At 39.4% G+C, this 142500-nt stretch overlaps 2 long non-coding RNA genes across 2 annotated transcripts; both read left to right on the forward strand.

Annotated features, from left to right (window-relative positions):
• Positions 1 to 39579: 39579 nt before the first annotated feature.
• Gm31592 (predicted gene, 31592) lies at positions 39580 to 104331 on the forward strand. Its single transcript, NR_152729.1, has 9 exons — positions 39580 to 39753; positions 47988 to 48137; positions 59057 to 59236; positions 59543 to 59611; positions 60185 to 60296; positions 65295 to 65464; positions 66070 to 66166; positions 100524 to 100580; positions 101870 to 104331. It is a non-coding gene; the product is annotated as a predicted gene, 31592 (long non-coding RNA).
• A 30369-nt stretch (positions 104332 to 134700) lies between these two features.
• Gm31673 lies at positions 134701 to 138176 on the forward strand. The gene is made up of 3 exons (XR_380677.3): positions 134701 to 135028; positions 137244 to 137601; positions 138014 to 138176. It is a non-coding gene; the product is annotated as a predicted gene, 31673 (long non-coding RNA).
• Positions 138177 to 142500: the final 4324 nt, after the last annotated feature.

The raw sequence follows: 142500 nt of genomic DNA on the forward strand, positions 1-142500 counted from the left end.
AGAATTCTCATCCCACACCACCCTCCAGCTTGGTCTGATCATCCTGGTTTGTCTGTACCAAGAATGTCGCAGGGTCTGTCCAGCTACAATCCTTACTACTTTCTTGACTACAAGCTCCAATTGTCTATGCTGGATTCAAAATGAGGCTAATATTCTGTCTCACTGTAAAATCCCATTATCGCTGTCCCCACACCTATTGTTATAACCTGAATAAGACCTTCCTTACCATGGTTTTAAAAACATTGAATAATTTTTCTTTAACAAACCATAGCAAAAAAAAAAAAAAAGAAAATAAGGAAAAAGATCAAAGTTCTACTGTGTGCAAAAAGGTGCATAAATCTGTTGAGTAAAAAACAACACTAAAAATGTTCATTTACTGTGTGATTTTATGCATAGACATAAGCTTCAAAACAAAGCAAAATTAGACTGTGGCAATACAAATTAGAAAAGATGGATATTTAAAAAAAATTTTATTAGATATTTTCTTTATTTATATTTCAAATGCTATCCTGAAATTTCCCTATACCCTCCCCCCGCCCGCCCTGCTCTCCTACCCACCCACTCCCACTTCTTGGCCCTGGTGTTCCCCTGTACTGGGGCATATAAAGTTTGTAAGACCAAGGGGCCTCTCCTCCCAATGATGGCTGACTAGGCCATCTTCTGCTACATATGCAGCTAGAGACACGAGCTCTGGGGGTACTGGTTAGTTCATATTGTTGTTCCACCTATAGGGTTGCAGACCCCTTTGGTTCCTTGGGTACTTTCTCTAGCTCCTCCTTTGGGGGCCCTGTGTTCCATCCAATAGATGACTGTGAGCATCCACTTCTGTGTTTGCCAGGCACTGGCATAGCCTCACAAGAGACAGCTATATCAGGGTCCTTTCAGCAAAATTCTGCTGGCATATGCAGTAGTGTCTGCGTTTGGTGGCTGATTATGGGATGGATCCTCAGGTGAGGCAGTCTCTGGATGGTAGAAAAGATGGATAATTTTGAGGGGTGAAGATTGATGACGGAGATTCAAGGGGGTTCATGGTAGGATAGAAGAAGGAGAAGTGATTTCTAATGCTCTGTTCTTAGACCTAAGTCATATCAAATGGCAGTGTTTAAAATGTATCAATTAAGGTTTATATAGTTTTTTTCTTATATGTACGCTGTACAATTAAAAGTGTACTTGAGAAAGGAACCCCAAAATAAATGTGTTGTATGAATCCAATTATACTGGAAATTATCAAATACAAATAAGATAATATGAAGATCCGAGACTATTCTTTTTTTCTCTCTCAGATGTGAGATCATTTTATGAGTTTTGTTTTGTGAATTTGCATACTTCCCTTATTTCTTCTTATAATAAACTAATTTTCACCAAGAAACATTAAGATTTCAAAATGTCAACAGCGAGCTGATATTTTCCTTTGCTTATTATGCAGGCAAACTTTAAGCAGAAGCCAGAGAATTGGCACCCTCCTATCTTGATAGTAGAAGTTGCAAACCGAGATATGTAGGGTTTAAAATGTGTCCATGTTAGACTCAAGCAATTCCACCACTATGAGTTCATTCTTGGGCCATAAATGAAGGAGTGAACTCCTGTATACAAGGGTGTTAATACTAGCCTTTTTTTTTTTTTGAGGTCAAAGGAGAACAATTGGAAATATCTACTAAACAGAGTTCAATAGGTGATAATATCTTCCCACAATGAAATGTTGCATATCAGTAAAGTTCTCATTTAAACCTGCATTTATTAATATGGAATGCAAGTTTCTGTAGACTAGAATCATAGTAAAATTGTATTAAATAATTTACCACATGTATATTGAGAAAGAACGATATTTGACTGCAAATCATAAGAATACTTGGCTATTGCTTTTTCAGTCCTTATTTTTCCACTTTGTGTTATAACGCACACCTAATTTTCATAACAACAACAAAAAGACAAAGCTATTAATTTATCAATTAAGCTTGACAAAGCTTATCAAATCTTATCAATTAAGATTGACAAAGCTATTATCAATTTAAGGGAAAAAACTCTAGTGGAAGGGTATTGAAATTTAAGTGACAGAGAATGGCTACATTTTGTTTTAATATTCTTTTTTCTTTGATGCTCTCTTAGAACTTGGTGAGGAGATTTTCAGGTATATTTGTCTTGTGATTGTATTGGGAAGGGAGTATGGTGAGCTACCTTAAAACCATCCATTTCTTAGCTATTATTATTATTATTATTATTATTATTATTATTATTATTATTATTCTACCTAATACCTTAGTGTTGTAAGTCACAGCCCGGCCACTCATCAGCTATATAGCTAAGCTAACCACACAGTTTCTTTGATCTAAAGTTTCTTCAATCTAGAAAATGTAGATAATAGTGCCTTTCCTACTTTGACTTCTAAGCAGTGGAGAAAATGTAAGCTCTGTGCAATCAAGACTCGTCAGTCTCATTCACTGCTAACTCCACCTTCGCCCCTCCACCCCCAACACTTCCTGGAACAGAATAGAAGTCTGGTAGACATTCATTGATTGGGTAAATGACTGATCAAGTGCAATTGCCTTACAAACCCAGAAGTGCCAGAGGTTGAGGTCCTTGATTATATGGCCATGATTGATGCTGATTATGTTGACATAAAATGATCATTCCGGTAACATAGTACCGGTTTGGGTTATGAAATACTATATAATGTCTGATCCCAGGCATTTACCTCACTTTGTATACATTGTCACAATACTCAAAATTATAAATGACTTGAAATGCTGAGGGGAAAGAAAGCACGGGTTCTATATGATGTTTAGCAGGAAAGCTATAGTACTGTAAAGATTGTACATCAAGTTCTCTGCCTGAGTTTTCTCCTGGCTGAACAAAAGAACAACATTTTCTTTCCAAAGCAATTCACCCACAGAAAAGTAGTGTGGATGGCTATAAACTCACTTTTGTGGATGGCAGTAAGTCTTTGTGGAGTAAGACCTTAATCTTTTTTATGAAAACGTAGGACATGCTTCTAGTTGGAGTTTAGCTTCACACAGAAACTACAGAGAAGGGAAGGTATTCTACTCATCTATTCTAATTAAAATTTAAATTGAAATCTGGGTTCTAATGAAGAGAAGCTTAGTGTTGGTCCTGTGGGGACCTTTCAGAAGGTACAGGGAGAAACTCACAAAGGCGAAAAGAGATTTCACACAGACTTTTTCTTTCCCGGTATTTTATTGGAACATAACATTCGTATTTTATATAGAAGCATACCTTTCCATGATGGAAGCCAATCATTATCCTTTTGACATGGACGTTCTTAAAAATATCCTACATCCCAGTAAAGAAGAGCCTTCTGTGTCATTGTGGATATGTTGGCATTATCCCTCTGACACCATGTGTCGAGGAAGAGCAGTGACAGCTCAGCTTTCCCCGACGATGGATTCATTATTACCTATCCTGAGCCTGCAATGTAGCTCAGCTAGACAAGCTCAATGTCAAAGGTTGTGTCTGTTTGAAAAACACATCAGGTTGCTAAGGGATAATACAGGACGAATAAACTCAAAACTTTCTAGCAAAATCTTATTGGAGAACTTTAAAAATTAGCTCTCAGTGTTCACTGGTTGGACAACGTCCTTTCAGGAGCTATGTGTGTTAAACACTGTGTATGTATGCTCACCCAGAGGATGTATCTAAGGAGATGACTTACACACTGCATAGGTAAAGAAATGAAATGAATGCATCAGAAACACTCCAAAAGGATGTTGTCAAAAAGTTCATGTAGTGATCTGAATAAAAACCTCCCTCCAATTCACATGGTTGAGTAGTTGGTCCCCAGTTGGTAGAACAGTTTGGGAAGGATTAAAAGGTATGTCCTTGCTGAAGGAGGTGTGTCACTGGGGGTATGCTTTGAGGTTGTAAAGACTCAGTCATTCTGAGTCTCTCTCTCTCTCTCTCTCTCTCTCTCTCTCTCTCTCTCTCTCTCTCTCTCTCTCTCTCTCTCTGCCTTGCATTTATATCTCAGAATGTAACAATTAGTGGATGTCAGTTACTGATCCAGGGCTATGCCTGCCTTCTGACATGCTCCTCTACATGAAGATGATAGACGCTTATCTTTCTAGAACTGCAAGCCCCAATAAACACTTCCTAGTTTATTGCAATAGGGCAATTGGGCATCTTTCCCCTTCTGTGAGCATGCCTGAGCCCTGTGAGAATATCAAATGAAAGCTGTCTGTCAGGTGCTGTGCATGGTCAGTAGCATGCTAGACAGCTCATAGCAAGCCTACCCCAAACACTCTATAGTTTGCAGCTGCTCTGCTCATCATGAACTTCTGTTGGTTATTATGCAGAAGACTGGGCTAAGAGAATCCCAGCAACACTTCCAGGAGGAGCATGCTGACTAAAGACAGCAGAGGGAATAAGAAGGGCAGATCTGACACTGGCTACCAGTGGAGTCTGATTAAAATGTATCAAAATTGTAATTTTTTTCCTCTCTATTTAACCACAAGAGAGTCAGTGTTGCTTACTGGCAGCGCCATTAATGAGGGTGTCAGGTTTGTCACTTTTCATTGAACGGCAACTTTACCAAGAAACTAGTGCAATGGTCACCTCCAGCTCTTTACCATTAAATCCATCAAAGCACACTCAGACGACCAACTGCGCTGGATCTTTGAAGAAAGTCCCTGTGGCTTTGGAGCCTGCCCCATCAGAAAAACTCAGCATGTGTGGTGAAAGGACAGAAGTGCCAGCTGAGCTGAGAAATGTTTAGTTAGGGCGTTCTCTTTGAGTTACAGCCCCTCTCTAAGAAGAGCCCTCCTTAGTCAGTACTGGTAGCAATTTTTTGATGCTCATAACAGTAATATCTGTCTGTCTTCTAGCAGCTCCAGGCCAAAAAAAAAAAAAAAAAAAAAAAAAAAAAAGATGCTACCATTTCCCCCATTCCTTCCCCTATTTCTTTATTATCTCATTATCTCATTTAAGAAATAATTGCCTACTTTCATATTGTAGGTGGCTAAGAGAATAAAACAAACTTGTCCTCAAGATTAGAAACTTTAATACACTAGAAAGGCCTATGCATAAATAGCCACCATCCAGGGTAAAATGCAATCAGCACTACAAAGGAGATAAAGTAATGTGGGTTGGGTGTCCAATGAGAAGATCAGAGGAAGTCTGAGGCTGAGGTGGTTTCTGAACTAGGCTTTCAAAAATGAATGTCATTTGAATATGGATGCTTGCTGAGATGCCTGGGAATCTCTGATCTTCACATGGCTGGGAACTGGGTTTTGAGTTTGAGATCAGTCATATTCTCTCTGATATATCTTTCATGCATATTCAGTGAACCCCTCTTTTGTGGGGCCTCACTCTGTCTATTGTCTTCATAAGTGCTTGCCCTCCTCTGAAATTTCTGTTTATCCACTGACTTTACTCATTAGAATAAACACTATACAGAGGTGTAATTTTCTTCTGTAAAGTAAGGAGTGTTCTTTTGTGAATGTGTACAGCTCATATTGAGTAAAATCCTTGTTATTTGAAAGATTGTCAGATTGACATTTCCCAGGAGGCTGTGATATGAAACTGGATAAAGGACGGCTCTAGGTATAATGCCAGTAATATTTTTCTAGATATATCTGGGCAAATATTTTCATCAGCGTATAAAGATTTAGGTATCATTGAAGGCCAAAGTGATACATGGGATGTTGGTTATGATTAAAAGCCATTGCAATGAAATGCACTATGAGCCCCAAGTAAGAAATCAAGTTGGTTCATATAGTTTGACAAAAGGAGGAATTGATATATCCAGATGTTTAAAAATATAAACAAGCCATTGTCTTGCTATTTCTACCTCTTCTTTCCCTACCCCTGGCTTCTATTTTAGGTCAGAAGCCCTTTGTGTAGCTGTACCATCCTTTTCCCTCATAATGCTATCAAAATGGAGAAAATTTCCCCACTTATTGGTAAAGGTCCTGAGGGAGACTAAACCAGCTTGGGTCTTATGTCCACAGGGTTTTTGGAAAGGTGAAGCACTCTGATTCTGGGTTGTGTGTATTTCTGAACTTGAACTCTGAACTGCATTCTTATGGAGTATTGGATGCCAATCACATTCCATGAAGATGGAAGAGCTCTAAGTTATGTGAGGCTGAGTCATTGGAGACTGATAAAGAGTCCAGCTTTGACCAAAAGGAAGGCCCAGAGTTCATCACTAGCATAAAAGATGATTGTGGTCACCAGGGTAATTTTACTATATTACTATCTTGCCATGGGGTTTGAGTTAACTAACTGAAACTTAATGCTGAAAGATTACAAGGAGATTAACATTTGCTAGAGTGATAGGCAAGTGCTGGAAATAGAACTTCTGATGTAAACATTAGCTCTAGCTGAGTCAGGCTATAAAATAGCTGCACTGAGGGGATATTCTTTTTTGTAAGTTTCTGGAAACTTGCAACCTTGTAAATTTCAACCTCCTGCAAAACAAATCTTCATGTATAAATTTATGATCAAATTGAAGAAAGGCTCTGAATGATAAATGGCACACAGCTGCTGGACACATGCATTTATCTTTTCATTTCTCGATTTTTCTCATCCTGGGTGCTCTCTCTTTTGCCTAATGTCAGCACATCTGTCAGAAGAGTTGACCTTCATAATAAATGTTGGGTGTGATGGACTTGAAGAGGATCCCTGGAGAGACTTCCAATAAAAGGCCACATCAGAGTATAATCTTCTTGAAAATTAGGATAGTCTCCACGGCAAAGCATGCTTTGAAAGAAAGAGCAACGGTTTTGAGTGTCTTCCCTGGGATGATCATCCTTGCCTGTACTCTCCTATGGAAATGCAGCCTTTTCCTGAATGTGCTACTGTGTTCCAACTACCTACAAAATATCAAGACAGAAGTGTCTTAAAATGTCCATGATCTTTATACTAATAAAAGGTACAAGATCTCATAAGGGTTCTCTCTCTCTCTCTCTCTCTCTCTCTCTCTCTCTCTCTCTCTCTCTCTCTGTCTCTCTCTGTCTCTGTCTCTGTCTCTGTCTCTGTCTCTGTCTCTCTTCTGTAAATTCAAGGAGGGCAGGCATTTCTACTCCTGGTTACCCAGTTCCCAGTGTAGTATCTCAGTGAAGTAGATGCTCATGTTTTTCTTGCTAAATATCAGATTAATTCAAGGTATACTACTTGCTTACAACTCTTAGTAGATGGAGTAGATGTATATATCTACATACTCTTGTATGCAACAATTATGCTAAATATATTTTCAAATTGTATGTACTATTACTGAGTCACACAATTCTACATGGATAATGGAATGCTACAGACAAGTTAAATTATTCATTCACTACTTCAGAAAAATTAACAAATGAGCAAATAACAAAAACTGTTGTCTGGGACTATGACATAAACAATGCTTTGCCATGTATTAGAGGCATAAAAATTATTTTTCCTACATGTAGCAGTATACCTAGGGCTATAGGACCTTTAACAGTTAATCAAACTGGGAAGCACTGTAGTAACTGGCTTAGAAAGTCAGAGCAGGGTGGGGTATCAATATTCCCTGGCATGATGAAGCAGTCTGGACAGAAGAGATGGATCCTGAAGGGTCATTAGATTGAGAATCAGAAGGAAGTAGAAAAGATATTCTAATGAAGAAAGCATGTATCAGGGTGAGCAGAGGAATGGCCAAGTAATGTGAAGAATTTGTATGGGGACCCTAGGGGAGAGGGTAGGCAGTTTGAAGGAAGTTCAATTCTATAGGGATTCAAACTGAGATTTTTGAATATTAGCTATGAAGGAAAATTAAGACTCTTTTTTTTTTTTTGCTTGAAATGACATACAACATTATTTCATATAACAATGCCAGTTTTTGCCCAGCATTTGAACAAGACTAGGTGCTTCTTGTTTTATTGCCATTATAATTTGCATGTACCTTCAGTGTAGCAGGCAATGATTGTTGTACACAATTTGATTTACTATCTGTATTTCCCAATGGAATAAAAGTTCCCTGAGTGAGGAGAGATGCAATTTCATTTCACGTCTCTAGTACTCACCACACAAATGAGAATGTAGTAAATATTTATTGAATGTCATGAAATGAGAGAGTAAACAAGTGAATATAGGAGTGAATGAGTTAATCAATCACGTGAGCATTGATGGATAATGTGGTTAAGAGAGAAGAGAGATTCCATGGTCCATGTCACTAGATGAGGGCTGGTAGAACGCATGCTTAGAGCAAGTGCAGGTCCTGACACTGGACTGTTGGGAGATGGTGGTGTGCACTGTGCATTCCAATGCTGATTTCTATGTCCAGACATCTGGTTGCAGACACTGGCATGGCCAAGAATCTATGGTCTCAATATTATGCAAAAATTATTTTCCAGAACCTCTGATTAGTTAATAAAGAGCTGATTCAACCAATAACTTGGCAGAAGAGAAGGGGGGAATTGGACGTCTGACTCCAGTCAGGGGTTTTCCAAAAAGACCAGAGGAGGAAAGTGGGAGGAGGTGAGATGTGGAGAGACCATGTGGAGGGGCCAGGAGGAGTTACCATGAGGATGCACATGAAGAGAGTGAGCCTGAACGAGACTCATATTACAGGTAAAGGACCATCCACCTGGGAAGTAGCCAAACTAGCATAGTAGAATAGATGAGTATCTGTCTAACTTGCAGCTTATTAATAAACTTATTAATAAAGCTGTTGACTTCTCCTTGGGCATACCAACTTATGGTACCTGCAGTGAAGTTGCTGGAATCACTGCAGACTTTTGAAAGGTTGGAGTTTGAGAAAGTCATTCAAATCAGAGCCCACTGAGTAGAAAAAGTTTATGATAGCAATTATTTGATCCTTTATGGAAATTTTATAGCAAGTAACAAAGGAACTATCATGTAATCATTATGTTCTGAAAGAGGACATTTATAAAACCTTAATATAAAGTTAAGTAAAATACATGGAAGGTTGGATCCTAAATATCTTTCCCTCCCTGTTAGGATTCTAAGATATGTTGGCTTTGGTTTGCTTAGGTGACTCTGGAGATGTAGCTATAAGAATTAGAAACCTGTTTCAAACAGTAATGATGAGTCCTGATTCTATTATAAAATTGTTGTAGGAATAATTTAATAGCTGCTCTACATTGTCTGAAATTGCTTTATCTGTTAGGATGAGACGCCAATTTTGGAGCTATGTATATACACGAGAGAGCAGAATGCTCTATTTGTGAAATATGAAGATGAATAACATGCCACTCTCTCCACCCTTTATGGACATCAAGTTCCTTTACTTTCCAATATTGTTTTCAATTATGCACTCCACCGACACTCTTATTTTATAATTTTAAACAGCATGTTGGAAAATATACCTGAGAGTCACTTTACTACATCAGAGTCAATGGAAATAAATCTTGCCCCTTCCCACTCTAGACCACTTATCTTGCAAATCTCTATTAACTGCCCAGAGACATAATGCATATGAGAAGAGCACGTTGGTTTTATAATTTCACTCAGTTGGACCCCCACTCTGGCTCTGCCTACAACTTTCAAAAACAACAGTAGAGTGTGTGGACTGGAATCTTGCCAGATCACATCCTCTCTAGCCTTTAGTCCCAGCTTGCTTGTTGCTCCCTCTGCAGTTTCTCATTGGCCCCCAGACCGAGCAGCTCCAGGTGGGGCATCGGATTCCCACCAATGAAGCAAACAGCTGGATTCCTAAACAGCCCTTTTGGTTGGTGAGGAACTATGTAGCCACAAGTGGCTCACAAGCAAAGAATTATAGGCTCCTAGGAGCTCCACAGCCAGCCTTTGGTTTTTCAACCTCCTGCAGTGTTCGAGTCATAAAGAGAGGACTTTCCCCTATTTTCTAAATTCAAAACAACCTGCTTGGCTCCAGCTTGCCCCAGTCCTTTTGTGGGTTTCTTGTTTCCCTGCTCCTGCTGATATCCCTCTGGCTTTCCACCAAGCTTTAACCATAAGACTCCCACCAGAGTCCTTAAAGAAGAAAGCTTTCCAGCATGACCACACTGTATTAATAAATGGAACCCAACCTTTTAAAAATTACACTGTCAGAAAAGCCCATTAGGTTATAAAAGAGTTGAAGTAAACATTAGATTTTAATATCTACTGCTGCTTAGATTTTTTTCTGAACGGGAAAGTCCCCAGCGAGCACTTAAAACTTCATTACTCCACTGAAAGGTTGTGAAAGGCTATTTAAGGGTTTTCAATTTTGTTGAAGTCTAGAGGTTATTACAGCTGGAAAGACTACAGCTCCTCGCATTACAAGGAATGAAAGGAGTGAGATTTATGTTCTCACCCTCCCTGCAGTTTAATCCAGGTCTATTAGATGCATTGGTAAAAATTAGGGCAGGGTGAAAACTTTTCTAGAGGTTTGATGAAAAATAGTGTTTGGGCACTGTGGAAAACATGCTGGTAAGACTCGGGTGCTATGGCTTTCCATGCTGTGGGCTGAAGTTATTTCGAGATTGGCCTCTGCTTGAAACCTCTTAAAAAGTTTGAAAACTCAAAAACTTATTGCAGAAGCCCCAATGCTGACTTTCAAGATGAGCCCTTTAATTAAAACTCATCCATACAAAGACCCTGGTATATATATTCTCTATCCATGATTTTTTAAAAAATTTGAATATTCTTTTTAAACAGAAGAAATTCGTGTCTTATTTGATTTAAAATCTGGTCAGACTTAGCATTGATATTATTTGTCCAAGAACTGTTAGATAGTTATGTACTCTGCACATTCCTCATTCTTACCTCAAAAACCCTCCCAATTTTTATCTTATACTCTGCATTGTAGATTGACTTTGATTAATATCATATACCACTGTTATCCATATGTTCCATCCATTCAAATCAGCACTTCTTTATCAATTCCATTTATTACACATCTATACATATCTATACACATCTATACATATCTATACATATCTATATCTATCTATCTATCTATCTATCTATCTATCTATCTATCTACCTACCTACCTACCTATCTATCTACCTATCCATCATATCTATTTTCTCATATACATTACCAATCTATCAAAATCGTATAAAATATGCCCAGTACTATGTGTTATACTAGAAACTTGGTAGAAGATTAAGAACTTATGAATGCCTAATTTAAAATCATAGTGTAAGTTGGAGTAAAGAATATTTTTTTGGAAGGAAATCCAAGAAATAATAAACTTTTCTAGGAAAAGCCTAACCTTCTTATATACTAGAAAACTTTCTTTGAGTAGATTATTCAAGCTGGATTTCAAAGAATGTATCATGAAGAATAAGGACAAAGAGAATATAGTAAAAGAAAAATTCGGAAGACCAGGTAGGTGGCCCACAGAACTTCTCCTCTCTCTGTGTTCCCCAAGACACAATAACCTAGTCTTGTATCTTGTACTGCTGCAGAATACCAGCTACAGCCTTCTCTGACCCCTGCCAACATCTCCTGTGGATCTCACAGACCATGTCCTTCTATGGTCCATCTCCTTGCATTTTGCTTTACCCCAGACCACAACTCTAGCAGATAACCCAAGGGCAGCTTTTCCCAGGGAAACAAATAGACTGAAGATAGACCCACACTTCTACTGCTCCTGAGTTCTAAATTTATCCCTTAGTTTTATCCCCAGCAATGTATCTGGAGACCTTTTATGGTTCCCCTTTTCCTCTGACCCCATCCCCTATAGATCACAAAGACCTTCTCTTCAAAACTTCCTCCAACTCTTCCCAGTTACCCATTAAAAACATCAGGCATTCCCTGAGAACGCACAGGTGAACAGGTGAACAGGGCAGGAAAACAGGCAATGCACACACATCACATTCCAAGAATCCAGAGTGGAAACAGAAAACAAGAAACAAAACATCCATCCGTCAAAGACAAATACAGAAATCACCAAATAAACATTTATTCATCCCAAACCCAGATGGGGAGACACCAGTGTAGAAACAAACAACAACAGCCAAGGCATTATGTCTCTATCAGGACCCAGCCATCCAAGAGAGAGTGCTTGGAGAAATGATTGGAATTTTGGGAAAGAGATTTGGAGTGTGGTGTGGAAACCTAGCACAGTGAAAACCTCTTGGAATTTATCAAAGTGATCCTAATAAGGACTCCAGTAACAGAGAATACAGGGGCTCAACCAGCCATCTCTTATAGCTAAGTTCCAGTGGTCTGAGTGCAATGCATTCATTTGAGTTGTTGGCCGACAGGGTCTCATGGACATCCCCAAACAGCTCAGGTGGTTGCTAGGGCAAAAGACTGCTCTCTGCAAACTTACAGCAGGGTCCCATTTCTGAGGATAACATCCTCACACCTCAATGAACATTAGAGAAGTTGATCTACCCCTACATTCTAGTCTCTTTGGTGTTGGAAGGTACTCGCCAGGCCACTGAAAGAAAAGATGGTGTCTGTAAATATTCTAGGGCAATGGTAGCACAGGATGGGTGGGCATAGCCAACAAATGTCTGATCAGATCTAAGGCTCACTACAGGAGAAGGAACTCATACCCAGCACTACTTGGGCAGCCAAGGTCTAGAGACTAGATAGCCCAGAGATCTAGAGTAAAACCAAACACTACTGGTCTGAAAAAAAAATCAATAAAATGATTTTTGTTGATATTCTGCTATACTCATAGATGGATGCTTTTTCCAGTCATCATCAGAGACGTTACCTGTGGATGGGAACAGATGCAGAGATCCATAGCCAGACATTATGTGGAAAGAGTCCAAAATGGAGGTCTTCATTAAATTTCTCCCCTCAGAGCTCAGGGAATCACATGGAAGAGGAGGCAGAAAGAGGTAGAGGAGATTGAGGACACCAGGAAAACAAGGCCCTCTAAATCAACTAAATCATGTCTGTGTGCATATGAGCTCACAGAGACTGGAGCAGCCAGCACAGGGCCTGACCAGGTCTGTACCAGGTCCTCTGCGTAGATATTATTGCTATTAGCTTGGTATTTTTTTTGAAACTTCTGACATGAGAACCAGTAGGTCTCTGACTCTTGTGCCTGCACTTGAGGGTCCTTTCCTCCTGTTGGTTTGCCATCTCCAACTTTGATATGATCATGTTTGCTTCATCTTATTATATTTTATTTTGTCGTGTTTGGTTTTTATCTCCTAGGAACTTGTTCTTTTATAAGGAGAGAAAGAAGGAGAGTAGATCCAGAGGGGAGAGGAGTTGGGGAGGGAATGGGAGGAAGAGAGGAAGGGGAAGGGATAATCAGAATATATTGTATGAGAAGAGAACCTATTTTTAGTAAAAGAAAAAAATCCAGTATAAAACTACAGCAGTGTGTACAAGCCTAGTGTCCAGTTCGGGACTTGTTGGTTCTACAGGTTTTAGGTTGGGGTAAATGACAGGGGGTTCCTGTTGATGAGGACAAGATTTGGCTAGATTTTTTTTCATGCTTTCCTTTTCGTATGATCATGGATGTAATTATTCAAATCTAATATAAATTCAATGAATATAAGAAAAGGAGAGCACCTTAAACATCATCCCCAACACCACCAACCTGTAGGACTAAGTCTACTGTCTGAGATCTGGATGACTTTCTTTCCAGACTTTTCCTCTATGCTTTTATCGTTTTGATCTGGTAACCAAATCACAGTTACTCTTCTTTACAGTTTTAAGTTACATTATGCTATTTTATGATTATTGGTCATGGCTTTATAATCACAATTTAAATGATTATGTCACAATTTATCACGATCAATACAGCAATTACATAATTGGTGGATTTTCAATATAATAGTTTATTTATTATTTCAGGCTTTCATATATGTATAAAATGCATTTTGATCATATGAACCCTCTCAGATCTTCTATTTAAACTTGACCATAGGTCTCTCTCTCTCTCTCTCTCCTCCCTCTCTCTCTCTCTTCCTTCTCTCTTCTCCTTCTCCATTTTCTTCTTCTTTTCTTCTTTCCTCCTCCTTCTTAGTGCCTTCCATGTGCACACTGGTGTGGGGTCATCCATGGCAGTGTGAGAAGTTCTTACCACTGATCACATACCTCCTAAAGAAAACTGAGCTCCCCTCACTCAGCAACTATCAACTTCACTCTTAGTCACTTATCCTTAGCACGTTGACCAGTTTTGACTCTGCATTAACTACTGCCCACTCCAAAAATGCTTCTCTGACCAAGGTTGAAAGCAACTTAAGCCTCCATGTATAATCATATACATCTAGATGGCAGTTTAGCAACACAATCACGTAGCAAAACAAAAAATAGGAGATTACCCTAGAATTGATACCCCACTTCCCAGCCACATTTACATTATCAACCATGAATTTGATCCTGTGGTACTGGCCTCAAATCAAAAAGAAAGTGGTTGGTTAACCACATAGTAATCATGTCACTATTGTGAAAGTGGGCACATCTTGCCTGACAGGTTGGAACTGAAATGTACAGAATTCAGCCTTGGGTAAGAACATTGATGTCTTTTCTCTTCCAACAGCCTGAGTAGCATCTTCTGGCATGTGAAATCAAGCCAGTAAAATGAAATTTCCTGGTGGGTTCCAGGTTGACTTGTCTAAGTTCTACAACCAAAGTGTGTAGTGGGCTCAGTATTAGGAACTTACCATCTAGTTATGATGAAAGACCAAGTGGAACAGCAATTGCTTATATTATTTTGGAGGCCTGGGGACCTCCTTGATTAATAACTTGTGGAGAGCTATGCTATGACTAGCACTGAGATTTTTATTTAATAATCATGTCTTCTGGGAACAGTACTGTGTACCCATGGAGAATACCTTCTAGTGGGTAGGTTTTTATATTATTATGAGGATTGTGAAAATATGAATAATGCTGTGGTGACCAGTTTCTGCATGTTTTTCTAAAATAATGCATATAAAATGCTTAGAACATGCTGGCTCAAATATTACTGACATTGTCAAGTGTTGAAGGAATGAGTTAAAAAAAAAAGACCAACCTAAAGTCTCTCATATATGTTTAAAAATAGTATTACTGACTTACAACTTTTTAAAAATATGCTCAGTCCCAATTTCATTGGATCATGATCTGTAGGAAATGTTATCACAAAAGCAACTAAACATCATTAATTTGATAATAATGAAACACAGCTTGCCATCATTTCCATTTTTATTTATTTGAGCATAAAGGATGCCAAGTTTTAACTCAGCATGTACTGACATTTCTGTATTTTGCCTTCTGCATTGATGTGCTTTGCCCATAGCTTCTAAAGGATTCTGAAAACCTTACAAGAACACCTTATACAATTGGCAACAAGGACAATCATTTTTAGAGCTGCAGGACTGTGGCAGTTGTACCTATGTGCGCAAAAAAAAAAAAAAAAAAAAAAAAAAAAAAAGTCATCTGAGTAAATCATGCATTGGTCTTTGATTATTAGCTCCATACACGTACAATGGTACTCACATTTGGCTTAAAGGGATGTTGATAACCATAATAACACGATAAAAATAATAGCTGCTATTTACTGATGCCTTTTACGTACCAGTGTTATCCAGGCAGCTCTAGGATTGTTCTAATTAATCCTCTCAACACTGTAAGACAAGTATTCTAATCTCTGCACTATAGCTTGAAGTTTTGGAGTGTTAATTACTTATCATCCCTCCCTCCTAATTCTACCCGTTGGAGAATAAATGCTGTACGGCTCACCTATAATAGGATTTCCTCACAAGTTTAAGGCCACATCTGGGATTTACCATGTGATTTATTTAAGTACTTAACCCCGTGCATACAAAATATGCATATGATTAGTTGCATTCTGAATATATACATACACACATATATATATATGCACAACTGCTTTTGAAAATGTTGCTGCTATTATCGAAATAGCTTCATAAAGAGAGATGATTTAATGAGTAGACTCTTTGGAAAAAATCTCTCATAGTAATACCATTAGGCTATGTCATAGCACCTTTAGAGATGGAAGTTGCTCCAGTTTCTTTAAAAAGTTTTTCTTCATTTTTGAATAAAAGTTTTTATAGTACACTCCAAGGTGAGAAAGACTAGAAATTATGTAAATCAAGAAGCATAAAATATAAACAGAAATGGTCTGGAAATGCTGGCTTTGATTGTGGGGCACTCTCCAGCTACATCCATCTTTCTATTAAAGTGTATGTCTTAGTTATTCCTGACAGCTACAAATCAGACATATACTTAAATCTTGTCCTCATAGAGAAGGCATGAATACAAATAAGTCATAAATTTCTTTTTAATTTTTAAAAGCAAGGGTTCTATGGAAAAATACAGGCAAGGTCATAAAGAACTGGAAAGGCAGCTCCAGGGACATGGTGTGAGTGGTGTTTAAACAGCCTGGTCCATGTGAGACCAGAGGTGGAACGAAGCAGAAGAGAGTGTAGATGGCTTTGAGAAGTGAATCACCAGCATGGTAGTGATCCAGGTTCAGTGGGGAATAAAATGGGTAGGGAGGAAGAGGGTTGGTCATGAACGTTCCTGGAGATGCTAACCTTTAAAGAAAAAGACAAGGACAACGAAAAACCATGAGTTTTTTATTTTACTTTTTAACTGAGGAGTGACACAATCCTATTAACACTTAGCTATACTTGGCTACTGTAAAGTGGAAGACCAGATGGAGGAAAAAGAAGATGGAGAGAGGCCATAACAGAGATAAGAAAGTAAAGTGATAGGAAATTATCATCTAAAGACATTTGCAAAAGAGACAGTTATGTGCAGAGAAACTGAGAGGGTTAGGGTGCCATCGAAATAACTTGTAAATCAAGAAGAGGAGGTTAGGGGCAGGGCTTATCTACCCTCTTACATGCCACTAGGATCCATGAATGAGAGAAAAACACGTGATACTTGCCTTTTTGAGTTTGACTTAATTCACTTGATATGATAATCTCCAGTTTAACCCATCTCCTCACAAATGACCTAGTTGTATTCCCTTTATGGCTGAATAAAATTCCAGTGTGTGTGTGTGTGTGTGTGTGTGTGTGTGTGTGTGTGTGTGTCTGTGTGTGTCTGTGTGTGTCTGTGTGTGTCTGTGTGTGTGTACTGTATTTTCTTTATCCATCATCACCACAGACATCTAGGTTGATTCCATAGTATGTCTATTTTGAATAGCTGTGCTGTACATTACATACTGATTAAAAGAGATCACTGTGACATATTTACATGGAGTTTTCAGGATAAGTATTCAGAAATGGTATCACATGATCATGAGGTAGATCTAATTTTAGTTTGGGTGAGAGCCTTCATATTGATTTCCATAGTGGCTGGACTAATTTATATTTCACCAGAAATTTATCAAGGTGCGATACCTCCTCCCCCCCCCCCCCCGTGTCTTCGCCAGCTTTATTTATTATTTGTTATCTTAATTATTGTCATTCTTACTGGGGTGAGGTGAAATCTCAATGAGCGGTGCCTTGGACATTCTCAAAGCACACCTCTCAGTATGTGGGGGCATTTTTTAAAGAGGTGATTAGATCTGAAGCACTCTGATCTAACAAATAATAATGGCTTATGGTGAATTCTAAATTTGAAAAAATGCAGTAGGTGGGTCTGGGTCGGCAGAAGCAGGTGACTGGGTGCTTTTTCCTTCGGGCATGTCTTGTCCAGCTCTCTTCTTCTGCTCTGTTTCCTGTCCATCAGAATGAGAGCTGCTTCATCATGCCTTCCCTGTCGCACAGAGTAAAACCTCGGTAGCCATGAGCAAAATGAAACTGTTTCTGAAGGTACATGGTCACAGATCTAAGAGTTCTAGAAACACAGAACAGCAAAAGATCAAAGACCAGAAAACTAAGAATCTTTATGTAGACACACACACACACACACACACACACACACACACATCGATAAAGTTAACATCATTTGCCGGGCGTGGTGGCGCACACCTTTAATCCTAGCACTCTGGAGGCAGAGGCAGGTGGATTTCTGAGTCTGGGGCCAGCCTGGTCTACAGAGTGAGTTCCAGGACAGCCAGGGCTACACAGAGAAACCTTGTCTCAAAAAAAAAAAACCAAAAAAACAAAAACAAAAAAAACCCAAAAAAACAAAAAAAAAAAAAGAAAAAACAAACAAAACAAAAAAAAGTTAACATCATTTTATGATATTAAATAATCCTGCAATAAATTAGGTATAGAGGAAACACCTCAGAGTACTGAAAGCTATATTTGGCAAACCAACATTATCCTAAAACTGTTCTATTGAGGTTAAGAACAAGACATTGGTTCAAACTTTTACTTAACATAGCCCTAGCCTAAACAACTAGGCATAAGAACAAAACATAAAGGACATTCACATTATAAAGGGGAAAGCCAAGGCATACCTGTTTGTTGTAGCCATAACGTTTGACTACTTTATTGTGTTCGTATATCTGACACCCTTCTTCACCCTTATCCCTTCCACCTTAATTCTTCTTATCCTCCTAACACTAGTTAGGAGAGAAAGAAAGTTAGATTTTAGACTACTTCCTTCTGGTCAGGACCATTGAGTTGATCAGGGCAAGTCTAATCTAAGTTGTCAGAATATCTCCAACCAGCAACCAGCAATAGCAAAAGTAGCAAAGGAAATGACAGGAAGCAGCAGGGCCCAGCAGCAGCCAGGGGAGCAGCAATTGCTCTGGCCCTTTTGAGGGCTCTCACATTCGCCTGTCTCTGCCTCCCAAGTGCTGGGATTAACGGCGTGTGCCACCATGCCCGGCAGTCAACATATTTTTGACAAAGGAGGTAAGAGTACTTAATGAAGAAAGGACAAATTTTCAATAAATGTTGCCAAGAAAATTGGATACTCAAATGATGAAGAATAAAAATAGGCTGGCTGCCTTCTACCAGCCACAAATGTTCAGGCAAATGTCGAATCTGAAGCTATTAAAAAGCTAGAAAGAAATATGGAGGAAGTGTTTCAGGATCTTGCCTTTGGCAAATGTTTCTTTGAAAGGACTGCCCAAGTATCAAGAGAGAAATAAAACAAATAAACAATATTATATCAAGTTAAACTTCTGAACAGTAAGGAAACAGCTAACATAGGTAAGTACTACAATGAACAGAATGCGGACAGTCTAACACTATGGCTGGCAGTGAATTAACACTCAGAACTTAAAACCATCTTAAATAATTTAGAAAAAAAAAAAAAGACAAAACAGCAGCCACAGGCTCTCCCTTACAAGTCATTCAGCTTAAAAACAAAACAAAAGAAAACAAAACAAGGCTGGTGAGATGGCTCAGTGGGTAGGAGCACCAATGCTCTTCTGAAGGTCCTGAGTTCAAATCCCAGCAATCACATGGTGGCTCACAACCACCTGTAATGAGATCTGACATCCTCTTCTGGTGTCTCTGAAGACAGCTACAGTGTACTTATTTATAATAATAAATGGGCCGGAGCCAGTGGGGCCTACCAGAGCGAGCAGGGTTGACTGGAGTGAGCCGGGGTCCTAAAATTCTATTCCCAACAACCACATGAAGGCTCACACCATCTGTACAGCTACAGTATACTCATATACATAAAATAAATAAATAGATCTTAAAACAAAACAAAACGTGAGTTACATATGTCTGTTGGCATCTCTCAAAGACAGAGATGAAAATGAAGAACAGGTATTCTAACAATGCCATTCCTCGGCAAAATGTAGAGCACAGAAGAATAAGTCATCTGTGTTTACTATCAAAAAGACAAAAGGAAGATGACACTGGGAAGACAGAGAAAGGGAAACTGCTGTACAAAATGTAAATTTTTACTGACTTCTAGAAATTTGTATTGCTGTTCCAAGAGAAACTTAGAACAGACATACATTGCTACCATCTCACTGCTCAAAAGAAACAAAGACTGTACATCAGAGATGTACACATTTTTATGCTTATTGCAGCAGTATTCGCAGTAGACAGGATATGAACCAACTTAAATTCTCATCAATAGAAGAATGGATAATGACAATGGATCATATACATTCTATGAAATACTACAAATCCATGAAAGAAGAAACCTTTTCATGTGCAACAACACAGTTAAGAACCAGAGGAATGAATATTCACTGAATAAAGGATACCATACATGGAAAGGCACATACTACATAATGTTGTCTGTGGAATTTTCAAAAGCAGATGCCATCAAGGTTGAGAGTTGTTACCAGAGGCTGTGAAGGGTACAAACAATGGGAATGGGGAGGAATTGGTCAAGAGGTACAGTGGTATAGTCAGATGAGAGAGATAACTCCAGGTATTCTGTAGCCTGTTAGGTGAATGCAGTTAACAGTGGTGTGCTGTGTAACTCAAGTTAGCTAGAAGAGTAGATTTTTAAGTGGATTTACCAGAAAGATATAGTAAATTTAAAGTGATATGTTAATTACCCTAATTAGAGCCTCGCCAAATGAATAAGCAAATCAAAACATTCCACCATACATAATAAACCTGCACAGTTATCACTGCATGTCAATCAAAATGTAAAAATTTAAAGACCCAACGTAAATATTACTTCTGCTTATAACATGTTGAAAGCATCTTTCCCAAAAGTCCTTCTAGGCACCTATGGGCCTTCATTTCATTAGATTTAGAAATGTAGGAAGACTAAAGGACAGGGAGAGAGGGAGAGAGAGAGAGAGAGAGAGAGAGAGAGAGAGAGACAGAGACAGAGAGACAGAGACAGATAGAGAGAGACCAAGAGAGAGACAGAGACAGACAGAGAGAGACAGAGAGTCAGAGAGACAGAGAGACACAGACAGAGACAGAGACAGAGAGAGACAGAGAGAGAAGAGTAGAAGAGGAGAAGAGAAAAAACATCATTAGAGACACAAAGTGAATTGCTCTCATTTGCATGTTGAGTAAGCTGAAATCTGGGGGAAAAAATCTAAAATATATTTGAGTTGCTAAGAGGAGTCACAAAGGTGATAGGAGAGTCTGTGTAAGTTCCTCGGCACTGGCTGTTAGGAAAAGATACCATCACTTACAGACTTACCCACAGGGTGTCCAGTACTTAATATAATAAAAGTGTCCAAGACTTGGAGGAAGAAGAAAAGAAAATCTTAATCAAAGTCAGAAAAACATGAATAAGTGTTGATCTGTACCACACCCACAGATGTCTTCTCATACACACTTACAAATAGATATGGTCTACTGAATTAGTAAAACATTCCAAGCAGCTTCTCCAAGAAGAAAGTCTGACTTCCCTTCATGACCCAGTAGAGCTACCCATTATTTCTAGAATGCCCTTTCTATAACAAAAAGCGAAGTAACATCAAATAAGAAATGGCTTATGGGGGGGAGGCTCTTGGTTTAAGAGGTTTTGGTCCATCGTGGCTTGGCCCTGTTGCACTGTGCCTGTGAAGAGAATGAACATCACAACAGAGAGCACGAGGAGGCAAAACTGTTCTCACCTCGATTGTTGAGAAGTAGCAGAAGCTTCAATACCCTGGAATGCCATTCTGACTTCTTCCTCCCAAGCTCCAACTCCCATAGCATGTCATGCCTCCTCATGACCAAGCCATCAAAGAGTGAGCTTTTGAGGGAACACTTAAGATCCAAAGAATCACAAACCCTTACTGGTTTGAATGCTTATTAGAAAAAAAAATACTTTGCTAATATATAGGGGGAAATGTGGAAGAAAATCATCAAGTTACTCAGATAATAGAAGAATTTGTATGTCTCTATTTTTTAGAGAAAAAAGAGACAGGTCAATAGAAAAACCTTGAAAAAGATTATCATGTAAAGAAGACCTTCAAATATAACCCAAGAATTGTAGATAATACTACTTGGAGCATCCAAGCAGATCAGAACAAAGTAAAGAGATTTCAAGAGGTTGGAAAGCAAGGTCCATGATTCAAATTTGTTTTTGTGAAGTTCTATTGGAACACAGCCATTCTGTGAAGCTTTGAAACTATGCTAGAAAAGTTTAGTTTTTGTGGTGTACCTATGAGCTATAAGGCCTAAGTTATTTGCTCTGATTTCTTAGAAAAAGTATTTGCCAACTCTACATATAGTAATTCAGAACACAGTTGTACAGTTACCAATATTAGAATATTTATACTATTGGAAGATAAAAGTTTTTTTCTTAGAATCTTTATATTCCTGTTTATTGTTTTTACTTAGTAATAATTCTATTAATGTTTATCAAGTACACATACTTTATGTGCAAAGTATGTAAATAGTTCCTGCTTCTACACTGGATTAAAAAAAAATCTGCCCTCATATCACTAAAGTAGTGATCAAATGCAAGCATGCCACTTTAACATCCAGTAACTCATGCAACTGCTTTATATATTCTAAGCTCCAAATGTAATTCACACTTTTTATAAATAGCGGATCTGGGAATTGAGCCAAAGTCCCCAAGCTCAGTGCTCGGTCATTGTAGTACAGCCTCGTTTCCTGTGGTGGAATTCTTAGGGAACTTACAAACCAGAACATAAAACTGATAACAGAGGAAATCATGTTCTGTGATAAATACTACCAGTATATGGGGAAAAATCTGGAGAAACAGAGGTATAAAGACCTATCTTGAAGGACCACTCGTGAAAGGTAAGATCTGACCCGAACTGAACTGTAGCATTGTGTAGTAGGTGCCCATTGGGATGAAAATAAACGACTTTGCATGCAAAGAAATGGGACATGGAATACTACAGAAATGATGCCATAGATTACAGATGAAAGAATAACGCTTGCGGTGACCTCAGCATTAGTGTGTATGGAGGTGAAGGAAACCAAAGTAGAATTAATGGCAAGGAGCTCAAAAATAGATGTCAATCATTCTGCCACCAAATAATGGGGATGCATGGCTCACGAAGTCCTTTTTTCTTGCTACAAGAATGAGAGACATTTGACAAATGTTGACATTTCTGAGAAATTATGACTTATTGGATAGATAACAGATATTTTATTGGAGATATTTAGGTTGAGTCTGTTAAAGAATCAAATAGTCACAATAGCTTTATGCTCTATAGCATGGAGTATCTGCCATTGGGGAGATACAAGAGATTTGTTAGTAGCAAGTTAACATGAGCTGATGTGTCCAAGCAATGTGGGGACTGTGTGGAGCTGATGTGGAGACTGGGGCAGTGAGGGAGCTGCACTACAGAGCACTGGGCCTATGGCTTGCAGTCCTTTACAGATAGAAGGTGAAGAGATCCAAATGAAGACATGTAGTAGACTCTCCTTTTTGTGTTCCCGGGATTGTGGATTGGTCTGCTGGCATGGTCATGAACATCTGGGGACACACTCTAGGCCAAGGGCATGAGATCTACAGAGAACTTGTAGATCCTCTACAAGAACTTTGCTCCTCTCTCACAAAGTTAGATGGCATCTGGGTCCCTCTCACTGGTCAGTTCTTATCCATTATTTAGCTGTATAAATGAATATAAAGCCTCAGACAGATAAATACACCAATGAATGCTGGACTCATTACTGCTGACTGGAAATACAAGGCAAGAGACATTACTCTACCACACCATCCGTAAACACCATCACACCCAGAGTGAGTTCCCAGCACCAGTTCTTCCATGATGGCTAACAAGTCTCTGCACAGGGCCGAAACACAACTCTTGAGTGGGAAAAGGTACATGTCTGTCACAGGAAAGCCACCGGATGGAAGGTTGTGATCGGTGAATCCTTCATACCTTTGCTGTAGGCATGGCTTTTCCCCTGGGGTCTTTGAGATTACAAATATATGTGAGGAGAAGCATCGCCGGCTTGAATTGCTGCATAGAAAGTAACGAGTTATTAAGATTACTTGTGTCTGTCGCGTGAGAAACTAAATACTATAATCATGTTCCTAGGGGGTAGGAGAAACAAGAATAGGTACAGAAAGAAGAGAGGAGAGTGAGGTAAATAACCTGCACATGGGGAGGGAAGAGGGGGACTTTGGAAAGAAGCTGTCAGTTTATCTGGTTTTGAGTACGTCGAATGTTATTTATTAACAAAGTAAGTCATTATTTTTATTATAGTTCAGATAATCTCAGATGATAATGGTGATGATGATGATGGTGGTGGTGGTGGTGATGATAATGATGATAATTAGTATTACTCTTGCTACCACCACCACCACCACCACCACCACCACCACCACTACTATTTTGCAGCAGTTTTTCATTTAGCCTAGGTTGGTCTTTATGGAGAGCCGTGTCGTGAGCAATTGCCATTATAAGATGGCGCTGGCTTCCACTGCGCCTAACTAGTAAACAAGCCTTATGCGCAAGTGCAAGAGTGAATTCACGCCCAGTCACTGCCCATCTTGGGGTGTAGTAATGGGGTGATGGGCGAGCAACTAATCAGGTGCTGTCAGCGGGCTATATAAGCAGTGCCATTTTCTGGGTTCGGGGTCTTCCTGAGAAATAAGCAATAAAAGCTTTGCCGTAGAAGGATCCGGTTGTCCGAGTGAATTCTTGCCGGCGAGATACTACCTCAGGCGAGAGGTCTTAATCTGACCAAAGACAGTCTTGAACTCCTGACCTTCCTCCCTCTGCCTCCCAAGTCTGGGATTACAGAGATGCACTACCAGGCCTCCTTCATCTCAGATTTTAAAGGTATATTGGATTTTATGGTATCTATCTGTGATGTGAGTATTCCTGATTCCTAAAGAAAGACCACATATGTTCACCTAGAACACTTTAAGAAACATAATCTCTTGATTCCTGAAGGTAACCTATAACTGTTGAGGCTAGGACTCAAGTTTACAGTTCTTCATGTGGAACTCACATCTGAGTGGTCCCAAAGCAAATTGATCAACCTCATTTCCATCTTACATGATACATGTGGGTCATGTGTGTCTATGTTTTGGTCAAGGGCTGGCAGAATGTGAAAGGCTTACGGTGGAGGGAATATCTGTATCATCCTCAAGTGAGAGAGAGTGTTGCAAGTTTCCTTCATCTCCGTGCATTTGATTTTGTTCCACAAGTGATACAAAACTCCTTGTTTTGACAGCTCATTACAGAAATGAGCACAGCTCAGTTGCCAGCTCATAGAATCCCAATTATAAATTGTTCTTTTAATAGCACTACACTTTTGACTAGCTCAGAATGCTTTTTATCTTGTCTTCATGTATATTACTATAAAAATTAAACCAAGTAACTGGTGTTAGCATATGGATTTTCGACTATCAGAAAGATAAATGTTAAATTGCTGATCAATGTATATGTAGGATCTTCCCTGCTGTGTCATATGCAATGACCTCTTTCCAAATAGCTATACTCATAGTTTGTCTTGAGAAACCTATATAAAACAAACATTCAGGGCCTTTTCTGCCATGGCAGATGCTTGAAATGTCCTAGATTGGCTTGATCTTGCAAGTGTAGGAACTACACTCCCTACACACATGTCTTTCTTTGGAACTAAATGCCAGTCTGTCTTCAACTCTTAAAACGTTCTGACTACTAGTCTTTTCACTGGGCTTCTGTTATCTTTACATCTGTCCTTAGACATGTGACTCATTTGCTTAGGCTGTGCGGCTTCTTACACGCACACATCCACTCTGTCAACATCATAGGCTCTCTTCTCACTGACTGTCAATTTACTAAATATCCCTAACCCCTTCCTCCTTTCAATTTAATCTCATCTTCTAACTTGTCTACATGGGATCCAACCTCATATAGAAACAGGTAAGTTAAGCACTCCTGCCAGAGTTAAAAAGTAGAAAAAAATAATGAAATACTACTAACTTAGGCATCTTAGAGTTAACTCATAACTGTGTGTGCATCCAAGGAGGCCATGTGCAGCATCAGAGCTTGTGGGACAAGCAACTAAATATGCTAGGAGCTGAGATGAGTTTGCATTCCAGTCAAAAGCTAGTGCAGAAAGAGATGCCTTCTCTTCCTGTCCTTTCCATACCTTCTTACTTGAAATGGATGGGAGGGATTGCAGATGCCATATTTACTAGGGTTTGCTGGACAACAAACCATTCCAAATTTATTTGATTGATTTACCTAACTCATGATTTTATACATAAACGATTCTGGCTGGGCTTAGATGGATGAGCCTTTAGATACTGTCCATTTGACATGTGCATCTGGAGTCAGTTCCTGGGTCAATGAGAAACTGCTTGGTTTGGAGAGTGGTTAGAGGGCACAGTTGTGGTCCCCATTTCTACTCCACAAGCTCTTTCATTGCCCAAAAAGTTATCTCGATTAGGAACAATAGAAGAATATGAATAGAAGTGTCCAATTTCTCTACAAGCTCAGGCTCCAAACCTGTGAAACTTTGCCCCCAGGCCCACTGAATTAACCCAGGCAAGATGCCAGGAAGTCCACAGCCAGGAGTTGAACACTGAGTTTTGGACTCTTGCTGAAAGACATGCACAAGGAATCATGTCCATTTCTTCCATCTGTCACAAATACCAAGATGGCTATGGGACCACCTGTAACGCTTGACTTCCTGCAGCATAACTCATAAATGTCTTTATGGTTTAACTCACCAGGGGATGCTGCTTTTGTTATAGTGAAGGAGTTCTAGTAGCTCACTATCAAGCCAAGGAAGGAGCCTTTTAGAAAATAAATGATTCAAGTTAAACTCTAGCTCAGAACCCCCACGCTCTTTGAGCTACTTTCAGTACTGATCTGGTGAGCAGATGGCTCTTTTCTTCAGTCAACTTTGCAGAGAATCAGCATTTCTCAGGTCTGTGCTTGACTTCCACTTTGAACTACCTGCCTCCAAGCTCCTGTCCAGTGACTGGGACACTCCCCATCCCCAACTGTGTGTGTGCTGGTCTCATAGCAAGACTCAGAAAATGCCAGGCTGGGTCGAGTTCCTTTTTCCATTGCCTTTTCTTCCTGGGCCCTTTTCTCTCCTCCAGCATTTGCCATTCTGCCTAGTGTGCAGCTGCACACAGACTTTGCTAATTGAATACAAGGATAAAACTTTAAACAAGACACAATAAGGACTGTATCAACTAGACAGTCATTTGTCTTAACAAATATCTATTCTTAGATTTCACAGATCCCAAGGAAGAACAGAAGGGCTCCAAGTAATTTATATCTCATTATGAAGTTGTTTTAATCATGTTCCTACATTGGTGAACTTGATGTCTTAACATCTGCCTTACAGGTATGTGTTAGATACACTTTGTTCTGGACAATCAATAAAATGCCACGGGCACCTTGTCTGGGTTTTCTTGAAATGGAATTTTCTTCCCAGGGGCATGGTTTTCAAATATACCCCAAGTATTCCAGAGTCTACCAAGTGAACCAACTTTTTATCAACACTAATACTTAGCTACTATAAACCTGTTTTAATAATGCCAAGGTTGGGGCTATTATATAACCAGAGGCAGCCCTCCTGGGCCTAGGATTGTGCTGAAATTAATTACTGTGCTAGGTCCTAAGCTTATGAACCCATAGTTTTTATCTTGATATCATATTCTCACAGGAAGCATCATGAAGGACCTTGGTCACCATAATAAACCTGAACTGATATTTCCTCCTATGCTCTGCCATTCATATATTCATTCATTCATTCATTCATTCATTCATTCATTCATTCATCATGCCTGTCTGTCTGTCTGTCTATCTGTCTGTCTCTGTGTCTCTGTCTCTGCTTCTCTATCTCTGCTGTATGTCTCTGTTTCAATCTCTAACTCTCTCTCTCTCTCTCTCTCTCTCTCTCTCTCTGGAGGCATTTCAGTGTCCTTTCAGTTGTCATGATTTTGTGGTCCTCAGGCTTCACAGCTCCTAAATAATAACAAGCCTATTCAACCAGAGCTATTTCCACTGCCCAGAGAAAGCTGAAGTAAGCCAAAGGACAGGTTTTCTTTGTGCTTAACAATATGAACTAACCAGTAACTCCCAGAGCTGTGTCTCTAGTTGCATATGTAGCAGAGGATGGCCTAGTTGGCCATCAATGGGAGGAGTGGCCCTTGGTCTTGTGAAGATCATATGCACCAGTACAGGGGAATGCCAGGGCTGGGAAGTGGGAGTGGGTGGGTTGGGGAGCAGGGTGCGGGGAGGGTATAGGGGGCTTTGGGGATAGAATTTGAAATGTAAATGAAGAAAATATCTAAATTTAAAATAAGAAAGAAGTACTTAAAACAGAATGGACCACTGTAAGCAGACCTGAACCCAGAATTTGTCAGCAAAATGAACTGTTCCATAAAGAATTCACCTAAAAAGAAGAAGGAGGCCCTAGAAGGGAAGGGAGAGAAGAGAATCCGATTTGACCTCTTCATCGTGCTGCGTGAAATGCCTCCTGAAAATATAAATGAGGTTGGGTAGAAACTGCCTTCATGTCTCCCATTTTTGACTTCAGAGTCTCAGCAACATGACTACCTAAATATGAGCTGAACAAGGACAACAGGACAACAATAGACACACTAACAAGGACAGTGTGTTAGGGGAGAACCCAGGGGGCCTCAACCCTACACAGAACAAACAAAAACAACCAAATTAAAACATCACAGAGAATGAGAGAATCATCCTTCCTTAGGGATGAGCACACTTACTGGTTATCTAAATACATGTGAGGAACATCATGTAGACTGAGCAGGCTACATTTATGCATTTAGGGATACATATTAATGAAAAAAGAGGTGATGAAGTTACAAAAACTAAAGGAGAGGTGTATGTGAGGGTTTTGAGGGAAGAAAGGGAAAGGAGAAATGATGAAATTATATTAAACCTCAAAAAGTAGAAAAAAAAACCTGTCTTAATTAATGCTCTGATACAGCTGAAGCTGAGAAATAGTGGAATGGGAGCTTTCTATTCAAAGAAGACCCAGGGAGCAAGACCCACAGTGTACAGCACTATGCACTACCTAGGAAAGCAGTGTCCTGGTATCAACCTGTACTAGTATGGAAGATGCAGTTGTGTGTGTCCCTTCTTGGTGTTCACTGATGCTTGGTGGGTAGCTGAAATAGAAGAGTACAGTTATAATTGATAAACTCCTTCTGATCCCAGATCAAGAGCGAATATTTACCAGGACATCTTAGAAAGCAGAGCATCTTAGAAATTAGCATCTCAGTCTCCCCGTCTCAATCAATGCTTTTCTAATTCGAATATTCATGTGAACTGACTGCCCAAGACTCTTACTAGGATGGCCAAACTTTCAGCAGGTGTTCAAGGCACTTTAAAAAGCATCTTCATGCTGTCTGCAGTTGATAACCTGCTGACAAAGGAAAAATTAAGTTTTCTCCAGTGGAGTCTCACTGAGTATGTTAACCATTCTTCCAGCTCAGGTCTCATGGCCAGGAGTAGTTGGTCAACACAAAACAAACTCTTGAATTTTTAGAGAACTTTTGTCTCATTTTACTTTTTTGGGTATTTTTTTCCTTACTGGTCATATGCTTATATATTACTAGTTTCCAGTTTTGTGGTTTTGTGGTGGTGGTAGTGGTAGTGGTAGTGCTCTCTCTCTCTCTCTCTCTCTCTCTCTCTCTCTCTCTCTCTCTGTGTGTGTGTGTGTGTGTGTGTGTGTGTGTGTGTGTGCATTTCTTGGTTTTTATTTTTTTTAAGAGAGAGAGAAGACTTGGAGTTGAATGTATGGGGAAGATCTAGGAGGAGTTGGGGGAGGGAAAGCATAATCAGAATACATTGTATGAAAAAATGCCAATAAAAATATGCAACTTTATAGAACAACCATGAGAAATAGAATCCAAAACACTCAGTGGATGTCTAAAGCCATGAAGAAGAGAGTCTACTACATAAATATTGCATTTTGAGACATGAGAGTAAAGTTTGCATATATTTAATTTCTCTTTTTTAACTTTTTCATGATTTCACAGGTACAGACTTATTCGTGCCAGAGATTTTAGCATTTTTTTTCATATTAAGTCAAGAACCTTCACCTTTTTAATGAAAGAAAGCACCTTCTGGCTTCCTTTGCCTGTCCAAATGGGCAGCACGATGACTTTTATACTTTGGAGTCATTATTAGATAAAGTATGGGTTCCCTGAATACAAATATTGGGACACTCTAGCAATCCAATATCTCATGAATGGACAGGTAGCATATTTATCATGCCTACAATGACCCAAGGGATGGCCTGTATTTTGAGATACTGAGAATGATGCACAATTTAAAAGTGTGAAGTTGTTCCTGGCTGGCATTTCCCATCTTTGATTAGAGCTGTCTTTGGGTGCAGGAGATTGTAGCAAGTCAAACTGCAGCTAAAGGGGGGTGGGTATTATGTGCGGCCACTGCTGTGCTGTAGTCACACCGAGTCCTCTCACTGAATGTCCCCTAAGAACCCTGGGTCCTTATACCTATTTCTTCTCTTTAGCTTGCATTGGTTATGTTACTCTTTGCTCTCACTGCTAAAATCAAATTCAATCTCTACTATGTTACGAGGAAATAACTATTCTGCATATTTTATTCCTTACATTCCATCTAGAGTTCTCTTGGGGTGGTTGTTTAGTTACTCGTTTCTTCTATTACCCTTAATCCATGTTTCGGTACGGCAGACTAGCACAGTCCAGGCAGTTTATAAAGAATGGGTTCTGGAGAGTGGACTTTGGGCTGAAAGCTTTTGCCAGATGAGCATGAGGATAGGAGTTGTGGTCTTCATAATGAATAAGCCAGATGAGGTAACACCGGTCGCTAATGTCAGTGTTCCTACTACTGATGTGAGGGGCAGAAGAATCTCTGGAAGCTCCTGGCTCAGCTAGTTTGTCAGTACACAGCTGTAAACAAGAGACCTAGTCTCAAGAATATAGATGATCTTCCTTCTTGATTTTCTTGTGTTTTGCAAACTGTATCTAGAGTATTCTATGTTTCTGGGTTAATATCCACTTATCAGTGAGTGCATATCAACTGAGTTCTTTTGTGACTGGGTTACCTCACTCAGGATGATATCCTCCAGATACATCTACTTGCCTAAGAATTTCATAAATTCATTGGAAGGCCAATGCATGGATGCTTCATTCCTCTTTAGAATAGGGAACAAAATACCCATGGAAGGAGTTACAGAGACAAAGTTTGGAGCTGCGATGAAAGGATGGACCATCCAGAGACTGCTCCACCCAAGGATCCATCTGATAATCACCCACCAAACACAGACACTATTGCATATGCCGGCAAGAAATTGCTGAAAGGACCCTGATATAGCTGTCTCTTGTGAGGCTATGCCAGTGCCTGGCAAATACAGAAGTGGACGCTCACAGTCATCTATTGGATGGAACACAGGGCCCCCAATGGAAGAGCTAGAGAAAGTACCCAAGGAGCTGAAGGGGTCTATAACCTTATAAGTGGAACAACAATATGAACTAACCAGGACTCCCTCCCCCCAGAGCCGTGTCTCTAGCTACATATGTAGCAGAAGATGGCCTAGTCAGCCATCATTGGAAAGAGAGGCCCCTTGGTCTTGCAAACTTTATATGCAGGGAAACACCAGGGCCAAGAAGTGGGAGTGGGTGTGTAGGGGAGCAGGGCAGGGGGAGGGTATAGGGGACTTTCAGGATAGCATTTGAAATGTAAATGAAGAAAATATCTAATAAAAAAATGAAAAAAAAAGAATATAGATGGTCAAGATGGACACCGAAGGTATATTCTGACCTTCATGTGCAGCAAAAAGACGAGGAAGAATAAGGAGAAAAAGAAGGAGGAAGAGAAAGAGGAGGAGGAGGAAAAGGAAGAGGAAGAGGAGGAGAAGGAGACAATGATAGGATAGACAACATCAAAGAAAGAAAGAAAGAAAGAAAGAAAGAAAGAAAGAAAGAAAGAAAGAAAGAAAGAAAGAAAGAAAGAAAGAAAGAGGGAGACGGGAGGAAGAAAAAAACAATTTGGCCATTGTTTCCAATGGCTGGGGGTTCATCTCAAGTCTGAGAGAATGGTTTTTTACATGACATCATTCATGACAGATGGGCGGAGTCCGAGAGAGGACAAGAAGCAAAGAACAAGTGAAGAGCCATCATAGTTTTCATCACAAATACACTCTGGAGTTTATAGTCCCAACATGTGAGAACATGGTGCAATCATGAGGACAGAGGAGCCCTGGCCATCTGATCAGCTTCTTTGAGCCTCACCTCTCAACACCATCATACTGGGAACTGAGTTTCTAACACATAAGTTTCTTGAAAACATTTAAGTCAGAGCAACCGCCGAGGTCCTAGCCGACTCACTGCATGCTTTGTGTTCCTGAAAAGGTGGATAACGCAAATCCATCTGTGACCTACCCTGTATGAAGCAGCATCAAGTAGGAGCTCAGCGAATGTTCATTAAATCTGTAGATTGCTTCAGATTCATCTAGAAGCTTCTAAAACTGTAGTTATCTCTAATAACACGGATCTGAAACAAATGTGTAGGGAAACCCCCATAATAGGTCTAAATGACAAAAAGGGGTGCTTTTCTGGCTATGATCTCTGCCTAAGTACTCAGAGATAACTGAAAATTAAAGGCCATTGCTGCTTGTTTTGTTGAATAATACATCTGCATACCAGAAAACTGCATGTCTATTTTATTTACCAGCACAAATGCCCATTTGCTCACAGACATAGCTGTTTGCAAGCAAATTTTGTTCCCATGCAAAACAAATGTAAATTTGGCATTAAACAAGTGCCAATTATTTCCTGAATGTGGAAAGGAAAGGAAGGGCGATTTAACAGATAGAGGCTCTGGATGAGGAAGCAGAGGAGGCGGCCTAGCTCAGCTGCACAGGGCGTTTTCATCACAAGGAGTGAATGTTTAATCCGCTTAATTGGGTGGGCATTCACTGTCAGTGAGCAGAGGCCCAGTGTTCCGTGTCATTTTCTTTCCCTGGGAGATGGCTGCTGTGACCTTCGACAGTCTCTTCCACGGACTGCTGGAAAACAGGAAGCTAATTTGGGTTTGTTCTCATGTTTCTTTCATGCGGTGGAGAGAATTCGTTTGATAAGCCCTGTGTCAGTTTTTATTGTGGAGCCTGATTACTGTGATTAATTTTAATACTACTAGTTACCATTTATTAGGGGCCTCTGAGATGCCAGGCAGAAAGGCTGCTTCAGGCTTTGTGTCTCTAACTGAAGTGTTAACTCTCATGATAGCCTTGGAAGTGACAAGCTGTGGGCCTTTTGTGCAGCATGGTAGTCAGAGGAGTGGCATCAAGTCAGATATAGGCCACTGTGGCTTATACCTGCACTGGACTTCCCCAGGCCTCTGGCTTGTCACTCACCTTACATAGATACTTTCCCTTCTTTCTGTTCTACTATCTATCTATCTATCTATCTATCTATCTATCTATCTATCTATCATCTATTTATCATCTATCTATCAATCACTTGTCTGTCTATGTATGTATCATATATGTATGCATCTATTTATCTTCTATCATCTCTCTCTCTCTCTCTCTCTCTCTCTCTCTCTCTCTCTCATCTATCATCTATCTTCTCCATCCTCTGGGCACTTATATATAATACATATATGTATATACCATATATGTATTATATATGATATAATACATGCAACATACTATACATTGAATTATTTTTCTTTTTCCTTTTCTAGAAATAGATATGCATTCAATGATACATTAAGTGCTAACTTGTGCTAGATAACCCAACAGCTGTCAACAAGGAAGTTAAGTCCTGGTCTCCTCGAATTCCATGCATCACCTATCGTATACCCAGTGCCATTCTGGAATCTGAAGCAGGGAACAGAATCAGGCTTACCATCTGCACGTGGGTGTTCACGAACAACTAGAAATCTGTAATTAATCTCCATGGAAATAACAGTAGTATTCACTGAGAGTTTATTATGTGTGGGACTTTCTTAAGCTCTTTACAGATATTAACAGAACCAATTTCATTGTTTTTTTTTTTTTCCTTCAGTTTGGTAAAGGAAAGGAAAAAAAGTGAGAGAGAAGTAAATGCTTAGAGTGAATGGGAGTTTCAGTGTAAACGCAGAAAACAAGCCCCAAGTTAATGCTCTCTCAAAAATACTGTGTGTAGAAAAACCTTTCACAGACAAAGATGACCTCTGAAGATTTATATTTAGGAGCAGAGAGTTGAATATCACCAAAATGTCTAACCGCGGTGGGAGAATCCTAAGTAAATGCTAGTGTATTAAAATGTTGCGGGGTAAAACAGCCCCACCTGTAAGAGCAAAACGTTTTCCACGCTCCTTACCGTCAGCACCTATATGCATCTGGCTGTATGTTCTCAGAACAGATGTTTAGAATGTCTTTCTGCCTTTCTTCTGAAAAAAATATTTTTGGGAACTTCATGCATGAATATAATGTAATTTTTCAAAAATTGGTTTGTTTTCATTTTGTGTTATGTTTGCTTGCGTGTATGTGCACGTACCCTGTGCATGCAGTACCTATAGAAGACAGAAGAGGGCGCTGGATCCACTGGAACTGGAGTTGTTGACGTGTGAGCAACCTTGCTGGGGCTGGAAACTGAGCTGGCTCCTCTGGCACAGAAACCAGTTAACTCTGGTGGTTTGGTCAACCACTCCCCAGCTCCACTTCTGCTTTTAATTTTATTTCTTCTGTAGGCTCAACTACCTTTTTCATTCTTATTATTTCCTCGTAGAAAACACTCTCACTGATACTGTTAAACCTGAGAATCACGAAGAGAAAAGAGCAAATCCATGATTGTTCAATTAAAGCAAGCTGGGGGGGGGGGGGGAGGGGGGGAGGGGGGGGGAGACCGGGAAACCTAAGTCAGGATTTGAGAGAGCAGCAGTCGCTGGCCTCTTGACGTCCCTTTTATAGGAGAGATGAGGTGTTCACAGGGGTGAGAGAGTTGGCTGTTACTCTTTGCTTGAAGGATGAAATGAAAGGGACAGAACAACTGTAAGGATGTATACATCGTGTGGATAGGATTGCAGTTTACATCGGATCAAAAACAAACAAACAAACAAACAGGAACTTATTCTTAATTCCAAATAAGACCCTTCCTTTACAAGGATTTAACCCAGGGCAAACAGAGACTTTTTTTTTTCTTTAACTAGGATTTAACACAGGACAAACTGGGAATGTCCTCTTTTCAAACAGAAACTTTAACTTGTAAGGCTTAACATAGGACAAGTAGAAATTTATTCTCAACTGTATTAAGTGCAAATAGAACCCTGCAAGGTATATTGTTCCTGTTTTGGTCTCCCAATATATAAACTAATATACTGATGGCATATCAAACTCAGGAATCATAACGAATGGAAACATGGGAGCCAGAATAAGATGGTTCCTTTCCTCTAATTAATTACAGGTTTCCCATGACAATGAGAGGAGGGGGCGAAGCAGATATTATAGCCCACTCTCCTATTGATATTTATAGTCTTGCCAGTGGTTTCTTTGATCCGGTTTGAAGTGGATATTACCTTGTTACCCCTAGGGTAAGGTCATTCCAATCTAATCGTTTCTTCCATATGATCCCACGGACAACCGAGAAACAGCAAAACAGGGCAAAGGAGAAGGAGAAGGAAGGGATGTCCTGTTTCTGGTGGCAGCACCATAAGCTGGAACAGGGAGAGTCTTTTAATTTTATTAGGAGGGCAATGTAGTAAAATGGCCCATTTTTAATGACTTGCACAAACTTGTTTTTTTTTTCTTAAAAACAAAACAAAACAGAATAAAATTGTGCATGCATTGTAAGATACATCCAAGGCCAAACCTGTGTTTAACCTCCGACAAACACCAGCAACTTAGAATGTATCATTTGTATATCCTTTGGGTTGAGCACTTCCTAAGGCTTTCTCACCTGTGCTTTCTTTGTCTGTTCATCTAACCTTGAATTATTACTATAGGTGAATGTCCTTAAAGCTGTTTGGAAGGAAAGCAGGGCATAAATTAACTAATTAAAATATGACTTTTCTTATATCTTGTATTTCCCTTTCTTATCTTGTTATCCCAAATTTCACTCATTTTCTCTCAGGCCAGGCCTCACCTGCTCGTGTCTTGTGATTATTTTTCTCTGGACAGAAAGTAAACAATTAGGAGTTGAGGTGGATAGAACACTTCCATTCCTTGCCTAGGGCAGGCAACTTTAGTTGAATTCTGACTTGGGGAAAGAGCAGCAGCTTGAAAGAAGCAAATGCTGCCCGGGCCAGCTCAATCCCCGGGTTCTGAGAGCAAAGGCCAAATTAGCCAGAAGTTGACTAGGGGCTAAATTCATAGGTCAAGATACGAATTGTAAAATTAAGTCAGGTTGCCAGGGTAGGCAGAGTGAAGTTACATGCATCCCAAAGACAATAGTCAGAGTTAGAGGCCAAGAGGGATGCTGAGATGCTCTGGAACCAAAGCACAGCATGTGTAGACAATGGCGTTTACCATAGAAATTCCCCCCCCCCCCTTTTCCTGGGGATTTCCATAGACATCATTCCTACCCTTCTTTACCGAATGCAACTTTTCTCATTTCTTGTAACTTCCTCAGATTTCACAAGATTTTTATTTTGTCTTCTTTTGCTATGTGTTTGGGGTTTTTGGTACAAGGCTTAGTCTCATAGTCCTCATTTAGCTATTGATGGCCTTGGACCTCTTCTGCATCCACCGTACAGTACAGGGATCATAGGCCTACTCCATCACCTTTAGCTTTTCTCAGCCAGGCACCAGAGATGTAGTAGTGAGGAGAGCTTCCTGTGTATTTGATCTCTGGGCTGCAAGACTTTCAGAGACAGAAGCTGGGTTTCCTAAGAATAGATTCAGACTTCTAAAGGGGACCCGTGTTACTCTGTGTCTCCCCCGTGCCCCTGCGGATGGCACATGAAAGCATTCATCGGGAAGGAGCATGTTTCATTCCCAAACTGGCCCCAAGCAATTTCTATGAAATGGTTGTCATTTTTTCAACAAATGTGCTCAACATCCCTTGTAATGCTAATAAAATTATTATGCAGAGGAGACACTTCTCAAGTCTACTGATAATTTTCTTTTTTCTTTTAAACATCAAAAAGAACTGTATGTATGTATATATATATATAATATATATATATATATATATATATATATATATATATATATATATAATATATATATATATATATACACACACACACACACACACACACACACATATACATACCATCAACCAGACTTTCCTTAAAATGCTCATAGGTCTCTGTTTCACTCTCAGGTGGAAACACCAAGCATCTTCGTTCGTTCGTTCATTCATTCATTCATTCATTCATTTACCTAAGAGAACCATATAGTGAAAAGTGCGATTGCTGGTGATTGTATCAGTTCCTTTATAGTTTATTAACAGTTGAGAAACCATTTTGCATCAATTGCCATTCTAGATGGAAAGGATCAAAGGACCAGCCTAGAGCCTGGGAATGTGGCTCAGTGATAAGGCAGCTGCCCATTGTGAATGAAGCCCTGCATTCAACAAACCAGACACAAAGGACTTAGCTTGGCACAAAGGACCATCTCTCTAAAAAAAAAAAGGTTTCTAACATCAGAGAGGGAGTACTAAGGCACAAGTCCATTAGAGAGCTAAGGTCATTTGCCCATGTATACTGAGATAAGAGATGGAAAACACCATGCAAGGCAGTGACAGAATATCCTCAGGTTTGATGAGTGATACACATCTTAGAAGTGACTCTACTTTGCCAGGAGGAGAGTTACTGCCTGTTACTGCTTTCATATAGTAGAGAATCATCAATAGGAAAAAAAATAGCAGATAAACAGAATTATGAGTCAGGCTGGCATCTGGTGATCATTCTATTCTAGGATCACCCACCACCCCTACACAGTGTCTTCAGAGGATTATACCACTCCAAGAATCTTCTGAAAGGTGAACACAATCTAACTGCTCCTTCCTTAGGAAGATGAGCAATCTAATCCACAACGGAAAGTTCCTGAAGTTATTGTAGATTGGAGTAGATTGGAGTTTTCAGGCAGGGTACAATTCTTCATTTCTGATCGTTTACGAGGTATGTATTTTTATCTTTAAAAATAAATTCTGGAATTCTTTTCCAAATTCATTTCCTTAGCAGTTCCTAGCACTACAAAGATATTTTTAAAAGATATTTATAAAACTCAATTCAATAGACAGTTAGGAGATATGAGCAGACTCCCAAAGTAGGAAAACAGAGGTGAGTTTGGGTGTGAGAGCTCTATGCTTCTGTAATTCTCACACCGTGAAGAGGGCTGGCGCAGGGCATCCCCATGCATGACATGACTCATCTGCCATGAGTGATATTTAACAGTTTTCAGCAGAGGTACGTCTTGACACTGTGGTTCTGGGACGACTTTTCTCACCACAAGCCTTTCCAGAAGAACACGGCTGTGGGGGGGGGGGGGGGGGGGAGGGGGCGGGGACGACCTTGACTTCCTAGTAACATTCTTTTAAAAACCCACTGCAGGGTACATGTTAGGAGTGGGGTTCCTCTTCATCCATTTCTGTTATTTTTAAAGACCAGTGTTTCTTAAACTTCGACTTGATTCTTCTGGGATATTTTAAGCTTCCCACTATGTTGTTCTTCAATTTTTCCCTCTTTGAGATTGGGAGAATATTCCTTTCTGGTGGTTCTCCTAACTTTACAATATTTCTTTCTTGATCAACTGGGCCAACCGTTCCCTCTCCATGCCACTTAGTAAACTAATTCCTTGAGGTAGAAACTGCTATCGTTCTCTCTTTACACATGAAAAATGTGAGACTTGTATCACAAGGCTAGCACTTAAAATGGCATCCACTCACTGGAATTCTGTTTCTGTGTTCCGTTCCTACCCATGCTTTTGTTTCTCTAGTGAGGTTGAGTCAGGTCATAGGGAATCTTGGAGACCTTTCTAATAAAGACCACACAGCTAAAAATCCTTTCTCCTTACATAGGATTTGCAGAGTGTCAGGCACAACCCTTAAGCTTCATTTGTATTAAACTCTCTAAGGCTCCTAGGAGGTAGGTTCAGTTAAGAAAGTTAAGCAATTGGCATGTCTCTGTAGGTAGCATGAATTCCAAAACTAATTTTGAGAAAGAGAGTTAGGAGGAGTGTGACAACATTCAACTACAGTAAAAATATAAATTCCAGGGCTAGAGAAATGGCTCACCACTTAAGATGGTTTTCTGCTCTTCCAGAAATCCCAGTTTAGCTCTCCGTACACATGCTAGGCAGCTCACTTGGGCATACATACTCATGTGTACATACCAACACACAGTCACCAGCCTGCCACTATATCGCTAAGGATGGTATAGATTCAAACTGTCAAAGCCCTAATCCAATCTGTTTGTGTTAGAGTGGTTACTTAGTCATTATACTGTTGCAGTAGATTATATGGGAAGAGACAGGGATGGGAGAGAGAGTGCTACTGTGCCAGGCAAGCAAGAGCATATACACAAATTATATATATTTTCTTTCAAGAAATATGGGGATAGATGGGAGGGATTGTATGGTAAATAGAAACACATCACTAGGCTGTTAAGGATGTCATATACTCAAAAATGGCCAAAGCCCTAATTAAGGGTAGGGTTAGAAACAATATGAGGTAGGAATGAATGTAGACTTAATGCAAGTTAAGCATTGCCCAACTATCCAAATGCAGTGGGTGGTTCACTGAAGGTGGTGGGAAACATAGAGTGACTGTTTGGGAGAGTCTTTGTCTGAGAGATTCCAAAAGCAGTGTGTTTAACTGTATCTTGAAATTTGGGTATTTAGCCTCTCACTCTGGCTCTGCGCCCTGTGAGTCTTAATTAACACCATTCTCCTGGGTAAGCGGTTACCCTGCCAGGAGCTACCCTGGCCTCTGCTGCTTTCCACAGATGATGCTTGCTGCTCTGTCCCCTTTTGCCTGCAGCCCAATCTGGCCAAGGGAAGGATATTTCAGCTGTTGGCTCGGTGGCCACTCCACAATTGCTGTTCAGCGACATGGCAACACCCTTCCCCTTCTGCCAGGCACCAGCTGCTGCATGCTGGGAAAAGAGGAACTTAAAATTGTTCTTGGCTGAGTCTTTCAGCAACTTGGCAGCCCTGAACTCATGGATATTTTGATACTTACCACACCCTGCCTGTCTCACCTACACTTCCTTGACTGATACTAAGATGCTGCAACTAGTATTAGCTCTGGTAAGTATAGCTTTTTATGGTGGATTTCTTCATCTTGTTGCCTATGAGCTTCTCTTACTTGGCAGTTAACAAATTTGTATGTTATGCCCACTATAATTATTACAGAATTATGTGGGATGCTGCAGACATAAGGCTGAATGAAACATATTTTGATGTTAAGGAAATCAGGCTATTTGAGGAATAGAGGAGGGACTTGATGAATAAGGTAAGGAATGGCTTATATAGCAGTGGGACACACAATGTATGATGGGGGCAGAGGGTGGGGAGGCACCATGGATGGCAAGTAATGATTGATCCACATAGAAACTGTGCTAAGGTATTGAAGATGGGTCTTCCATGATAAGGAGACAATGTTTACATAATATCGTGGTTGCTTTGAGGGATAGGGCAAGCAGGATGAGAGGGCTTATTTTGGGCATCAGTAGACTGTGCTTTGAGTTTGGATGGAAGCAAGTAGTTCTATGTGTCTACAACACAAAGGAGAGATGCTAGCGATGGGGACAAGTTTGGGAGAATGTTGGGAGGACGCTGAAGGGTGAATGTCAATGCATCGATAAACATAACCAGATGCAACTTTGGAAGGAGAGGATTCATTTCATCTTACACTTCCACATCATACTCCTTCCTTGAGGGAAGTCAGGGCTAGAACTCAAGGCAGAAACTGAAGCAACAAGCATGGAGGGCTGCTGCTAACACGCTCTCCATGGCTGGATTAACTCACTCTCTTACACAACCCAGGACTACCACCCTAGGAGCAGCACCACCTATGGTGAGTTAAGCTTCCGATATCAATTATTAATCAGAAAGACTTCTCACGGACTTGCCTCTAGGCTGGTCTGAAGGAGGCAGTTTCCAAACTGAGGGTCTCTCTTCCCAGGTGACTCGAGCTTGTGTCAAGTTGACAAAAAAATGAAGCAGCTCAAGAAGCAAAGGCGTAAATCATCAAAATCTTCGACATCATAATTCTAGAGCTTGGGACTGATCCACAAGATGACAGAAAGGCTTTCCCAGGTTTAAATGGGGGTGGAGTGTGTTATATTGTATTCTTAGACGTTATGCCGCAGCAGTGTGAAGATTAGAAGATTAGATGCAAAGAGCCAGAGAGGGAGGAGGAAGCTCTGTTGAGGCAGGCAGGCAGGCAAAACATGTGGAGAATGCATAAAACGTACTGTAAAAGTCAAGAGGAAATTCATTCATGGGTTTTATAAAAAGGTCAACTTGATGAGATTTGATGACTAAATTGAAAGAAAGGAAGAGATGACAATGATTTCCTAGGCACAGAACTTGACCCACTCTGAAAATAAATTTTCCAAAATATACTTTATTACATTGTCACATTAGTTTCTGTCTAATTTACTGCTGTGAAGAAGCACCATGACCAAGGCAAGTCTTATAAGGACAACACATAATTGGGGCTGGCTTACAGGTTCAGAGGTTTAGTCCATTAACATCAAGGCAGGAACATGGCAGCATCCAGGCAAGCATGGTGCAGTAGGAGCTGAGAGTCCTACATCTTCATCTGAAGGCTGCTAGCAGATACTGGCTTCTTGGAAGCTACAACAAGGGTCTTAAAGCTCACACCTACAGTGACATGCTTATTTCAACAGGGCCACACCTCTAATAGTGCCACTTCCTGGTACAAGCACATTCAAACCATCACAGCTCCCAAGACACCACAATCAACTTCCCTCAAATTTCTTGTCTTTTAGTTTCTTTTGTTCTAATGTTTTCTAACAATATTAAGTAAGTCTTTAAAACCTGAAGGGTCTGTCATTGGTAAAAACCAAACATCTTGTTGGCGATGAAGGATCTATGGCTGCTGGCCATAGAACCTTTCTGTTTGACACCCCACTCAGGAATACCTTCAATGTAAAGTCTTTGAAACACTTATCTGTTCCCCGTAGAATATATCATTCTTGTTTCCTTTTTGTAGCAGAAGGAAATGGCCCCAAAAGATGGTAAATCTCCTCCACTGTAACACATCCACCAATTAACTGGATTATTGGCCAGTATCAATTTTCCCTTTATTTGGAATTTTACCTAATCTTTGGATGACATCACTGAAGCCATGGCCATCATTCTCAGCAGCCTCTGTGTGCGCTCTCTCTCTCTTTTCCATTGAGAGTTAATCCTAACTATTTTCTCATTTTGCTCACTGCCTATTAACTCAAGGATTTATTAAGTTACAGCCAAGTGCTGACACTGGTCTAGCATCTTATCTTAGGGAAGGGAGTAGAAAAAAGTAGAGAAACACAGGCTCCTTACCTGTGGAGAGAGGAAACAGAAATGAGTACCTGAACAAATCAATAATCCAGATAACTTTAGAGATAGAAATGCTATAGAGGAAACAAACAGTATGAGTGTAATTAGAGAGGAGAGGGTGAGAAAATTGGTATTAGCCAATATGGAAGGCCATTTTGAGTCAGTAGTGAGAAAAAAGGACAACAGACAAATGGTGGGCTTGAGGTAGCACTTTCTGGACATATGTCCTAAGAAAGCTAAGTCTTGGGCTTTCCAGTGCAGATAAATGAGCCAAGTGTGTCTGCAGGCTGCTTCATAGCCCCTTGACTTATTTTATTATCTACTTTTCCATATTTGCACTCTGGGGTTCCCTGGCTAATTGGATTATTTGCATACATATTGTTTCTTGCAAAAATTCTACACTCCTTGAGGGCAAAGGAACATCATATACGTCATTTGTTTTCTTCACAAGCCTAGCACAATGCTGGAAGCTCTACTAGGTGCTCAATAAATTCTCACTAAATTCAATTGAATTTGCAGTAATAGGATTGTTTTTCATAATCTGAAGCAATGCCCACTAAACAACCCAGTGACACCGTTAAGAAAGATAAAAAATATAAATAAATAACAAAGGTAAGTCTTTCCACAAAGACTTGCAGTGTGCACTTTCATTTTAGTGGCTGTCATTCCCAAAGTTCTTAAACAGTCATTTTTGTTGAGGAAGTCATTTTCTGTGACAGCTATCCAGTTTTCAGTGAGAAAGCTGTGATGCCATTTGCAGCTGAAAAAATAAGAGAAAGAAAGAATGAAAGGAAGGAAGGAAAGAAGGGAGGGAGGGAGGGAGGGAGGGAGGGAGGGAGGGAGGGAGGGAAGAAGGAAGGAAGGAAGGGAAGAAGGAAGGAAGGAAGGAAAGGAGGGAGGGAAGAAGGAAGGAAGGAAGGTAGGAAAAATGTATCCAATAGTCATGAGAAAGGGAAATAGCATTGGGAAAGGGGTTCCTTGGGCAGAGAAAGGACCAATCATAATAAACATAGTGAGAGAGATTGGACTTTAACATTAGGTTGGACAGGAAACTCCAGAAGGAATGGATTCAAGAAAAAAAAAAAAGAGTTAATTGACTAAGGTGGCCAAGCCTGGACTGAATGAGAATGGACAGGAGACAAGGAGGATGACCGTTATGTTTCTTTTGGGAGGAGGAAGGCCCAGACAACCAGAGGATTATCCTGGATAATGTCAATGGGACGCCCAATCGTGGTTACGGCATCATCTTTCTTTGTGTATCCCTCAGTAGGCTCATAGACACACATTCTGACTGCATTAGCTCTTCTTGACTTTGTGTATTCTCTTGGTGTTATAAGGATCATTGCGACTATGACCCCTGCTGTTTCATAGCAACATCTAAAAGCATATTATCATTTCAAAGTGGCCCATCTTTCATAGCCATGATCTTAAAGTTTTCTCTTTCTGTTTCCACTATTTCCTTCCTTCAGGTATTTAGTAAACCATTGTACTATGGCCAACCATTTCCCCCTAATCATTAAATAAATAAAGATTCTTCTATAGATGGGGTTCCACTTTAGATTATGAGAATACAGTAGTGAAATAGACAGGTCTTTCCATACAAGAGGCAAGCACACATAGTGGTTAGAAAAGGAAAGGGATTATAAATAAATAAATAAATAAATAAATGCTCTTTTCATAAGAAAGGCCATAACCACCTAGGAGAAAGCAGAACAGTATGCTGAGCTATCATTTTCTTAGTTTTCAAATAGTAAAAACTCACTACAGGGCAGAATATGGGGGAAACATGGCTGATGGGAATATAGATTGGAACACTCCTTGTGGAGAAAAATTATGCACAAAGCTTTTGAATTAGTCTAGAAAGTAAGAGAACCTTCAAATGCCTAGAAGGAGAGTATGATAAAACAGACCCTACTAGGTAGTTGTCTTATCACTGGTCTAATGCTGTGAAGAGACACCATGACCAGGGCAAGTCATAAAAAAATGATGTTTTATTGGGAATTTGCTTAGCCAGGTCAAGTTATAGAAAAGAAGGCATTTAATTGGGGATCTGCTTAGAGTTTCAGAGGTTTTGTCCATTATCATCATGGAGAGGAACATGGTGGCATGCATGACATTGAAGCAGTAGCCAAGTGCCACATCAAAGCCCACCTCCAGTTACATATTTCCTCAAACAAGCCCACACTTGCTAACCCTTCTAATTCTTTCAACGAGTTCCATTCCTAGGTGACTAAGCATTTAAACACATTACAGTAAATATGGAGAGGGGAGGCACTCTTATTTAGAATACCACAGTAGTGAAACACCCTGTTGCTTTGGACAAACAAACCAGAATCTGACTCAAAACCAAAAGAAGACTACAGCTCTGTGCTCTCATGGAGGAAAGTCAAGAGTCTTGATGTGTGTTTAATATGAGCTTCATCCTATAAAATAAAATTTTAAAAAATGTTCCTTAATTCATATATGCATATTAGTCTTTATTTTTGTGGGGAAGCTGGAAATACACATAGGGATGTGGTAAGTGTGGGTATCTTCTGGGAAAAGGAAGGATAATGGGAGACTCCAACATTGTGCATAGTGATTAGCTTTGAAATCCTATAAAGAATTAGTTAATCAAGGTATTGTAAGCCACTCTTCTCTTGTCACTTACTCTATTGAGGGAAAAATATAAAGGGAAAAATGAGGGATATAACATCATGTCTAATAGGGATGACTACCAAGAATAAATAGTACTGAACAAGGGGAATGGAAGAGGTCCAATTTTCAAGGAAGTTCAAGAAGGGAAACTGATGAATGGAAACAACGTAGAAAGATAAATTTGGGTAAGTTTCAAAGAGCTTTGTAGCTACCTTGAGCATCTGTGATCTGGGCAGAGAGACTTGCAGTGTCAAGCACCAGGTGTCTGGAAAATACTTATTATACTAATGTATGAATAACTTGGGACTTCAACAGAGGTGGCCAAGGGCGAGACTCTGTGGCCCTCTGCCTTTAATGAAATCTAATGAAGGTTTTTTGTTTTTATTTATCTTTTGTTGCTCACTGAACTAGAAGACAATGAAAAACTCATGCTTGAGTAATTTTGGTCCCTTCTTTTCTGGGTTTCCCATTAACCATGACCAACAGTAAAAACCCTTTTTCATTCAGACGTTCCTTTCCACACAATATTCATTCTTGACTAAATATCACCACTGATTTGTTTTCTCTTTGACTGCTGTATGCCTAACGTTAGGTACCTCCACAAATTCAGTCTTCAGCTTTCCTCCAGCATCCCTAGATTGTCATGAATGTGTTCACTTTTGATTATTTGCCTGATGGATGACAGGGACAGCTGTAGACCCCTTCACTCTCAGCCACATCTCTATTATCACCCTACATTAAAAACAACCTCAGCTGCTGCTTCAACAATAACTATGGTCTCTGAAATGGTCTTGGCAGAGTCACATACCCTGTTCCTTCAAACTCATATCTCCACTTGTTGAACTTGATTTACCACTAATGTCATTCTTTTATTTGATCCACTGCAATCTCAGGAATTAATCCTGGTCTCTGAAAATCCCACACTCATCAGGTGCCTTAGTGTTTGAATGCTTTCTTTAAAAATATTCTAAACTAAATTTTAACTTAGCATTCAAAGCAACATGGTTCACTCTGTTATTTTTATACATACATGAAGTTTGTGTGTATGATTGTGGTCTGTGCTTGTGTTTGTGATACACACACACACACACACACACACACACACACCATCATCATCAAACTTCGTTTTTCATTAGTCCTACTCCCTCATTGCTGCCTTCCACTCTTTGTCCTCTTCTCTCTTTGACTTTGAGATAACAAATATTCCATCATTCTCTTTGTTTTTCCTTCTCTTGATATTGCTTTCTCCACTATTATGATTCACTGTTATTTTATGTTCTGCACTTGTTTTTGCATGTGTACACCACACCACACAGACATGCACACACACACACAAACAAACTTACACACACACTCATACAGAGAACACCACACCCACATACACATAACCCCTACACAAATACACATATACATACCACACGCCCAAACATACACACATACATATACACACATTACACACACTAGAGCTACATTTAGATCTTGGGATAGAGAAAGAGAGATATACAGAGAAACAGACACATAGGGAGAGAGTCAGATAGTGATAGACAGACACACAGAGAGAAGGACAGACACATAGAACCTCACAGAGAAAAGAAAGACAGACAGACATAGAAGCACTCTTGGCTTGGTATGAGCTTTTAAAATCCCTAAGTTTATGATAGGGCCATACCTCGTAATGCTTCTAATATTTTGAAATAGTGCTTCTTTCTAGTGACTGAGCATTCAAAAATAATAGTCTATGAGTACCATTATTAGTCAAACCACACAAACATACACACACACACACACACACACATCACATCACATCTTATAGACATACACACAGACACAACCACAACCACATACACACACAAATACCTCACACTCACAGATACACACATACACACCATCTCTCACACATGAACATATATATACACCCCATCCCACAGACATACATCACATACATACATATACACATACACACCATCCCTCCTATGCTCCCCACACATACATAAAAAATTAACCAATATTTTTCTGACAAGAAAAAACATGTAGTCTATGTTGATCTGGCATATTTTTCTTAAAATAATAATTTTCAACTGAGTTTTAATTCCCTGAAAATATTGCAACTTCCTCTTTATTTACAAGTAAACAAAATTATATTGTGGTTATATATATCACATATTTTTAAATTCGTACATCTACTAAGCCAAGGCACACAAAAGTGTCTCAATTCTAGTCCCACTTATTGAACCACATTGCTTCTGTCCATGACCAGTCCTTCACTCATTCTCATCTTGGTGTAATAGCATCAAAATGAAACTTAGTTCTCTGATTATATTCCCTTGCCTCCGCCCCAGCAACATACACACACACCGTCTTGATGTCTTGATTTCCAATAAATATAATTCCTCACGTTCATCCTCGGTTTAAATATCCTCTTTGTGTCCTTCAGATTTCAATCAGAATTTTTTGACAAGGGGCGCAAGGTTCCTTCTGAGGTGTTTCTGTTTATGTCTCTTGGAAAACATTTCCTAAACTCACTCTACCGTGTTATCTGCAGGTTGGGTTATAATAGAAAGTAACTCCACTACAATAGAAGTTTCCTGAACTTCTGAAATTTCCACTGAATACTTGAAAGAGTTCTGGAAAACTGGTCACTATAATTGTCATTTCTTTCCAGCTCGCTTTTACTTCCTCTTTGGCAGGTGACAATTTTGATGAGTATTTAAAGTCCTCTCAGGAGTATTTTCTTTCACTCTGAGTTATGAACTCTGTGTGGAAAGCAAATCAAGTTTTAGATATCATCTTTGGGCCAGAGTGGATGTTAGACAGTCTTAAGGCTGTCCCCATCTCTGTCTGGAATGGCCCTTTCTCTACTGTATGCCAGATGTTGTAGTTTGCTTTCAGACATACAGAATATGTCAACCTGATTATGTTATCCAAGGTTGTCATTGTCCATTTTTTTCTGTAACTGCTCTATCTCTATTAAAAGCAAGCTATAAGGATGCAGAGAACCCCAGAAGGGATTGGGGATATCTTATTGTTGCCATTTATCAAGAAGCTGAGGGCAACACTATGGCTAACTGTAAAGAATTGCACACAGTCAATATTCACGTGTCCTTAGAGGAGGACCCATCTCTAGCCAAGTCTCGGATATATAACCCAGTCACCACCATGGTCTTCTAAGACTCTAGGAGAGGATCTAACCTAATAGTCCCTAAAATTTGACCTGCAGGAGCTAGTAGGTAGCAAATGGGTATTGTTCTGCTTTTAAAGCTGTTCAAGTTTCTCAATGCTATTATGCAGTGATAGATGCCTACTACATTATATGGCTGTACTCTAATCCCCCACAGGCCTTTCCTACAATATTGAAGTTCCTGTTTGCTCTGTGTCTCTTCTCTGGCTCTGAAGATGGGCACTGATGATGAGAGTTCTCTTTTCATTCCGAGAATCTTCTACAACATGACCCGAACACCACAGGACTCTGTTGGTGTTTGGTACAGGTATATTGAATGCATTTTTCTCTTACAGCACTTTGGAATACTCTATACCAATGTGATTAAAATTCTGATTGGGTTCCAAAGGACAGAAGTTGTTTTTTTCAAATGTATGAAAATGAAATGGTTCGGAGCAAGTTGGAAATGACAAGTGTGTGCCGATGTGTACCTAAAGTTAGCTTTTCAACGGCATCATTTTGATTAATGAGACCCTTCATTTGTTCAGTCACCAGGGAAAAATTTAAAGAGATCTCTTTCCTATTATGGTCTACTTTCAAAAGCACAGCTTCCTCATTATGAATAATCAAACACCACTCAGAAGGAAGGGCAAACTTGAAATGACAAACTTTGAGCTTTTAAAGCCTTACTATGCAAGCGAAGGGAAAGGCCTTGCAATAAAAGCAATGCTATGCTTTTACTTGGGTAATTTAATACTTTGAAAAGTGACACTGTTCTTGTCCCAACATCTGGTCAACTAATCCATTTGAGAAGTCTCATGGCTGAGAATATTTCTGTCATCATTATCTTTTCTTTTTTTTTTTTAAGTGTTTCATAAAGCCAAATCTTGTGCCTCGTTGCTTTTGTTGTTGTGAGTGTGTTCCCACAAGATCACAACACAAACTTCAGAAAGAAGTCACACGTCGTTTAGCATAATATTTATTTTCTCATTAGGTAATCAATAGATATTTACTGATGAGAATTAAGTAGTGAGGCCTTCAAAGGCAAACAGCAGAGGTTTGGTCACCTTTCCCAATGTTGCACACTGTAAGGTTTCAAAGCTGCTTGTATTGTTTCCTGGGCACAAAGGTTCCCATAAGGACTAAGGGGATCTCATCACAACTGTCACAGGTCATACTGGATCTCCGGACCAATGTGAGGAAAGGAATAGGAAATATAGATATGAATATTGAAAGGAAAGAAAAGACTAAATTAAAAAAGAATTGTTCAATGAAATGGCTGAAATGGCTAAACAAAAGTCAGTAACAGTAGATTTTAGAAAAGTAATTCACAACCAGAAAATTTAATAAAAATTGAAATGTCAATAGTAATAAGTATAAAGAATACCAAGTAGGAGTACTCAAGATTAACATGGAGAAAATTCTGAACTTGAGTAAAGCAGAGAGCATCCTCTCAATCAAGGAAGCCATGGTTTATGAGTGTTTTAATCTCAACAAAAGCATAGTTTTTGAGAAGTCGAGTGAAAAGTCTAAAATGTGTATTTGAAAAATAAATGTCATAATAATGGAGACAACGTTGAAAAACATAGTTAAGAGCCAAGGGCTAAGGGCTTTCCTTGTTGACACTGAGCCATAGCAAAACCATAGTGGAGGTACCAATGATATTATCTTATTAATTAAATGAAGCTAGGGACATCACAGTCATGGTCCAGACAGGGCTCACTTGCTCTCTTTCTCTGTCTCTCTGTCTCTGTCTCTGTCTCTGTCTCTCTGTCTCTCTCTGTCTGTCTCCCTCTCTTTCTGTGTGTATGTACGTACATGTATGTGAATGTGAACTATGACACAATGATTCATGAATTTGGATGGAGGGCCTAGTGACATCTCAGACAATAACATGTTTGCTTCACATGCTTAAGAACTGGAAGTGGGTTCTCAGAGCCCACACACAAAGCTGGCCATGATGCTACAAACACCCTGAAACTAGGAAAGCAGAGCTAAGGTGATCTCCTAGGCTTTCCTGCCAGCCCAGCCCACCTCGTAAACTTCAGGCCAATAAGAACCCTGTCTCAAAATAGAAAATGAATGGCTCCTGAGAAACAACATGTAAGGCTCATTCTGCCCTCCACATGCATATATACATGTGGACACATGCACCTTCACATACATGTATAGCTGTAAATATAAATATACACATAAACACACCCAGGTGAATGTGCACACTCTTGTGCACACATTTAAAGAATCTAGACATGGCCCCCAGTGGAAAGATGGGGTCACCCACCCATCTAAAAATTTTTAACCCAGAATTGTGTCTGTCTAAAAGAAATGCAGGGACTAAAATGGAGCAGAGACAGAAGGAAAGGTCATTTAGAGACTGCTCTACCCTGAAAATCAATTCCATCTGCAGACAACAAACCCGACACTATTGCTGATGCCAAGATGTTCTTATAGGTAGGAGTGGAGCATGGCTGTCCTCTGAGAAGCTCTGCCAGCACCTAAGACAGATAGAGATACAGTCAACCATTGGACTGAGCCTGGGGACCCCAATGGAAGAGTTAGGGGAAGAGCTGAAGGAGTTGATGGGGATTGCAACCCCATAAAAAACAAACAAACAAACAAAACAGCAGTATCAACTAACTGGACCCCTCAGAGTTCCCAGGAACCAAACCACCAACCAAAGAGTATACATGGGCTGATCTGATCAATGGCTTCTGCTACATATGTTGTAGAGGCAGCCTCATCTGACATCAATGAGAGGGGAGGCCCTTGGTCCTGTGGAGGCTTGATGCCTCAGAGAAGGGGATGCTAGAGCAGTGAGGCAAGAGTGGTTGTGTGGGGGGAGCACTCTCTTAAGGGCAAAGAGGAGGGATATAGGGTGGGGGGCTTCATGGAGGGGAGATCATGAAGGGGGACAACATTTGAAATGTAAACAAATAAAATGATTAATAATAAAAAACCATCTGAGTGACAAAACAATACGTTCCCCTAGAACCAAAATGTTCTTGAAGGAAGAAAACTAAATAGAGAATAACATACAATGTAAAAATTATCAGGAAGCGACAGCAATGGTGACAAAATGTCATTGTTGCCAGGGTAGACAAAGGGGCCATTGGAGCAGCATATAGAACTCCCTAGACTGACTCACAGCGACATGAAGAACTGACAGTAGAGGCTGGCATTACAAAACAATGATGAACAGAGGGCTCCGGAGATAAATGGTACCAAGAGAGTCATCCATATGGATAAAAATGACTTTTTTATATCATACCACACACAAAAATCAATTCCACATGGCTTATCAGCTTAAACGTAAAAGGCAAAACTATAAAACTTTTTAGAAGCCAATATAAGAAAATAAACAGACAACCTTGGGATGAAGACAAATTCTTAAACAAACTTAGAAAACAAAATGTCTGAGGGAAATCACCGGTGCATTTAATTGCGTAGGGTTTGGAGGCCCTGTCTTTATCAACAAAGGCCATAACACAAATGAAAAGCTGTTTATGAACTGGAAGATGCTATCAACAGTCATAAATTTTAATGGATCAGAGCTAGGATGTCTGCCCAGCTGTCTGTCTATCTGGAAAGAGAAAGAGAGGGAATATAAAATTAAATAATTTGATACTGCAATACACAATTGGTGGTGTAGTTTAAGAATAAGCAATAAATATGTAAAGAGCTTCTAAACTCAATAATCAACATAAAAATGCAAGTTAAAAGCATAATGTTCATTAATAGTAGAATGGACTGACCAATTGTAATTTGTTTATTCAGCAAAGTAGTATAGAAATAATACACTACAGCTCCCTTAGTAAAAGGTGAATTTGGACAAAGAGATCAGGGAAGCACACAGAATGTTCTGTTTCTTAAACAGTGTAGGATTTGCTTGGAATTTCACCCTGCTATAAATCCTTAGAACTTTTGCAAACCATAGACTTTTGTAGCCAATTGGCTCCCGGATGAGGGTTTATGAGTATTTTTCAGTTGTGAGGGCCTGCTTAGATCTTGTTCTCTAGGGGTATAGACAACAAGGAGGCCTATCCTTGGATAACACATGTAAACCTCTAGATTCCTTGGGCTTAGAAAGAAATAGCTTTCACCTCCAATAGGCTCTCTAGATGCTATAGATAACAAAAGTGTGATTATATTTTTCTGCTTAAAGTAACTGTGGGATATTGCTTCCCTAAGAGATGTCAGGGAAACTCTCATGTGCAATGACGTCTCCATGAAGGGTAGAAAGGTCTCTTTCCCTTTGGTTTGGATGATCATAGTCAACATTCATGTAGAACTTTAATTGAATAGTGCTTTGAGTTGATCAGAATATAGATGGGAATGGAGAAGATCAGTAACTGATAAATGGGCTGAGGGAACTGGCTAAGTACCTTTGACCCCTTTGGCTTCCTTGTACTATGTGAGGGCCCTGCACTGTTCCCTCTGGACAGTTCTCAAAAGACACAGCGTTGACCTGTACCCGGGTCTTGACTTTCTCAGATTCTTGAACATTGAAGACTAAGACACAAGCAAATAATGAGCAGCAAACAGAGGCCTCTGTAATTGCATACCGTAAGTCTGTTCTTTCAGTATACACAGCATTTTTTTTTTCAAGATAGACTTTCCCTATGTAGCCTTGAGCCTTCCATGTCCAAATTCCAATTCCCAGGTTCTGGGGTAACAGATGTGTACAACCATGCCTGGGCAAGTTCTACTCTTTTAACATGCTTCTTGAGGTTGTTAAGAAAATCAAATGAGATAATGCACATAAAATGGCCCGACACGTCCTAAGTACTAAGCATTAGCCTATCTAGTTATTATTACCTTATTATAGAGTGGAAATAGAAAGTGATTTATTGTATTCTGTGCGTTCCTATTATGGGACACTCTACATATACAGATCTACTGAAATGTAATCATTGAATTTAGGGGAATTAAATTTTGCCAGATTTATGTTCCATGGAAAATTGCGGGTATTGAACATTTTAATATTGCAGTGTTCTGACAATTTGCTTAGTTCAGAATGGCCATGGGGGCCATCAGTCTCTGCCAGGAAGGAATTGTGGAAGCAACTGCTCCCTCTGCCAGTTGTCACACTACACACTGGCTGCTGACCTTGACTCTTTAACAGAGACATCAGACCTCTTTAGTTATTTCTTTGTAGATTATGTTTTCAATTATTCATTTCCATATAGTTAGAAGGGATAGACAAAGGGATTAACTGGGAAGACTCGAATAATGTTTTCCCACTTTTTGTATTTTCCTTTTACTATATATATATTAGCTATCACAATCAATCAAGTGAAAGCAGGATGAATTGGAAGCAAAGCTGAGTCCTTGCTTATTAGCCCTACCCCGAGAGTGACTATCCTGGAGTAACTATGGGTCTAATAAAAAATGCTGAATATTAGACAGTTTAAAAATAAGTTAGAAATAGTATTAGTACATTGAAATTTGCATCTGTTTGTACTCTATGGGTCATGTTTGGTTCATTGGATGGGGCATTGAGATTTGGAAGATTTTTGTAGATTCTCTTTCAAAAGAGAATGTCAGAAGGCCCTTTAAAATGTAATACAGAGGGAAACAGGTTGTGTGTCATCTTATGGCACAGTGTCCTGTGACAGCTCAGTGCTTCTCAGTGAGAACAGTGTCTGGCATGATGCTATCAGCACCTGAACCATGCCAACACGTTCACGTTACTGTTGTCTTCTTTTCACTCTTGCTTTGATGTTAAAGGTTTCTTGATTATGTTTATTTCGACTCTGTGTCATTGTATACAGATTGAAGACAAGGCAAAACAAACCCGTATGTCTATGGATGACCTGTTTCCAGTTGAAGAAGGAAAAACCACTATTTCTCTATGTTTTATGTATTTCCTGGGACAAAAATGTGATTTTCTTTTTTCCAGCTGTTACTGTCGCACAGAAGAGCATATTCCCCACTGAGCAAATGTGCTTCCATTCTGTCCCCATTGTGATGATTTGCTGGCTCTGATCAGCTCCAGGTCTGGAGACTGGCAGAGAATTATTCAGATGATTGCCCTGATTTTAGGCTATGCCTGGCGTAGGAATGCTCGATTATCAGTTATTGCCCTGCAAGTCTCTTCTACCCCTGACTTCCTCACCCGCAGTGGTCCTCAGCTCACTGTGCTCGGTCATTACATAACTGAAGCATGCTCTTCCCCACTACTGTTACAGGATGTAAGTGTTGTAATCTGTTTACAATTAAGACCACTCCAAGAATCCACCTTTTCTTTATCCCTTCTTCCTTGAACTAAAGTTTATAGAGAAATAAACAGAGCAGCTTTATTCTGATCCACAAACAGAAATCAATTTAGATCAAATTCTCTAGTGTAACATGTATTAGCTTGTCACCAAAGACAAAAATTGTGTTTATTTAAAGATGTACCACTTTACCAAGCTTTTCAGACCTGCAGTAAATAAAAATGCACGGCTATTTAAGCTTTAGAAACAAAAAATCATTTTGTGAAACCTCATCTACTCAAACGATGAAAAGTCATGAAATGAATGTACCATATGCCGAGAGTGTTAGGCCTGGAAGAGTAATGAGTTCCAATTTGATGAGCTTGAATCAAAGTGCATTGACATTAGAGCCCATGTGTTTACTGCTGGCTTATGAACAAAAGGTTTTGAATATAATGTGGAAGGAAAATATAGCGGAAGGATGTAGTGAGCAACCTCATAGATCTTTTAGTTATTGTGGGTTGTGGTTGTTGTTGTTGTAATGGTGGTAGTATTGGTGGTGGTGGTGTGTGTGGTGTGTGTGTGTGTGTGTGTGTGTGTGTGTGTGTGTGTGTTTAGAAACAGGGTCTTATTTAACACTAGCCTCCTGGAACTCACTAAGTAGACTGGCCTTGAACTCAACAGTGATCTGTCTACCTCTACCTCTTGAGTGTTGGTATTAAATACATACATCATCCCGTTCAGCATTACCCCTTATGTTTTGAGATAGGGTCGTACAATGCCCTTGATGGCCTGAAACTCATTGTGTAGACTAGACTGGTCTCTAACTTAGAGAGCATCTGTCTTTTCCTTCTGGTTCCACCTCATCTTGAGTTGCTTAAGTAAGCTATATGGGCAGGCTGCTGACCCTGATTCTCATGTGGATGTGGTGAATCTGAACTCATACTTAAGCTCTAAGCCTCGCCCTAGCCCTAAAAGATTTTTTTACTAATGAATCCCTACTTACAGACTGTAGGATACTCAAGCCATTAGGAAAAAAAAATGTTTTCAGTTCAGAATAGGAAAACTCTTTGGGTGGCTGTCTTTTTGAAGATGCTTATTAGGAAAATAGATGTCACAGCTGCTGCTTCTCACAGCCACTGGCCTCATTTTTACTCTGCCAGAACGGACTTGTGTGTGGAATCAGAATTCGAGAGATGTTTGCTACCAAGCACCAAGTATTAACTTTCAACATGTTATATTTGCTTTCTTTAAAAGTTAATATATTTTGACAAGTGGTTTTGAAATTGTGGAAATCATAGTTTGAAGCCACCCCTGAGCAGGAGTTGTCAGCGTAGGGTCAAAGGTTACCAACGCAAAGTTAAATTTACAGTGGGAGAAAGGAGATTGAGTGCTATACGCCCCAGCACCGTGGAATGTAATTAACTCTTCTGTTCAGGAAGAAAATCAAAACAATAAACAAAAAACCAAAACTAATTAGAAAACTGAAAGATTTCATGACCACAGGCTTCATGAAACTAATTATCAAAGGAAAGAAAACGTAATATGAAAGTTTGCCGTATGCATTTAAGCAAGACATCTTAAAGTGACACTCAAAATTATAAAAATTCAACTGATGCAAGATTTATGACTCAGATGAACTAAAATTAACTCAAAGAAAAATATTCATTATTTCCTATGCCAATTTAAAACAAAACAAAACAAAGACAAAACAAAACCTGGTGTTAGTGGGAAATGGCTCTTTCTTCAAGTATATAACTTGATTTCTGTATTACCGCAACTCACTAGAGATTTTAGAAATGTTTGGAACAGTCAATGCCTACAGTTCTATATGTTCTTCCCCATATGTTTCCACGTAAAATGTATTCATTCAGAGCCAGAGTGACAGCTCAGCAGACAAATCACATTCAGTTCTTGAGTCAGGCTTGGATGGTACCATGATAGAAGTGTTTGTCCCTGAGCAGGGAGGACAAACAGGGGGTCTGTCAATGCTTCAGATATTGACTTCACTTGAGAATATGAAAGATAAAGCTGCTTCCTGCTAGGGGTGGAGCTATGTGGTTTTGGGGGAGGTGGAGCTATGTATTGCTTGGGGGTGGAACTATGTGGTGTTTGTGGGTGGAGCTATGTGGTTTTGGGGGAGGTGGAGCTATGTGTTGCTTGGGGGTGGAGCTATGTGGTGTTTGGGATAAGCTCCTGTCAATGCTGAGAGCCACGGAGCAGTAGCTTCAGAAGTATTGGTGAATTTGGAAGAAAAACCTGGCACTCACATTATGCCATGTAGAACAAAGGCATTGGTGCTTATTATCAGAGCATTCAGGTCTAAGCCCTCTATTCTGCTCTTCTGGTCCTTGACAAATACTTAATTAATCTTCATTAAAACTCTTCTTTTCTGTAACATTGTGGCAATATCTTAAAGCTGGCCAATCTAAGGGAAAGTCCTACAGAGGTATGTGTGAAGGTGTTGTGTAGAATACTAAGCGGAATATATGCCTCATTAAAATGCATTAAAATGCATTTGATTTCAAACATTTCGAATATCCTACAAGTAGCAACATTCGAGTATGCCAACATATAAAGGGAAAATTTCTACCAACAACAAACAAGAATTCTTTTTTTCCATTTTCTACCAGGATATGGTTTCTTAATACCTTACATTATCAAATAAAATCACTGAAGCGGAAATGATACTTGTTAGCATCACTTTTTGCATATGGAGAAAATGTTTGGCAAGGTCCTCTATGAGACAATCATAATATCATTTTAAAATAAGTATGAACCTGGTGTGCTGAGTCAGGTGTTATAAACGTGCATTTTCTTTCATTTACTTCATCAAAATTCTGAACTTCCCCTGCCTTCCAATCTTTTGACATTTTTTTCTACCATGAGAAAAATTAAATTTTAAGTGGAAACTGTACTCAAAATCCACGAGTTATGTTCATTTGTATGAGAGGTGGTATTGTAAGTATGCATGTGCGTGGATGTGCACGTGTCTATTTTCGCTACCCTGCATCAGAGAGGATAATGTTCGATGGATGGTGTCTTAAAGGAAACATAGCTCTATGCTGGACCAAATCTTTAGGAATATAACATCACTAATTACACTGTGTGCTGAAGCACAGTGCTGAGATCTATTATGTGAAATAAAAGCTGGTCTTAAACATAATGTCCATGTGCTGTAAAGAGTTCATTAATAAGTATATTATCCACTACACAGAACAAAACATTGTGGATACTGATGTCTCTGGAGGATGTGTGAAGAGAGGTAAATAAACATGCCCTTTTGACATGATGATACTAACATCCGATTCCACTTCCTTTAGTGGCATGCCTTTCTGAAAAGTATGGAGATGAGTCTGTTCTTATGGTGTGAAATTGAGAAAGTACAAGAGACTATGACTAGGGACCCTGGTTCTCAAGTATTTTACTGTTAAAATTTCAGACTACTTTAAAAGGTATTTTAAAAGAATCATCCCTATGTTTTTAGGAAATAAAAATTTCCTTACAAGTTCCCACCTTACTACCTCTCGCTTCAGGGTGTGTTGAGCAACTTTCCCTCATGATGCCCCCCCTGCCCCTTTTTAAATTATAATTTTGGTAGTTAACTTCCTCAGGTCTATGAGAATTTCTCTAGGCCTGCTACCTTGCGTGAATACAATTAGTACTGTCTGATAGGCCACGCTTTTCATACAGGGAGCTGCCTTCTTCTTCATCTGTTTAACTCTTCTGACTCAAGCCTCTCACACTACAGGTTAGAACTCTGTTTTTTTTTGTTTTGTTTTTTGTTTTTGTTTTTGTTTTATAATTTCTTATCAGTTATTTTTAGGACACAGGGAAAGCTATTGACCAACCTTTTATTACCAGGCTTCTTAATTGGTTTACTAATTGGCTCCCATGTTGTGTTTTATTTTTGTATTCGTTTGTTTTTGTTTTGTTTGTTTAGTTTGCTTTTTCAGGAGGAAAAGTGGATTATTAACAAATAATGAGATATTTCACTCTCAGATCTCTTCACTTTATATCCTTTTCTTGGCTTATTGAAGCACTGACACTCTATTGAATACTGTTACACTCTAGCTGTGATAACAGGCCTTCTTGTATTGGAACATTAGAGTGATCGTCTTAATCTGCCATTGTTTCATTAGTGGATGTGATTTTTGCCTCCTGTTTCGGCACAGCTCTTTTTTGATTTACTACATTCTTTTCTGCCTTCAATTTATAAGAAGTCTTATTTTTAAATAAAGAAAAGCCATTAGGTTTTATGACAAGATTAGGTTTTCTACGATGCTCACGTTTTACCTTTGATCTAAAATAAGAAGAATAAAAAGTTTATAAAAGCATTGAAAGTTACTACCACCCAGATACTGAGATAGTCAATGTAACAAGAGTCTTAAAAAAAAAAACCTATCACATAAATATCATTATTATTCCCAATGCACAATGTATATATTCATAGATAGACCTGTTTCTAGTGAGGACGGATCATTGCATATTGAGAATAAACTCTACTTGCTTGCAAGCAATTATGAGTTTATTTTATTGTTGGACTTCATTCACTAGAATATTACTTGGCATTTTACATTTGTCGCAATACTGCACCATCACTAAAGACATTTAAGTCTATTCAGGATTCTTAGGAAATGTATAAGAATATCCACTTTCCTGGTGAGAACAGGGAGAAAGTAAAGGCATGGGAACCGAGGAGCTGACAGGTGATAAAACTGAGATTTGAACCCTGGCAGAGGGGAAAGAAAACACTGGAAACCCAAACAGCTGAGCAGCTGAGCAGCTGAGCAGCTGAGGGAGCTAAACGTACTCAAGACCACGGGAGGAGGAGCAGACCCCAGCACCTCCGAGCCTCAGATTTATTGGGGCCTATTTGCATATTTAGGTACTAGCTCTAGGTTTGCCTTTAAAACAATCTCGCTGAGGACGGTACGAGTTTTACATGCTATCCCACTCAAGTATCTTCATGTCCTATTGGAAAACCCTCCTCCAGGTCATGAAGACCGCCTCTCTTTGCTCCTAAAGCATTTGTTCTTCCTCTCACATTTAGATCTGCAAGCCACCTACAGCCACGTTGGTTGAAACGGGATCAAAGAAAAGGAATGTTGAATCATTTTTTCCATATAAATATCCGTGTTGAATCCAGTGTTAGTTCCAGAAAAGACAACCCCCTCTTTCTCCGAATTGTTAGCCTCTTCGTGAACTCGGAAACTACGTGTTTGTGATTCTGGTAACTTCATACTATCAATTACTACGGGTGTGTGAACGGGCATAGATGCAGCTAATTCAGGGATTTCTGGTCTCTTTTCCTTCCGGGGAGATGGGTGGGACTACTCTTAACCACGGTGGTTTAGAGACAGTACCCATAAAGCCTTTTGTCCTGAAAGCCTGATTAGCATCCCTTAGTATTACTGGGATGTGGAGTATGCAGTCAGAACTGTGCCCTGGACCACCCTTGTCTCTCTTCTGGCCTGCTGATGGCTCCTGAGTTGGAGTTTCCTCACCAGTCAGTATACAGTATACTTTCTTTCCTCAGGCTCAAGGGCAAGAGAATCAAGCACAGATGGAGACAAAACTTTTCTTCCTATTGGTCCACTTATCCCAGGTATTTGGTTATCTATGAATCTGACTACTTTATTCTTTTTTTTTTTTCATGCTCATCTCTCCAGATTTCATTTCTGCCTCATCCCATATATCTGTGTACCATGCAGTCGTTTGTCTGCCTAGTCTTTTTTTTCCCCAATTTTTTAAACTGGATATTTTCTTTATTCATATTTTAAATGTTTTCCCCTTTCCAGGTCTCTCCTTCGGAGCCCCCCCTCTCCCTGCATCTATGAGGGTGCTCCCCCACCCACTCACTCCTGTCTTCCCTCCCTGGCATTCTCCTACACTGGGGCATCGAACACCCTCAGACCCAAGGGCCTCTTCTCCCACTGATGTCCAACAAGGCCATCCTCTGCCACATATGCGGCCAATGCCATGGGTCCCTCCATGTGTATTCTTTGGTTGGTGGTCTAGTCCCCAGGAGCTCTGAGGGGTCTGGCTGTTTGACACTGTTGTTCACTCCATGGGGCTGCAGCCCCCCTCAGCTCCTTTAGTCCCTTCTCCAACTCCTCCATCAGGGACCCCGCACTCAGTCCAATGGTTGGCTGCCAGCATCCACCTCTGTATTTGTCAGGATCTGGCAGAGCCTCTCAGGAGACAGCCATATCGGGCTTCGGTCAGCAAGCACTTCCTCACATCCACAATAGCGTCCAGGTTTGGTGACTGTATATGGGATGGATCTCCAGGTGAGGCAGTCTCTGAAAGGTATTTCCTTCAGTTTCTCTTCCACATTTTGTCTTCATATTTCCTCCTGTGAGTATTTTGCTCACCCTTCTAAGAAGCAGGAGTAGCTTATTAATTTTCTTCTCACGTATACATAAATACTGTTGTAGATTTTTCAGGAAGATTAAACTGATTTTATAGGCCAGTCTTAAGAGAATTTGTCTTTTACATTATTGTTGCACCTTCCAACTTGAGCTACATTCATTTTGACTTTTTTTTTTAGGATAAGGATCTTGCATAGTTCTTGTGTTAAGTCACTGCTGAAACAGTGGTCTTCCTAAGTTTACTCTCAGTGACTTATTTCTAGGGGATTAGAGTTTTTCTTTATATGTAATTATGTCATTTGAACATACTTAGAATTTTGTACTTCCATCAGTTCTTATACCTGTTTCTTTTAAAACGTCAAGAACAATATTAAAATAATAATTGATATACTTGTCTATATTCTGTTACCAGAAAAAACTTTCAGTAACTTATTATCAAAGATTGGTTTATTGATAATGAGTTATAGATACTATTGTCAGACTAGGTTCTTTCTATTGCAAACTTGAAAAAAATCAATTAACATTGAATTACATAGAACTAAAACATACTTACATTATATATGTATTTACTTTCATTTTTAAAAAGATAATTGCAATGTTATGGTTGGATGCTAGAACTTTTGCATGCCAAGAAAGCACTCTGCCACTGAGCTATATCTGCAGCTCTTAGTTTTTAAAAATTTTAAAAATATGTATTTATTTATTTTATGTATATGAGTACACTGTCACTGTCTTCAGACACATTGGAAGAGGACATCAGATCCAATTACAGATGGTTGTGAACCTCCATGTGGTTGCTGGAAAGTTAACTCAGGGCCTCTGGAGGAGCAGTCAGTGCTCTTAATTGCTGAGCCATCTCTCCAGCCCAGTTTTTAATTTTTTGAACAACTATTGCATACCGGAAGTAGACCTGCTTACTTTTGAAGGCTAGTTCTTTCTATACCACAGTGTATACAACATACAAATATCTGTTTATAGCTTCATTAATATTCATAGACATATTGGAAAAGTAATAGTCTGGGCTTTATGGTTTACCAGCTTCATAAAATAGTTTAAGATATTTTTTGTTTGACTAAAATGTTTGAATAAGATATTTTTGAAGTTATTTATTTCTGGTATGTGGGAACCATCTAGGTAAGTTGTTTTCCTTCGTTTTACTAAGAGAAACACTTTAAAGATGAATTTGATTTATTAGGTATTATTTAATAATTTTTGGGTTTTAAGAAGGTTATTTTCCAATGTCAGTTCTCAAAAGTACTTTCTATAGATTTTTTTTTTTTACCTTTCATCTAAAATTTCAAATGTATTGAGTATGTTTGGAATTTTCCTTCCTTTCTCTTTAATTGTGTGGATCTGGATATGAATTCCCTATCTTATTAGAAATAATACATGTCTTTTAGGTATTTAGAGTTAACCATTTCATTATTTTCAAACAACAACAACAAAAACAACAAACAAAAACAAAACAAAATGAAAACCAACTCTGAAGGGTAAGGGTGTGTTTCCTATCTGAAAAATCAGCCCTTCAGAAGTAGAGCCAGAAAAATTGCAGCGAGTTAAAACTAGTGAATTGCAGGCCAGCAACGACTGCATAGTGCGATCTTGTGTCAGAACACCTCCAGAAAGGAAGCTTGAGAGTTTGCTCTGTGGTTAAGATCATTGGCTTCTTCTCCAGAGGTCCTCGTTTGATTATCACCACCCACATAGCACTTGACAACTGTCTGTAATTCCAATCCCAAGAACTCTGACTCCCTCTGCTGGACTCCACTACACAAATGTGGTGCACAAACATATTACACACATTACATAAAACAAAATGACAAAAAAAAAAGAGCTCACCCCCTAATATCATATGGTTATGTTATCCCTGTTTGATTGTGTTCATTTTGATGCAAGTAATTACAAATTGTTACCCCCCCTCAAATCTGAAATAAGTATAACACTCTCTCCACTGTGAGACACTATCTCAGGTAATTTATTAGTTTGGTTTTCCCTGGTGGAGACAGGTCAGTTGGTGGCTGTGACCTTGATTACACTTGTCTTCTGGTGCTCTGGTTCCTCATAGACGTGTGTCCACTCATTGCTTATGGGCTGTGTTGGCTTGATTTTGGCTTGAACTCTACGTATTTTCTTGTTTATTTACACATATTGACTAGACACTTTCTGGTAGCTTCTTAAAAGTAGGCTACTTAGAGATAAAATGTTAGAAAACATACTTCTCTATCTTCACACTTAGAATGAACGGGTGTTTGAAGGCAGAGTAATGGGGAAAAGAAGGAAGAACTAAAGCTGTGGTGTCCCGGTGAATTTGAGTGAGCTGCATGGTTTAATTTTGTCAAGTTAAAATGGAACACTACTGGTAAGCAATGTTTAATACAAGTGATATACAGTCACACAAAAAAGAGATCCTACATACTAATAATAAAAAGAAAAACCAAGAGAAGGAAAAGGAGTAAAAACAGAAAAAGAAAGCCATTTTTTGGCTTCAAAACTTGCAAATTATTCAGTACCTAATAGGTAAAGTGATAAGGAAGGGGACAATATCCTTTTATCTCAACACTGTAATATTCTATACTCACAAGAGTGTGTAGAAATGGACACATCATTCAGATTGCAATATTAGAATTTCAATTAATTTTTTGAAATAATTCTTCTTTGAAGCTTTTTCCTAGAGAAATATTTTTACATTTTGCATATAAAAGGAAAAAAATAGTCATTGCAGAGTTGTTGGTATTCACCGGACACTGGGCAATAACAGAAAAGTTTATCATTAGGCAACTGGTTAGGATGGATGCAGATATTCTGAAGTGGTCTCACAGTCTCTTGTTCTTTCACTCTATACAGCAATAAAATTAAATTGACAGGCAGATAAAAGAATAAAAGAGATATTGCCAATATGCAAACACACTTAAGATTGCTGATATGACAGATAACTATTAACAATTGCATATTGTCTTATTACATTATAAAGAGAAGTATCCAAGAACTATTTGCCCAAGTTTTGAGAGTATTTATCTTTGAGAACAGTATTTACATTTTATGATATTATTCGGCAAGCTTTTTTTTTATATATGATTCTCCACTGTAGTTTTAGTGTGAGAAAATTTTATGACATAAAAATGGCAATGAAGACAGATTCTTCTAGATCTTTCTGGATTATTTGTTCTTGTATGTCAATCATCCCTGAGACCTTCTTGCACATTTACTGCCTTGTCTGAGGGTATGTATATGCCTTTGTTTTGCTTTGGGAGTAGAGATGAGAACAATTCATTTTGTCCTTTGATCTTTGAAGACAATAATATCACAACTCTTTCAACCTTTTCCTCCTGAATAGTTACTATTTCATGAATTCAAAGAAAAGTGTAAAAATAACGTTTTAAATAACCATGAAATTCAACTAATTAATGTGTTTTAGATATGATGTTGTCCTTTACTTTCAGGTATGAGCTAGAATGGGAAATGTCTTTAGCTATAAAGTAACTTTCCTCATTAATGTTGTTTTTTTTGAGCAATATTGGCTTAAACTTAACTGTAAATAGAGACTAGGCAGAAAATTTCCTGAGTACAAGGGCTCTAAAATGCACACTGAATTTTATAGATACTAAATGAATGCAAGGGCTCTAAAATACACACTGAAATTTATGGATACTAAGTAATAGAAAAGAAAGGAATTAGGGAACAGAAGACAGAAAATTGAAGGAGAAATTTTGCCTAGCATTCTTTAGGCTATGGGTTTGATCCCCAGAACAACATAACCTGTGTATGATAGCGCATACCTGTAATCTTGGTGCTTTGGAGGTAGAGGCAGGTAGACCAGTTGTTCGTTCAACATCATACTCAGTTGTACAGTGAGTTGTAGGCCAACCTGAGCTTAAGACCCTGTATGAATGCATGCATGAATAAATAAGACAGAAAATTAATTTATAAATCATGTTTACTATTTTTGATGGCCAATTTCGATAGTCAACTTCATTGGACTGAGAAATGTCTGAGATTGGCAAAGGACATCTCTGCACATATATATGGAAGGGGGACTACTACAAATACATTTTAAAAGAGAATAACTGAGGCAGGCAAAACCATTCTGAATGTGGTGGCACCATTCCATCCTCAGTCTAAACTTAAACAAGTCACAAATCTCTTCTTTAAATAAGTAGCCTCCCAGGATGTGTATTGTGTTTATACCACACAGTCTCCGAGTGGCCTATGCTTAGTTTTAGCTGAGACTGCTGGTCAGGACTATGCTAGAAAAGGATCCAAGAAGCACAGATGTACAAAATCTACCCCTCAGTAAAAGGGGAAAACATGGTAATAGAGGAGCTGATATAATGAAAAGTGAGAAGGAGAAAACCGGGTTACACAGTCACTCTCTTTTTAGATTTTCTGGTCATTATAAATTGACCTCCTCTGCTAACACACTGATGCATCTGAAAGTGTAGACCAATATCCTCTTCTTGAGTTACTTTTCCCGATTATTTGTCTCAAAACTGAAAAGTGTAACTATTGCACCATGCATTGTTGAGCTTAATCTTTGAACCTCCTAAAGACACTTCCAGTTGTCTCATTTGGGTGGAATTACCACGGAGTAGTGCCTTCCTAACATGTCAAGAATCCCTCTTATATTAACAACATTCCCTATTTTTTTAAAATATTTTTTCTGCATAGGAAGAATCCGGCCATTCTTGTTTAGGAATAACTGCTGCTAGGCTTCATTTAAGTACTTATGAGGGCAGAAATGAAAACTGTGTCTTGTGGGGTAAGAAAGCATGCTCTCCTGCTTGATTTTTCTCAAGAGATTCAGAAAGCACTCCCCCCACCCCCTTGTATTCTATTCTAATTTGTAGAGATACAAATTTCATTAATATTTAAACGTAAATATTAAAAAAAAAGACTTTGATGCTGGGTGTCTCTTTGTAGAACTGTACTTTCTGGGCCCTTTGTCAACATTGTTTCTTGACAAAAACCATCAGTCCTGACCAGAAAGCTTGAACAGAAACTCACATAGGCCCCTTGGGGGAGAGCGTCACTCAAACAGAAACCAACAACTGGGAAAGAGGACAATACTTTGAATGAGAGACTTGTAAGAGGTGAGTTCAAAATGTGAAGAACACAAGCATGCTTTAGCCACATTCCTAGATACATCATTAGGCAACTTTGTCATTTTGGGAGCACCATAGAATGTACTTAACACAAATTAACAAAGGTACAATGTCACTTGTGGTTGTCATCTTCTAGAACCATATTTTACGCATGGTCTGTCATTGATTGATTGGCATGCTAGTGCTTAGTGCATAGCTTAGGACCCATTGGAACACAAGAGAAGATGGTGTGATGCTATGCACAGGTGAGGTAACAAGGATCCATTTCCAAAGACAAGAAGGTCATGGAACAGGTCAAGTGAGCAGGCTGAAGGTGAAGTCTCAGCATTCAATACAAAGTGAATAAGTTCAGAACTGGGCATGGTGAAGATAAAGTAATTCCAGAACCTGGCAGGCATAGGCAGGAAGATTGAGAGTTTGAAGCCAGCTAGAGCTACACGACAAGTTCCAGTCCTGCCAGGACTGCCTCATGAGACCCTGTGTCAAAAAGGCAAGTTTGAATGACTAAATGTATACATTATAATTTTAAATATGGTTCAATATTTCAATACAATTTAAAATTATAAATCTCCTCTGATGCTCTTTTCTATTAGACATCACTGTTCTATATGCAAGATAAGAAAAGGAGTGGACAGAAGACGATCTTCCTGGGTGTTCTAGCAGGGAAACTGGCCATCTAACAATTCTAAGGTACTTAAAAAAAAGAATGTACAAAATGATTAAGCATTAACTAGTGTAATAAAAGAAGAAAATATTCTAGGAAGAAAATGTGCCAGTCATTCTCACAGGGATGTGTCAGAGTTGGCGCAGTCTCGTGGAGATGAGGGCCTTCCTCTGGGCCTAATAATAGTGTGTTTCAGAGTGTCTTCCTTGACAAAAAGTGAATCCAAATAAGGTTCTTGTGCCCTAGTTACTGTGCAGATCGAACACACAGCATTGCCCATGAATAATAGACCTTCAATATATTGGGTAAGTGACTATAGAAATAAAATGTTTTCCTTAAATCTGAAGGCTAAAGTTGTTCACTATTTCCACAGAACTGGGTCTGAGTTTTGGTTATATGTCTATAAAGTAGACAATAAGCCTTGAGCTTTGTTCTTCTTACCAAGATTTTTGAGTGTCCCAAAGGTGTGGTTAATGATAAAGGCACATTAGTATAATTTTCTATCCATTTATCATATTTCCATCACAAATTAGACCTCCAGTACAGTATCTATGAATAAAACATGTTAATTTTAATTAATTAACATTTTGAAGTATTATATGCTTTACAGAGAAACTTTGAAATATGAAAATATAGAACAATACAAAATCCATTTAAAAATGTGTATTGATTTAATTGATCATTTTCCTGATCCATTTTTGATTTAGTCTTACAGATTCATATAAATCAATTTATGAGCAAATGATATAAGAGCGAACATATTCATATACATGAACAAAACAGACATAGACACACAGAGACAAACACACATGTACAGAGATGCACAGAGAGAGACATAGACACAGAGAGAAACACACACAGACATACAGACACACTTGAAGTCATTTTGGACATTAGAGTTTTCTAGTATCATTTTTTTTTCTGATAAAAATCTCTCTTTAGCTGCAAAAGATCTAATCAGACATTTATCAGAAATACTAGATTGTTTTATTAATAGTCTTTTTGACTATTTGTCTTTGTTCTTTTTCCCTCAGAAAAACAGGGAAATGATCCATTTGATTAACTGGTCTAAATGCAATCCTCATGATGATTTTTGTACTTTCGAGTATAGTTTCCTCACCAGCTTAAAAGAGAGAGAGGAAAGAAGGAAAAGAAAGAAAGAAGGAAGGGAAGGAAGGGAAGGAAGGAAGGAAGGAAGGAAGGAAGGAAGGAACGGAAAAAATGAAGAAAGAAAAGAAAAAAGGAAGGAAGGATGGTCTGATATGAGATGTATCTAGTTTTGTTTCTGGTTGTCCTGATAAATTACCCCAAACAAGCAACTTGGGGAGAAATGATGTATTTGGCTCAGCTCACTACTCCAAGTGACATTTCGTCATTATGGAGAATTAAAGGCAGCAGGAACCGGCAGCAGCCAGTCACATTATTACATCTATACTCAAGAGCAGAGACAATGAATTAACACATGCCCTCCAGTGCTCAGCTCCTCTCCTTTTGAATTCAGTACAATGCCTATCTTTATGAAATAGTGCTACTCACTCAAGGTGTGTCTTTGACTATCAGTTAACCTAATTACAAGAAGTAATCCCTCACTGAAACTCCCTTCTTAGGTGATTCTGGATAGTGTTGCCATGTTGACAATGAAAAGCCAACCATCACGAGGGAACTTCCATTTTCTCCTTTTATTGAGTCATTGTTTGTTTGTTTTTGTTTTATTGTTTATTTGTTTGCTTGCTTGCTTGTTTTGGTTCTGGTTTTTCAAGTCAGATTTTCTTTGTAAGTACTGAGTATCCAGGAAGTTGCTCACTTTGTAGTTCAGGCTGGCCTCACATTCAAAGGTCTATGTGTACCTCTACCTCCCCAGTGCTGGGATTAAGGGTGTACGCCACCGCTGCCCAGCATCTCCTGTTTTCTTAAACCAAGAATATATTTAAGAGTGATATAATAAGAATTTTAATGGATTCTTGGCTTTTTCAGAACTGTTTGTTTTAAACCTGTATGTCCAACAACTTCCGTTTATAATTCCACAAGACAGTGGGGTTAAGAAGACAGACAATATTCAGTGAGTTAAAGTAAATCCAATGTTTAAAACTATAATTTCAATTTTTCAATGCCAATGGCATTATTGCTGGCTGATTTCACTCTTACTTTTTGTGGGTTTGCCAGTGCTAAGCAATGTTTCTATCACGCAGTACGCATCCTATAAATGCTTGTTAAATAAATGAAAATGCAGACTGGATACAAAAGACATCATTGAAATTTTATATAGGTCAATTGCACTATAATTAGATTCTCAGACATGATATGCTGCAAAGACCAACAATGAGTGATATTAACCAGCCTTATTATTTGGGACTGATGGCATATCTGCTATTCCTTTGATGACTCCCAAGCCACAGCACTAGTGTTGCCGTTTGATAATGAAACGTTGCATTTTCAAGACAGTATGCCAGACACAAAGTAAGTGGCTTAAAAATAACATCCAAGCAGCCTCACTAAATGAGTCTGCTGTCCAATGAAGGCCAAATGAAATGTTTAGTTTTCTGACTTAAATTATTAGCTCCAAGGGTGCCCTATTTTTATGGTGTATAAAGCATTAATCTGCCTATAAGTTCTCTCATTGGTTTAAAAATACAAGGTTTATAGGAATAAAATTAAATAAATAGGATAAATAGCTGTTTCTCATCTGTTGTCTTCTCTTTAAAGTGTGATATTTAATTCTTCAGCCAGAATGAAAGAAATATGTCTACTTGGGTGAACAGAAAATTGGATCTAAGGAAAAATGCCAAATATAGTTTTACCTGAAGAATGTATATAAGTATAACATATCTATGTCATCTATATCTGTATCACCTATATCATCTATCTCTATCAGTCAGTTAGTCTGTCTGTATGTCTGTCTGTCTATCTGTCTCTGTGGCTGTGTTTCTCCTTCTCTTCACTATCTTTTCTCCTCTCCTCTCTTCCTTTCCCATATTTTTCTATATTCATATTTGCATATATGCATGTAGCTAGTGTACTACTTGAGAGGGGGAAGCAATGGAATTTGTATCTCCTGCTTATCTACTGTGTACTGAGTTTATCTCATAAAAATCTTCACTCATAAAATGATTAGACAAAATTTAGCAGTGGGGAAATCAAAGTTATGAGGTGTGACTTATCTCTCTGTATATGCAGGGTATAGGAAGCAGGAGATGCAGACATTAACTCTTCAGGCATCTTTGCTTCTCTACTCTAGAGTACTGTCATTAAATCATATGGAAGCACTGCTCCATATATATATGTGTGTGTGTGTTTGTATGTGTGCATATGTATATATGTGTATAAATGTGTACATATATACATGTATGTATGTATATAATGATATATGTGTATATGATACATATATGTATTATAAACATATAACATATGTGTATATAGCATTTATATTTCTATATACAATATATATGTATATATATAAATAACACATGCATATTCATATGAATATATTTAACATATTTTTTAATAGGGAGCAAGGTATCCACAATGACTGTGGGTGACAGCATTCTGGACAGTTCTGTTTTACCTGAGGAATGTATAGAAAAAAAAAATGTGTGTGTGTGTGTGTGTATGTATATATATGTATATATATGTATATATATATATACTTATATATGTTTTTATAAGTATATATGTATATAAGTATGTACTTATATACATTTCTCAGGCAAATATGTACCTTACCAACTTACACATATGTATGTACAAGTGTAATGTATATGTAAATATTTGTACATATATATGTATAAGTACATATATACTTAGGTATATGTATGTGTGTGAGTATATATGTATGTGTGTACATATATACACACATATGTGTATAATTATAATGTGTATATATATATAAGATATATATATATATATATACTTATATATGTTCTTCAGGTAAAATAGTACTATCTTGAGTACTGTCATCCACAGTCACATGGACACCTGCTCCATTCATTATGCAGTTATATAGAAAAGAGAAATCCTGGTATAGCTGATACCATGGTAACACGGACTCAAAGACTTCAGTTTCCGTTCTACTTATAAACTTCAAAGAACACACCTTTTCTCTGTGGAATATTGGGGAATAAAGATGGAATTAAAATGTGACCTTTTCTCAAGATAGCTTGGCATCCTTCCCATCCAATTGAAAGAGCAAAACTGTATGATCTCCAATGATCTGTTTAGTTTACAGAGCTAAATTCCTTTCATCATAAGACAATCAATACAGGACAAATTCTACAAGCTGTATCTTCTGTAAGTCCATGTGTTTGAACCCTTAGTCTTTGGTGCTGCTGTCTTGAGAGGCCATGAAACCTTGCGGAGGTTGGGCTAAGCTGGAGGAAGTAGATGCCTTGGCAGGGGAAGTCTTTGGGTTTATCTCTATTTCCTATCTTGTTTCTGCCTCCTGGTTTGCAGAGATCTAAGCAGGTCCTCTTAACAACCTGCAAGGTACTGTGCTTTCCCTGCCATGATAGACTATCTCCCTTCAAAGCAAGAGCCCAAATCAAGCTCTCTTCCCTTGAGTTGCTCCTTTTCAGTCATCTCATCAGCATAATGAAAAGGTTATCATTATACCTTGTACATAGATAACAGTTCATTAAGCACATTTTTGTCAGATGTGAAAGGACAGGGCTGTCCAATCAACAAATCTTAGCTTTACTGAAACATAAATTAGAAACAAAAGTTCAAATCAAATGGAACATCAGTTTGTATTGCACATGGACTACAGCAAGTCCCACTCTGTCCATCCCTATGTTTCAAAGTTTAATTAATGTATACAAATTCTAATGTGTACAAATGCAGGTACCCAACTTCTTCCATCAAAGAGTTACTTCCTGTGTAGATGGCTCTTGCTCAATTATGGCATGGTTTCACATTATCTAGTGTGATTTCTTTTCCCATTCTTATGATGAAATACTCTGACAAAGTCAGCTTAAGAGAGAAAGGTTTCATTTTAGTTCACAGTTCAAGGTACAGTCCCCTGAGAAGCCAGGGCAGCAGGATTTTTGAAGCAACTGATCATCTCACTCCCACAGTCAGGAAACAGCAATGACTGTGTGCATATCAATGTCCTATCTGAATTTTCTACAGTTCAGAATCCTCTGCTCAGGGAACTGCCCAGCCCACAACTAAGACAGATCTTCTCATATCAATTAACAGAATTCCTCACTGGCAAGCTCAGAGGCCCATCTCCCAGGTCACTCTAGATTCTATCAAATTGACAATGAATACTAAACATTGTACACCTTATACCTGGACACATGGCAGCACCAATTGAAAGCTAGGGTGTAAGAATGTCCAGGATTCTTCTTTACCTAGACCACCCTCTTCGTCTACAGAATTCCCAATGCAGAGTTTTCCCTCATATTCCAAACAATCTGTGATAATTGTGAAAAAATTAAATGACTGGAGAGAGATGGACGTGAACAGACACCACTCTACGTTCAGATGCCATGTTGTAACTTTATTATTTTTCAAACCTTATTTGTAATGATGATTCTTCATGTTTTAACCTTCCTTTTAGCCCACCATCCACCACAGGGCGTGGGAATGAAAAGATACAGGATAAGTGGACCTGTTTAAAGAAATTCTTTGGAGCAACTCCTGTCTGTGTTGTCTGGAAATTGGCAGTTCAGTTCACAGATCAGCAGTGGCAGCTCAGTTCTACTCATAAACACTTCATGGCTACACCAGCAGTCCAGTTCAGTAGAGTCAGGTTAGCAACAGTGGTGGCATGACCTAGTAGAGACAGCCAGGCCTCAGCCTTGGCATTAGTCAGCAGGAGGGACCCAGAGGAATACCGGGAGAAGTTCTCTGCTGTGCCTCTCTTAGGGAAGTGAAGATCAGTGATGCAAGACCCATGAGCATTGCACAGGTAGCTCTATAAGTTACCCTAGCTCAGCCCCTATCACTGTCCATCAAATCCTATTTATACCCTCCAACTATCATGGGTCCTCCAGAGCTCTTGCCTCAGCACTTGTCTTGCCTCAGCATGTCTGTCTCGGCTAACATCACTCTGCCAATTAACCTGAGTTGATAGACGCAGCAAGGAAGTGCAGCACACCACCAGAAGATTTTTGGTGCATTTCTCCCAACAACAAATTGAGTCGCAACAAATGCAGCTCGACTACTCAGTGTAATACAGACCAATACAGTTGTGTTGTTAGCAGAGAATCCTTCATCATGTGGCCTTTTATGTTTATGTGCTTGCTTTAGCAGAGCATCCTCTCTCCTATGTCTGCTTTAGTAAAAATTCCCTTCATGGGTCTGCCTTAGTCTTTCACCTGTGACCACTTCAGCTATATATTCCTTCATGTCTTTGCTCCAGCAAAGCACCATTCAAAGAACCCTTGAGTTTCCACTTCACTGGGCCCTAAAGATGAATCTCTTTGAAATGATCTAATATACCTGTAACAGTGTCCCAGGCCTGCATAGGCCCTCAGACCTTAGCACAACTGACTTCATAATGGAAGTACCATTCAGGCTGTAAAACTTAGCATGTAGACAGAACTGTATGCCAAAATCTAAAACAAAAACCTAATCCATCAAAGTCCATAGTTCTGGGAAAGTCTCAAAGTGTACTAACCTTACATTTTAGTTTCTGTAGTTCCATTTCCATCTAACTGTTCTTGTTAACTGAAGTATGTCAACCCAGAAAATGGATTTTGTGCTTAAAGCTCGCCCCAAGAAAGGCTCAGTGCTATACTGGAACACTTCATGTAGTCTCTGGCCAGCTAATAAAGACTTTCTATTGTCTTATCACTTTTCTGAGCAATCCTTTCTGGTGAATACCCAACACAATGCCTAACCATAACTAATGCTGTCATATCAGATATGATATTCAGTGAGTATTTTTCTCCCTTTGTGATGTGCTTCTCTGTCCTCCCTCTACTTCACCACAGTCCCTCTCACACACAAAGGACTTGTGTTTTCTTAAAGAAAAACCCAAGTTCCCTAGGCATCTTGATATTAAGGCAATAAAAGCTTAATGAAACAGGAATAATGATATTATGCATGTTTGGTTTGCTTTGCTTTTGTTTGCAAGTGTGGGACTGTGTTAGGCAGAGGGATTTTTCACAATGCTGAACAGCAAGGATTTGCCTTTCTTGTGGTTTCCAACTAGGGGGAGAAATTATGTGTATTTACCACATAGCACATCAGGGAGAACACAAAACAGAGGGGGTAGATATGCCAATATTAGAGGAACATATTATGATCACATGGTAGACTTCCCTGGGGAACCTGTTTGAGGGCATATAATTCTTTTCCAATTGATAAAGGTCAGAGAATAAACTGTAAACCAACATCCACAGAGACTGAAATCCACTTGAAAAAAGAAAAGGCAACTAATGAAAAGAGTCTTTGGATCTTGGCTCTGATAATAGGAGACATACATATGAGATAGGAGAACATGAATAAAAGCCTATAATTAATGAGAAGAGAGACTTTACTCTTGACTCCCTTGATTAATAAGTATTGCTATCCCTTTTTACGTGAGGACAAATTAGTAATTTATGGCATCAACTGATGTGCATAGAATTGACCACCCTTTTGGTGCGTTGGTGTGTTGTAGTGTGATTATAGTGTACATTCAAAACAGTCTAAATAATTTCCTTTACATTGATAAAAATCCAAGTCAGAGCTTCCTCAGTAATCTTTTGTACTGAAATGTATAATAATTGACCTTTAAAGACCATTTCAGTTGAGCTTTAGAGTTCCAGAGTGGGCAGGGATAAGGAGATGAGCAGTGCATGGTGTCTTGTCTGTAGGTGTGCTACCTGCAGCCTCTAAACCTTGACTCATCCAAAATTTTCATTAATCTTCTGTTGTTTTAGTATATCTAGAGCACACAATAATAAATTGTTCATTCTGTTTTCTTATTTAGCTCATCTACCCTCTCCATCTGCCTCCGGAAGGCTTGGAATTATCACAGACACTTTAGAAAGATGTAAGCAAGCAGAGTGAAGTAAAATGACTTGCTTAGAGGCACAGTGAATTCTCTGGAAAATAAAAAATTGATATTGGAGGAAGCCCTTCCCCTCCAGGCTAATTCTCTATTGTACCCCTCCCTGAGCAAATATTCCTGAATCTAATCACCTTTCATCCTTGCCTCAGCAACATCTCCTTATGTAAGCTCGGCATATTTAGAATCCCAACAAGAAAAAGGCCAGGGCATTTATAGTTGTGACCCACACGATTTAAAGCTAGCTGGGAGTCTGGCAAAACACAGTGGCATGCTGAAGTTATTTCCAGAACAGCGGGCGTCTCTTCAAGCAAACCAGCTCAAAGATGTCAAACTAGCCAGCCCATCTTCTCAAGCACAGTTCTTTTAAGACTGAGCAAATGGTAGGGAAAAAATTTAATCTTCTCATATATCCAAATTAATTAACCAGCAAGAATTTATTGCTTGCCACGAGTCAGGCTATAAAAGAGACCTCATCAGTAGCTTGGAATCTGGAGTTGAATTTTATGGGTTTGAGACCCAGCTTCATTATTTATTGGCAGGGAGACTTTAGCAAGTTACTTAACTTCCTCATGCTGTGCCTCAGTTTCCTCTTCAAGAAACTGTTGATAAAAATTAGACACACACCATCAAGCTATCAATATAATTAATTTAGTTCATTCACAACAGGTGCTAGTAAATCACGTGGTTTCTAGTAAGAGGTTATAAATACTAGTTCCTATTATAGCTCTAGCACCTACTCCAACTCTCCCATATTGTCAATGTGAGCTAGGAACACAAGCTCTCAAGAATCTTATGTTCAAATGAGAGATATCAAAGACATATAAGACAAGAGAAATAACATACTATGGAAAGCACACATACAAATGTATGTGTATTAGCCATGAATGGACCAAATATACAGTTCTCATTGGCATCTATGTAGATAGACAAGGTTTCAAGGAACTGCAGGTGCTCATGGGTAGACTAGTTGTCCATATGAAGGATCATTATTCAGCAAATGTTCATGAAGTATTTGAGAGACTGTAGTCAAAGTTTGACTCATTAAGCTAAAATCTTTAATTATGGAAATAAATATATTAGAATCAGTTATATTTTAATGCCTAATTGTAGGAATAAAAACCTGTCCTGATTGTTCTCATATGTTTGTGTTTGGATAAAGGTTTGTACGACTCTTTTATGGGAATGAGATTTTAGGTAGGAGAGAGGATATGCTTGATGGCATTCTAATTTTTCTAACATATTTTATTTGTTACTTAAAATGATTGAAATTATGTAAAATTAAGAGCAAACATCAGGTATGACTGGAATTGAGGAATTACTTTCATGCCTAGTCCTTAGTGTAATGATATGAAAAATGTGGGTATTAGGTAAATTTAGGAACAGTGAAGAAATGAATTTTCCTGAAGGATGATTCAAATGATCCATCGTTGTAAAATGTCTTAATTCAAAATATCAAGCAAATGGTAGTTGGAAAAGAAATAAAGATTGGCTTGAATGGATAATAGAGACAAACTATCACCTTAGATTTGTATTATGAAAGTGTCTACAAAAGTTAACAGTCTCCTATTTACAGAAAGACACAGAAAGCTATCTTGGGGCAGAGTATCAGTGGGAAAGGGGGATCCAACATTTTTTAAGTGGGAATGAAGAAGATGATTGCTAAGGTGTTCTAAAAAGATTCTCGCTAAAGGCAGGTCAAGAGCTTAGATAGAAATGTTAAATGGGGAGGAACTTGATCATGTCTGGAAGAAGAGGAGTTTCTCCTCAAAATAGATTAGTGAGAGCTTTTACTAAAAGATGCCCAGGCCTACCCTGGTTGAGAAACAAAGTCAGAGGAGCCTATCCAATTTGGTTGAAAGTGGAATCTTTATTAGGGCCATTTCCATGGAAAGTGTTTGATAGTTTATCTGTACAATGCCATGTTCTACTGTAATAAAACTCTGTATCCTTATTTTTCATCTTCACAGCCTGAGCACCTCAAGAAAGGATATTTCTTGTGGCGCTATGAATATTATCAGTTAAAGGTGTTGCATTTGTGAACATTTTTGCCTGCCTTATTATGATTTTCCTAACACGACTTGTTCTTTGATATTTTGAGTAAAGAGATTTTTCAGTGATATCTTTTCTTATTTAAGGATTGTTTGGTTCATTCATTCATAAAAATATACTCAATACTATTTTCTCACTCTCATGTCAAGAATTAAGCACTGAAGAATCATTCCTGGTCAGGGCTGGTAGAATCGAGGCACAACATTGGAAACTGAGCACATCCAGAACTGAGCACAGTGTTTAAAACCATGCAGAAGGCTTAAGAGATGGCTTGATTGTTAAAGGCCAGTCTCACAGCCAAAAATAAAAGCATGGTGATATGGACAGAGTTCGGTTCATACTGGGACAAAGAGACAGGTACAGAGAGCTTTCAGCTTGATCTTCTGTTTCCAAGGACAGTCAGCTGTGCTTTTAGATAATTAGAAAGGTTTTCGTCATTTGCAATGTATTGTGCCTAAAGCAGTTCCTTCACAGTTAGGAGAAACTGCTTAGAGAGCAGTAAGGTTAGGTATATATACTCTGTGTTCTGAGAGAGGCATGGCTCTTCCAAAAGGGGGATTAATGAAGTCTTATCTCACGATTTCTGCTTTCCTATGTGACCTCCAACCCTGAAAAATCTGTCTAGGCATAAATAGAATTACTGTGAATAGACCAGTTGCATCTCCCTGAAAACACAACACCCAAACCCAAGAGCTGAGGAGACACTAGGGACTGTCTCCTCCACTTTACATCCGAGGCCAGGGTGAACCAGACTCCAGATAGTTCAAGAGAACTATCTGAAATAAGAGCAAGTCAAATTTCTGCCAGTAATCACCCACCATGACAGCCTCTGACACGTGAGTTTGCCCCAGAGATTCCAGGCAACCCCTCTCCCCTCACTTGTGTGCCCTTAGGATGTGCTACTCAGCAAACTGAATGTAATTTCTGAGCATATGCCCAAATCCCAAGAATTCTTGATGTGTCTTCTATGTGTATATAGAAAATGCCTTTTGCTTTAGGAAAGGGAGTTGGAGAGCCTACTGATTTTAAAGACAGGCTATACTCACAATAGCACTGATTTTGAACTTTTACAGAGTGGGGAAAAGAAGTTTAGAGTCTTAAAATGGGGCTCTGTGATGGCCGTTCACTGTGAAAAATCGTGTCTGATGATTATCAAGTGTGTGATTTCACTGCACTAAAAGCCTTCCGAATCGGGTCCATTTCTGAATAAAGATTGCAACGCTTCTCTTAAACATCTCTGCTCGGCTGGAGACGGAATCCTCAAGTACCCTTTCTGGTCTTCTTAGATTCCTTACTGCATTTGCTTCTCAAATGCCATTTCTTTCATGAAAGCCTAGGAGATAAAGGGTAGCAAATATAACCCCAGGTTTCTGCCATGAAAATGCAAGCAGGGGTACAGGTTTCTACCGTGAGAACTTCAGTATCCTTTCTCTGTGCAGGCTGGGTCCTACTGGGATACTAATGAGAAGGTAACCCCAGCTATGAAAGGGAAAAGATGGCAAAGAATAGGGTCAGTGAAGAAATGAAAAGACACAGGTAGTTTTGAGATTTCTGCGCAATTGAAAAGCAAAGCTACCCTGCACTGATCTTTTATTCTATTCAATCCTTTGGTCTTATTTGTATGTGGATAAGCTGACTACAGCTGGCTTTACTGGAGCCAGAAAGTGGTGGCTCGAACACAAGAAATCAGGTGTTTATAATGATGAGCTTATAACTAGAGCAGTCCCTCAGTCAAGAAAAGAAAACACCGCTGACCATAAGGGTTTATTCAGCAGTACAGCAATGCATTTATAAAAGTCCAGTCTGGACTTGTCACTGTCCAGATTTACATTGTTGAAGCTAAGCTCCTGGGTGTTCTGGAAGATAGTGGTGGTTATCAACAAACTGTAGCCAAAAGGATTTGCACACTGATTCATTTCTAATAAGAAAAACAAACAAACAAACAAACAAACAAACAAACCACTTCCCAGAGTTGACTAAAGACAGCATAGTACTTCACTAAAATCATATGTGTGTTGATGAAGATGAAATTGGCTGGGCAGGACATTCAGTATCAATTCTGAATTGGACTAAAGTCAAGACATGAATTCAGAAAAGTGTATAAAACAGCATAATGAAACCATTACACTCTAGTCTAGCTTTAGAACCTAGAAAGAAAGAAACAAAGAATAAATAAATAAATTTACTTCAAGATACAGCCAAAGTTGGAAGTGAAGCCTGCTGGAGTTCTAATGGCCAGGTACTCTTGGAATCACTCCTGAGGAGATGCTATCCAAGCCAGAACAAGATCTAAAAACTTTTGGCAAAGCTGAGCAAATGGTATCAGGGAGTACTTTCTGGAAACATCAAGTTGCCATTTGTACATAATCAATTGAAGGAGCAGGGTGTCATTGCTCTCAGTAGTGGGGACCAAGAGGTGAAGAATGCTAATCAGTCATGTGCTGCTGGGACAAAAGTATAAAAATATAAACTATAAAAATATTTTTAAAATATGAAAAATAAAAAAGTTATTAGAATGGAGTCCAAAGTCCAAACTAAAAATGGATTGTAAGGGCAAAGGATGTGGCTCAGTCAACAAAGTGCCTGCTGTATAAGGTGCGAAGTTCGGTTCTGGGAACCCCCATAAAGGCCACATCTGGTAGTATATGCTTACAACCCTAGCACTGATGAGGTGGTGCCCTGTCTGTTTTTAGAGTTCGTTGGCTGGCAAGGCAAGCCGAACTTATGGGAGCCAGGCTACTGTGCAAACCTGTCTCTGCAAACAACGTCAACTACTCCTGAGTAATAAAACCTGAGATTGATCTCTGGCTTCCAAATGCAAGAACACACAAATATATCCGTGTAAGCACAAGAATGCACAGACATGCACGCAAGCATGAAGAAATGGTGTTTTGAGGAAAATCAAGGCCTCCAGAGAGATAGCAGGTCCAAAATTCCCTAGTCTCAAGTTTGAATTTCTGCACTAAGCTTGTCTGAGAAAAGAAAACAAGAAAGAAAGTAAGATGTGTATGATATCTCAGACAATTCTTAGACTCTACCTTGCTTTAAAAAAAAAGGAGAATAGTTAAAGAAAGTGTTTGGGGACTTCATAGGGGTGAGAGTTATTTTTGCAAGTTGACTTTTAAATGCCTGAGAAACTACAAGATGGCACTTTGTAAGGGCACATTCAGCAAGAACCTCCATGAGCTAATGACTGTGGAAATGTGAGCTAAAGTATTATGGATGCTAAAGGATCACATGTCTCCAAACCCCAAACCATCATGGCACATGGAGATGATACAGAAAGTGTGGGTCTTGAGTGGTTTTGAAGAGTGTATGCAGATTAATTCAAGGTGGAATCAATAAGGGTCTCTTTTTTATTTTTTTTATTTTTTTTTCCATTTTTTATTAGGTATTTAACTCATTTACATTTCCAATGCTATACCAAAAGTCCCCCATATCCACCCACCCCCACTCCCCTGCCCACCCACTCCCCCTTTTTGGCCCTGGTGTTCCCCTGTACTGGGGCATATAACATTTGCAAGTCCAATGGGCCTCTCTTTCCAGTGATGGCCGACTAGGCCATCTTTTGATATATATGCAGCTAGAGTCAAGAGCTCCGGGGTACTGGTTAGCTCGTAATGTTGTTCCACCTATAGGGTTGCAGATCCCTTTAGCTCCTTGGCTACTTTCTCTAGCTCCTCCATTGGGAGCCCTATGATCCATCCATTAGCTGACTGTGAGCATCCACTTCTGTGTTTGCTGGGCCCCGGCATAGTCTCACAAGAGACAGCTACATCTGCGTCCTTTCAATAAAATCTTGCTAGTGTATGCAATGGTGTCAGCGTTTGGATGCTGATTATGGGGTGGATCCCTGGCTATGGCAGTCTCTACATGGTCCATCCTTTCATCTCAGCTCCAAACTCCGTCTCTGTAACTCCTTCCATGAGTGTTTTGTTCCCAAATCTAAGGAGGGGCATAGTGTCCACACTTCAGTCTTCATTCTCCTTGAGTTTCATGTGTTTAGCAAATTATATCTTATATCTTGGGTATCCTAGGTTTGGGGCTAATATCCACTTATCAGTGAATACATATTGTGTGAGTTTCTTTGTGAATGTGTTACCTCACTCAGGATGATGCCCTCCAGGTCCATCCATTTGGCTAGGAATTTCATAAATTCATTCTTTTTAATAGCTGAGTAGTACTCCATTGTGTAGATGTACCACATTTTCTGTATCCATTCCTCTGTTGAGGGGCATCTAGGTTCTTTCCAGCTTCTGGCTATTATAAATAAGGCTGCTATGAACATAGTGGAGCATGTGTCCTTCTTACCTGTTGGGGCATCTTCTGGATATATGCCCAGGAGAGGTATTGCTGGATCGTCCGGTAGTACTATGTCCAGTTTTCTGAGGAACCGCCAGACTGATTTCCAGAGTGGTTGTACAAGCCTGCACTCCCACCAACAATGGAGGAGTGTTCCTCTTTCTCCACATCCTCGCCAGCATCTGCTGTCACCTGAATTTTTGATCTTAGCCATTCTGACTGGTGTGAGGTGGAATCTCAGGGTTGTTTTGATTTGCATTTCCCTGATGATTAAGGATGTTGAACATTTTTTCAAGTGCTTCTCTGCCATTCGGTATTCCTCAGGTGAGAATTCTTTGTTCAGTTCTGAGCCCCATTTTTTAATGGGGTTATTTGATTTTCTGAAGTCCACCTTCTTGAGTTCTTTATATATGTTGGATATTAGTCCCCTATCTGATTTAGGATAGGTAAAGATCCTTTCCCAATCTGTTGGTGGTCTTTTTGTCTTATTGACGGTGTCTTTTGCCTTGCAGAAACTTTGGAGTTTCATTAGGTCCCATTTGTCAATTCTCGATCTTACAGCACAAGCCATTGCTGTTCTGTTCAGGAATTTTTCCCCTGTGCCCATATCTTCAAGGCTTTTCCCCACTTTCTCCTCTATAAGTTTCAGTGTCTCTGGTTTTATGTGAAGTTCCTTGATCCACTTAGATTTGACCTTAGTACAAGGAGATAAGTATGGATCGATTCGCATTCTTCTACACGATAACAACCAGTTGTGCCAGCACCAATTGTTGAAAATGCTGTCTTTCTTCCACTGGATGGTTTTAGCTCCCTTGTCGAAGATCAAGTGACCATAGGTGTGTGGGTTCATTTCTGGGTCTTCAATTCTATTCCATTGGTCTACTTGTCTGTCTCTATACCAGTACCATGCAGTTTTTATCACAATTGCTCTGTAGTAAAGCTTTAGGTCTGGCATGGTGATTCCGCCAGAAGTTCTTTTATCCTTGAGAAGACTTTTTGCTATCCTAGGTTTTTTGTTATTCCAGACAAATTTGCAAATTGCTCCTTCCAATTCGTTGAAGAATTGAGTTGGAATTTTGATGGGGATTGCCTTGAATCTGTAGATTGCTTTTGGCAAGATAGCCATTTTTACAATGTTGATCCTGCCAATCCATGAGCATGGGAGATCTTTCCATCTTCTGAGATCTTCCTTAATTTCTTTCTTCAGAGATTTGAAGTTTTTATCATACAGATCTTTCACTTCCTTAGTTAGAGTCACGCCAAGATATTTTATATTATTTGTGACTATTGAGAAGGGTGTTGTTTCCCTAATTTCTTTCTCAGCCTGTTTATTCTTTGTATAGAGAAAGGCCATTGACTTGTTTGAGTTTATTTTATATCCAGCTACTTCACCGAAGCTGTTTATCAGGTTTAGGAGTTCTCTGGTAGAATTTTTAGGGTCACTTATATATACTATCATATCAGCTGCAAAAAGTGATATTTTGACTTCCTCTTTTCCAATTTGTATCCCCTTGATCTCCTTTTGTTGTCGAATTGCTCTGGCTAATACTTCAAGTACTATGTTGAAAAGGTAGGGAGAAAGTGGGCAGCCTTGTCTAGTCCCTGATTTTAGTGGGATTGCTTCCAGCTTCTCTCCATTTACTTTGATGTTGGCTACTGGTTTGCTGTAGATTGCTTTTATCATGTTTAGGTATGGGCCTTGAATTCCTGATCTTTCCAAAGCTTTTATCATGAATGTGTGTTGGATCTTGTCAAATGCTTTTTCTGCATCTAACGAGATGATCATGTGGTTTTTGTCTTTGAGTTTGTTTATATAATGGATTACATTGATGGATTTTCGTATATTAAACCATCCCTGCATCCCTGGAATAAAACCTACTTGGTCAGGATGGATGATTGCTTTAATGTGTTCTTGGATTCGGTTAGCGAGAATTTTATTGAGGATTTTTGCATCGATATTCATAAGAGAAATTGGTCTGAAGTTCTCTATCTTTGTTGGGTCTTTCTGTGGTTTAGGTATCAGAGTAATAGTGGCTTCATAAAATGAGTTGGGTAGAGTACCTTCTACTTCTATTTTGTGAAATAGTTTGTGTAGAATTGGAATTAGATCTTCTTTGAAGGTCTGGTAGAACTCTGCACTAAACCCATCTGATCCTGGGCTTTTTTTGGTTGGGAGACTATTAATAACTGCTTCTATTTCTTTAGGTGATATGGGACTGTTTAGATGGTCAACTTGATCCTGATTCAACTTTAGTACCTGGTATCTGTCCAGAAATTTGTCCATTTCGTCCAGGTTTTCCAGTTTTGTTGAGTATAGCCTTTTGTAGAAGGATCTGATGGTGTTTTGGATTTCTTCAGGATCTGTTGTTATGTCTCCCTTTTCATTTCTGATTTTGTTAATTAGGATTTTGTCCCTGTGTCCTTTAGTGAGTCTAGCTAAGGGTTTATCTATCTTGTTGATTTTCTCAAAGAACCAACTCCTCGTTTGGTTAATTCTTTGAATAGTTCTTCTTGTTTCCACTTGGTTGATTTCACCCCTGAGTTTGATTATTTCCTGCCGTCTACTCCTCTTGGGTGAATTTGCTTCCTTTTTTTCTAGGGCTTTTAGATGTGTTGTCAAGCTGCTAGTATGTGCTGTCTCCCGTTTCTTCTTGGAGGCACTCAGCGCTATGAGTTTCCCTCTTAGAAATGCTTTCATTGTGTCCCATAGGTTTGGGTACGTTGTGGCTTCATTTTCATTAAACTCTAAAAAGTCTTTAATTTCTTTCTTTATTCCTTCCTTGACCAAGGTATCATTGAGAAGAGTGTTATTCAGTTTCCACGTGAATGTTGGCTTTCCATTATTTATGTTGTTATTGAAGATCAGTCTTAGGCCATGGTGGTCTGATAGGATACATGGGACAATTTCAATATATTTGTATCTATTGAGGCCTGTTTTGTGACCAATTATATGGTCAATTTTGGAGAAGGTCCCGTGAGGTGCTGAGAAGAAGGTATATCCTTTTGTTTTAGGATAAAATGTTCTGTAGATATCTGTCAGGTCCATTTGTTTCATAACTTCTGTTAGCTTCACTGTGTCCCTGTTTAGTTTCTGTTTCCACGATCTGTCCTTTGAAGAAAGTGGTGTGTTGAAGTCTCCCACTATTATTGTGTGAGGTGCAATGTATGCTTTGAGCTTTACTAAAGTGTCTCTAATGAATGTGGCTGCCCTTGCATTTGGTGCGTAGATATTCAGAATTGAGAGTTCCTCTTGGAGGATTTTACCTTTGATGAGTATGAAGTGTCCCTCCTTGTCTTTTTTGATAACTTTGGGTTGGAAGTCGATTTTATCCGATATTAAAATGGCTACTCCAGCTTGTTTCTTCAGTCCATTTGCTTGGAAAATTGTTTTCCAGCCTTTCACTCTGAGGTAGTGTCTGTCTTTTTCCCTGAGATGGGTTTCCTGTAAGCAGCAGAATGTTGGGTCCTGTTTGTGTAGCCAGTCTGTTAGTCTATGTCTTTTTATTGGGGAATTGAGTCCATTGATATTAAGAGATATTAAGGAAAAGTAATTGTTGCTCCCTTTTATTTTTGTTGTTAGAGTTGGCATTCTGTTCTTGTGGCTGTCTTCTTTTTGGTTTGTTGAATGATTACTTTCTTGGTTGTTCTAGGGCGTGATTTCCGTCCTTGTATTGCTTCTTTTCTGTTATTATCCTTTGAAGGGCTGGATTCGTGGAAAGATATTGTGTGAACTTGGTTTTGTCGTGGAATACTTTGGTTTCTCCATCTATGGTAATTGAGAGTTTGGCCGGGTATAGTAGCCTGGGCTGGCATTTGTGTTCTCTTAGTGTCTGTATAACATCTGTCCAGGCTCTTCTGGCTTTCATAGTCTCTGGTGAAAAGTCTGGTGTAATTCTGATAGGCCTTCCTTTATATGTTACTTGACCTTTCTCCCTTACTGCTTTTAATATTCTATCTTTATTTAGTGCATTTGTTGTTCTGATTATTATGTGTCGGGAGGAATTTCTTTTCTGGTCCAGTCTATTTGGAGTTCTGTATGCTTCTTGTATGATCATGGGCATCTCTTTTTTTATGTTTGGGAAGTTTTCTTCTATTATTTTGTTGAAGATATTAGCTGGCCCTTTAAGTTGAAAATCTTCATTCTCATCAATTCCTATTATCCGTAGGTTTGGTCTTCTCATTGTGTCCTGGATTACCTGGATGTTTTGAGTTAGGATCCTTTTGCATTTTGTATTTTCTTTGACTGTTGTGTCGATGTTCTCTATGGAATCTTCTGCACCTGAGATTCTCTCTTCCATTTCTTGTATTCTGTTGCTGATGCTCGCATCTATGGTTCCAGATCTCTTTCCTAGGGTTTCTATCTCCAGCGTTGCCTCGCTTTGGGTTTTCTTTATTGTGTCTACTTCCCCTTTTAGTTCTAGTATGGTTTTGTTCATTTCCATCACCTGTTTGGCTGTGTTTTCCTGCTTTTCTTTAAGAGCCTGTAACTCTTTAGCAGTGCTCTCCTGTAAATCTTTAAGTGACTTATGAAAGTCCTTCTTGATGTCCTCTATCATCATCATGAGAAATGTTTTTAAATCTGGGTCTAGATTTTCGGTTGTGTTGGGGTGCCCAGGACTAGGTGGGGTGGGAGTGCTGCGTTCTGATGATGGTGAGTGGTCTTGATTTCTGTTAGTAGGATTCTTACGTTTGCCTTTCGCCATCTGGTAATCTCTGAAGCTAGCTGTTTTAGTTGTCACTGTTAAGAGCTTGTTCTTCAGGTGACTCTGTTAGCCTCTATGAGCAGACCTGGAGGGTAGCACTCTCCTTAGTTTCAGTGGGCAGAGTATTCTCTGCAGGCAAGCTCTCTTCTTGCAAGGCAGGTACCCAGATATCTGGTGTTCGAACCAGACTCCTGGCAGAAGTTGTGTTCCACTCACTAGAGGTCTTAGGATCACGTGTGGAATCCTGTGTGGGCCCTTGCGGGTGTCAGGCGACTCAGCTGGCAAGGTAGCCCGGGGCTCGAGTGGAGTGGAAGGGGTTTGTGCCCCAGATCAAGCCCGGGTAGCCTGCTTCCCTATGTACCGCAGTCTCAAGTTCCGCGCGATTGGATTGGGGCAGGCACTGTGATCCACTCACCAGAGGTCTTAGGGTCCCGTGGGGAGTCCCGTGTGGGCCCTTGCGGGTGTTGGGCAAGACTCTGCTGGCAAGGTAGCCCGGGGCTCGAGTCTCTAGTCGAGCGGAAGGGACTTGTGCCCCAGATCAGGCCCGGGTAGCCTGCTTCCCTATGTACCGCAGTCTCGAGTTCCGCGAGATTGGATTGGGGCAGGGACTGTGGTCCACTCACCAGAGGTCTTAGGGTCCCGTGGGGAGTCCCGTGTGGGCCCTTGCGGGTGTTGGGCAAGACTCTGCTGGCAAGGTAGCCCGGGGCTCGAGTCTCGAGTCGAGCGGAAGGGACTTGTGCCCCAGATCAGGCCCGGGTAGCCTGCTTCCCTATGTACCGCAGTCTCAAGTCAATAAGGGTCTCTTGACTGATTTCTTCTAAGATACATTGGGAAAGTAGCGTTCTGAAGGAACAACTACCAAGAAGGCTTGGGAATTGTTTCTCTAAGTAGTCAAATGACACAAAACAATTGTAATGCCATAATTATTGTCTTATTATTTATACAAAGAAATAACTTAAGCATAAGCTTATTATTTCAGTTAAAACGGTTTTAAAAATTCTCTCTCTCTTTCTCTGTGTGTGTGTCTGTTTGTCTACCGGTCTGTCTGTCTATCTGTCTAAGATCTGAAGAGGCCAGAGGAGAGTGCCAGATCCTGAATCTGTAGATGAAGACAGTTGTGAGCTGCTCAGTGGTGTTGGGTACTGGACTCTGGTCCTTGCGAAGAACAATGTGTGGCCTTGACCACTGAGCAATCTCTTCTATCCCACACCTCATTTTTAATCTTTTGAGGTCTTGACTCATGTAGCCCTTTCTGGCCTTGACCTTGTTATGTAGCTCAGGTCACTTTGAATTTCTGAACCCCTTCCACTGCCACCTTACCAGTTCTAAGATGACAGACATGTTTCACCACACCCACTTTATATGCTATAGGGATGAAACCCAGGGCTTTGTAAGTGCTAGGTGCTAGGCAAACATTCTACCAACTGAACTACATTCCTATTAGACAAAAGAAGCTTAAACTAAATAGCATTAATTTTTTTTAGAAAGCTTAAAATAAAAGAACCAATAAATGTTCCTCTACGTTCCATAAAATTTTCCTAAAAGATACAGTTATCATTTTGAAGTCACAGCTAAATACATCATTTTTACCCCCATCCTCTGCTTAAGGTTGGGTTTACTGTGTAGTCCAGACTACCCTCAGCCTCCTAAGTGCTGATAGTACAGGCCTGAGCCACTGCACTTAGCTTAGAATCTTATCTTTGCCATTAGCCTAAACAGAGCCTTGATGCTGAACCTTGATGCTCCTTGCTTCTAAGGAGCAATTTGGCCTTTCTCCCTTACAAGCCACTTTCATTTAAGCCTACTTAATAGATAGTATTAGAAAATGTTTAGTCATCCTTTATATACCAGGAAGGAAGTGGAGAGTAAAGAATGGATGCTCACAGCCTCTCCCTATGGAAAGCAGCAAAAGGCTCTGCCTTATACTCAGTGCTGGGCTCCAATGGGTCCCCAGAGCCTCCCTAAGAGTTCATGTTGCCAACCTGCTACCAAGAACTAATTTAGTGGTAGCAGTCGCTGGAATGAACATAACATTAACCCGCTCTTTGAGAGTTACTTCCACAGTTTAAGAGACTGAGGGGTGGGTTGGGGAGAGGCAAGGTAACTCAGGAGGAAAATAGGTCAGATTTGCATACAATTAAAAGCAAAGCTCTGCTAGCATTTGCTTCCTGCTCATTTGAGGGCCCTGAGAACCCCCCCCCAATTTGATTCAGGTTTGACATTTTGAAGAGTTAACAAAATTAAGAATGAAAAGTGACTTAGCTGTCTGGGATTATGATGGTGTGATGGTGTTTTGTGAGAAGTGTTTTGAACTGGTGAGGAATGGTTGATATCTGCATCTCCTCCTTCTCTCCTTTCTTCCCCCACTCCTTTTCCTCCCTGTCTTCTTTCCCGTTTTTCACTCCTACTCATCTGTCACTTCCTATCAGAAACAGGAGAGTCTTTGACATATATTTTATTCCCTCTTGTAAAACATTCTTTTTGATCACCAATATGCTGGCAAACAGCTTCTAAAAAAACAACATAGGGTAAATTCTTTCATTCTTTCTTTTTCTTTTCTTTGTTTCCTTCTTTCTTTCTTTTTTTAATATCCAGGAAGCGGTGACAGCCCAATTTTCTTCTACATCTATGAAATCAAAAGGCCGGGAGTTAGGAGGGATTATGGAGCGTTTATGAGGCAAACAGCATACCCTGCTGCAAGCCTTATCTAGCGAAAGGCCCACTTTCCTCCCTAAGCCTCTGGTGAAAGGCTAGAGCTCAGAGCAGGCTGTACAGGGTACATGTGGCACCATTTATCATCCAGAAGCATCTCTGAAATGCCAAACTTTATTTATCGATCTTCCCATTCTATGTTATCTTCAACAAGCCACCGGAGAAGAAATACATTTTGTATGGATTAATCCTTGTAATGCTACATAACATTCTCCAAGAGATAGCTCAAACACGCTTTGTCTTCTCATTATCTAAACAGACATGTCTCCCTTTAAGCCATCAACCGAGGTCATCACCCAAATGCCCTTGTGGAATATTCATTAATCGAATAACTAATTTGAAACGGACCTTCAAAGCATTATTCATTTCCCCATCATTCTCCCCACATCACTTTAAATGCTTTGTGGGGATAATGATTGGGCTGATGTTTAATTAATTGTGAAATTGTGAATTAAGGCTAAGTTAAAAGATAAATCATTTTTTTAGTGCATGAGAGAAAAAGAGAAAGAGGCAAAAATATACTAAGAGCTTGATCTGTGGTTTTCTTGGAGACTCTAGGCAAATGTCCCTTTATGCCCACAACACAACCGCATTCTAATTCAAGAATTGACTTTTGTGATGCAAATCTTATTTGTCTGTTTATTCTTGGTGGAGTTCAAATTCATCACATTGATGCTCTAGGCTATTGAACACAGATCTGTGTGTGACTTGTTCTCAGTAAGTTTTACTGGGAAGACTGAGGTGTGGAAATCAAAGCCCTAATTTTGTTTACTTCATGTGATGATCAGAAGTCTCTTTCTTTAAAGTGATGGAGTTAAGCTTTCATTGTCAACTACGGTCTCCTTATTATGCCTGACTTTTTATCCCCACTCTGTAATAGGAACTCACTCATTGCCTTTGCTTACTGGCTCTTCTCTTGGGTTAGCAGATGTCAATTAGGAACTATAAACAATCTAAAAATCTGGCCTCTTTGTCTTCATATGACATCTGCTTCCTTCTGCTGCCTTAAACCGTCTTCATTTCCTCTTTTTATATCTTCAAAACACTAATATAAGGCTTACTATGATCTTTTTAATAGTCAAAAGAACATTGCATTTGGGGTGTGTGTGTGTGTGTGCGTGTGTGTGTGTGTGTGCGTGTGTGTGTGTGTGTGCGCGCACTCGCGCGCGTGTGTGTCTGTAATCAAATACCCAATAAGAAACAACTTGAGGGAAGAGAGGTTTATTCTGTCTCAAAGTTCAGGAAATGTAGGCCATCATGGTAGGCAGAATAAAAAATGGAGACAGAGAGGCTTATAGCATTAGGAGAGCATGAGTGGCTAGTGACATCACGACACTTGGCAGGCAGCAAACAGAGAGCCTGGCCTGAAGTGTGGCTGACCTAAATTTATCAATTTCAAATTTCAACCCCAGTGACCCACATTCTCCAAAATAGGATCCACCTTCTCCAGCTTAGTCCCACCTCTTAAAGGCCCTGTAAACAGCAAACATAGTACCACCAGAGGGGGACAAATATTCAGGTTGTCTATTGAGAACCAATTTACAGACATTACATATTGTCAATAGACTGTCAACTGCAAGCCTGTAGTGTGTCCTTCTCCAGACCACTGGGACAGTAATTATGGACTCTCTGGTCATTGCTGGAAAAAGCCACGATCTGTGACTAGTTTCCTCTCTCTAATTGGTTCCTTTTCTCCTGGGATCACTTTGGATTTCATGAACAACAGGTCAGATAGAGGAACATTTTATGACAAGACCTGGAACTTTTCATCAGGCACCAGAAGCTTTCTTATTACAATAAGACTCTGAGTAGCCAGACTGGGATTATGATAAAGCAGACCATGTCCTGACCAAGACTGATTGGCAAGTCATATCCCTGGACTTTCCCTGTGTAACACCAAAGCTCTTGTTAGCATCTTCGAGTGTCCTCAAGGGCTGGTTGCCAGTAGGGTCACAGTGGATAAATTCATCCCAGAGATCATCACTAATTATGTTATTTGTTCTGAAAGAGTGAATGGTCAACTTGGTTTCCTGGAGCCCCTAAACTTTAATTTCTGGCTTAGGATTCCAAAAGCAACTATATTTGTTATTAAGCTTACTGTCAGGTACATGGCAATTATAGTCAACCTAGACAGTTTACATTATATAAACCTACTCATGTCCCTTATTTTAATTAGCATTTCTTTGAGACAGGGTTTACGTTTTCTTAATTTATGCAGTACTGCATGTGTTGTGTACTTGTTTCGTCAGAATTGGATCACCCTTTCCATAGGAAATAAATGAAACTTATAAGTCTTAGGAAGTTCCAGAAACATACAAGATCCTCAAGGCCCTCCCCAAGGGCAGTAAGAATTACTCTGAAGGAAAGACTGTCTAACCATCTCTGGCCCTGGCCAGCTTATCTACTTACAAGTCATACAGATAGCTTCAGAGATACAGCTTTTGTGAGTTATAAGCTAGGCTGGAGTGGACTTTTTAGTATCAGATCTGCCTTCAAAATATCCATGCCTTTATAAGTAACCTATCTTCTTCACTTCTATAAACTCATTGTTCACAAAGCTTGATATAGATGGGACCATTTTTTGACCTATCATTAGTGTCTTATTTGGGGTAAATAGGCATTTGCTTGCCTTCCAGAAGAAAAGTTATGCCATATATTTAACATACATATAAGCTTAGATTTTTTTCAAAGTGAATTTTAATAAGGATTCTTAAACACGTCAACCTCTCTTCTAGCCCACTGACCAAAGGTAGGGAAGAAAGATGGTTAATACAACAAGAGGATGTAGACATGTTTAGAAGTAGTTCTTTGGGGTGATTTCAATCTTCATTGTCAGGATATCAGCAGTCTAGTTCAAAGCATCAAACACGAATCAAATAGCAGTTCAGTTCAATCAGCACACATGAAACACAAATCCGTAGTGGTTGTTTGATCCAAATGTAACCACAAGGCTCTGTTAAATTGGCACTAGTTCATGAAAGTGTCAAGAAGCAACTGGAATGGCACAAGAAATTCTTTGGCATGTTTCTTTCTACAAATTTATGGCAAGCAAATATCAGTGAAGACCAGCAAAGCAAGGCAAACGATGTAAGAGCCTTGTCAATGAAGACCAGTATAGCATTGCAAGGTAAACCAATGCAATGTCATCCATTGTCTCTTGGGCTCTACTTATACTCTTTCCAAACACCATGTATCCTCTCACATGTCTGCTACAGCAAAACATCTCATAAAACAGCTTCCAGAAAGGCATCACATGACACAATGGAGTCTCAAAAAAAACCCCAGAAGTTTCCAGTTCACGAGTGCTCTTTTATGAGCCTGAGCCTGGATTTTTGTTTGCTTTCTGATCTTCTGGCAACACTTGCTGTTTGTGTTTACTTGGCCCAATCATTTTGCTCAAGCAACTTCTGTGGTAGCAGTAACTTTATCTTCGGCACTTACTTCCCTTCCTTCAGCTTGCTCTGTTTTCTTAGAGGTTATCACTACTTTATATTGTGTTTGTTTTTACTGTTATTTTTAACTTTCCTTCTCTGACTAGATGTAACCTCCATAAGGAACCAAACTTATGTATTCTTTTCAGTGTTATATTCCATATACTGCTACAAAGGGAATTAATTCAACACTTGATGAATTAATTAATGAACTACTGAAGACTAAAAGCTTTCTTTCTCCTATGTTTGTGAAGCCCGGAGGGCTATTACTCAAAGACTCGTTGAGAATGAAATGGAAAAAAGAAAAGCTATCCCAAGCATAAAGAGATAGATTAATCACCTGCTGGATCCAAGCATACCCAATACTAACATGTCCATGAGCACTGTCCACTCATTAGACAACATATTTCCTTGTTTATCTAGATGATTTATGTTCTGTTGGTTTCATTTTCAACCAAATAAAAAGTGGAGAAATACACAGTCAATTGTATGTCATTTCTGTGTTAATTTCATTACCATACCTCTAATACCAATTAGTTTCCACTTTATTTATTTATCAACATTCCAACATTTATCGGCACTCCTACACACCTTCAGTACCTCTATCATCAAATTCTTTTTAAATACTTGTATGTATATATAAATTTTGGAATTCATCTATCTGAGTGTGGTTTACCTCATAGTATACCCAATGCTCATTTTCATCTATGACATTTCTGGATGATAGAATCTAGTTTGAAATCGTTTTTGTGCCTAGGCTGGTCCCAAGGAGCTAGCCAGTGTAATTCATGTGTTTTGATGCCCACTGGGCTCAGGTTCTTACAGATACACTAATCATTCCTATAGAGAGCATTAGTTGCTTACAAAGGTCTAGTTTCAGCTGGTAAATGTTGCCATTAGCCCCTCTATTTACCAACTATATAACCTTATTCAAAACTCTTAACTATTCTTTATGGCTTCCTCATCTGTAACTCCAGAATAACCTTGTATTCTGTTTTGCAGACTTAAAAAACAATGTAGCATAGCCAAAGTCTTTTAGCATAGAATACTGCACATAGTAAGTATGTAATATCCATGGACATGATTGTTTTCATTTTCATAGAATGAGCCTTCCAATGAAATGTTAGAAAGCTGAAAAACATTTATAGCATCTCATGTATTTCTTAAAGGTTTATTGAAAGCATGACTGCTTTCATTTTCCTCATCCATATTTCTCCCTGGGTTAATGTACGTGTTTGTCATCTTTCCTTCTTGCTTCGTGGTGTTCATATTATGAATGTATCCTAAGTTATTTAGCAGCCAATTGTTGACCATCATATCTAGCTTGTTTTTCTATTTTGTACTTGACAAAACTATGATAAAGAAAACCTTTGTCTAAAAAAGAAAAAAGAAAAAGTTTAGGAAGGATAAAAGTCTTGTTTGTTTTTCTTTAACTCCAACATATTAACCCCTGTACCTATCCAAAAATGGGTAATTAATACCCATTTATATGAGTAAATACAAATTTTGTTACTGGTGAAAGAATTAACCTTTTTAATGTATGTTCTTCTATCTTCCCTTTTTCTAGGCTCCTTAAAGTTCCAGGGTACACAGTCATTCTTTGTGACCACATTTACTAAATGTGGGTCTTCTTTACTTTACTGGACACCTTGCCTCCTGGAAGGAAGCATCCATGTTATATTTATCTCTCATCCTTAACATATTGAGTCTGGAGCAGGCTCTTGTCATAGAGCTGGATTTTACTTTGGAAATAGAAGCCTAAATTTTGTTCAAATCTTTTGAAACCAAACAGACCCCCCCAAAGACCTCCAAGATTCAACAATCTAACACTGAGATCAAATGAGTTTTCAAAAACTTTCCCTTACATTTATTTTGGTTACTTCTCTGCCCCTAGATCTTAAGGAAAGAATAATTTTCAGAGTAGCTACCACTAAAATTATGATCTTAAAAGATGGCTCTGTGAATAAATGTCTTAGATGACCAAAGTTTAATCCAGTTTGGAAATGAGAAATAGGCATGGATGTTTATTAATATCTCCTAGTTTCACTAGAAGTGTGAAGAGCAAGGACAGTGATCACTCGACTCTTGTCTCTCTGGATTGCCAGATTTTCAATGTTTTCAATCCATTTTATTGCGTGGGAATTGAGGAAACCAAGGAAAGGCGGTATGTGTGGAAAAAGTGGTTTCAATATACCAGCTAAAAATAGACTTCTACTTGAACACTGTTGAGGAACCAGAAGGCTTCTCTTAACTACTTCCAAATAGCTCTCACAGGAGTGGCTTAGATGGTTATGTGCCCATGGAGTGGCGTATGTGATGTACAGCTTAGATGTCACCAACTGAGTTTGGCTGAAGCATGCTTATTGCTAACTTAGTGTAATAACTGTTGTGGATAAACAAATCAAACTCAAATCCACAGGTCAATTACTCTGAAGAATGCCCAGCTGATTTTCCTGTTTGAAAGAACATTAAAGCTTTTCAGATGAATTAGAGGCTTTCAAGAGATCAACTGATTTGACTAACAAGTGGGTCTTGTGTTATTGAACATGTAGGATAATGGTGGAAAGGTCCCCAAGCCACAGGTGTTAAGGAAGAACTCAAGCTCCACTCACTTCACAGTAACATGTCCCTTAACTCACAACCCCATCTCGTTCTCAGTAGGACAAGGTTTTCTTAAACTCAAGAGGGTGGACTCCAGAAAATCAAACAGCCCCCTTAAAAGATGGGGCTCAGAGCTGAACAAAGAATTCTCACCCGAGGAATACCAAAAGGCTGAGAAACACCTGAAAAAATGTTCAACATCCTTAATCATCAGAGAAATGCAAATCAAAACAACCCTGAGATTCCATCTCACACCAGTCAGAATGGCTAAGATCAAAAATTCAGGTGACAGCAGATGCTGGCGAGGATGTGGAGAAAGAGGAACACTCCTCCATTGTTGGTGGGATTGCAAGCTGGTATAACCACTCTGGAAATCAGTCTGGCGGTTCCTCAGAAAATTGGACATAGTACTACCGGACGATCCCGCAATACCTCTCCTGGGCATATATCCAAAAGATGTCCCAACTGGTAAGAAGGACACATGCTCCACTATATTCATAGCAGCCTTATTTATAATAGCCAGAAGCTGGAAAGAACCCAGATGTCCCTCAACAGAGGAATGGATACAAAAAATGTGGTACATTTACACAATGGAGTACTACTCAGCTATTAAAAAGAATGAATTCACGAAATTCCTAGGCAAATGGTTGGACCTGGAGGACATCATCCTGAGTGAGGTAACCCAATCACAAAAGAACTCAAATGAAATGTACTCACTGATAAGTGGATATTAACCCAGAAACTTAGTATAGCGAGATATAAGGTACAATATGTAAAACATATGAAACTGAAGAAGAAAGAAGACCAAAGTGTGGACACTTTGCTCATTCTTAGAATTGGAAACAATCACCCATGGAAGGAGTTACAGAGGCAAAGTTTGGAGCTGAGACAAAAGGATGGTCCATCTAGAGACTGCCATATCCAGGGATCCATCCCATAATTAGCCTCCAAGCGATGACACCATTGCATACACTAGCAAGCCTTTGTTGCAAGGATGGTGATATAGCTGTCCCTTGTGAGACTAGGCCGGGGCCTAGCAAACACAGAAGTGGATGCTCACAGTCAACTATTGGATGGATCACCGGGCCCCCAATGGAGGAGCTAGAGAAAGTATCCAAGGAGCTAAAGAGATCTGCAACCCTATCGGAGGAACAACATTATGAACTAACCAATACCCCAGAGCTCTTGACTCTAGCTGCATATGTATCAAAAGATGACCTAGTCGGCCATCACTGGAAAGAGAGGCCCATTGGTCAGGCAAACGTTATATGCCCCAGTACAGGGGGAATGCCAGGGCCAAAAAATGGGAATGGTTGGGTAGGGGAGTGGGGAGGGGGGACTTTTGGGATAGCATTGGAAATGTAATTGAAGAAAATACTTAATTAAAAACAAAGAAAAAAAAAGATGTTGAACCTGGTAACAATCAATTAAAAACCAATATCACTTTCCCTTAAGAATGCCGGTATTTAGTGAAGTCCCTTGTGACTTTCCACTGAGGAGACTCAGCTCTACGGTCATCTAATGAAATGGAACAGTTGGCTGTCATTACTGGGCATAGGGTGTAGCTCCATGGTATAGTGTTTGCCTGGCATGTATGGAGTCCTCCGTTCAATACCTAACATTGTCTAAAAAACTAAAAAATAAAAACAGAATGTTCGACTGTAGGTATTCCATAACATTGGATGTCATGAATCAGTAAAATCTCACTCTTCTCCAAAACTACAGAAAATCAACACAGAGCTGCCAACCCTTTTAGTTGCCAAATCAACTGGCCAAAAAGCTAAATGAAACAAAATGAAATTACTTGCTACTGTGACTATGATTTAATGAAATAATGGCCTAACAAATGCCAAAGAAGTAGAAAAGACAGGAAAAGACCTACAGCCTGTGAGTTGAATCGAATGAATTTCTAAAGTTCTTATTGTTCCTTCTGGTGGTATATACCTAGAAATCCCAGCCCTTGGGAGACTGAGAATCTATGCTATTTTCATTTCTCTAATTTCATGGATGATGGATATAAGCCTGGCCTCACACGGATCTTCCACAGTCAGATCTGCCACATGACTGACACTGGGCTAACTGGAATGAAATATTGTATAAAAACAGTGGGTAGTGGGCAGCCTTGGTGAGGAGGATCCTTTCAAAATTTATGTGCACCTGGGACCTGATCATGATGTAGAATGTTGGAACAGAAATTCTGGTAGATATGGATGAGTTGGGATTTTATTAATGATCATCTTAGATTTAAAACAAATCATTTGTCCCATAGCTAGTATCCATATTATAGTAAAAAAAAAATCACTTTAGGTTTAGACACAGAGGAGAGAAACTGAGATGCTAAAGGGTAAATACAGTTAAAATCTAAGGAGTGCCAAAGATTTCCAGCGGTAGTTAAGGATATAGTTGCTCTTGCAGTTGATTCTCAGAATGAACAGAAAAAAACAATTCCACTCACTCCTAGTTTTCTGGTCTCCTGAATCACGAGCTCTTATGTAGATAGTAGTTTAAGCTACTCTTGTTTGTGTTGATATGTTACAGCAATCCTGGGACACTAATGCCCTGGGTTTGGTGAATCTGCCTCTTGCCCAGCAGATAGAATCCCTTCTCACAGTGGAAAAGACAGCATCCTAAGGCATCCTAGTAAAAAAAAAGTCCTTAAATACATTTAGTCTTAGAATAAACTGGACCTCTGAATTTCACAGTGTGTAAGCCAATAAATTCCATCCAATAAAATTCCCCTATGTTTAAACAAATGTGAGCTAAGTTTCACTCACAGATAGATGAAAGACATCTAATAAAAATATTGCTTAGGACTGAGAAAATCATATCCATCTTTAAAGGCATGGCCATCATGGCCTTTTCCTTACAAAGGCTTTTCTGGTAGCCCCCGGTCCAAAAGGCTAGCTTCTTCATCTAAGTTTCTATAGCACTATTCCCTCCCGAGCATGATGCTATTAAGCTCATCTTATCTTCCCTATGAGACCTTTGGCTTTTGAAAGCAAGCATCCATCCTTATCTCCTTTGCTTTACCGCCCAGCTCAGTTCCATTTACATAGCAGGTGCTTGGTACATGCTCGATGAATGGATAAATGAAAATATGAAGGAATAAAAAGCAGGCTCACAGTGTTTGTTGCAAAGAACAGAAGAAAATAGGTTGTTGTGATATGGGCTCGCCTCTGTTCCTAATCATACCAAACACATAAATCCCCAATCCACTTGCCCATAAATTGTTCTGCTAAGGAACCCAGCCAGGCCAGAACTGCTGTGAGCTGCCATTGGGTCAGCTTCTTTGCCAGCAGAATAATGGGCAGGCTTTTTGTAAAAGGCAGTTGCTGCTTCAGATCTGAAGTGTCTATCATATCACTCTTTCCTACATGAAACCTTTCAGTGACTTCCCGCTGCTTTCAGGAAAATTCCAAACTCGTGCTCTCACGCCTCACAAGATCCTGTGAGACCTGGCTCTGCCTCATCTTAATCCCACCTCTTCAGTCTTCCCTGTGTTCTAGTTTCCAGCAGCATAGTGGTAACCACTCCAGAAGCTTCACTGTTTCTTTGTTTTCTTATCCTCTTCCCTCCTTCCTTCCTTCCCTCCTTCTACCCTCCTCCCTCTTCCTTCCCTCCCTCCTTCTACCCTCCTCCCTCTTCCTTCCCCTTCCCTCCCTCCTCCAGATTTTTGTTCTTCTGAAACTTTCCCTCACCAGAAGTTTTCCATTTTACTCATGCAGGTGTAGTTAGCACTTTCCATATATATGATTTTCTCCAGGGACAGTCCCTCATCCCTGCCAGTGCTCCCAGGTGGTTCCATACTTCTGTAGCATAGCTTTTGCCACAGGACAGATACACATTTATCAAATTGTCTAATAAACAAATGGAGAGCTTGCAGGTGAATTTCTAAGACCAGCTTGAGCTTATCGCCATTCTTCTTTGCTCAATTTTCCTTCTCAAAAACCAACCAGACCCTCCTACTTTGGGCAGAGAATGACAATCCAAAGTGTGTTGAGTGTGAGAGATAGCTCATTTCTAACATAATGTCATCGTTGCCATTAACAGTCTTACAAAAATTGTGCTAAGATTGTGCAGGCTGACTCAGCAAGAAGAGGTCAGGGACAGAAGGCAATATCTAAGTATGTGCATAGACCAGAAGGAACATGTAGACCATATGTGTAGAGAGAATCAATTCCTAATTCTTGTGCTAATAGAAATGCTTAGGCCTTTCTCCTGTTTGAAGGCTAATACAAGCATGTAAAGAGAAGCACTTGTGTTTCCTTCTGTGTATGAATTTAGTTGCTGTTTTAAGGTTTTCTTTTGCTCTCTAATCTTGCCCATCTATGCGAATATACAAACTCAGGCCAGCAAGGAAGAATCAGAAAGCCCCCCCCCCCAGTCCCCACCCCAGTCTGTGTGAACAAGGCAGAGTTTCTGTTAGATGTGCCTTTGAACTGCACTTGACCTTGTTTCTTACAACAACAAAGCTTAGTCTATTTTAATTCAAGTAGTTTGCTATCCTTTTCATCTTCAAGACCTGCCATGGGACTTGGCATGCAGGAGATACGAAATAAGTATTTGATGAATGAATAAACAAATGAATGGGGGAATGGATAGGAAATAATGATCTGTGAAATCATGTCACAGTGACCCTTAGTCACCATAAAAACAGACTTGGGGCAAAAAGGAAGATAGACAAAATAGATGGGTACAGAGGCATCCTGGGGTCTGCAGGAAAAGTTACTTGAGCGAAAGAACTCAGCTGAAAGCACATATATTGCATCAAAACCATTACTTATAAATCTAAATACCATGTTTCAGTCAAGAATGAGATTCTCCGATTGATTCTATGATCCCTTTGTTAGCTGATGACTGGCACACAGCATTTAATTATAAATCCAAGAAAGGGTTCACAGACTACTTGATTTAACAAAAGCTTCCCAGAAGTATTAAATCAGGTGGGGACTCATTTTCAGAATCTCTTTTGGTAGAACTCTGTGAGCGGGTGCTGAGCATCTTCTAATGGGAAATAGTTTGCAGAAACCCTTAAGAAGCTATCATGACATCATCCTGAAGGCAGGGACCTTGCCCAGGATACTGAGGTGAAATTAAACTAGCTTTAATCCTTTGGTCTTGTCAGATAATAAAGGCTGGATGCCTCATTGATGATGAGAACATTAGGAGTAGATGTGCTGGAGCAGTCCAGACCGTCTAAGTGCTTTGCAGAGACTAGCACAAAGGAAGAGTATTTGCCCCAGCTATTAAGGGTTTCTACCAGACACACTGATGGGGAGAAACTGCTTGCGGAGATAATTCTTGCAAAATAGTTGAGATCTTCTGATGACAGGTTCCTTCTTGTCCTCCACACTTGGTGTCCTGTGACTGTATTCTCATGAATCTCATTTTCCACTTGAATCACAATGGTCCATCTACTTCTCTACCATTTCCCATTTTCAGAAAAGTTCATTGGTTATGTACTGCTGCCTAACAAGGTACCCTAAAACCTGATATATTAATATCTATATTTCAAAATCAGTATTATTAAACATATTGTTTTATAACCATAACTAATATATAATATAAACATTACATATATTATATTGTATAACATATAATATATAATATGTTATTTTATGGTATATTATATATTACATATAACATTGTATAATTATTTATTTTATTTTATAATTATTAAAAAATTATGGTTTCTTTAGTTCAGGTATCTGTGTGCCACATGATTGGAACTTCTGAGGATCTCTTGAGAGGTGTCAAGTGGAGCAATAGTCACTGACAGTGAAAGACCTGAGAGGAGGGAGATTTGCTTTCAAGCTCAATCATGGGGCTGCTGGCAGGACTCATGTCCTTAGAGGCACCTGAATAGTTCTTTGAAGCTTTCTTTCCTAAGCATGGAGCATGGGCCTGTTCACAAAGTGGCCTCTCAGTGTGGTGGCTTGCTTCTTTCATCAGAGCAAGCAGGCAAAAAAGACAGATAGAGAGAACCACAGCTAAAGTTAGAAACCGTGCAAAATGGAAGTCAGGGGGTTTACAGAGTATTTTTTAGAGATGCCTTCCTACTACTTGTACTGTATTTTATTCATTATAAGTGAGTCAATAGGTGCTGTTTACACAGGCATGTAAACACACGCGCACACGCACACACACACAAAGGAGATTTTATAGATCATAAATACCAGCAGACAGAGACCGCTGGAGGGCATCTAAGAAGAATGTCTAGCATGTAGAGCAAACACATGGTAGAAAAAAAAAATGGCTCACAGAAGTTTGTCTCCACTTTATGCCTTCTGTAGAGGAGAAAGCATATTTCTGATTAAGGCACTTTCTGTGAGAGATGTCTCTGCTATAGGCTATAGTTTGGATATTGTTCAACTTCACTGAAAAGACCTGGGCTCTGCAATGATAGTGCTAGGAAGTGGTAAAGCTTAATAGGAGGTCTTCGGGTCAGCGGGGCTTCCTTCAGAAGAAATGGAGATGTTCCTCAGGTGACTTGCTGTTCCTGCATGAGTGTTTCCATAAAAGCCGGAATTGGGCCCTAGGATCTGTGCTTCCAGCTTAGTCATGGTATCTCTTACTATGTCATACACAGCTTCCTTTGCCTCTTGCCAAGAAAAAGTGCAGCCAAGAGGGAGCTAAGACGATTCAGGTACGCTGTCCTTGAATCTACAAAGCTGTGAGTGAGTATATCTTTTCTTTATAGCACTTGCCAGATGAAAGCATTTCATTGTAGACTAACAAAATAGTTTTAACTTAAGGGTTAAAGGAAGTTTGGTTAACAAATAGTTTCTGCCAGTTTCTCAAGCTGCTTTTACATTTTGTGGATGATTTCCTTTGCTGTGTAGAAGCTTTGTTTGCTTGCTTGCTTGCTTGTTTGTTTGATGGAGTCCTACTTGTTCATTTTTGCCTAATTTTTTGTATTATATCAAAAAATATTGCCATGAAAAGTATCCTGTGTTTTTTTATGGTCTCATGCCTCACATCCATATTTAGTTTGAGTTGAGTTTTGTGTGTATCATAAAAACGTCTAGTTCCATCCATTGTCATGTTGATATCTAGTTTTCTCAACATTGGTTATCATTGAGACTATGCATTCCCTACATTTTCTTGGTGTTCTTTGGCAAAACAACAATAATGACAACAACAAAAATAGGTTTGGATTTACTTTTGTGTCCTTATTCTATTCGGAATATTCCCTACATGGGTGCCAGGGAAATGGAATGAAATCAGCACCTTGTCCAAACAAATGTACTCCTGTGCCAACTCTGGCATTTCTTCTAATAGCTAAGATAAGTAAATAACCAAAGTATCTGTTGATAAATGGATAGGTAAAGACATTGGGGTATGGGTATATCCCAAATAGAACATAGAATATCAACATATAATGAAAGAGTATTCAATCTCCAAAGAGGAAGAGGTTCTGCCATTTGTGGCATTATGGGCAAACCTGGAGGACATGTTAAGTGACACAATCCAGATATAGAAATCATCATCTTTTTTATATGTAGAATCCTTAAAAGAGTGCATAGAAATATAGAGCTGTGACAGGGAAAGGGGAGGCAGAGCTGTAGATCAAGTGGCAGAAAGATGCAATTGCCTTGAGATGCAGAGGTCTAGTGGGCTGACATGGCAGAGGACTGTGGTTTGTACTGTTGCTGTATATTGAACCCTTGCTAAGAGAGCAGCCTTTAGCTTTCCACAAAAGACTTTGTGTCTTCATAGTACTAGAGCAATCCTTTCACTACATGTAGCAAAACTTCTTCTTGTACATCTTAAACATAGGCAATGAAAGGGAAAGAATTTCTGCATTTTATTAGATCTAAAAAGAATGAGACATGTGCTGTATTTACTGCATTCCAGATATGTGCTTAGCATCTATTAACTCATTGAATCTCCTTGCGTGACTTAGAAGAGATTATTATCTCCGTTCAAAAACAGGCGACTGAAGACCAGAGAGACAGAAGACTTGCCAAGTAAAGCTTCTCTACTTAGTGAAAAAATAAATATTCCAGTAAAGCAACAAAATCCGGAGTCCAGGCTACAATGTATTACACCTTATAGCCACTCCTTGCTGCGTGTCTCAGATTACCCACTGTTTGGGGATGAATTGTGCCTCCTTTGTCCCATGTGGAAAAGTCCCCTTGTCCTCTAAGATCTCAGATAAGGCCTGTCCTTGAAGAGACAACTAAGGTTAGCTAGGTCATTGAGGTGTGCCCAAATCCTTCTCTGTTATGAATGGCTGAAAAATAAGAAGGGGGAGGGTAGGAGAAGAAGAGGAGGAGAAGACAAATAAAATAACAACAACAACAACAAATACACAATCCTGGGACATTACAACTTTCTCTTGTTTCTGCCACTAGTCATCGTATTTGTTTTGATAGCCCCAGCAAAATGTAACTCCTGAGAGAAAAGGTAATATTCCAGGATGGTACGGGCCATGTCTTATCTGTGGTTCCCAGGATACTCTGGCAAAGTCCTGTTTTATTATTTCAGGTGTTGCAGAAAGCCTTTGGGATTTTGCAGCCAGAGAAAAGACTTATCTTTAACTTGTAAAATTAGGAAAGTCCCACAATTTTGCTATAAAGTAGGAGTAATATCATGTAGTTCACATGGCTGGTGATGGAATTAATGAGATAATATCAAGATGCCTGGCATGGTTCCTGACATATTAAAAACTTTACTCCATGACACTTATACATCAAATGACAAGTCACGTGCTAACACCATTACCAGAGGCACAAGGCAGAGGAATGGTCTCTGGTTTACTCTATGTCCACAAACCTTGTATGAAATGAAAAAATTAAAAACCAACTTTTAGTTTGGACATTTAAAAAAACTGGCTCATTGTGGCTACTCTCCAGACTTGTGCAGATCCTGATCATCATTCTGCATAAGTGCAAGAGTCTCAAGAGAACTCAGGTTCCAGTGACTTTGTTTCCAGTTTCCTATGAATGCTTTGGATTGGAGATGATCCAGAAAAATTAATACTCAAGGTAACAAAATATTGCATCAGAAAGACTTCAACTCAAAGAGGTTTCTGCTTACTGAGAGAGATGGCAGGCAGTAAAGTAGCTGGTCCATACATTGTTCATACAGGACTGGCATCAATCTGAGCCTGAATCAAATCTAGGATGCTAGCAAGACCATCGAAATATCAATTCCCTTGCCTGTTACAGTGACTAGGTTGCATTTGGATATCAATTGTAGATGACTTTTCAAACACAGAAATGAGCAGAGTTTAATATCCATTGGCTGACAAAGAGGCCTGGTTAAAAATATTTGGGGGATGTTCTGGCAGAAGATAAGAGGATCTAGAGAGAAAATCCTGTTTTAAATTCTTAGAATCTGGGCGCACACAGGGTATTTCATTTCTTTCCCTCTTGATAAAAGGGCTGCAACTTAAAAGTCAGTTCAATAAAACTAAAGAATTTGGCTGTGGCCTGAACTGTGTCCTCTCCCAAATCATCTGCTGAAGCGTTAACCTTTCAGTGAGATCGTGTTTGGTGATAGGGCTTTGGGGAAGTAATTACAGTTAAATGAGGTTAACAAGGACAGGGTTATCATCTGATGGAATTGGCTGCAGGGACTCAACCTGACCTGACCTCAGCCATCTTGAGTCATAACCCCCACGATTGCCCAAGAATTACTCCAGAATATTTTCTTTATGTAGTTTTTCCAACATACTACCAACAGACAGAACAACTGGAGTGATGGGTGGAGCTTCCCCCATGGGACCTGGGACAATTTTGCTTGCTGGCACCTGCATGTCAGCATGAGATAAAATAAGACCATCCTAGATTGGAGAAGAATCACTTTGGTCCTAACTGCTAGCTAAGGTCCTCCCTCTGAGCTAATTGGCAGGGGTTTACTGGTGTTGTTACAGCTTTTGACTGTGTTCTGTCAGGAAGTCTTCAATAAACTACATCCTACAACAGGCCTGGATTTCATAACCTTAGATTTACAGATTATTGCCCAACACTCTGACACTTTGAGGCACTGGGAACTATGAGTTAGATGACATTATTTCTTACAATCTTTTTTTTTCCAGGAACTATGGGAAAATAATCCCATTGTCAAGGGCAGTAGGTACACTCACCAAACAGGTTCTTGGAGAACCTGTTTCTCTGGCTTTCAGACCCCAGTAACTTCAAAAGTCATATGTTAATAATCAAACACTCCTCAGATTCTTGTAAATGTGCTGGCCATTGCACATGCTCAATACGTGCCCTAGATACTTTACTCCTTCCATTAACTCCATGTCTTTCCTTCTTTCCCCTCATAATCACAGTATCTGCTGGGACTTTCTCCTGAAGCCACTTGGTGAGAATACTTGTAGCTAAAAACTGTCTTTTGTCCCATCTTGTCTCCAGTTGTGTATAATAAAGGTAATGCCATTTTTCTATTCTGTGGTTTGTGTTGGGTGATTTGCTCAGACAACTGTGTCTGCTGAGTATTTTATCAAAAGCCCCTAAATATGACATACGAGAGTGTGCATTTTCCCCCAGACAAACACAGCTCTCTCCCCAATTAACTCCAAAAGAAAGCTCCCAATATCTTATGCCCCTTTGGTATCTGATAGATTTATGAAAGACAGGTAAAAAAGGTGTTGCCTTACAAATACATCCTAAGCTAAGCATTCATTAGGAATATGACTGTTTTTTATCTTCTTACACTATTTGAAGACAATTCCTTGTCTCTCCTTGCAAAAGTCTCAGTGTGTCTTATTTTAGAACTTACTTAAAAGAATGATTTTTATCAAATTGGCCTCAAGAGTCTTTCACTGTTTCTCCTTCAAAAAAAAAAAAAGGTATTCTTTTTCTTGTAAAGAATGCTAAGGAAAAATGATAAAAATCTACAGTCCTTCATCCTGCATTTTAAAATGCAAGAAGTGAAAATCAAATAAAGTAGGTCAAGGCATCTATGGCACTAACACAGTAGAGCTCCTCCATATCAGCAAATATTAACGATGATAGGCAATCAAAAGTATTATAACTTCTTTTAGTGTAAGAGAATCTTACCAAGAGGTTAGCAGTCTATATTTTTACCTTGGCCAAGGAAACAGAAAAAATCCAATTTTACCAGTTGATAACTTATGACTTTATAGGTAGCCATTTTGTATATTTAAATAAACGTACTTTATTTTGCATTTGCCCAGACTGTGTGCAACGAGTAGGCACATTCAACTCATTAACTCCAAGTGCAGTCTGTCTAAATGTCGCCTGTGATTCAGTGTATAAAGCCCTTAGGGATATGAAGCAATATTTAAAATTGGATGGTCGGAAGACACAAAATGGAGGAGAGTGCGAGGAGGAATAATGCTTGAATTTGAGACTGGAAGTACCTGAGGGAAAACTTCAAGTCTCTGGTTTATTTTGAGATTGGAGAAGGTTATGAATATCCCCCATTATTCTGGAACATAATAGCACTCAGTTGGACAAATATAATAAAATGTGTAAGTAAAATTAAATGATGGAGCTATTATTCTTTCTAATAATAGAAATTCTAATATCCAAGATGCCTGCTACTTTCCTGCAATGAGAAAGAAAAACTGAAAAACCTCTAAAACAGCCCATCACTACCAATATAATGAACTGTTTTTTTAGGTCACCCCATATCAGTGAATTCTTTAACTAACTATTTGCATGATAAAGAGGAAATTCTGCTATTAGTTAATAGAGAAGAGGGATTGAGTTGAGCAGTGCCACCATGAGTACTATCATCCAAGGCATCTAATCTCTCATCTCCTAAATATACAGCCTGCTTTGTTAAAGTGTTTATAACGTCATTACTGTGCCTATACAAAATTGGAACTAGTACTTGATGAGATAGATGCCTTATGTGACTATTTTTCAAACCAGCTAAAGGCCTGATCCTCTGCAGTCTATGCTAATCTCTCCTTATGAAAAAAAAGAAAGAAAGAAAGAAAGAAGAAAGAAAGAAAGAAAGAAAGAAAGAAAGAAAGAAAGAAAGAAAGAAAGAAAGAAAGAAAGAAAGAAAGAAAGAAAGAAAGAAAGAGAGAAAGAGAGAAAGAAAGAAAGAAACTCAGCCTTGTTATGTCTAGACAACAGTGAGGGCCAATCCTTCAAAGTAAGAGACGTTGGTTTGCAGTAATTGTTCTATCATTTTGAGGGCACTGGCAGCTAAATTTAATCTAGGAAGTCTTTCATGTTCCATGAACTCTCGACTCTGACTTTGCTCCCAGTATGTTTCATCCAAAACCACCTTTTCTTAACTCTTTGATCATTTTAAACAACAAATTTGGATCATATGCAACCCAACTCCTCCCTTTATGCCTTCCAGATATTACTACCCACAAGTTCATGTCCTCTTTTATTTGTTTGTTTGCTCGTTTGTTTGTTTGTTTACTTTAACAACCTATAAGCTTCAAGTCCAAGTTCAGGCTGAGTAGTTCAGGGTCAGCTCATGCCTGCTTTTGGTGTCAGACTTACTGAGCATTTCTGTTGAACTCACTCCATGCCTTCCAGTAATTTCTCAATTAGCCTTAGGTATGTCTAAAGGGCATACTCTTGTCCTTTGGCACTCCAGTTTTGGATTTTGATTAATTCCAGATGTAGTTGAGTTGACAACCAAGAATAGTCATCATCATCATCATCAACATCATCAAAACTACTATGAAAAAATAAATAGCTTTTTGAAAAATACAAGAATATTCTCTGATATATGTGTATTTGTGTATTGTGTATGCGTGTATGTGTGTGTGTGTAAAACAGAGTTTTAAAAAAGGAGAAAGGGGAAGGTAACACTATATACAAGGCAACTATTTTGCATATTGCTAACACCATCACACTTTTAAGGTGGTTAACACTAACCTCCTGCTCCAAAGGAAGAAAATGGATTTGTGAAATGGTATCTTATTAACTCAGCTATCCCATAGACAACTGTTCTGGAAGACAAAGCTTGAAAATGTCATTTCTAGACTCTAAACTTTGGAAGACTAAATCCTTAGTTTAGGAAGAAGGCTAAATCCTATCTAGGTGAATTTAAGTTTCTGAGTCTAAAAGTTTGTGAATTTAGGCATTTCTCTTTATGAAAACAAATTTAAAATTTTAAATAGTTTCTTGGTCATGAGAATGACTATTTAGAATAGGCATAGAAATTACAACAAAAGACAGAAATCTTAAATGCTTCCAAATATCACAAACATCTCAGAAAATAACAATGTATTAATGAAGTTCTTCACACATCTCTGTAATACTTTTGGCTACATAATCTCTGATTGCTTCTTCACATAACAAGAATTTTGAAGGGTAATTATTTCTAGAAAAATATAAAATAAGCATTCTCTTAGCATTATTGATTGACACGTTCTTTAATAGCAATGATTTAGGAATTTTTTTTTTTACCTTTAACACTAATTACCAGTAACATCTCATAAATTTGAGGAAATTGCTATCAAGGCTCTTTCCCATTTATAAATCCTGTGCAGTTTTAAGTCTTGCACATTTGAAAATTCTGATGAGTTGAATTTCTTTTTGTCATTACCACCGAGGCAAATGTTTGGACTATTTGTGATTGCAGACTTTAGATTGTTATCCACATATTCTCGACAGGAGAGCTTTTTAGGCAACAAGGGTGACAAGTGAGTTTTAACTACACTTGATTTTGTCTCCCTATATTTTCCACCATGGGCTTTTCCTCCAGGACCCACATACTTCCTGTGACATAGCACATTATATCATGTAGGTATAACCTGTGACCTTTGTGGTAACATGGAGTAAGTTAGTAAGTAATTGATGGGGCAATGCCTGAAAGATAATTATTTGTCTGTCTGTCTATCTATCTATCTATCTATCTATCTATCTATCTATCTATAACAAAGTAGACAGAGAATATCTAAAGGATGTATAACAGAGAAGGAATGCATAATATTACAGCAGTGAACACATAGTGTACAAACAGCTGGACTTTCTCCCATTTGTCTTCCCCAAATGCCGACAGCCACTTCTATGCTATCTGACTTTGAGGAACATAGGCTATAGTGGGTCCTGGAGTCAAAAGAAAGGATCTTAGGAAATTGGAACTCAAGATGTGCAAGACGTTCCTATCTGTAGAACTTTAAACAAGACTTTTGTACTTCAAGGTGTCTAAAGCTCACTTTTTGATAACCCTATTCTTGTAGCAGTCAGTGATTTCCTCAGTGCCTATTGTGGTAGAGAAACTAAGCTCGTCTTAAAAGGTTAATTGATGGTGATTTAGTGTTTGGCTGTTGTTTGAGAATAGCCATTGTCAATGACTAAGTAACTAAACACCTAAAACAAGAGGAGACATTGCTCTGAATATGTCAACCGGTAGTACTAGCATAGAATATACTACAAGGAAAATCCAAAACAGCATTAAGGTAGTCTCATAACTCTTCATAGAGGAGAAGCTGCACTTTACATTTTAAACAAAAAAATTAATAATTTGTTTAATACTGTGACATAATGATGCACACATACATATGGACACACATATATACAAATATATATATATATACATATATATATATTCATATACACATATATGAATACATATTTTCTGCCCTTGCCAACTGACACAAAGTTGCTAAAAATACTTGTAATTTCTAACTGGTGACATGACAGGATCATTGTGCATGGAGCTTCATGACATCCTAGAACACCAGTGCATCTTTTCTTTTAACCAATTTTTCTGGACTTCTTTATAATTTCAAGATGGGGAATGAATGGGCAAGAGAAAAGACAGTTCATGCTTAAAAGCTTGGCATTTTCAGCCCCATCCCCCAATCTTTAAGAAAATAGGGATGAAGAATTGAGTTGCTAATAAATTACTGTTGTATAATGAAGCTCTGTACAAATACCCAAAATACAGAGTTTGGAGATATTCTACCTTGCTAAATACATCCCCATATTGGAAACTGGGAGTATTCCATTTCAATGGAAACCAGTCAATGGCTGCTAGTCATTTAAGTGCTCAGGACCTTTCTGGACCTGTCATATGTATCTCTCTGTCTGACTATTGATTTGTATCATGTATAGTAATAGTTTTGATATTATACTGATGAATGTAAGTGAAGGGTTTTTGATTTATGAATGTTGTTACTTCAAATTGTTGTACTCAATGAAACAGTGATAGTAATCCTTGATTTGTAATCAGCATGGGCAGAAGTTATAAGTATTCTGGGCATTCAGTATTCCTGACTGGCATCTGAAGTGAGGGTGGTCTTATGGAACTGAGCCCCTAGACTATGAGGTCTATACTGTGGGTAGTTAGCATCAGAGTAAAACTAAAATTATAGCATGCCAGAAATTTTGGTGTATGAAAAAATTACACACACCCACACACACTTAACAGCAAAAACACTGTGAGCTAATAAATAGCTTTCTTATATTTTTTTCACTATAGAATAGAGTTTATTCAGGGCATAGGAAGGGGAGTCAAGAGGGTAGTAGAGACAGAGAAAGGGAGAGAGAGAGAGAGAGAGACAGAGAGACAGAGAGACAGAGAGACAGAGAGACAGAGAGACAGAGAGACAGAGAGAGGGAGACAGAGAGAGACAGAGAAAGAAGAAGAAGAAGAAGAAGAAGAAGAAGAAGAAGAAGAAGAAGAAGAAGAAGAAGAAGAAGAAGAAGAAGAAGAAGAAGAGGAGGAGGAGGAGGAGGAGGAGGAGGAGGAGGAGGAGGAGGAGGAGGAGGAGGAGGAGGAGGAGGAGGAGGAGGAGGAGGAGGAGGAGGAGGAGGAGATGTTGGCCATAAGCACGTGGAGGGAGGGAGAAAGGGAATGTGGAAGGACGGGGGAAGGGGCAAGGGGACAGAGCAGGAGCAAGAAGGGAAGAGCAAGAGAGGGACAAGTGCTAGCTTCTTATAAACACAAGAATGTTATCTGATATATGTGTGTATGTGTATTATATATATATATGTGTGTGTGTGTGTGTGTGTGTGTGTGTGTGTGTGTGTGTGTGTGCCATTATGGATGTGTGTGTGTGTGTGTGTGTGTGTGTGTGTGTGTGTGTACTTAGTCATTCTCAAATTCTTAAGTTGCCTGTAAACCCTTCAGCCTTAGGATTGAGCTGGTAGGATAGGCAGGGACAAAAACAGTCCAAATTTTGTTGTTCCTATTGGATAATTAGCCCAATATAAGATTCTGTCTACTTAAGGCAGGTTTGTTGATTATAGTGCAAGTAACAGAGGAATATATTTCAAGCATGGAAACAATCACACCACACTATGAATGGCTCACTTAGAATAACTGAGAATATATCATATGCTAGAGGTCTTCCTGAGGCACATTATCTCTTCAGATGCTTTGTAGCCAATGGACAAGTGATGACAGCAGATTACAAAGGACAGTGGGAATGCTGGATGATTACATTAGAAAATTCCCCCATTGAGCGTGAGATATGTAAAGATCACCAAGTCAAGAGCTGGACTCAGAATGCATAAAAACCACCTGCATAGTTTATTCTGACTGGAGTCAAGAGCATATATTTGTTTTGGCTTCTCAGATAAACAACCTACATGAGGGAATTGTTTTGTTTTGTTTTATATCTCCAACAACTTTTTAACCGTGTGTGTGTGTGTGTGTGTGTGTGTGTGTGTGTGTGTGTGTATAGTTGTCAAAATATCGGATGACAGACTCAAAGGATAGATTACATAATCTGTTTTTCTTTTAAAGATATATAATACATAAATGTTCTGTTCCTTGTCATTTCTAGGAAAGGGAGATGTGCCCATGACTCAGTGGTAGAGAATTTGTCTCCTGCTGAGCACAGAATAATCCCTACTATTAAAACATTCTAGAAAAGGATACTGAGTCATGCTTAGAGACAGACAGAGCCAGTGTTTAATTTTTTCCATGAATATAATTCATGTACCCAACAGTTATTATCATGCTCCAAGGTCTTGTTTTGTTCTTTTTTATAAAGAATAAATATCAGCTCATTTATAATCCTGCATACCAACCATTCAGGCAATTTTGCTAAACTCTTGTTTTAGCTTCTTCTTTTTTTTTTCCGCTGTGTAGAAAAATTCCATTTGGTTGATGCTTCCTCACATAACTTTTAATCCTGTTTTTATGACTCTTCTCTCACTTTAATCCCTCTTCAGTTTTGCATCTCAGCTGATCTCATCTCATATAAAAGTGTTTTGTGTCCGTGAGAAATGTGTTTGGCTGCACAGTAGAAACCCTAGCAGCCTCCACCACGTTATACCTTACATAGAAAAGAAGTTTTATTCTTTCATGCAGTAATAAAAGTGTAGTCGCAGGCAGTAAAGTACACCGTGGTGGTTCAAAGATGCCATTAGTGCCCTTGCCATTTCTGGCTATCTTCCCTCAATGCCCTTCACAGCATGAGGGCTTTTACATGCTTGTAATCCAGTAGCCATAAGAAAGTCCCTGACTGTTCAAACCTATATTCAAGTTTCCTATAGAAATGTGTGGACAAAGATTAAAATCATGTCATACTTGAAGAATAATCCCTATTCTTCAGTACATTTATTCTCAACTATAATAGATATGTTCTAACAATGACAATGTTGTGGGTTTTGAAGTGCATAATGTGTTAAAAGCACACAGTAATCTACATTAGATGTATTTTATTAAAATTCATTGAAACACAAACAAAAAGTCATGTGTTAAAGTGAAATGTAGATTTTTTTCTCCATCCTTGGAATTTGAATTGGTCTTTTACATTGCCAGGTTCAACTGACTATGAAGAGGTTAATGATATTTGAGCTTCAAGGGACCAAGGGACCCCCTCATGCTTCAGAACCTTTTTATTTTTATCTTTTGATGACATATATATTAGTCAGGGTTCTCTAAAGGAAAAGATCTGATAGAATGACAAAATGATCATTTCCTAAAAGCAACTTACTGACTGGCTTTTCAGTCCAATGTTGAGCTGTCTTCACATGAGAGAGAATAAAAACCTTACTTAGTATTTAAGAACTTTAGTACTTAGAACTCAGTACTCAGAAGTTTACTTAGCACTTACTTAGTTGCCAAAGTTGGATGCCTCAACAGTCCTCTGACAATCCAGGCCTGGAGGATTCCTGGAAGATTATCAGTCCTCAGTGTATAGGGGAATGGTGAAGAAGCTCAGCTATGATGTCAAGGAAGACTGATAACAAAATCAGCTACAGAGTAGATGCACTTATCAGCAAGAGGTGAAGGAAGGCAAAAATAGAGCCACTTCCTCTCAGGTGCCTTTATATCTGGCCCTGTGCTGGATGGTGTTGTTCAATACTGATGAAGTCCTTTCTTTAGTTCATCCTTTCCAGACTCTTCCAATCTCTCTAGATAGGTGTGTCTTCATTGACTCTAGATCCAATAAAGTTCACTATTGAAATTAACCATTGGAACCCTCAGGTAGACTGCTAGAGAATAAGAGATGATGTAGAACAGACTAGCTATCCCTAACTGAAGCTGCCTTAATGGACTCATTTTTAATCATAGGCATGAATATGAGCCAGCCAAGATAGCAGCATGTCCAGCTGAGTTCCATCTGATAGAGTGGCCTGAAGAATCATGAAAAAAATAGATGCTTGTTTTAAGGACCAAGTCTTTAGATTATTTTCATGCCTCAAAAGATTACTAACACACATGAATTTCTCAGGGTTGCTTCACACCAATCACATTTCCATATAGTTCCTGTGACCAACATGATTACATTTCTATTCTAGATGAGTGTTTACATCCCATTCTTTATCAATAAAAGGTATGTTGTATCATTAGCATCTTTATATTGAAGTCATAATAATTTCTTAGTGTATAACAGTAAGTTCACTCACCTTTGTCTTACCCATGCCCCACAGTTTTTTTTTTCTTGAATTAATTCAGGGAAATAAGCCTAGTACAGTCACCCTTCTTGCTGTTAGATGTGGATGAAAAAACCCAATGTAACCCCCCATGGAATTCAAAACACTGTTATCCAAACTCTAAAGCAACCTATGTGTGCTCACTAGCTGAACTCTTCTTTCTCCTCCATCTAAGTGAGTGGATGAAACTTTCAGGTCCCTAAATGCCTGTCCAAGTCCCTTTGCAAGCTCCAGTAATCCTTTCCTTGACACCCTGGCCTGCTGAACTAAGACTATCAAGCTGCCTTATTATCACACCCCTTGCTAATGCTACATCATAGATTCCCCCCTACCATAGGAACATGCTACCCATTTCTGTGTTTTCGTCTGGAGTGTTGAGATAAAGGCGTTCCAGCATGTAGATTTTTATGTTTATCAGCCAAGAGCAGAGTGGTTCTGAACTACGGGTAGAGAAGACATAGAGAGCAAAGGAGATCAGCCAACTGCTTTCCACAACTCAGAACTTAATAGAAATTTAAATAAACCATGCTGTATCATATTTCAAAAGTTTTAATTCACTGGAGCATCTTTATCACTTGAGGTTCAAAGCTACTTGAGGGACTGTAGCCTCATGTAAGGAATGTCAGCAAGAAGGTCCCATAGGCATTGAGAGCATGCCGGGTGGGTGCTGCAGAAAGCAGCTGCCCTACAATGTCTGTTCTTATTTAACATCTTCATTCATAAGGCAGAATAGGGAACAGACAGCGCACTGATGAGATTCACAGATGGTACTCATTTGGGAGATATTATGAATACCAGAGATATCAGGGAAATGATACAAAAGGACCTGGAGAAGGAATAACAATGAGCCTTGACTTTGAAAATGCAAAGCAATGTGTCTGAGTATAAAAAAAGAAATCTTCAACATTTCAATAGAGGGGAGAAAACTGGAAGTCAATGTTGAAAGTGACATCAAGTTGGAAAATGGAGTTAGGTTTAAAAATAGGCCCTTTGAAATGCAGCCGTGAATTTAGCAGTATATTTCTTCATTTTCATAGAACTCCGAAGGCTGAATTCAATGTCCTTCCTGTGTGCTCCCTTATCCCTAATGTGTCATGTTGTTTTTCTTAATGCTAGTTGATTTTTTTAAAAAAAAATCCTTCATCCTCTGCTTTTTGAGCACAGGGGTTGGATATCTTTGTTCTTACAGACCTTGGCCCTGGCTTACCGACCAGAAGATTCGAGTCCCCGGACAGTTGTTTTGTTCTACTTCATTTCTTTCCATGTACCATGGTGGGAAAAGGACAGGGGTAGAGAGCGAGTTCTGGAGAAATGGTGCTAAGATTGGGTCTTGGATAGTATTCAAAGGCTGACACACATGTTAAAGTTGCTCTCTGGAGGTTGTAGACTCTTTTGAGAGGAGCATCCAGGTGGATGAGAGGTCTTAAGTCATTGGGCTTATGGTTTTAAAGAAGACTGAGGAATCTTGTGGCTGTTAATTTGTTGTTGTTGTTGTTGTTGTTGTTGTTGTTGTTGTTTTGTTTTGTTTTGTTGAATCACACAGACTGTAACCTTTCCACCTTTTTCCCTTCACAATTAGCTCAGGTGTTTCACTATAGTGGCACAAATGTGACTAGCACACTGATGATGACAGTAGCCTTCAAATATTATTTGAACACTATTCAAATTACTGTTGGAAGAGAGAGAAATGAAGTCTTTAGTCACATTGAAAAGATACAAAGGAGATGCATTCCTGGCTATGGACATGAAGTATTTGAAAGTTATGTTATCTTTCTAATCTGCCAATGTTTATGTCAGTCTGGGCATTACATTAGACATATAAGAGATGTTGCCATAGCGTATAGTGCAACAAGGAAGCTTGCAATAACTATTCTCTGAGTGTGGTTTAGGGGTCTCCATTTATACCCAAAGTCCCTTTAGAGGGTACATTATATCAAAATATTTTCATAATTATACCAAGATGTTAATGCCTCTTTGACAATCATTTTCTCTTGAGAGTGCCATAAAAATTTCTGGAGGCCAAATATCAGGTACTGGTATCACATGGTGACTGATAGACTCTTTTCCTAAATATTTTTGCAGTCTTGGATTTTTAGAACAGTAAACACAGCTATGATACATACAAGCATTTTAGGGGTTCTAACTAATTATTTAACACCATGAAGCATTTCTTCGACAAAACCAATTATACACTCTTGGCAATTGTGGATCTTGGAAAGGAACAAACATCAACTCATTTCACTAATTTTGCAGTTATTTTCTTTGTGCAAGCTCCCAAGACCTGGCCATCAGTGTGAGATTTGTTTTGTGTAGTGGTTTGGGGGGTTAAATAAGAAAACATGAGTAAGGCAGAGCTCAATGCCATTGGCACAGACCAAAAAATGGTTTATCATCACTGCAAGGAAAGAATAAGATATGGAACTTCTGGAAGCCATCATAGAACCCTTAGAAAACCCCCAGATTCCTTGGCTGGACCCCAATTCATCCTTCAAGGAGAGAAGAGTCAAGAAGAGAGCAGGGCTTTAACTCCTCCTTGAAATTGGTGGGAAATTGATGGTCTGGCACTCTTGAGTAACGGAGACTGTGAGTTCATTTATTCCAGACCTGTGTTCTTGGCTCCCATGTGCAGCTCAGAACATGGAGCACTCATGTCCCCTCTGGTGGTTAGGGCAGGAAAGGTCAGCTATTTACTTCAAGAAGAGAGCAGATTCTTAGCAATGGCCTTTACTGAGGCAAATACCCACTGGCTACACCTGCTGGAGTGTTTCTCTTCCCCATAGTTTTGCTTTCTGTTGTTTCCCTTACCCATAGGTAACACAGTCTAACACTATGAAAAGGAAAAATCTAGGAAACATTTTGTCTTAGATGTTACACTGATCTGAGAAGAGCAATGAAATATTATACTACTTTTTTTTTTATAGTCCAACATATCCTTACCCTGCAAACTATGTTGTATACCTTACCTGCATATTAGTTAGCGGTTGTCTCAGATATCAGTTGATTGCAGTAGTTCCCGGTGCTTGTGCACAATGGTCAGTCCAATCTGATATTTCAGACACCCACTGAGGATTTCAAGATGTGCATCCTTGGGGTCATAGTATGGAGTAGCATCCAAATAAAGAAAATGTAACCCATAGGGCAACCAGGTCTACATTTTTTCACATGTCTCAACTAGCCTTTCTATATGCACAGTTCTGTAGCTTTAGGGGTAGAAATCTTGGTGCTTTCCTAAGTAAACTTTTTTTTTTTTTTTTTTTTTTTTTTTTTTTTTTTTTTTTTTTGGAGACAGAGTTTCTCTGTGTAGCCCTGACTGCCCTGGAACTCACTCTGTAGACCAGGCTGGCCTCGAACTCAGAAATTCGCCTGCCTCTGCCTCCCAAGTACTGGGACTAAAGGCGTGTGCCACCACTGCCCGCCCTAAATAGACTTTTAGTACAGAGATTATCTGGAGAATTGAGAACCCAGAAAAATCTCAGTGATTTTTCTTGAGATTGTACAAATAAAGGAAAATCACATTCTTATTTCATTCAACAAAGGCCCAATTATGTATGCAGAGTAGATATTTTGTCTTAAAAGTGGCTTCTGGATGAGAGATCTGAATATGAGGTTTTACTAATTTCTAAGCATCTCATTGAGCAAACACAGCCAAGATTCTAGTCCATGATTTTTAGAAGTACCTCACTACTTGGACTACAGAATGACCCATTTTTAGAGTCATCTCCTTCTAGAAATGATGACTCAGAGAGTATGTCTGTGGCATTGCTAATACTACCCTCACTCTTCTGTTTATCCAAGCATCTAGGATCCTCTATTCCCTTCCACCTCTCTGCACCGCAAAAGGCTTGTAGTATGTCCCTGCGTATGAACTCATGTCCCTAGGAAATGGGGGCATGGCAGAGATACATCCCCAGAATCTCTAAGACAAAATGCCCCAAGGACTCTTTCCAAAATTGCCTGTCGATCTGCTTGTTATCATGGTTATGCCCAGCGACATACATTCATTTACATTTCACTTTGAAGATCTTAAAATAGAAATGTCATTTTAGCAGGGAAATGCATTTACTACTAGATACCATGGACTGGGTTCTCATATAAACAGAGCTAGTTCCATTTCGGGATCAGGAAGGAAGAGGTACTTCTGGAAAAGCTTTAGTGGGCAGCTGGGAGCCTCTGGTACCAGGTTTATATTTCTCTAAATTTCCTAATGAACACTTCCTTATTTATAAATCAGGAAGGATTTTGGAAGGTTCTTGGTGATTAATAATACTAAGCTTTTAATATAGATATGATATAAAGAGAGTCCAAATGATTTGCTTGTGACCATATGAATGATGGAAAAGCATGATTAAGCCTTAGTCACATAGCATCATTTTAGAGATCATGTATTCCTTGATCTTTTGGTGCTATCAAAGCCAAATCGTTCAGGTTATTTTCGTAGATCCTTTAGCACGGTTTTATCCTAGACCATCCTGCCATAAATCCTTTGGTCGTATTTCTCACACAGTCCATAAGTCATCTAGGAAACCCACTTGCCCTGCCCACAATTCAGTGCATATATCAACACTAGGTATTTCTCAGTCACGCCACACGTGATGTTCGCCTCTCTGCTCTCCCCTGGTGTGGTTTTCATGCAGTCACAGTTCACTTCTGGCAATGCTAGTATGTCTTCATAACCATCTGTGGCCAAAATCACAGCAATGCCACACAAACTGGGTCTTATACAAGTTAGTATTCCATTAAATTATTCAATTACTGAGGAAAGTCCCACTGACATCTTGAAATTCCCTGTGAAATGCATTTTAGGGTTCACTCCCAATATGTGTGCATTTTTATGAGAACCAAACACATCTGAACTTCACAGGAAGAAATGTAAATGTCATAGAAGATCATTTGTGTTCTTGGGTACAGCCCTCAAGTATGGATACTTAGAGCAGGTCTATTGTGTTTCTGCCTGTCCACTTTGGGGACTTGGTATATACTTCTTAGCCACTGAACTTTATATCTCATCTCTTATATGAAAGTACTACTGGCTCCTACATGGAATCCTCATAGTGAACTTTGTTAATGATAGTTCATATCATCCTAGTTACTAAATGGTCATCTAGTTACTAAATTTGTTGAGCAAGACAAGGTTATGTGGCAAGAATACATGAATTTCAAAACCTCAATAGTTTAACACAATGGTGACTTTTCCCACTGAATACTATACATAAATATCAGGGGACTGCCTGAGTCAAATGAAAAACATTTCACCTATGATTAGCCTATGCCATCTCAGCTCACGGTTTGGTTGCGACAATTATCCTCGTGAGCCTATCTGTTCATGTGGTGCTCCATTGTCATGGAAGCCAAACACATGTTTGCTGAATGAATAACTGATGGCATATCCAACAAATAAAAACAATAATTGATAAACAGCATTGCTTTAATGGGCCCCAAACAATGACTTACACATATTTTCCTATTTAATAATTAAATAGACACAGCTTGTTACACAGCTGTCCATGGGGACTATAGAGGTACATTTTTTAATATTCAATTTTGGTAAAATTTTCAATCACCTGTCTCTTTGAGAGCCTCAGTTTAAGAGTGAATAACATGGAAACTTTGAATCTTGGATTCAATTTGTCTCATTTAAAAACTGTTCAAAGAAATCTGACAATGATATTAGGTACTCCAACATGACTTCACGGATCACTTAATGGGGGCTTGCTTTCAAGTCCGAGTCTAAGAGTTCAGATGCATCTTGGCGCTGAACCTTTGAAGTCTGCTCATCCTTGTTTAATGCGATGATGTAACCCACACATACATTCAGAAGCCATTGGTGGGACAGGGCAGAGGCAATGGCGTGCATCGAGAAAGACGCTCAGCTCTCAGGGTTAAAATCTATCCCACACGTGCATTTATCTTGGACAGGCTCTGTTGTTTAAACTAAAAATAATCACAGCCAGTTCTGTGACATTCACCTGCTTAGTTACTCCTGCATAAAACATAAAATGGGAATGGAAATGAGGGCAAAGGTCAGCGGCGCAGCAGCGGCTACAGGGGGATTATTTTATTTCTGTGCTCGCGTGGTCTCATTGTGTCTGTTGGAAAATCGTGCCTGTGTGTTGGGAGAGTGTGTTGATTTCCTAAGCTATAATTAATATACTCGGGCTGTTGTTACTCAGAAAAGATTAGAATGTTGCACCCTGGGCTATCTATCTCTCACAATGCAACCAGATTACCACTTAATGCTCGGAAAAGACTGCCATTCCGGGAAGCTGCCTGCCATTATGCAGGAGATCCAGCCCGCTCCTTTTAATTCCTTGTCCTTTGCTGTATTCAAAATAGATATAAAGGTAAATACATGAATGGGTTTAATATATTCTCCTGAAATCCCAAATGAATATGCACAATAATATCTGTCTTGGAGGAGGGGAAACAAAAGAAAAAAATACTCAGAAAAATAAAGGCAAGACAAGTGAACATTAAGGTAGGAGGGGGGCAGAACAAAGCTGAAAAATAGAATTTACATAACGAGCAAAGGGAAGAGGTTAAAAGCCTTTTATTATTAACAATGGATTCAAGGGCACATTTCTCACACTCACCAAATGCAAGGAATAGTGCCATAGGATATTCTTTTTTATTTCTCAAGAAAAAAAGCAAATATTATTATTTTATCGAAGGAGAAATCATTAATGGAAGAAAAGACTGGGGGAAATAAATAGAAAGTTAAATTGTAGAGTCCTAAAAGCAAACATAAAGAAGTAATATCTCTCACTTGGAACAGGGAGAGTGACTATAATGGGGAATCCATGTTTTGAGCAAGTCTTGAAACCTTGCTTAAATCTCACCTGTTCTCACCCTTGAGAAACAGCTGTCTACAAGACCACAGTGATCAAAACTCCATAGAAGGGAAGCTGTTTGAAAAGTAGCCGATCTGCTCAGGCTGACAACAGACACAGTGAGCCTAAGATATTGCCGATGGCTCCTTTTCCATGAAGAGAACGGTTCTGGTTCATAGAGGCTCCTGTGTTACCACTGATGTTTGACTTGGGCAGGCATGCCTTTCTTAGCATCACTATGACAGAATCAAGGGTTCCACCTGTGTGTGCAGGGAGTGTACACTCTCCTTCAAAACACCAACCACTGAAGAAATTCTACATTTCTTTACCTAGTTGCTTTGACGATGCTTTCATACTCAGCCAATCCCCTGGGGCGTGACTCTGCCATCTTTTAGTTCACCATTATGCCCTCCTGTTTTTATGAAATGACTCAATAACAAGTATGCCCTCAATATGGACTGGATAAATAGATTTGGGAAGGTAGATAAAACCATTAATTTTCCCAGCCTAAATTCTAAGCCCTGCCTGCCCTGTCATCCTCATTACCTCTGTTATTTTTATTTATTGAACCTTTATTTAATGAGATCTTTAGACAGAGATTCAGTCTTCAATAATTTTTTCTTGTATAGCTAAGTTTTACTTTTAGATTTACAGAATGAGGATATTCTACAAAGATGGACTCTAAAACCATATGCTATGAACTCAGGTAACTTTATTAGCATCGTCTTGTGCTATTGTTATGAATGATAAGTCAATGTTCGCTCATTATTACCTGGAGTCTATACCAATTTCCTTTTTGTTTTTGTTTTTTTAAATCAGATGTTACTTTCTTGTTCCTAGATTCTTTCTGAGTTACCAAATCACTTGAACATTATTACAACTCCTTTAGTTCTTCTTGGCTGCAGGCTCACAATTGAAGTCATGGGTTTCAGGCAGAAAACTACCTGGGAGAAATGCCATTGCCATCCCAGACTGCTCTGAGGTCTGCAACACCAGGACATCAATGGTGATGTCATGCGAGTTCCGTCCACTCGAATGCCATTATCACCCTTCAGAAAGGCTAGAGGATGATGAGCAAACCCTCTTGCCATTTCTTTTTCTGCCCTGTGAGAACACAGCAGCAAAATACCAATATAGAAGCAGAGAGCAACTCTCACCAGACATCTCCTTATGATGGCATGTGAATCCACAGCTCTCAAAATTATAAGGAACATATTTCTGTTATTTATAAATTATGTCTTCTAAGTTGTTGTTTTAGCAAAAAAAATAAAAATAAAAAAAAGATTAAGACAGTGTCTTGTTTCCTTTTACTAGAGGATGCTACTCGAAACCAATATTTGAGTGCTGTGTGTTTATTTTGATGCAATGTTATTGCCTCTCAACCTTCTCATCAAAGAGCAAGGAGATAAATGTAAATGAGTGTCTTGATTTACATAGATTTCAGATATCCACGTATCCATAGAGTTTTCCATTCATAAACATTTGCATGTGTGTGAAGCTGAACTTGAGTTCATCTTGATATCTTAAATTCTAGTCTATAGTACCATCAATCATCCTAGCCTCCCCCACTTGCTTTTATGTAATCCCCACCCCGACAAGAGGGAAATCAGGCTCCCACCATCTGCCTCTCATTTACTTAATTTCAGCACACAAGGGCAATAATAGCTCCGGAATCTTTAGTCTAGATCCCCATGAGATCCAACTTTATCAGCTATAATACACTTATATGCTGTTTCTTTGGCCTCTAATTTTATAGACTTCACTCATTGTAACTCAATTCGGCGAGGGCCTCCTCAAACCTTTTATCATTTAGCAAGGCTATTTCCTACGTTTGGGATGTGGTTCGATTGTTATCACATTCTGCACTGCATACTAGGATTCTCAGACACGCTAAATCATTGACCTCCGTTTGCATTCATTAAAATTCACTCTTTGTTATGTAAGATCCCGTGGCTTTTGATACATGCATAGTCTCATATACAGAATTATCACACCTCACATGATGATGATATCTGTAACAGTTACCTGAGCATTATCTACACAACCTTCTCATCTTTATCCTCCAAATTCCTGCCATGCACTTATTTGCTTCTCTTTAAACGATTTCTTATTCCAACATGTCATATAATGGGAACTGCATGGTATATAATTTTCTTAAACTGGCTTCTTTCACTTAACAATATACATCAAACAGATGTGGCCACTTCTTTTCATAGCTATGTGGCTCATCTCGTCACTGGATATTACTCCTTTATTTGGTTGTGCCACAGTTCATCTGTTCATTTATCTCAGGACATTCTAGGTCCCTGAAGACTCCGGACATTGTGAATAAAGTGATGTAACTGTTCCTGGGCAAGTTTTTGTATGTGATTTCATATCATCTGGGCAAATACATAGGAGAAAAACAGGAGGAAAATATCTCCAATAACACTTGATAATGTCCAATAAAAATCCCACTGATGGACTAGCTAATGGTATGTTTTAAAATCAGCACTACCTAAATAGTTATTCTTTATAGTTTTGCATTAGGCACTTTGTATCTTCTATTCATTCATTCTAAAAAAAAATCTATTGAACATTACTATAGCCCGCTAGCTCTTCCAGGAAAGGAGGCTATGACATAAGCTAAAACATCGGAAATAAAACTTCTCTTATTCTTGTTAAGAAAACATTATCGGTAAAAGACAATGTAAGCACCTAAGTGTTAAGTGGAGATGAGGGCTTACAGGGCTTGGAAAAGGTACGGGTCAAGAGCAATGACAGAGACATCCATCAGGAGACATTTGTTTCAGGTGTGAGTATGCTCTCAACTCTTGGTGTTATCTATTCGGGGTCAGAGTTATGGGCTCTAGAAAGAACAAATGACCTTAATAATTGAATAAGACTGAACATGGGGACTTCCTTTGGGACAAGACTTTGTTTCTGTTGTGAAGCTACTTGTACCACGTCTATGGTCATTAGTTGGAAGGAAAAATAGCATCTGACTATGATGTAGCCCGGAGTTAGGTGAGAGATGAAAGAATGAGAAGGACCATTGAATTGTTGTGATCTCTGAATCTATCATTACCTAAAATAGATTCTCTTGAACTCTTCTATCATGTCTCTTGAATGGGTCTAAAGGATTCCCAGGTAATTATTTTGTGAATGTTAACAATGTAGTCACAGACAAGGTTTTTATTGCATAGCTTCAGTCCAGACCTCCTGCCTTGGCTGGTACATGTGGTTGAGGTCAGATTTGAGGGAGAGAGGCCCTCACTTAGATTAGAAGAATTGGATCCAAATTCAGCTTGGCAGATGGGTCTCTGGGCAGGTTACCTGCTCCATGAGATTCGTTTGGTCTCACTGCAGCCTGCAATCATGTGAGATCCATTATTGGAAGGAATGAATAGAATGACATACACAAAATGTTCATTAGAGCACCTGGCATGCAGCGGAAGCCCAGTCAACATGAGCTGTATGCCAGCCTGCAGTGTGCCAGGAACAACACACCAACTGCATGGCTGACTGGACTGTCACACCAAAATTTCTAACATCTCTTAGTTGGGCAAGTACTATATGCAGGACCTTGTTTAAGGGTTTACAAGACATACATAAATTTCGGTTTTATTTGTGTAATGAGAAAGGAGCCTTCACAGGTAAAGACACGCTGTAGGCTATCAATAAATGGCAAAGGTCACTGAATCAGAGTCTGGTGGCAAATGTAACTCTGGTTGTCTCCATAAATATATTTGTTCATGTACATCAGACATAAAGTCTGATCAAAGAAATGAAGTTTTTTTTTTCTCCACAGTGTCTTTGCAGGACAGCAAAATTTACTATTAAATTGAAAATCAGATAAAGTAGAATGTATACTTTTAAAAAGGAATTACAGCATTACCAGCCAAACATTAATTCAACAAATCAATTAAATATCCCCCATCCACAGTTTCCATTTTCTTTCTAAAAGAAAGAGGGTAGGGATTGGGAATTCCACATCTGAAAAAAAAACCTTTCCTATTTAAGAGTTCCCCTTAATCTTTATTCCAATAAATATTTTGTTTGTCTTTTTATATGGTTTAAGACAGTCTTACTTTCTTGCTCAGGATGACCTGGAATTCTCTGTGTAGCCCAGGCTGGCCCCAAACTCCAGATCCCCCTGTCTTTTCTTTTGTTTTGTTTTGGAATTGCAATGATGCACCACCATGCCCGGCATCCCAATTACTCTTAATATTTAAAGGAATCTTTTCCATAATTAAATTGGTCATTCTGAGAGACATTATGAGACAAGGATTTTGCATTTGCCATGGTTTTCCTGCCTAGCAGACTTGAAGATTTTCATGAAGGAAATGGTAATATATTGGCAAAGCGGTCCCTTATGCTGTGAGCTCATCAATACTTGATACTTTCACTTAGGAAGGCAAAGTGACCCATCCGTCATCTGCCTGGTGTGGTTCTGGAGCTTGCAGCATACCCAGAAGGCATCTTTCTCCCCTCAGATGTCCTCTCTCACCCCAGTCTTGTTTTGCCAGTGTGCGTTGCTAACTGGATCCGCAATTGAATGCAATTTCTCGTCCATTTCTCTGATTACAACTATTTAGTGCATTCTCAAAGAACGATGATTACAACTTGCTGGTTCTTAATGCTTAATTTATTTACATGCATGCCTGCCACAGTGTCATCTATTCCATCTCCCAGATGATGGCATAAAATCATTGAAATATGATGGGCAATAAACACGGCTATTTTACGCATTCTTCAGTAGAGAATAACACCCACTGTCATTCTTAACGTCAGCTGACCCATGCTCCATTGCTGTTAAACCCAGCCATAATGAAGGCAATGCAGGCATAAAACTTCTTTATTACTACTTTGTTCTGACAATACTTGCACAAGAACAGACTTTTTAAAATAAAATAAAACCCAGGCCAAATTAGCATTTTTGTGTTGGTATCTAAAGCCCAAACCACTTACTACTTACCCTCTGTTTCTCTCTCTCTTCCCCCCCTCTCTCTCCCTCTCCCTCCCTTTCCCTCTCCCTCCCTCTCCCTCTCCCTCTCCCTCTCCCTCTCCCTCTCCCTTTCCCTCTCCCTCTCCTCCCTCTCCCTCTCCCTCTCCCTCTCCCTCTCCCTCTCCCTCTCCCTCTCTCTCTTCCTCTCTCTCTCTCTCTAAGAATGCCATATTAGTTGGAAGAAAGAGTAAATTTTGGAACTGTGACTGCATTGTAATTCTGTCTCCTGTTGTTGCCCAGGCGAGGTTATTCACATTAAGCTGAATAAAGGCCACATTTGCATTTATGGGAATTACTAGCAGATTCGGCACATCTTTGGTAATTCTTATTTCAGTGATAACCTGAAAAATTACCTGAATTAGTCTCCCAAGACTGCTTCCCACGTCATCCAAATTAGGAGAGGTGGGGAGAAGAGAAAAGAAAGAATTTTTTTCCCCAAATTGTCAAAAGTCCTAACTCAGCAGAAAGGACACTGCACTTGTTGTTTGGAGATTAGAATGGGAATGAGCTGATGGAGTCAGAAGGAACAGAATGGGTGTTTTCTTTCTATCTTTTCCTCCAACAAAACAGCAGAAAAAAAGCTGGTGCCAGCCAGCAGGGCATGTTAGCCCCCATTTCAGAAGACAAGAAGCATTAATGAGCTCTCCACACTGCTTCTTATACAAACAGCATCCCACAATCTTCCACACCCTTCATTATAAATAAATAAATAAATAAATAAATAAATAAATAAATAGTGACATCTGTTAGTTTATTTCCCCCTTTTTTTTCTTAAAAATTCAGCTAAACTAAAAACCCACAAGCATCAACCTCTTTTAAATTCACATTGTGTTTTAAATAAGCACTAGATGTGCTCCTTCAAGGACGTTGTTGAAGGGCCATCACAAAAGAACTGTTTGTACTGCAACTATTGAAAGTTCTAATGATGTTTGGCATCAGAAAGATGGCAGAGAGAAAACTCCCAAGGTAGCAGAGTCCCCCTCCCCCTCCCCATGGCCTCCTTATGAATTGCAACCATCACGCCTGCTTCCCAGGCTTACTTCTGCTGAAAGCTAAGATGCAATGACTTTTGGAAATTAAACACAAGCAGGTGCACAAAGTGGCCCTTGCCTCTTGAGATTTGCACAATTTTACTCTTCTCTTGTCCTTGAATGGGGTGGGTTTAGACTCAGTGAGTGGCGGCCATACTTTCAGACATGTAATGTAAGGATACATTCTGCTTCCTGTTCTCCACTGTTCTGAACGTGGAGTAGACACTGGTTCATCATAAGAAGTATCCATCTCTTGACGGTTGTGCCTGAACCTAAGAGCACAGTTGTGTCTGGAACCATACAAAGCAATATTGTAGATAATGTTACTGCAATTACAAAGGTCTCCTTGCAGTTCCCCATTGATACAGGGGGACCTGGAACCCTCTCATAGGGTTCTTAGTCTCACTAATAAAAGAATTTAACAGTGGACTCAAATGGAAGCTCGGAGACAATTTTATGAGAGTTCAGCAGGACAGCTGAGGCCAGGGAAGCTGCAAATCTCAGCAGGTGCCTGGAGAGGAGAGTGGAAGAGAATGAGAACAATAAAAAGCTGCCATGGAGGTCAGAAAAATGGCTGACAAGAGGCAACATGGTGGAGAGGAGGGCGGTAGATAAAGAGCAAGGGAAGTCCAAGATGCTGAAAAACCAAGACGTTGAGGAAAGCATGATTAGAAAAGAGGAAAAAGGACAGGTGAGGATATACTCTTCTGAATAATTCAGCAAGAGGGTCGACATTGGAAGCAGAGTGACTGCGACCTGGTAAACTCTGAGAAGGGAACATACTTTATCTCGTTAAAGGACTAATTATCCTGCCCATCTCTTTAGCTCAGCTTAAGCTGAGCTTGCTTATCTAAGGGTCCCCTTTTACCTAGATGACTCCATTAACCCAAATGACATGTTAAGTCTTCCTCTAAGTCCGAGATTCTCTTCTTTTGATCAGAAGGAGATATTTCTACCTTTGCAGTGCTTTGTGTAGGACAGAATTCTTCAACTAGAAAAAGGCAAAAAAAAAAAAAAAAGGATGATTGCATGGGTCTCAGAGAGTCTCTATATCGAGAAAAACAGTTGTGAAGGTGTAAAGGTCAGAGAACAGTTAGCTCCAGGGCCTTTGCCTCAGTGACCCACATCACCTTTCATAGGTACCACCCAAAGGAGAGATCAATTCCCATTCAAGCTTGGACACAGTCATGTCCAGATCACTTATAATTCTTTGCATGCTACTTGGTGGAGCTGCTACAAATTTGAAGGATCTGGTACATTGTAGAGAATGGTCGTGTCTCCAAAGCTGGATTCCTGACTGAATTCCTAGAACCCACAACTGTTAACTTAGGGGGAAAATGCTCTGAGTCCATGTCATTAAGTTTTTCCAATATATTCTTCTTGAAATCTCCAAGAGGTCCTACGTCTAGTGATGATCCTTTTAAGAGACCTGCAGAGGAGACCAGGCACACAGAGACTGCTGCCAACCTAGAAGCAGAAGGGAGATTAGAAGAATGTACTATAAACCAAGGCTACCAGATTCTAGAACATGGGGGAAAGGGGGCTATTCCCTTTTGTTGCCTCTAGAGAGAGTGTAACCAAGTTAGCCCTTAACTTCAGGCATCTGATTGCCAGAAAGGAGCGAATAAATTGGTTATTTTAAACCACCCAGTGTATGTCAGTTTTAGCAGCTCTAGGAATCTAAAAATGGGGTCACTGTGAAGCCCCTAGTGTAGGCCTTCCTTATGCCAGAATGATTAAATGATGTGCTGTGCAGGTAAAAATCTAGATATAGATAATTTCCAAACCCTTTCCAGATGATTCAATGTACATAAAGGTTGTGAACCACTGATAGCAGAGCTTGGGCTATAGGTTATTATTCAAACTTATTAGCTAAAATTGTACTCATCCAATGCTAAGTCAGGCCCTATTTAGGAAAATTCCTCCCTTGTGAGTGTGTCAGTATGACTTTTCTAATGGAAGAATAGCTACGGGTTCAGAATCACCACACTGGTGACTTCATAAAATCGCACAGCAGAAGGAATATCTATAAGAATTATTATGCAGTCTGTGCTCAGAGATGTGGGTGCTGGATATAAAATGACAATCAGGCAAACCTAGCCACCGCCTGTGAAATTTACAGTCTAGAGAGAATACAAATATGCACATAGACAACGGAGTAGTGTGCCAATAGAGAGGAAAGCTCCAAGGGCACAGTGAGCATGCACGAGGCTGGACGTGGCTCAGAGCAGCATATGAAGAGAGTCCTTATTCAGGATGTGACAGAGACAACTTGGTTAACTTTGCTTTGCATGGGAAGGCCCAGAGCATACAGAGGGAAAAGAAAGAAGGGATAAAGCCAGAGACCAGGGTGAGCAAATGGTCTGCATCCTCCCTCTTCTCTTCAAACATTGTATTACAGTTCCATCAGCCCATATGCTTACTTAGGCTTTCTCTATGGATGATTTGGCAACATGAGGCAAGCGGGAAGGACTTCAGCAGTGGCTATTTAACCTGTAAAGTAGGAAAGTGTATCTTCCATCTGGCCATTTTCAGTGTCTTAACTCCTGAAACTAGAGACAAGGATATGAGCTCACTGTCTTCAGAGAAAGGCAACAGGGATGGATGGGGGCTCTCTCTCTATGCAGACACAATGGTGGTGCTAGGTAGCTTGAGAAAATGTCAAGGCATGAAATCTATAGAGTGTGAAAACCAGGGGTGAAGGTGGGTCTTCATATCAGTAAAGACTCTCTAGGGAAGAAAAACCGTGTGTGTGTGTGTGTGTGTGTGTGTGTGTGTGTGTGTGTGTGTGTGTGTGTATGAAAGGATGGTGTTCATATCAGTTAAAACTCCAGAGAAACAAAACCATCAATGTGTATGAGAGTGTGTGTGCATGCCCAAGTGTGTGTGTGAATGTCCATGTGTGTACATAACCCCATATATGTTTATATAAGAATATATTTATATATTAAGTATATATTTATACATCTTAATTGTAATGAATTAAACTTTGTGACTACATGGGTTATCCATGGTGAGGGAGATGGTTAGCTCCAGTCTGAAACCTGAGACAAAAGCTGGGGCTGAAAGCAGGAGCCTAAGTCTCCAACTCAACACAGACAGGCAGAAAGAAAACTCTCATTTATTCACAATGTTTATTTCCTATTTAGTAAACTGGATGGTGCCACTCCCTTTGAAGAGGGCAACCTATTTTCCGTGGGTCTGCCGATTCAAATCTTAATCTCATACAAAAACAAGCTCACAGACAGATTCAAGTATAGGTTATAGAGCTGATAAAATTAAAGGCTAAAATTTAAATGGGGGTCTCTCTGGAGCTACAGCCTGGGCTTCCCATTCTGGGTTGGGCTAATGTGATACAGGCGAAGCAGTTATGTGTGAGCACAGTCTGGGGAATTGAGACAAGTCCAAATCAGATGGAGAACTTGGAACTTTTTCTTCAGCCTCACATCCAGGCTAAGCATGCAGGCCTTGTGAAATGAGTAGAGAATCACCAAGAAAGAAGTCTATCTAGGGAGCTGCAATGGAGGCTGGAAACCTGGCTTGTATTATTATTATTATTATTATTATTATTATTATTATTATTATTATTATTCCTTTCTTCCTTCCTTATCCTTTTGTTCTTCTTTCTTCTTCTTCTTCTTCTTCTTCTTCTTCTTCTTCTTCTTCTTCTTCTTCTTCTTCTTCTTCTTCTTCTTCTTCTTCTTCGAGTGTCTCACCTGCATGTATGTATGTGCACCACATGAGTGCCTGGTTTTCACAAAGGCCAAACACAGCCACTGGAACTGGGGCTTCAGACAGTTATAAGCCACAATGTGGATTCTAGGAACCAAACTCAGGCCCTTCTGAAGAGCAGTAAGTGCTCATGCCTACAGACCCCTATTCCCAGTCCTCATGTCTATTCTGAGCAGCAGGATGAATTTTCTCCAGGCTGAAGCAAAGATAGAAGATACAAGGATGGGATGTGAATTCTTTGTCTTTGGCACAAGAACGGGTTCAGAGGATAATACTGGAAATGGAGGGGGAAATAGTAAGGTTGTTGCTAGTGTTATCCAGAGTGAGTCCTAATGAGAGAATACCAAATTAAAAGACTGCTTTGGCTGTTCATTGGGAATTCCAGCTCAATGACCACTGTTTTAATAGTGTGACTATAATGAGTAGTCAGAGTTCTATGTATCTTCTGCTGCATGCCTGTCCTCCTTCCTCCTCTCTCCTCTTTCCTCTTCCTGCCCCTCTCCTTCCCAGTCATTCTGTCTGTCTCTCTCTTTCTCTGTCTGTCTCTCTCTGTCTCTTTGTCTCTATCTCTCTCTGTCTCTCTCTGAAAAGTGTTCATATTTCTGCATCTATTTAAACTGGGTTTTAACCAGCTGGAGATTTGTCAGTAAATGGGGTCATAATAAACCCAGCACTCCAGACGTTCCTGGAGTTGAAGTAGCAATTTCACCGCCATTCTTTCCATCAGAAGCAATCTCCTGTAAGCCTTTTTGATGAGTTTTGTGAAAACAAAATCCGTGTGGACTAGAATTTCTCAAACTTAGTTTCAGGTTAAAATTAAAGATAAACATTTACTGATAGTTGATGTGGTGGGGGAAAAAGTTTTAAAGAAAAATCCTTGCAAAGTCTTCCATAACTGGAGATAATCAGCATGGCTCCTGAAATTCAAGCTTTTTATGCATAAATCCCCCTGAATTCCACTGTTGTGATCTACCCGACAAAATTTAACTCCAGAGTACAATTTAAGCAATCCAGTTGGTGAGCCGGTTCAAACTTGAGCAAATCTAGTTTGCCAATTATATGGCAGGTGTCATACACAGTGGATAAGGTATCCAGTTAAGAAATGGAATACCAGTCAACTCTGTTGGTACTCATCATCCCAGTGGAGAGGAACAAGGAGGGTCACTATACTCACTGTTCATCTCTCTTTGTCTTAGTAGACTTGCCTGCAAGGGACGGGGCTTCTTTACTGCTCTTGTAGATATGGGTATGGAAGAGACAGGTTGTTGGAGCTACACTATACCCCAGTAGGTATGTCTGCTTAACACTGCAACTTGCCAGTCCTCAGTCTGTTTGACTTTCAGACCTGACTAGTGAGTTGCAGTAGTTTGTTTCTCCTTAAATCACCCAGAACTTAAACACTAAAGCAAATAAAACCAGCACTGAACACACCTTGTCTGAACTGGAGAGCGCAACATAGTGCCAGGAACATAATGACCTTGGAGAGGACTTTCAGCTCTGCGAGCATGCCAGTTAGCAGTCACCATTTGTTCTAAAGTCACAATCCATGAACCAGGGCATAGTCAGCAGAACTGTCCCTGCCTGAGCTCAGTTTGTTCACTCTGCAGTTTCCATGTACATGAGGAAAAAGCATTTGTTTCCACTATGGCTTTTTTCCCCTCACAGAGAAACTCTCTTGAGATCCTCCTGCCTCCTAACAGCATTTAGAAAGTTGGATGATAACCACTGCCTGAGTGAATACCTTTGTTGCTCCAACAATTCCTGCTTCCTCTTTGGGTCTTGTACACAGGCTAAACTCTGTTTAGCACTCTAGCACTTTGGCCTCCACAAATGCCACCATCTTGGTGACAGATATTTTGTTTGTTTTTGTTACTTTATCTACTACCCCTGAGTCCTGTCTTAGAATATTACTTAGTGCCCCTAAAGATAGGTCTATCTATCTATCTATCTATCTATCTATCTATCTATCTATCTATCTATCTATCTATCTATCTATCTACTTATTTATCTATGACAGGATTTTCCCTGTCCAATCACATTAAAATATTAGTGCAGCAGGATGCCTGTGATTGGACAGGGAAAAGGGAGGCAGATCTAAGAGTTGCAGAGACAGAAAGTGTCTCAGGGGAGAGAGGTGGATAGACAGGAAGAAGAACCTGAACCAGTGTGGCTTTGAATAGTCACAGGGATAATACCATAAAGGTTAGAGTAATTGGGATAATTTGTTTAATCTAGGTGGGCAACTTTTATCATCAGTTGGTTCTGAAATTATTGTATTGGCATCTTGTGAAGTGAGAATTTATTGATACTTAAATCTGTTTGGTTAATTATAAGCTTCTAGAGTTTTGTTTATACTGGGTTGCTGGGTGTTGTGGCAGCTGACCCCAGGGGTGGATGGTTGTTGCATGGGGTTGGTGTGGCAGAGTAGCCTGGGGGTACTGGGCTGAGGCAGAAAGTAGCTAGATGGATCTTGGGAACTTGGTGGCTGAGAAGGAACTAGCAGCTCCAGGAACAAGCCAATCAGAGCTGGGAAAACAGCAATCACTTGCTGGGGGGACAGGAGGGGGGGAGCTAGAGACAGAGCTGGCAGGACTGCACCAGGACAAAGAGTGGCTAACAGTAGTGCAGGAAGTCTGCAGGTATTTTTGAATATTTCCTGCATCACCCACTTTATCTATCTATCTATCTATCTATCTATCTATCTATCTATCTATCTATCTATCTATCTATCTATCTATCGATCGATCTATCTACCTATCTATCTATCCATCCATCATCTTTACTTCTGTCTCAAGGCTTTACTGCTGTGAAAAAACACCATGAACAAAGCAACTCTTTTAAGGACAAACATTTAATTGGGGCTGGCTTACAGGTTCAGAAGTTCAGTCCATTACCATCAAGGCAGGAACGTGGCAACATCCAGGCAGGCATGGTGCAGGAGGAGCTGAGAGTTCTACATCTTTATCTGAAGGTGGCTAGGACAAGAGTGGCTTCCAGGGAGCTAGGATGAGCGTCTTAAAACCCATGACCACAGTGACACAATTCCTCCAACAAGGCAACACATCCTAATGATCAAGCATATTCAAACCACCACAACAGCTTATATAAAACTTAAGTCCACATTGAACTTGTAGTGCCAAGTAGAAATTGTGTCTTGAGCTATGAAGCAACCACACAAATTCACAGTTTCTTCCCTTTGTTGAATTGTTTTTGACAATATAAAAACAGAACAAAATTTGAGCTGGAATTAGTTACAAATTGACTAATTTGATAAATGATTCTATCTCCTCAGAGACAAGGTGCGTTAAAAAAATAAATCCACACCACTCACTCATATAAGCCCAAAGAAGGATGAGTTTTTCAGAAACATACCTCATATTGCTTTTTATCCAAAATTCAATTTCCTTCCTCATGGGTGATGCAGGAGGTCAAATATTTGGTAAAACATCTTCCTGTCTTTTAGCAAAAGCTAGGGAAAAGTTTACACAGAAGCAGTGTAAATAATTGATAATAGCATTTTGGGCAATTTTCCAACTTACATTTCCATCTTTAAACAAAAGTAAAAATAATAACAAGCCCAAGGGCGACCCGTGGAGATCAACCAGATGTGTGAAACGTACCTTTCCTGGGAAACACAGAATCCAATTGTCATCCCAGCTTGGGTTGAGACAAGATGTGCACTGGCCTGTGAATGGGGAAGCATTTTTTCCCCAGAGAGGAAAAAGCTAGAGAGAAAAGGCCTTTATTTCAGTCCTTATTTGAACCATCCACAGTTGAAACAAGAAGGAAGCCTAGGAGGAGCGCCATGTCCCTGGAGTGGCTAGTCTCCCACCTGACTGGACGGACTTCTGTTTGGCAAAACCTCATGGAGCCTGGGCATCTCTGAAGTTAGCAACAGTCCAGGATGGTGCCTTAGTGAGGGGGTGTGACTTCTGAATCGTTTACCTCTCAGTACTCAAATGTAACTTGCAGTAGAATATTTACTACCCCTGTGCCAAATTTCCTCTCATATTAAGCACTGAGACTCAGCTCACTGAGGGTTTTTGGTATTTCCTTTGTCGTTGTTGTTGTTGTTGTTTATGTGTATGAGTGTTTTACCAGCATGAATATAGGTGGACTGTGTATTCTCAGAATTCATGAGAGGGTATTGGATCCCCTGGAACTGGAGTTACAGATGGTTGTAAAGTGCTTACTAACGTCTTCTCTTAGCACAGTAAGCACCCTTAATCACCTAGACATCTCTCTAGCCCTCACTACATTTTCATTAAGATAAGCTGAAATAGGCTATAAGGCTTTTCAAATCATGTTTGCCACATGTAAGTCCTGTGTACTACTGTTGTTATGAGGGATACTGAATCTGGTGGTGACTGGAATGGGCTAGAAAGAAGTTAGAGGACTGACTGGCATCTTAATTATGTTATTACTGATAAATACTGCCAAATAGCATCGCTAAGCTTCAGACTTCTCTTTTATAAAAGAGAAACGATACAGCCTATCTCATAGCACTTTATATTAGTTTTATAGTTGCTATGCCAGATGTCTGGCAGAAACAAAGGCAGTGAGAAAGGATATGTTTGGGCTCATAGTTTTAGAGAGTTCAGTCCATCATGTTGAGCTCCTGTATTTCTGAGTTCAGCAGGATAGTGGCGGGAACATATGGTAGAAGTGACTCACCACATGGTTGATAGGCAGTGGTAAGACAGAGGGGGTTAGGGACAAGATTCAGCCTCTGTGACACATCATCTATAAACATAGGCAGCACCCACTAAGGCTTCTAAAACGTCCCCAAACAGTGAAGGGCATTTCCTATTAACACTATGTCTGAGCCAGGCAGTGGTGATGCACGCCTTTAATCCCAGCACTTGGGAGTCAGAGGCAGGCGGATTTCTGAGTTCGATGCCAGCCTGGTCTACAGAGTGAGTTCCAGGACAGTCAGGGCTACACAGAGAAACCCTGTCTCAGAAAAAACAAAAACAAAAACAAAAAACAAAAAACAACAACAAAAAAAACTATGTCTGGAGGATTGAAGTAAATGAATTTTAAAGTCCTGTCTTGTGGTAAGATCTTAATATTTATCTTCTTCTTATCTTCTTTTATATCCCAATCCCTACTATTCTTCATGCCTTTTCACAATAAAAGTCTATCTCAAAGGCACAAAATATCCTTTCACTTAGCAAGGCATACTTGATATGAACTTGATGTGGTAGACCAACTAAGGAGATAAATGGGCAGATGAGGGGTAGGGGTGAGCAAGACTTCCTAAGCTCTTGAAGTCTCAATCTAGAGGGCAATGTCTCTAGTCCACACTCAGTCACAAGGTTTTCTAGTGCAAGCCCCATGCCAGTACTGAATGCTAATTAGAAATTAAAACAGAAAAGCAAACAAAGAAGAGCTTGCTTGTGGCTGTAATGTGAAATGTTTGTGTACTGTGCTGGAAAATGTCTCGGAACCAGAAGAGTGTGTGAGGAGATTTCTAGTATTCCTGTATGGAGAACCTTCCTGACCAGGTCAGAGGCTGGTCTGGCCTTAGAAGCCAGGATGTGTTTGGATTGGTTGGGAAATGCAGGCATTCTAAGACAGTAGTCTCTGTGGTGAGTTGCGCAGCGTTTCCTTCAGATTTCATAAGCAGGAAGCCCTTTCCAGCACGTAAGAATAGCAGCACGTAGACACACTGCCTTCCAGTAGCGAAGAATGAATCTGCATTTGGAAATGGACTCTTGAAAGAGGTAATTAAATAAGATGAAATCCTTATTGTGGGCCCTAATTCAACAGAACCTGCATCCTAATTAAAAAAAAAAAGTCAGGATAAAGACCTGTATAAGAAGGTCACTGAAAGACACAAACAGAAGGCAACCACCTCCAAGCAGAAAAGAAAATCCCAGAAAACAAACAACAACAAACTAGCCCTCTGATGCTTCTATTTCAGCTCCAGAAACATGAAGCTAAGCCTGCTTAAGGCTGCTTAAACTTTTCAACTGAAACTGGCTTTTTCCAATGTATTTTAATGCAAACCCAGGTATATATAGGTATGCCATACAGCATATATATGTGTGTGTGTGTGTGTATATATATGTGTGTGTGTGTGTGTATATGTGTGTGTGTGTGTGTATACACACATATATATGTGTGTGTGTGCATATATATATGTGTATGTGTGTGTATGTATGTATGTATGTATATATATATATATATATACATATATATACATATATGTGTGTGTATGTGTGTGTGCATACACATATATATATCACAAGTATTTACAGATAATTAAATTCTGAAGAAATGTATTTTGTGTATTCTGAAGTACTTCTTTGGTAGACACAAAATTTTACCATTTATTAAAGACAATACATAGACAATACAAATTTACATACTAATGAGATGCTTGTTTATTTTTCAGGAGGAATTGAAACTTGGATATATATTTGAGACTGTAGGACTTAGAATACCTTCAATGTTCTTCAGAGTTGACAGATATTTTGATTTTACGATTGTTAATGCTGAGAATCACACTTTCCATAAATAAGTAACATAAAATGGCAGAAGTGGATTTAGATCCATTTCAGAAAAATCCTAATCCCAAACTACAATTCAATCTGCCATTCAACAAAAAGTAAACATTTTAACACAGTGGAGACCAAAGGCTTCAATATGTGCTGAGGAACGGCAGCAGAATGGTTAAAAATCGGTTTTCCATAATTATGGTTTTAGAAAAGCCATATATACATATGCATATGTATATATGTAAAATAAAAACACAATAGGCTTGAGCTTGGGCTGGAGTCTCGGGAATCATTCCTTGACAGAGTGCATGATGTGTGTGTAGAGCCAGGATTTCAGTGAAGTTGCATGATACAACATAGAAATGGCTTCCAGAATCACCCTGGTTTGAATGTACATGCTTGTTAATTTTGAATCAACTTTTAGTTTTGTGCATTCAGAAACCTTTTCCTCTTGTCAATTTGTGTGTGTGTGTGTGTGTGTGTGTGTGTGTGTGTGTGTGTGTGTGTGTGTGTGTGTGTGTGTGATTTCTATCTGATCACAGTTTAAGAAGTTGGAGTTCAGTGATTGTTTCAGCAGCTCACTTGGGCTAATACACTCACCATCAAAGGTTAGAAATGCAGTGGGAAATATACTCAAGGAAAGTATAAGTTTCCCTTGAAGGGTTTGGGTAGGATTATCAGAGATGACCACAAAAAGGTTTAAACAAATGGATAAGGATCCTGTTGAACCTGAGCTAGAAATTGGGATTACATGTGTTAGACAAAGATCCATTGTCTTGTTAAAGAGAGAGAGAAACATCAACTTATCTGCCTTTTGGGTCATGATGCCAGTGGTGACTGGCTAGGAGAGGAGAAACCAAGACATATGAGGCTGTTTAGAGGATTTTTCCTGCAGCATGCATAAACAGAAAGGAATTGTGTACCTCAGGGGAAGATGGAAGCCTTAAGCACAGACAAGGTACCTCATTGTATTGAGTATAGTGAGAAGCACCAGAGGTGTTAAAGAAGAACATCTAGGGAGGGAAGTTCAAAGTAATATGTGGCAAAGTGTATGGATTCAAACTGTACAGGCTGAGAGATCCCGGGGGTCCAGGTTAGTCCTGTAGTCCTATGAGATCTCTCAGACACTGAGCCACCAACCCAGCAGCATACACTAGCTGATATGAGGCCAGTGCACATAGAGCAGAGGACTGCCTGGTCTGGCCTCAGTAAGAGAAGATGCACCCTTGAGAAATTTGAAGCCCCAGAGAGTGGGGAGGTTTGGTAGGGTAGGGGTTGGAGGTGGGGACATCCTCTTGGAGGAAGAGGAGGAGGGAGTGATTGGATGAGGAGCTGTTGGAGGGCAGACTGGGAGGAGGATAATGACTGGACTTTAAAATAATTATTATTAATAATTAATACTAATAATACTAATAATATAAACAAAACATTTTTACAGGCTGCTGTAGTTATTGGAATGTATTTAACCCTGGAACTCAGACTGGAAAGCCATTTTTGGAAGAAGATCTAGACACTACCAGAAGGAGCAGAACTGATTGCCACCACAACAGTGAGCAGGATGGGTAGAAACCAAAGTAACATCACAATTGGATGCTCATTGTCGTTAAAGAATCCAGGAGAGACAGCAGAGCCAACGGCATTCAAAGACAAGGAGGTGCATGAGAGATAAGGGTAGCCCATTTGTCAGTGAACTTCCAAAAGAAGGGAGTCAACTACACAGCATGGACTTGGAAGTCCCAAAGACCTGCTGTCCATGTGACATAAACATTAGAGCTGTGTATGACTCTAATGGGGAGGTAATATTTTCTTAAATGTGGTCTCTATTTTATTATATTATTGTTAGTCTAAGTTATGTGTATGGGGGAGGTTATGTGCACATACATGCAGGTGCACTTGGAGATCGTGGGAGCATCAGATCACTCTGAAGCATGAGCTGTAGCTTAAAAGCCATTGGGTTTGGGTGCTGGGAACCAGATTGAGGGCTTCTGCAAGAACATGAAGTATTCCTATCTAGTGAGTCATTTCTCCCGCCCTTCAACGTACTTTCAAGATCTATTTAGTTTTGGTGTCATTCAGAGAAGAGAAAATGCATGTGGTTCTGGATAGCACTTTGTGCCTTTTGACAACTTGTATTCTAACACTAGCAGAGTCAATGAAGTGTCTTTTACTAACTTCGCAAATCTAATTATATCTCTTTCCACTCAATAGCCATGCTCAGCTCCCAGGAGGCTTGAGATACTGTTGGTCTACTTCTCTACTTTTCTCAGACTCATTCTCTTCAGAGTTTCATATAAATTAACCAAATAATAGAGTCTCATGTGTGTCCATCTATATTTAAAAATAACATTCATGGATTTAAGATTCATCTACGTAGCTCGCACTGTAAGTCCCTCTCACATTTTTACTGAATATATTTCCCTGGTCATAGCCATGAGTTATTTCCAACATTTTACTACCACGAGTAAAACTGTGACCACTCACCATCATCTCTAACTCCTGTTCCAGAGAATCTGATACCTTCCTCTGACCTCCAAGGGCACCCGACATGCCTTGCACACATGAAGACAAAACACCCATACACACAAAATAGAATAAATAAATCTAAAATACTTTCTATTAAATGTTTAAACATGATAATGTTTTTCAATTTAACCTTGTAACCATTTAGTAGTAGTACACTGAAGATTTCCTTTTGATCTCTATCTTCCAGGAATTCAGTTATAATGATTCACCCATATCCCTTAAGAAGATTTGTAATCTCACAAAAAAACATTCTACCTGGGATCCAATTACGCATGTATGAGACTATGAGATTTTTTGTTTTCTTTTTAAGAATTATTCTTATTTTATGTGTATGGCTGTTCTTCCTGTATGTATGATTCTGAACTGTGCACATGCCAGAACATGCCCATGAAGGCCAGAAGAGGGTGATAGAGTCCCTGGAACTGGAGTTAGAGATGGGTGTTTGCCATCATATTTGTGCTGGGAATTTAACCCAGGTCCTCTGGAAGAACCATTGTTCTTAACCATGTCTCCAATACAAGAGCCTTGTTTCTCACAGTTCTTTCTTTAATTTCTACCTGCATGAACTGTCTTTTAACTGTCTATGTAATTTAAAGGGAGTTTCTTTTATCAAGTTTCAAATAATGCTGTGTGTCAATTTTTTCCCATAATATCCGATTGCTGAAAATCCTATCTAGCAAGATTTTCATTTCAAACATCGTATTTTTTATTTTCACATTCTTGTTCCTTTTTGTGTCTTCCATCTCCCCCAAGTTACACTAACATTATTTTCTCAAATTCTCAAGCATGTCTAACTTCTTTGTTTGCCAACCTCTCGTCATCACACATAAGATCTGTTTGCACTCACTGATTATCTGCATGCCTCGCCATTTTTTTTTCAGTGTGTGGTGGGAACTGGGTTTTGCATTGTTGAAGGTTCTTTGTTTGTTTTGGATGGCTGCTTTGGTTTTTTCCGAAACTCCTTTAATGAGTGCTGTTGGCAACCGGTCAAGCAGCTAAGCTGCTTGCGTGTTACTTTGATCCTTGGAGACTTGATTTTAAGGGTTTTTAATACTGAATGTACAGCTACCCTTTCCTAAAAGCAAGCTGTGCCTGTCCCTAGGCTTCTACAACACACTCTGTGTGTTCATATGGCCGCTCCATTCTGGCGGTGGGAACATAAGGAGTCCCGGCCCTTCTGTGTGAACCCTAGAAGTGTTAGCTTGTCACTCTCCAGAATTGCTTTTGCTCTGAGAGTTTTCCTTTTGCTCTATTTCAGGGGATTTCATCTCACTCCTGTGCAGACAGGTAAATGCTGAGCACCAACTTCACCTCTAAGCTACTTTTTGGACCATTTTGTTCCACGTTTTCAGATATTCTGGTCCCAAATTCTAGTTGCCTAAGCTTTCCCCAGACTTTGATCTCTGCTTCCTTATCCCTGAGGTTCTGGGCTAGGAAATACCACCTAGGTCCCTTCTCCCTGCCCTTTAGTAAGAAACCAGCCTTAGAGGAAAATCAAGGGTTATCTCTATTTTCTTTATTAATGACCATAATCGTATGCTGTGTGTAGCTCAATGTCTAAAAGCACTTGTTAATATTGCATGTTCACTTTTAATTTTTCCTGAAGAGAGAATGTATCTGAATCCTGATATTCTCTTGTGGCCAGAAGCAGAAATTGTTGAACTTATTTTTTTTTTCAATGCCTGGCAAATAACTAAACAAAACATTTGGGATAATTGTTGGAGGAGGAACTACCAAATGGCATCCCTTTTCCTCTTAACAGAATCTAGGTTTTTAGAAGCTGTGAGTCTGAGGCCATTCATGTGTCATCTCTCAAAAGATGGAAACCATCTTTTTAAATAAACAGCCTGGTTAAGAGCCAGAGCTTGGGTTCTCTGAGCACCAAGCCCAGTCCATTTTGCTGTGTCCCTCCCCTGCATGAGAGTTGCAGGGAGATGAGATGGATTGGTGTTAGCACATAAGAGGAGTAACAGAGAGAGGATTTTAAGGCTAAAGCAGAAGCTATAGATGAGAGAGAGAGAGAGTACAACCTGGTGGGTAGCCCAAGCCCCTCAATTATAGCTCATTTGTCCAAAAGGGTGTGTACTTCCCTTCCTCTGTTTGCATTGCTCACCAGGAATCCACCTGCCCTAATTTTAACTGATTTTTCTGCCCATTTCTGACTTGTTGAATGTTTGCAGGTTTTCTCCTGCTGCTCAGAGTCTTTGGCTTCAAAGGAGGCCATGTCTGAACTCTTATTAAGCTCTTCTGACTTTCTGTCACTCAGCTTTTCACCCTGCAGGTCTTTCTCTGGAATTTTTCCATCTCTTTCTGTTGTTATTACGAAATAGACCTTTGGTCTCTGGGGTTTCTATACATAGAGTTTTAAGCATAGTTTTGTGATTCCTATTATTAAAAAAAAAATCCTTCCTTGATCATCAATCACTGCCCAAGCATGAGCCAATTTCCTTACTTGTATTTTTGGCCCTGTTTCCTGAGAATAGAACCCATCTGCTTTTCCTGCAGACGCTACAGTGGCAGCCCCTCTCCCATCTGGACTTCAGAGGTATCAGAGTACGCAAGGAGCACACAACAATCTCCACGAAGGTGTCTTACTACTCAAATCAAATGCCTCCCTCTTGTTTAAATCAGTATCTTCTTTGGAGGGTCAGATGGGCCATTAAAGTCTTTTGTCTCCTATAGTTATCTTTCTCTCCTTCATGTCTCAATATGTACCTGGCTGGGTTCTGGCAACTGGACCTTGTTCCACATTTTATTTCTCTCTGGGCGCTCAGTGTGATGGGGGAATTTGAGTCTTCAAAAGTTATGTTGTGCATGCCTACATTGGTTGACTACAAATGGGTACAAGACAGACTAGTGGATAGGGAATCTGAGGGCTTGTTATCAATAGCAGTGGCTCCTGTGCTGATGGAATGGGAGTCTGTTGACACAGATATCGTCTCGGGATCATGGAGCATTCTCTCGGACTGTTCTGGTTTGTATCACTGAATCTCCCATTGGTTCTATACTTACTGTAAATGTGCATGTCTATTTTATATATTGTATTTTGTCTTAATGACTTTACCTTCTTCCTCATTGTCTTTCTCCTGATCCTTAGAGGAGTTGTCTGTTGTGACAGCTTCTAACCAGATATCTGCGATGCTATTTTTAGGTTCAGTCTCTTCCTTTTCTCTGAAATATCCCCAGACTGCAGTGTCTTTTCCTGTTATCCTCCTCCTGCTACTAAATTCTGACTTCTAAACTTAAATAACAGAATGTGATTCTGCTTCTACACCAAGGAGGAGGAATTCAATGTGTCCCTTAAAACGGGAAATTCTCATTCATATTTTTTCATGATTTTTCCTCGAGTGTTCCTCATTGTCTGCATGTTCATCTGACGAGAATCGTGTGTTCCAGATTCGCTGGCATCTTTCAAAAGGAAAGACACTGCTTAAAGAAGGTTTTGTTATGCCTTGTCAAACACGAAAACATTTGTGCTTATTAACATTCTGCTGCTATTTTGGCATCTGCTGTCTGAGGCTATCATGCTTGTTTAACACACAGTTCTAATGCGCATGGAGTCACCTCCTGGTAATTGCACAGAGGCTCAGGATCAGAGCAGCAGGTAAGATGGTACGGGGTTATCAGACCACCTCATTACAAGCCAACTGTCCATTTCTCTGCAAGTGTATGCAAGCAGGCTGGCAGCCTGCCACCAAACCACCTTGCTGTCAGCCTGTGTGTTCACATGGGGCCCAATTTGCAGCCCTTTCCACACCCCTAGGGCACATTTAAACACCCATAGGAGCTGTCTCTGTTTGAAAACCCTACATCATGGGAAAGTGTCCATGAAACTGCCGTAGGGATGCTGGAAATGGAAGTAGTAGAAAGAATTTGAGCCAATTATAATAAAAATGATAATAACAGCAGTAACACATGTATATACATATGTTTAAATGCACATATATTTATGTATGCATAAATGTATGTATGTATATACGTGCGTGTGTGTGTGTGTGTGTGTGTGTGTGTGGTGTGTGTGTGTGTGTGTGTGTATGTGTGTGTGTATGTGTGTGTGTGTGTGTGTGCATGTGTGTGATATTTCATTATACCTCAGCTTTTCTTAGGAGGCTGATTCTTTAGAATGCAAGTCATGGACACACCACTCTAGATACTTCCTAGAGAAAGGCAAA

This window comes from Mus musculus, chromosome 10 (assembly GCF_000001635.26).
Source record: "Mus musculus strain C57BL/6J chromosome 10, GRCm38.p6 C57BL/6J".
NCBI classification, from domain to species: domain Eukaryota; kingdom Metazoa; phylum Chordata; class Mammalia; order Rodentia; family Muridae; genus Mus; species Mus musculus.